Genomic DNA, 143,790 nt, shown 5'->3' on the forward strand with positions numbered 1-143,790 from the left:
AGAGTCTTTTGAGAATTTCCCAGGAAATACTGAGAGGTAGAATTACTTGCCCAGGGTCACACATCTAGCAGATGTCAGAGGAGGAACTGAACCCAGATCTCCCTGACCCAGGTCTGCCCTGGAGCTACTCTGCCAGGGTGCCTCTCACTTCTTACCAAGTAAGTCTTTGGGTAGTCAGCCAGCGTAGTGTGAAGTGCTGGAGACACAGAGCAATGCAAAAACATCTTCATATCCTAATAGGGGAGACAACAGACAAATAAGAGTTGTTTAAGAGGTCTGAAGCAATGGAAAAGAGGATCTTAGGATGATACAGAAGACCCAAAGCTGGAAGGAACCTCAGACCATCTAGCCCAACTCCTTCATTTAACACAGGAGAAAACTGAGGCCTAGGGAGGTTGTGACTTATCCAAGGTCACATAGTAAGCATAAGAGGTAGGATTTGAACTCAGGCTCTCTGACTTCAAAGCCAGTGCTTTTTCCACTGTGTTAGGATGCTCCAGGAGGAGGCCTGAAATGTGGGAAAGTCTTGGAGGGAGATGGAGAAGTCCAGGAATGTGAGAAGGCCTGGGAATTCAGGGTATATGGATAAATTTGAGGCAATGGGAAGGCTGGGGAAGTTGGAGGTGTAGAGAAGAAGGAGGGAGACTTTGAAAGGTAAAGAGGCCGAGGAGGCCTGGTGGGCCTATCAATATAGAAGAGGCCAGGGAGGGATGGTGAGGTTTAAGGAAATGGGGAGGCTGGGACATGAGAAAAGATGCAGGGTTGGGTGGGAAGGGAGGTTTGGGTCCAATTATTGAGAGACTGAGGAAGGAGGTTCAGGAGGCCTAAGTCGTGCTAAGGAGATCTGGCTTCCTGGCATCCATTCCTAGTGATGTCTGGGTGTGGGTGGTGGTGGGCAGAGCTATTATCTCCTTAGGTTCTTGAGAGACACAGAAATCTAGGTCCTGAGGAAGTGGGCAGTGGGGTGGGGAAGGCTCTGGAAGGAAGAGTGTTAGGGGTGGAGAGTAGAAGGGAGTCCAGTGAGAGTATAGTGCAGTCAGTCAACAAACATTTATTAAGCTCCTACTATGTTCCAGGCACTGTATTAAGCTCTGGGCATGCAAAGAAAGGCAAGAGATAGTCTATGCTCTCAAGGACCTCGCAGTCCAACGAGGGAGACAACATGTAACCCACCGTGTAAGTACAAACAAGCTATAGACAGGATAAATTGATGATAATGGACAGAAGGAAGGTGCTAGAATTAAGAGGGATTGGGAAAGTTTTCCTTGGGATGGTGGAACTTGAGTAGGGACTTGAAAGAAGCCAGGGCACCCAGGAGGTATAGATGAGGCAGGAAGGCATTACAGGAATGGGGAGAGCCAGAGAAGATGCCCAGAGTCCAGGGACAGAATGTTTTGTATGAGGAACAGTAAAGAGGCCAGCATCACTGGATTTTGGGGAACGTGGAGGGAACAAAGTAGACTGCAAAGGCATGGGGGCAGGTAATGCGGGACTCTGAATGCCAAGCAGCAGTTCGTATTATTAGATCCTGGAGATGACAGGGAGCTGCTGGGGTTTATTGAGTGGGAAGGTAACACAGACCTGTGTTTTAGGAGATCCCTTTGACAGCTGAGTGGAGGATGCACCGGTGGCCCAGTAGCAGGCTATTGTGACAGTCTGGGCATGAGGTGAGGAGGGACTGTACCAGGATGGCTGTAGTGCCAGGAGAGAGAAAGGGGCATGCTGGATTCAGAGTCAGAGAACAGAATCGTGGAACTAGAGTGTGGGGGGGCAGACTTTGGTGGCCATGTAGTTCAAACCAATCACAAAAGACAACCCACTGTCACATATGTGACCAACTTGGTCATCCAACATCTGCTTGAAGACCTCCAGGAGGGGGGCATCCATGATGCGTCTAAGGTGAGCCACGCCATGTCTGGACATCTCCCAGTTCTGGGAAGTTTTTTCCTGACGTGGAGCCTAAATCTGCCTCTTCGTCACTTCCGCTAATTGCTCCCCTTCTGCCAAACAGAACAAGTCTCACCTCCTTTTGCGTGACAGCCCTTCAAATACTTTGAGATGGCATCAGATCCCCCTGACTCTCCTCTGTGTTAAACATTCCCTATTTCTTCATCTCCTCCTTATATGCCACGAACCCAAAGCCCTTCGCCACCCTGATTATTCTCCTTTGGGGGATCTCCATCTAATCAATGTCCTTCCTATACCGTGTGGCCAGAAGACAACACAATACTCCATATGAGGTCTGACAAGGGTTGAGGGCAGTGAGATTATCATCTTCCCTGTACCTGGTGGTCATGCCCTAGATTCAAATCTTGGCTTTGTCAATTACTACATGTGTAACCTTGGGCAAGTCACTTAAAGTCACTCAGACTTATTTCTCAACTGTCAAATGAGGGAATTGGGCTAGAAGGCCCTTGAAGTCCCTTCTAGATCTAAATCTATTCTCCCAAACCTCTTTGAGGGGCAGCTGGGTGGCACAGTGGATAAGGCACTGGGCTTGGAAATAGGAAGATTCATCCTCATGAGTTCAAATTGAACCTCAGACACTTACCAGCTGTGTGACCCTGGGCAAGTCACTTAACCATGTTAGCCTCAGTTGCCTCATCTGTAAAATAAGCCGGAAAAGGAAACAGCAAGCCACTCCAATATCTTTGCCAAGGAGAGCCCAAATGGGGTCATGGAGAGTTGGACACGGCTAAGAATGACTGAACAACAAACCTCTTTGACGTAACTCTGGCTGGAGGCAGGGATCTAGGTGACCAGCAGGTGGTGCTCTCTTCTCTTCCAGTCCAGCTCCACAATCTGACCTCTGGACCAGCCACTGGAGTGGTGGGGTGGGGGATCGGCGTTTGACCCTCTGGATCCCAGAGGCAGAAAGCCGGATCTCAGTGCTAGAAGGGATTTGGGAGGTCATCCAGTCCAACCTCCTACCCTATGCAACTGAACTGCATTCAAATACAGGAGCCTGGACCTTCTGTCTCCTCCCTCTCCCCCACTTTTCAAGATAGGTAGCCAGTTACCCACTTTTTTTCTCTGGGGAGCTCACTACCTTCAGAAAGGACCCTTTTGATTGAAAAGAAGACTTCCTGGTAAATCTCTCTGAGGGCGGAAATCTGCCTCCCAAGGACATTGGAATGCAACCTCAGGCTAAATCCCAGAGGAAGGGAAGTGTACATGAGGCTTCAGATGACCTTCCTCCTTGGACCTCACACACTGCTTTGTTTTGCTTGGCTCGAATGTGCTTGTATCCTGTGATGTTAAATTTTAGAAATCTCTGGGTTTGTGTCTTCACTTAACTATAACCTTTATGAAGGCAGGCACCACATCACAGGTATGGTTCCCCCAGCACCTAATGCCAGAGCTTTGCATGTGGTTAATAAGTGTTCATTGGATGAGTAAATTCAGAGCTGTGAGCAAGGTCAGCCCTGCTCCCCCTTGTTATTGACATTTGTCCTTCGTTCTTGAAGAGGACCATGACACCAGGGAGGTGATGCCATGACGTGCAAGTGAATTGGATTTAAGCGAGGGAGGGCTGTGCCAAGTCACCAGCCTTACTTTCTCCTCTGGAGCCATGCGGGTCCAGTGTCCACATATGGATCAGGACAACTGGAGAGGGCCCCAGATGCAGTGGAAGGCCTTGGTCTCTTAAAGCTAAGGTCTTTAGCAGGTTTCAGTTTGAGGCAAAGACCATTCCGTGATTAAGGTTAGGTAACACCACCTTCTTTGTGGTGGTGGATAGAGAAGTGACTGCAGCTCAGGGTTCAAGTCTTGTCTCTGATGCTTATTAACCAGGGTCACTGTGCCCAGGTGGGAGATTGGAATGAATCTGGGTCCCTTCCAGCTCTAAGACTGTGAAGTCTGCCTGCTCCTGGTGCCTTGAGAGCCTTTCAGACCTAGCAAGGTGAAGATATGTGGACCCTAAGATTTCCCTTCTCCTGTTCCCTCTGGATGGAATTCTATTAGTCTTTGTGAGGTTTGGATGCCATATGCCTGTCTTTCCCTATTATTGTTGTTGGATTCTCCTCTCGGGATTCATGAGGAGACTTCCAGGCACTGAGCTGAGGTCATTTCAGGTAAGTTGCTGATTTGGTCCAGAAGCTGGTTGGTAAATCTTCTGACTACCTCTATTATACCTTTCACTTATACAAGTGGGGTGTTGTGTTGTGTGTGTGTGTGTGTGTGTGTGTGTGTGTGTGTGTGAAGCCTTTCCCTCCAAAGATATTCTAAACTCAGTGTAGGGCCAGTGAGTAGGGCCCAGAGGGATTTCTCCAAAAGGACCCCTTCTGCCAGGGATGTCAAAGCATCACCAAGTTTATTGGCGCTCTTAAGACCATGAACATAATTGAAATAATTCAATTCTATTCCATTCAATAGACATGTATTAAACCCCTACTGTGTGCCTGGCATTGTGCTAAGTGATGGGGACACAAAAAGAGGCAAAAGACAATCCTTTTGCTCAAGGAGCTTACAATCTCAGACAAGAATTTCTGGGTGGAGATACCAACTTCTATGGAGAAGGAGAAGGATTTGAGCCGATGCTGATGGAGAAGGAATTATGAAGGTGATCTGCAGAGCTTTGGAGTTGTGGAGATCAGGAGTTGAATTGAGGGGAGGGGGAAAAGTAGGAGGGCTTGGCTGAAGTTCAAAGACAATAGAAGGACTTGAACTGAAATCTTTCCAGCCTCCCCCAGGATACCACAGGTCTCCAAGTATTTGAAAGGCTATCTGTCACAGGGAAGAAGGCTAGAACCTGGAGGACTGCCTGAAAGTGGCAGAAGGAAAATTTTGGCTTGAGGATATCAGGAAAATGTCTTAACAATTAGACAAATGGAATGTCCAGCCTCAAGAGGTGGTGGGCTCTTCCTCCTTAGGGGTCTTCAACTAGAGGCGGGGATGACAGCTTGTCTAACATGAGGTAAAGGGCTACACTATGTATTAAGTACAAGGTGGGCTATAAGGCCTTTTGAGGCCCCTCCCAATTTTGCATCTATGTGATCCTTGCTCTCCTGGGCTATCAGTGCTACAATCCCCAAAGACATGGGCTTTTTAGATAATCTGGGTACCAGAATTCCCCATCCTTCCTGAGAAGTGGGCTCCAGCTTTTCTAGGGATAAGGTACCACCAATCTTGAGAGGTTTGGGCACCAGAATTCCCCAGGAAGCCAACCACAGTATTTCCAAGAATGAGATACCAGGATTTCCAGCGACTTGGGCACCAAAATTCCAGAAACAAATGGACATTTCCAGATAAGTGGACGTCTTTCACGTTCCTAGAGATAAGATACCAGTTGGTGATAGATTTGAAATCCCAGGACATGGGTTCGAATACCCTGTCCCGATCTTGGACAAATCCCCTTAACACGTCTGGGCCCCTTTCCACTTCTATAAAGTGCTCGGGCTGCGTCAGGTGAGGTCTAAGGTGACTTGCACATCCCAGCAGCATAAATGTAAGCAGGGGTCTGTGACTTGAGTCTTTGTACCCCCAGGGCCTGGCAAGGGCTGGAGCCGGTAGATTGAGTGACAGGCTCCAGCCCTAAATGTAGCGGGGCCCTCTTCCAGCATTCCCAGAGCGGGGACGTCCGCTAGCTCCGGGCTCTAGGGCGCAGGGCGTGCTACGCCGTGCGGGTCTGGGAGGGCCGCGCTGCCCGCACCTCTCGGCAGGGGGCCGCGCTCCCTCATCCATCCCCCTCCTTGGCGTTCCCGCGCTCCCCGCGCTCCCCGCGCTCCCCCCGGCTCTCCCGCCCGCCAACTCGGCTCCTCCCCGGCGGTGGGGGCGGCCCCGGGCCGGCGGCGGCGGCGGCGCACGCTTCCTGCGGGGCGGCGGCTGAGGCTGGAGCAGGGTCTGGGGCTGAGCGAGCGGCGAGGAGCCCAAGCCCGAGCCCGAGCCAGAGCGCAGCCAAGCCCGATCTGGAGACGAAGCCCGAGCGCAGCGGAGCCTGAGCCCGAGCGCGAGTCGGAACCGGAGTCCGAGCGCAGCAGAGCCCCAGCCCGAAGCCCGAGCCCCCGGAGCCAGGAGCCCGAGTTGAGCCCGCTGCGGCCCCGATCGCGGGCGCTGTAGCCCCCCGCAACCCTCGCGGGCGCCAAGCCGGCCCGCCCTTCCTGCCCGAGCTCTCCCCGCGCGCTCCGCCCCGGGCCGCCCCCGGAGGCGCCTCGGGAACAAAGGCGCCGGACCCGCCCCCGGCCCCCAGCCCCCAGCCCCCGCCCCGCCCCGCCGGGCCCCTAGTCTGCAGCCATGAAGCCGGGGCCGCCGCACCGAGCAGGGGCCGGGGCCGGGGCTGGGGCCGGGAGCGGGAGCGGGAGTGGGAGTGGGGCCGGGGCTGGGACCAGCGCGGGAGCGGGGGCTGGGGCCGGGACCCGCGGGATGCTGCTGCCGCCGCTGCTGCTGCTGCTCTTGGCGGGACGCGCCGCCGGGGTGAGTGAGAGATGGGAGACCCCTCCCCAGAGTTCCCTCTCCGCCTTCCAAGGCTCTTCCCTCCCCCCTTCCCCCAGTGTCTCCCCCCTTTTCCCTTCCTCTCGAATCCTCCTCCCCTTCCCCAAATTTCCCTCCTTTCCCCCACCGCAGGTGTCCCCTCCCCCTCTCCCTAAATATCCGTCTCCCGCCTCCCCTAGTGACCCCCCCTCCTCCTTGTGTCCACCCTTCCCCTCTCCCCAAATGACCACTACCCAAAGTGTATCCTCCTCCCCAGCCCCTTCCCCAAATGCCTCTGTCCTCCCCTCCCCTTTCTTCAAATGCCCCCTTCCTTTCCTCCTTGTCTTCTCCCTGGCCCTCTCCCGTCGACTCCAGTATCCTTCTCCCTTACTGACCCTCCCCGGCCAGCTTCCTTCTTCTCCTCCGCCTCCTTCATGCTCTCTCCCTGCTCTTGACCCTTCTTCCACCTTCCCTCCTGCTGTTCCCCAGCCCTTCTTCCTTAGGGCCTCCTCCCCTCTCCTTCCTATCTCCTGATTAGGGCCTGTCTAGCACAGTCCCTCCTTTGATGCCCCTTCTGTACTCCGCTTTAGATATCTACTCCAGGTGCATCTGCCTATGATTTGAGGGGACCACTTTGACCCCCATTTGTGCATCCTTTGTACCCCTTCCCTATACCCCTGTGCCCCCCAAATTGAGGCCCTGCTGAGAGCTGGACCTTGTCACCCTTCTCCACACAGCCCCAATCTTACAGTGGGGAGAAGGCTGGTGGGTGTGACCACTGTGTTTGGGGAGAGGGGCATCTGGGTATTTCTGCTGCTGAGTGTCTCTGAATATGGGTGTGTCCCGTATCTGTGCCTCTCTGGTCACTGTGCATTTCCAGGTGAACAGAAAACATTGGTCTCAGGGGATTCCTTTGTGTCCTCCTTTGGAGAATCAGATTTCTCACTCTTTGAGGGTCACCTGTGTGAGGGTGTTGGGGCACATAAGGTTTACTAGGGTCAGACATGAGTGTGATGGTGATGGACCATGTGTGGGAGATGTAAATAGGAGATGGGGTAGGTAGGCAGGGGTAACCCACATATGGGTGATGGTGATTAGATATATATGTGTGTGTATGTGTGTGTGTTTGTGTGTGTGAAGGTGACCTGGATGCATGATGGTAAAGGGTATATATGTGTAATTGGGTTGTATGCAAGAGAGTGATGTGGAATATAACTGGGATTTGTGTGTGGGGGCTATGGGTATGTACATATATATATATATATGAGAGAGTATGTGTGTGTGAATGAGAGAGACTGATGGGTGTGTGTGCTGGTGACTGTGTATGTGTAACCACTTGGGGTGTGTGTGTGTGTGTGTGTGTGTGTATGTGTGTGAGTGATAATGACCTGGTTGCATGTGACTGTGAGGGGTATGTATGGGTATGCGTTGGTGACCTGAATGTGTGACTGTGAGGGGTGTGTGATGGTGATCTGAGTTTATAGGACTGTTTATGTGATTGTGTCCTGTATGTGAGCATGCATGCAAGAGCACACGTGTGTGCACATGGAATGGGCCTTGTAGAGCCCAGAGATGGGAGCTGGGGAGTTCTATTTTAACTACTGGCTGGCTGAGCCTGTGTTTGGAGGCACAGGAAGAGGTTGGTGAGGAAACCACCTCTGTGGTCGTGGACCACCTCTCCACTGGGATAAAGGAGGACTTATGTAGGGGGGGTCCAAGGTCAGTACATCAGGAGGTGCTAGAGACCATAGATCTCTTTGCTGGACAGTATCCAAGTGTTAATCTGGGATGGCTTGTAGCTATGAGACCCCCTGGAGCAAGAGTTAAGATCTATTGTCCTCTCCTCCTTGAGGGCCCCCCCCCAGTTCCAAAGTTGTGAAATGATCTGGAGGTGGGGGGATAGGCCTGACAGTGGGTAGCCATGGTCACTCTTCCTTGGGGAGTAAGGAAGGAGGAGGTGAATAGAATGTGGTGCTTTAAGGCCTGGGGGATTAGGTCTTGCAGAAGGCTGGGTGGGTGGAGATATGGCCCACCCATATGTGATTTATCCAGATCCTCTCCCCTCTCTCCCCTGGGCCCCATAGGAGGTCAGAGCTGTGTATGGGTGAGGGGGCAGGCATAGGAACGGTCCTGGAGGAGTTCAGGGTGCCTGGGACTCTTAGAAGATCCAGGAGCTACCACCTTGAGCGGAGAGGGTCTCATTAATCTGATGCTTGGAAACTGCCTTCATTGTCTGTTCTCTTGTATTAGCATCGAGGGGTTCATTCTCATGTCATTTCCTATGACATAGACATGAAGTAGGTGGGACAAGCATTATTAATAATCTGTTTGGAGAACAGGCCGAGCCCAGCACCTTAACTATTGGGTAGAATACCTGAGTCGAGTCAGAAAGATCTGCCTCACACTTACTAGCTGTGTGACCCTAGGCAAGGCATTTATACCTTCCCAGCCTTAGTTTGCTCATCTGTAAAATAGGGATAATAATAGCACCTACTTCCCAGGTTGTTGTAAGGACCAAATGAGATAATATTTGGAAACCTTAAATGCTATAGAAATGTTAACTATGAGAAGGATGAAGTTCTTGGAGTCAGGAAGCCTGAATTCTAGACTGTACTCAGGCACTCTACTGCCCCAGGACAAATTATTTCACCTTCCCAATTCAATCTGATACAGTAAGTGTTATGGAGTGCCTACTGTGTGCAGGGAAGGCACTGGGTGACTTGCTGGGGCATACGATGTTTGATAATTCGAAGAAGTGTGTTACGGGGAAGTGTTGTGTTTGGAGTCATGAGATCTTGACTTCCTGTCCTAGCCCTGTCGCTTTTTAGCTGTGTGACCTTGGACAAGTTCACCAGCTCTGTGGGCCTCTTCTTCCCCTCTGCAAAATGAGGGGATTGGACAAGGTGATCCCCTAAAGTGGCTTTAAATTTGTGACCTCTGGGGGCGCATCGGGGAAGGCTTCCTGTAGGAGGGGGTATCTGAGCTACATCTTGAAAGCAGCTAGGGATTCTCAGAGGTGGGAGAGAGCCTTATTTCTTCAACCAGTAAAAGGGAGATAATACTTGCATTGGTGCAGTGGACAGAGCCCTGTCCTGGAGTCTAGACGATCTGAGTTCAAATCCAGCCTCAGACTCTTACTAGCTGTGTAACCCTGGGCAAGTTACTGTGTCCTGCTTGCCTCAGTTTCCTCATCTTTAAAATGAGCTAGAGAAGGAAATGGCAAACCTCTCTAGGATCTTTGCCAAGAAAACCCTAAACGGGGTCATGAAGAGTCAGACGTGACTGAACAACAACAAATATTTCCATTCCTGCTTTATGCGTGTGAAGGTACTTTGAGTGTGTGTTATCATTATCTGCATTTCATAGATGAAAGGGTTTCAGATGGGGCCAGCAGAGACTGGGGGGTCCTCTGGGATCCAGGGGGCCAAAGGGGTTCCCAAAGAGGGAAGCCTCGGCTGCCTAGGCAAGCCAGAAGAAGAAATAAGCCACAGGTGGGACTGATATTTGCTTGAAAGCACCCCAGCTCGAGAAAGCTGTAGTATGAGTCCTTGGGCATCACTTAAAGCCATGATATGGTTTATTTTGATCGTATTTAGGGACAGGCTTGCTGGGAAACCGAGAAACAGAGTAACCCCTCTGTGCTTCTGGAAATGGCATTAATCTGGGGAAGGAGGTCTCTGTGCTGGCTGCCCAGGTTCATTGTGGTCACCTACCTGCCTCGAAGGAAGGCTGTACCCAGTGATGAGGGGTAGGAGGTTAGAATCTCAGCATCATAGTCTTGGAGTGGGAAGGGAGGGGTCTGAGAGTCTGGGATCTCACCAATAAAAGGAACTCTTTTTATAGCATCCCAGAAAATTGGTTAGCCAGTCAACTAGCATTTATTAAATGCCTCCTGTGTGCCAGGCACTGTGCTAAGCAATAGGGTCACAAAGGCAAAAACTGAGACAGTCTCTGCTGTCAGGCTTACAGTCTAATGGTCCTTCTGCCTGTGCTCAAACACCCCAGTGACAGGGGGCTCATTACCTTACAAAGCAGACAATTCCATTGTTACATAGTTATAATTAAGAAAAGCACCAGGGTGGAGGGTAGAGGGCAGGATTGGTCAACCAGTGGATATTTATAAAGAAATATTCACAGCACCACAATATTAGGGATAGAAGGGATATTAGGGTATAGTGAGTTAGAATTATGGACCCATTGGATGATAGATTTAGAGATGGAATAGGTCAAAGGTCATCTAGTCCAATCCCTTCACTTTATAGATGAGAAAACTCAGGTGATTTTAAGCAGCAGAGCTGAGGGTTTGAACCCTAGTTCTGTGGTTCCTTTCCACCCTACCACATTGCACTGACTTCCCTAACAGAGAATATCATCTGCTCTGGAAGGGACTTCAGAGGTCATCTAACTCCACAGGCAAGTGAACTGATGAGTCAGAGGTTACCCAGGCATGAAGCTGGAGAGCTGGAATTTCTGAAGCCTACTAGTGCGGTTCCCAACTAGCTGACCAGGAAGTTAGATCAAGTCCAGTTTGGGGATAGTAGCTCTCCTAGTTGTAGACACGCTGGCCAGCAGACTAGCTCTTTACCATAGAAAGTGTGAATATAAAAGATATAAAGACATGAGAAGATACCAGGCTACATATGCTAAGTGGCAAAGGTAAGAGAGGGAGAGGAAAGAAGAGAAGGGAGAGAGGAGGAAGGGGAGGACAACATTGAGGCATGGTACAACAGAGAGAGAAGGAAAGAGGGAGAGGGAGAGAAGGAAAAAAAGAAAAGAGAAGAGAGGAGAGAAGAGGAGAGAGAGGAGAGGAGAGAAGAGGAGAGAAAAGAGATGAGGGGAGAGAGAGATAAAAGAAGAGGAAAGAAAAGAGAGAAGAGAAAAGAGGGGGAGAGAGAGGGGAGAGAGAGAAGAGAAGAAGGAGAGGAGAGGAGAAAAGATAGAGAAGAGAAAAGAGAAGAGGAGGGAGGGAGAGACAGAGATAGAGAGAGAGAGAAAAGGAAAAAAGAAAAGAGAGGAGAGGAGAGAGAGGAGAGGAGAGAAGAGGAGAGAGGAGAGGAGAGGAGAGGGGAGGAAAAGAGAGAAAAGAGAGAGAAGAGAAGAGAGAAGAGGGAGGGAGGGAGGGAGAGAGAAAGAGAGAGAGGAGAGAGAAGAGAAGAGAGGAGAGGAGAGGAGAAAAGAGAGAAAAGATAGAGAAGAGGGGAGAGAGAGAGGGAGAGAGAAGAAAAAAAAGAGGAGAGGAGAGAAAAGAGAAGAGAGGAGAGAGAGAGAGAGGAGAGAGAGAAGAGGAGGGAGGGAGAGAGAGAGGCAGAAGAGGGGAGAGGAGAACAGTAGAGAAGAGGAGGGAGAGAGAGAGAGGGAGAGAGAAGAAAAAAAGGAAAGAAAGGAGAGGAGAGGAGAGAAAAGAGAAGAGGGGAGAGAGAGAGAGAAAAAGAAAAAAGAAAAGAGAGGGGGAAGAGAGAGAGGAGAGAAGAGGAGAGAAAAGAGAGAAGAGGGGAGAGAGAGAGAGAGGGGAGAGAGAGAGAGAGAGAGAGAGAGAGAGAGAGAGAGAGAGAGAGAGAGAGAGAGAGAGAGAGAGAGAGAGAGAGAAGGCGAGTACCTCTCAAGCAGGACTTATAGCTGGAAGGGACCCTAGAAGCCATCTAATAATCCAACCTCCTACCCAAAGAGTTGGGGAAAAGACTTACCCAAGGTCACTCGGTATCAGAACCAAGACCCAGGTCCTCTGACATCCCGGCCGGTGATCTGAGGCATTGTAATAGAGAGAACAGAATGCTGGACATGGAGTCAGGAGAACCCCGGTTTAAATTCCAATTCTGATACTTAACCACATGACACTGGGAAGCTCACTGCCTCTCTGATCTTCGTACCTGTAAAAGGAAGGAGCTATGAGCAGATGACTTCTCAGGTCCTTTCTGACTCCCTGTGATCCCCCCAGGGAGCTTGCGCTTTCTATGTTAGGGCTATCTGAAAAAAGGATGGGAGCCAATGAGGTCCTGCCCCTTGGACAAGGATTTTTTGAAGAGGTTCCATGACCTCTTGGATATTTTAGAGAGAATTTGTGGTTTAGGTATGGATTAGACCTTTGATATCTTTCCACCACTAAGATTCTATGATTCTATGTTTGAACATTCTGTGTGTTCTAAGATCCCTAACAGCCCTGACATTTGATGTCCTAAAATCCATTCTAGCCTTGACGTTCTGTGTACTAAGGTCCCTCTTAGCTCTGACATTCTGTGTTCTAAGGGCCCTCCCAGCTCTGCCACTCTGTATCCTAAAGGGCCCTCCCAGCTCTGCCATTCTGTGTTCTAAGGTCCCTCTAAGCTCTAACTTCTATGTTTTATGGCCCCCTCCCAGCTCAGATAGTCTGTGTCCCCTCTAACATTCTAGATTATTCTAAGGCCTCTTCTAGAACTGACAATCTTTTAAAATCTCCTCAAGTCCTTCCCAGCTCTGATTTTTTTCTATTCCAAGAGCTCTCTCAGAGCTCTGACTTTCTATATCCTGATTCCTAAGCTTTCTGTGTCTAGACATATTCCACTGTCCTACAAAATTAAGCAGTCCATTTATTTCTCGTTTGCCTGCCCGGTCTCTCTGTCAGCCTGCTCTGGCCCAATGAGGTGAGAACTACAGGGTGTCAGGCCCCCTCTAACTCCATCTCCTCTCAGGACTCTCCCAGCACCCTCAGAGTGAGTCAGAGTGCTCTGTGGGTTGGGAAACTCTTGGCTCTTGCCATGGAAAAAATGGTAGCTGACGTGTGTATGTGTGTGAATGAATGCTGGGTTGTGGTTGGGAGCCAGCCTGTGGGAGAGAAAGGGGTCTTTGGGTTCTTTACTGAGAGGTCACTCTAGGCCTCTGAATCCCTTGGAACTATACAGTCTTCCCTCCATCCTCAAACAAGGTCTGGGGCTCCCAAGCCCTAACCCCAGTCTGGCTGCCCACCTTTCGGTGTCCGCCCAAGACTGTTCATGTTTGGGGGCTTGAACCTCACAGATTGCTGAAGACTGATTCCCAGTACCCATGAACTGGGGTGGGGGCAGTGCGGCTTCTCGGGTACTAGTTGGGGGCCTCTCTCTGGGTTCTCTTTCATGAGGGCAACTGGCTGTTAGCGGGTGTGGAATACCCCAAGAGCTTGAGTGGGAGCATCCCTAGCTGCTGTTATCCCAGATCTCCTTTTTCTTTAAAACCTTTTATAATTTTAGCCCCAACCTGTTTTTCTTTTTTAAAGATGTTTTATTGATGCTTTTAAAAAATATCACTGTCATTCCTTACTGACTCTTCACACCCTTCTTGCCTGCCTGGCAAAAAATAGAATATGTCCCTCATAATAGATGAGTGCAGTCAAATGATACAAATCAATCTGTCTGAAAATGTATGCCATATGCAGTACCTGTAGCCTACCGCCTCCTTGTTGAGAGATGGAAGCACATCACCCCTGGGCTTCTGAAGTCCTGATTGGCCGAGGAATTGATCAGAATTCTTTTCTTTCACCTTCCAGCCTCTCTTTCTTATTTGCTGTTGCTCCCCCTCATGCACTGTTGTGTTCCAGCCTAAACTGGCCTGCTTGCCTGGTATGTAAACAACATTCCTTCCCCTGCCTCCGTGCTCTGTGCCTGAAATGCTCTCCTACCTCCCCTCAGCTTCTTGGAATCCCTGGCTTCCTTCAAGGTCCCTCTCAGATGCCACCTCCTACAGGAAGCCTTTCCTGATTCCCCCCAGTGATCAGCGATTTCTACCATTCCTCCCTTCCCCCATTATTTTGTATTTGCTTTGTCTATGTCATGTATGCTTATTTCTCTGTATACATGCTGTGAAATTCCTTCACTAGTTACTCAAAGGCAGGGGTATTTTGTTTTTGCATGCTTGGCACACAGTAGGTGCTCAATATATGCTTAGTTATTTATTAAGCATTGAATAGAAGAGGAGCTAGGAGCTGTGGTTGCAGAGGGACTCCAAACAAGTTTCCATTGATCCCAAAGTCGTGCTTACTTTGGCTCTGAAAGTATTGTCCACGGCTCTCTGCCCTAGTTCCCCCCACCCCCATCCTGATTCCTGTCCCAGCATTAAATATTTATTGAGTGTCTGCTGTGTTGCCAGCCCGGGGCCAAGGAAGACTTGGACACTGTTTTTAGGGAGCTTCTGGTCTACCCAGGGAGTTAGTACACAAGACAGTGACAAAGAGTAAAGGGTTCCACATTGACGAGCAAAGGTGGGGAGGGACCAGAACCCACCTAGGCCTTCTGACTCTGCTGCTTGCACAGCATGAGGCTCAAAGGATTGGGGGTAACCAGGCCCTTTAGGGACCATTTGGCCCATCCCTCTGGATCCAGGCAAGATGGTGCCATAGTCAAGCTTCCAGACTGACTTAGATTTCCTGCTGCAGGTCAGCCCAGGGGATGCAGCTTGGAATGATGGTGGCACTGATGCAGTCTGCTCTATTAGCCCAGATTCTAGCCTAGGCTCTACTCCTAACCGTATCTGGCTGAATGCTGGGGAAGAGGGTAGGGAAAGAGAAGTGTGGGCCAAAATGGTTAAAGCAGGTGCGTGGAGGAAGGATGGGATGGGGGTGAGGTGAGGCAGAAGGTAGTTGGCAAAATAGGTTGAGCAAAGAGGTGTAGGGGTGCGTGTGTGTGTGTGTGTGTGTGTGTGTGTGTGTGTGTGTGTGTGTGTGTGTGAGAGAGAGAGAGAGAGAGAGAGAGACAGACAGACAGACAGACAGAGAGAGAGAGAGAGAGAGAGAGAGAGAGAGAGAGAGAGAGAGAGGGAGAGAGAGGGAGAGAGAGAGAGATCAGGAGGAGACTGGTTGGATTGGAGTCCCAAGTTTGAGGAGGAGAGAGAAGACTGGGACAGGAAGTTGCAGAGGTGTGACAGAGACTATTAGGGATGGAAGTGACTTTAGATCTCAGAATAGTGGAGCCGGGAGGGGCCTTAGAACTCAAACTGTCAGAGCTGAGAGAGCCCTTAGAACAGACTGTCAGAGATAGGAGGGTCCTTAGAACATAGAATGTCAGAAATCAGAGAGCCCTTAGAACCCAAAATATCAGAGCTGGGAAGGGCCTTAGAACACAGACTGTCAGAGTTTGGAGGGACCTTAGAGCAGAGAACGTCAGGGCTGGGAGGGCCCTTAGAACATAGAATGTCAGAGATAGGGAGTCCCTGAGAACATGGAATGTCAGGGCTGGGAGGGCCCTTAGAACCAAGACTGTCAGAGTTTGGTGGGGCCTTAGAATATAGAATGTTAGAACTGGAAGAGACGTTTAGTCTAACCCCCTAATTTTATAGCGCCTTAGGATCCAGAGTTGGAAGGACCTTTCAAGGCTATCTTGTCCCATCCTCCATTTTACATGTGAGGAAATCAAGGCTGAGTCTGGTGGGGTTATAAAGGGCTTCTCATGTCAGATGGAGGAGTTTGGACTCCACCCTTAAAGGTGTTTGGGGCACTCCTGGAGGTCACTGAGTGGGGGTGGGGAGGCAGTGGCTTTTATAAAGGCAGGCCTTCAGGAGGGCTTGCTAGGATTCTGAGTAGGTCTATACTTGTCCTTTCTGTATCCCCAGGGAGTTGAGAGGCAGAGGCCAGGGCCCAAGCCACATCTGAGCCCTACTCTGAGTTAGGCGCCACATGGCTGGGTGGGTGGGGGGCCTGTGGTCTGATGCTCCCCTGCCACCTGGGCTCTGGGCTTTCACCCAGCGGTTTTCTTCCCTCTAATTACATGTCTAGAAATGGCTACCCTGGCCCACCCCACATAGGGGAAGAGAATAGTGAGGGGGCAGGGCACTAGGACCCCAGACTAGACGGGCGTTTAGAGGTAGGCCGTACCTCTGGGATGGTAGGTTGCTATACAGATAGGAGGGAATCTGGGACTTGGCTGGGAATCAGGCATGAGGGCCTGATTTCTCTCTGGGCTGGTCTCTTGGGAATTTGGCATTTAATGTCCTTTTTAATCCCTTGATGTCATTCTCCAGAATCCCACCTCTCTCCCTGATAGCTCTAATATCCCCAGTACCAGCAGCTTCTCTCTGTCCCCCTCTCCACCACAACCTTGCTCTTTTAGACTGGGGAAACCTTCCCCCATCGCAGCTTCCCCCCCATAACATTCCTTCCCACATTCCTGGGCTCTACCATGTCAATAGTATTCTCTATACATTCTCCGTCTCCCTGGCAGAGATAATGCTCCTCTACCCCCCCCCCACATTCCCAGACCCTTCCACAGGGAAGGCAGTCCCCTCAAGGTTTTCAGTTTCTCTCACATGGATAGTGACCCCTCGCATAGTACCCTCCCTCACCCAGTTCCGTTTTCTTCCCCTCGTTTCCTATCATTATCCCTCCATGTTACCTAGACCCTTCCTCATTTGTAGTATCACCCACGAAGTCAGGCAGCTTGACTGAGTGAGTTGGGTGCTGGACTGGGCAGTCAGGAAGGTTTGGGTTCAAATCTTGCCTCTGATGCTGAGAGGGTTTTTGGACCTGGGCAGTGTAAAGCATGAGACCATCTCAGCTTTAGGTTAGTCACATGTACAAAGAAGGTAATAATATGCACAGCACCTACCTACCAGAGGTGTTGGGAAGAGAAAATGAGATCCTGTTGAAAACACTTGATGACCTTGGAGGTGTTCTCGAAATGTCACGGCTGCCTTTTCTAAACAAGAAGCAATGTGGCCCTAGTGGAGTGAGGAGTGCGAGGGTCACATCTTGCCTTTGACGCCAGCCAGCTGTGCGGTGAATCTTCCTCACCCCCCAGTATCCCTATCTAGAATATGGAGATGATAAGGGTGACACTTGAAGCACAGGCTTCGGATGAGGCTCGATCGACCAGGATTTATAAGGCATCTACTATGTGCCAGGCACGTAGCCTACTGTGTGCCAAGTTTGAGGAATGCATGTTAATCAGCAAGCATTTGCAAACCTTAAATAGCCTACTGTGTGCTAGGTTTGAGGGATTCATATTAATCCCCAGGCATTTATAAGGCACCTGCTGTGTGTCAGGCACTGTTCTGGGTGATGGGGATATAAAGACACAGTGAGACCGTCCCCGCCCTTTGTGGAACTTCTCTTCTAACAGACACTATTCCGTTTTTCAGTTGCGTCTGACTCTTGGTGACCCCGTTTGGTTTTTTTTTTTCTTTTGGCAGAGATACTGGAGTGGTTTGCCATTTCCTTCTCCAATGTGACATGACAATATGCACATATATAAATATGTGCAGAATATATATCACATACGTTCAAGTGAGAGAATTATGTCAAGTCCTTTGCAAAGCTTAAAGCACAAGTTAAACATCACTTCTTGTTATTTGTAAGAGTTTTAGCACCATCCTCACATTTTCAGGCCCGCTTCCTACTGATCATATTCCGTGGGCTACAGGACTAATAATAATAGTCATGGTAGTAGTAGTTAACATTTATATAGCTCCTGCTATGTACCAGGCATTGTGCTAAGCACTTTGCAAATATTATTTCACTTGATCCTGCCATCAACCTTGGGAGGTAGTACTATTATTATCCCCATTTTTAGATGAGGAAACTGAGGCAAGCAGAGTTTAAGTGACTTACCCAGGGCCACCTAGCTAGTAAGTGTCTGAACTCAGGTCTTCCTGACTCCAAAGCCCAGCAATCTATCCACTGTGTCATCTAGGTGCCAAAGCCTACTTATTTCTAAGAGTCAGGATAGGTGCGGGTTCTCCGCTGCTGGGATAGGAAGTGGTAGGGGTCAAGGAGCAGTATGGAGAGGTGAAGGTGCTTCCTGAAGGGACCCTGAAACCTTGAAAGGCTTTTAGTAATCTCCTCCCAAAGGCATGGAGATTGGCTATAACAGGCCAGACTGAGGTTATACCTAAACAAGCATATGCTGACTTCTGAGATGGATAGAACACGCTATTGAGGTTGTGGGGTGTCTTCTTCTCAAGGGCCGTTAGGTACCACACATCACAGACACAAAGATTTAGAGCCAGATCTTGGAAACCGTGGTCCAACCCCTTCATTCTTTAGAGGGGGAAACTGAGGCACAGAGAAAGTACTTGTTCAGGGTCACACAGAAGGATACTCCAGTATTTGGGGTGGGATTGGAACCTAGATCTGACTTGACTCCAAGTCCAGTGCTATCTGCTAGGCCCTGATGCTTCTCCTGTGCTGACCTTCCTCAGCAGACCTGGGCTAACCGCCTGGAGCCAGGAGGCTGGACTAGCTGACCTCTAGTAACCTTCTTAGAAACTGGAAGGGAACTTTAATGTTGTCTGGGCCATCCCTCTGTAGTCTAGAGTTGAAGCTGAGGGGTTGTTTGGCCTTCCCCCATCTCATTCCCACCTTTCCATTCCTGCCCCTGTTAACTGCACTCAGAGCCTAAAGATAGCATGTTGGGATTATTTGGGGTGTGGGGAAGCCCCTCCCTTGGCACAACTCTGCCTCACCGGAGAGCAGGCTGTGTTCCTCCTTTTTGGAGAGATAGCCCACAGGACAGGTCCCTTCCCTCAAACCTATAAATATCTCCCCATGTTCCCTACATTCCTGTTCTACCCCCAACCCCACGGGCTAAGCAGAGAGTAGCCTGAAACGTGGCCTTCTGTAGGATGGGAGGTGGGGCCTGGCCTTGACCGTAGGGACCTAATCATAGACTTTTGGAAAACCACAGGCCCAAGGGATGCTGGGGCTGGTCTGCCCGCTGAACCGCAAATGCCTAGTGAAAACAGCTACCACGTTAAGGTTTCAATGAGCACCTCCCACACAGTCACCCTGTGTTGTAGACAAAAGTATTAATTCCACAGAAGGAAACTGAGTCACAGAGTCTCAGAAAGGTGAAGTGATTTTGCCCGTGGCTCCACAGTCAGTATTTTTAGACAGAAGTTTGAACCCCGGTTTCCTGAAGCTGAGACTAAGGCTTTTTGGGGAAATCTCTGTCTCCAGAGATTGGGGGCCTATATTTTTTTCCCCTGAGGTTGCTTTGGGCTTGGCATTTTACCCAGAACAATCAGAGGGAGGAGAGGGCAGAGGGTTGGAGGCTTCCCCTCCCCTTTAGCTTCAGTCTTTTGGGCCCAGAGTGATGGTTGAGACCTTGGCCCCAAATCTCCCTCCTCTACATTTACCAGACTGGTTGGGCACCCCAAGCTCCCCTATCTCCCCTCCTGAGCTTTTGGTCCCAACTGCCAGGCTGGGCCTTAATGAGGGTAATTTAAAAGCAATCAGCTAGGGCGGGGAGGGATGTGGAAAGTCTAATTGCAAAGGTCTACATAATAGAGATTCTCAGCTTCACATGCAATCCTCTCTTTCTGTTCTACTCTACCATGTGTATGGAAATGATCATTTTATTTGGTCTTTATTAAGTCTAGAAAAAAAAATTCAAAAAAAGTCATTGCAACGAGCTGATTGCCAATTCAGTTGAGGGCACCAGGGGCCCAGTGTGTGATTTTTTTCTTCCAGTCTCCTCTCCCTTCCTCCAGTCCAGGAGCCTGGTTAACTGATCCTAGTGTAGAATTGGGCCATGTGGGGGCTGGGTGCCTTTTGTAGGGATCAGGGCTCAGGTCCTGGGGGATTCAAAGCTGCTCTGCTTCCCTTTAGGAACGTGGAGGGAGTGGAATGGGCCCAGCTCTGGAGGTCTGTCTTCTGTTCAGCTACCACAGTGGTCTGACTACATCGCCCTCCCTACTCAGTAAACTCCAGATCTCCAGGATCAAATATAAAATCCTTTGGCTTTTAAAGCCTTTCACAAGCTGGCCCCTTCCCAGTCTTCTTAGAACTTACTCCCTTCCACATGCCCTGGGATCCAGTGACGCCGACCTCCTGGCTGCTCCTCACCCAAGACTCTCCATCTGCAGGCTGCAGGCATTTTCACAGGCTGTTCCCTAGGCTTGGAATTCTCTCCCACCTTGTCTCTGCCTCCTGGCTTCTTTCATGTGCCAGCAAAAATCCTGCCCGAAGCCTTTCCTCCTGCTCTCCTACAATGCTGGTGCCTTCTCATCAGCATTACTTTCAATCTACATACACACACACACACACACACACACTCTCACTCAAAATCTCTCTCTATATAATATAATACAATATTATATATAGAATCACTACAGTGCAGTAACTGTATATATGTACATACATTTATGGTTTGTACATAATCTCTGAGATAACTTTCAATTGATCACATACATGTACATATATAATATATAATGATACAATACAATATGTACACAATAACCACGTATATACCATACATGCATGATACATGTACATATAACTATGCAATATTATACATATATAATAACTGCGCATATGATATTCAGTAATCTCAGATTATTTTCAATTTAGCATGTGTACATGTATGATATATAAAATGATATAATACAGTAGATGCATCACCATCTACATACCACATATACAGATGTACATTTATGTATGTGTGTATGTATGTATGTGTGTATATGTGTAAATATCACAGTCTCTGTGGGATTATTTTCTATCTGTTATATATACTGGAGAAGGAAATAGCAATCTACTCCAGTATATTTGCCCAAAAAAACCCCAAGTGGGATCAGAAAGAGTTGGATATGACTGAACAACAACAATATATGTGTATATAACCATGTAATACTATATATACACACACACACACACACACACACACACACACATACATATATGTACAGTAACCATTTACACATTATATATGCATATATATGCGGATATACAATAGTACATACATAGTTATTTATTTTTATATTGTCTCCTCATTCAATTGTGAGTTGCTTTACAGCAGGGACTAATTTTTTTTTTGGCCTCTCTCTGAATACCCTAGTGCTTAGCCCAATGCCTGGCACGTAGTAGGAGCTTAATAAATACTTCTTTATTGTGATTGTTCTAAATGAGCCTTGTAGCCAAATCAGGAAGCATTCTAAGCTACAGTATTACTGTATATATGCGGATATGTGTAGCTATGAATGTGAGAGTGTAGATGTGATGAGCGTATGTGCCTGCTCATTGCTCCCGTTCCCACCAAGTGGAGCTCATGGTTGAGGAATCTGCTTTTAAAGGATTCTTTGAGGGGGCAGCTAGGTGGCACAGTGGATAGAGCACCAGCCCTGGAGTCAGGAGGACCTGAGTTCAAATCCTGTCCTAGACCAGAGACTAGACACTTACTAGCTGTGTGACCCTGGGCAAGTCACTTAACCCCATTGCCTAGCCAAACATGCATGCTTGCATGCATGCATGCATCCATCCATCTATCCATCCATACATAAATAAAGGGTTCTTTGGGATCTTCTGTTGAAAGGCATTCAGAGGGGGGAGGGGAAGGGATGAGAGTGTACTTGCTTCTAGGCTCTCAAAGTTGGAAGTGACCTCAGAGGACATCTGGTCTGACCCCTGCTTGAACCTGAATCATCACTGTCCAGCTTTTAGTTGACCATTTCTAAGAAAGGGGAACCCACCACCTCTTGAAGTGGCCCACCCCACATTTGGACAGCATGAATCATTAGGAAGTCCTTCACGACCCCAAGCTGAAATCCCCCTTTCTGCTACTACAACCCATTGCTTCAAGTTTTGGCCTCAAAAGCTGGGCAGACCAGGTGGAATCCCTTCAACCATCCAGGACATGACGGCTGAGTCAGGCGCCCAGGCAGATGGAGGCCTAGATCTTGTCTCCCATCTTCTTCCGTAGGACAGCTCTTCAGGTATTTGAAGGCAGCTATCCTGGCCCTTCTGAAGCTCGCCTTTTTCGGGGTTAAACATCCCCAGTCTTTCCAAGCCAATCCTCACTGGGCCTGGTCTCCATCCTCATGGTCCTGGCCAGCTCTCTACTCCAGGTTCTGTGGCTTTCCTAAGATGCTTTGCTTAAAATGCAACATAGTATTCCAGGTGAAGTCTTCCCCTCATCCCTCATTGGGAACATTGTTTTTAATCAATGCCTCTAAGATGAAGTTAGCTTTTGGGCATCTCTGCTGTTTCTTTACTCCATGAGCTTGTGGCTCAAGGGCTTTCTTCCATATGAGCTGTTGTCTGGCCACGCCCCTCCCCTTACCTCCCCTCCCTTTTATACTTATATAGTTGATGTTTTGATTGTGTCTGACTCTTTGTGACCCCATTTGGGGTTTTCTTGGCAAAGATACTGGAGTGGTTTGCCATTTCTTTCTCCAGCTCATTTTACAGATGAGGAAACTGAGGCAAACAGAGTTAAATGACTGCCCAGGGTCATACAGGTAGTGTCTGAGTCTGCTTTTGAACTCAGGTCTTCCTGACTCCAGGCTGAGCACTGTCTGCACTATGGTGCCACCTAGCTGCCCCTTACTTACAAAGTAAGTGCTATAAGAGAGGTTAAAAGGAGATTGCTGCCTCTAGAGGCAGTTGGGGGTTCAGTGGAGGCAGTGCAGGACTGGGTGTCAGGAAGACTTGAGTTCAAATTTTGCCTTAGTCACTTAGCTGTGTGACCCTGGACAAGTTTAACTTTTTCCTCATCTATAAAATGGGGATGAGAGCAACATGCATCTTATAGGGTTGTTGTGAGATTCAAATGAGATTAAATATGCAAGATGCTTAGCAAAATAGAAGTGCTATATGAATGTTGGCTCTTATTGTTAGCCAGAGGGCAGTCCTAGAATCATAGAATGTCAGAGCTGGGAGGGCCCTCAGAACACAGGATGTCAGAGCTGTGAGGGCCCTTAGAGCACAGAACGTCAGAGCTGGGAAGGCCCTTAGAACATGGAACATCAGTGCTGGAAGGGCCCTTAGAACACAGAATATCAACTGGGAGGGTCCTTAGAACACAGAATATCAACTGGGAGGGTCCTTAGAACACAGAATGTCAGAGCTGGAAGGGCCTTTAGGACACAGGATGTCAGAACATAGAATATCATATAGAGAATCTCAGAGAGTGGATGAGGGTCTTAGGGATGTCCAAACACCTGACAGGGGCTATAGGAAGGCTCCTCTTTTTTTCTCTCTGGAGGGAGCCGAGGCTTACAAATGAGACTTCTTCGAGGAAGCCTTTGTGTGTGGGAGGGAAGGAATGTTGGCGGGGAGGCAGGGCCATCCAGGGCTTGGGATTTGTCATCCTGCTGTCTTCCCACCACTTGTTGGGCCTCCCTAGAATTCAGCCTTTATTCACTGCCTTCTCCTGGCAAGACATGGAGTCCTAGGTACTGAGAGTGGGCTGGGGAGACACAGATAAATAACTAGGCCGCGGTGTCAGTCCTTGGGGAGCTCTGGTGCAGTGCCGGGGAAGGAAGGATGAGACATCTCCCCAGACCATGGGGCCCTGCGGGCTTGAGCGCACCATGACTTCATTGCTCCTGGGACAAGGTAGGCTTGGTGACACTGGCATTACATCATGCTGTGTCTTCACGGCTTCTCCAGGACCATCGCGCCCACACTCAGAATACCCTTTGCCCTCCATGCTCCCCACATGCCTTTCTTCTAGGCCTAGCACAAATTCCCCTCCTACAGGAAGCCTTTCCTGATTGCTCCAGACCTCTCCTACCTCTCCGTCCTGGGCTATTAAAACATGCATATGTACCTATTTGGGGGCATATTGGGCATATGTTGGGCAATTATCTGGAGCCCTCTTTTTGTTCCTGTTCTCATCTCTGACAGAATGTCAACTCCTGGAGGGCAGAGACAGCCTGCTTTTGCATCCCAGGGCCTAGCCTAGGGGATGTTAGTAAATACTTGTGGGCTGATTGATTTTCCCAACCAGCTCCTTGAGGGCAGGGGATGTCTTTGGCTTCTTGAGTCATTATTGGCCAGGAATTGGGCCTTGCACAGACTAGATGCTCAATCAATATTCCTTTGTTTTCCATCATTTCCCCCTTCTCTGATTCCTTCTTTCTCTTCCTTTCCCTTCTGTTTCTCTTCCCTTTCCCTCCTGTTTCCCTCTTCCTCTCTTCTCCCTTCTTTCTTCTTCCTCTTCCTCTCTCTTCTCTCTCCTTCTTTTCCCTTTTCCTCCCTCCTCCTTTTCCTTTTCTTTTCCCTCTTCCTTTCACTTCTCTTTTCCACCTCTCCTTCTTTCCTCACTCTTCTTCTCACCTACACTTTCCCTTCTCCTTTTTTCCTCACCTCCTTCTCCCTCCCTCTTTCTCTCTTCCTCTCACTTCCCTTTTTCCCTCTCCCTCTTTCCTCCTTCTTCTTCTTCTCACTTCCCCTTTTCCTTCTCCCTCCCTTCTCCTTTTTCCCTCTCACCTCCTTCTCCCTCCCTCCCTCCTTCTTCCTCTCATCTTCCTTTTCCCTTCTCCCTACCTTCTTTTTTTCCTCTCACCTCCTTCTTTCTCCCTTCTCTCTCTTCCTCTCTTTTCCTCTTCCCCTCTCCTTTGTCCTTTCCTTCTTTCCTCCCTTCTCCTTTCACCTTTCCTTTCCCCCTCCCTAATTCCTCCTTCCTCTCACCTCCTTCTCCCTCCCTCCTTTCTTCTTCCTCTCATCTCCCTTTTCCCCTTTCCCTCCCTCCTCTCTCCTCCTCTCTCCTCCTTGCCCTCTCTCATTCCTATTTCCTCTCTTTCCCTTTCACTGTTTTTTCCTCCTTCCCTTCCCTTTTCTTGTTTTCTTTCTCCCTCTCATTCCTCTCTCTTGTCAATGTCACTTCAGCAGATTCAGTAAATCTGTATTAAGTACATTGTGTTCTGTGTTAGGTGTCCTGCTGTGCTAGGTGTGGGGAAAACAAAGATAAAAATGCCTGTCAGCATCTCCTAGTCTAATGGGAGGGCTGGAGGGGATGGAGTGTATGTGCAGATAGCTCAGAAGTTAGAAGATGATGATAGCATAGGAAAGGGCAGAGGGGCATGAGGGCTTGCTTCCGGTTGGGAGGAAGCAGCCTAGGGCCAGTGAAAGTATGGGGGATGTGGGGTCAGACCTGGGATTGGGTCCCAGATGTACTACTTGTGTGATCTTGGGCAAATCCCAGCTCCTTGAACCTCGGTTTCCTCATCTAGACAAAGCCGAGCTTAGATTGGCTGACCAGTAAGGCCCCTTCCATGATCCCTCACATCCTGTGGTCAAGGGAAGGCTTCATGGAGACGGGCCCAGAGCTGGGCCTTTGCCTAAAGTGAAGGACTCCCCCAGGTTAAGGTGTGGGGCATATGTGGGGAGGGAGCGAGGGGGAGACCATTCCAGCCAGGAGGGGTGGCTTGCACAGACGCACACAGTTGGGAGGCTCACGGAGGCCTTGGTAGTTGTGAGCAGGACAGTTTACCTGGGCTGTGGAGCATTTGAAGGGGACCAGTGGGGGGACAAGGCTAGAAAGGCAGGCTGGAGATGTATGTGGGAACCCTTGAAGAGCAAAGGAAGGCGTTTGGACTAGATCCCAGAGGCTGTGGGGAGCCACGGAAGATTTTGGAGCAGGGGACCAACTTAGATTTCAAAAAGACTTGCAAAGGAAGTGGAAACAAAGGGAACAGGATGATTACGAAAGAATGCCGCAGCCCTGCAAGAGTAGTGAGCTACAAAGCATCAAATGGACTGAGGCTGCTGTGAATTCCAAGGATGACCAAGAGAGTTAATGGGACCACAGTCATGGGTAACTGAAGGAAGACTCCAGTCTTTACTTGCTGTGCTCTCTCCCTCTCTCTCTTTAGAGAGGCAGAATGATGTAGTGGGTAGAGAGCTGGCCTCAGAGCCAGAAAGTCCTGGATTTGAGTTCTGACCTTTTTTTTTGAGGCAGTGAGGGTTAAATGACTTGCCCAGGGTCACAGAGCTAGTAAGTGTCTGAGGCCAGATTTGAACTCAGGTCCTCGACTTCAGGGATGGTGCTCAATCCACTGTGCCACCTAGCTGCCCCCAAATCCTGGCTCTTAACACACACTAGTTATGTGACACCTTTCCATGCTTGGGGCAACTTTCTAAGACTCTTACTTTGTAGAGAAGATGCCGACCTCCGATGATACAGGGATTTCCTCTCCAGGAGCTCTCTCTACATAAATGACATCACAGGTCCAGTCCCCATTGCTTTCTCTGCCAAGGAGAATAATCTTCAGACTGGGATGAGATAGAACAAATATGGTTAACAGGGAGTTGGCAACTCAGGCTAAGTGGGGATGGGCATCGGACTGTTCTCGGTGAATTTGTCACTAGCTCTGAAAGAAGTGGAGGCTGAGGGAGCTGAACCACTGTCAGGGGTCTTTGGGGGATCGTGGAGAACAGGAGGGGTATCCAAAGCAGGAGGATGCTCCAGAAAAATGGGGACAGATGGGTGCCCCGATGTGCAGAAAAAGGAAGTGAAGGAAGCCTGCAGACTTACAGAGAGCGGTGAGCTTGACTTTAATCTCGGGCAAAATCCTGGAATGTATCATGGAAAGGATGCTGTGTTTGCATTTGGAAAGTGATGTGGTGGCGTTGTCGAGTGCGGATCATGGCAGAAGAATCTCATTTCACTTTTTGACAGGCTGCCCAGACTAGCAGGATGGAGGAATTCCATAAACACAGGGCGTACTTGGAGTTTAGCAAAGTAGCAGCAAATGAAAGCGGGGCAGATGATAGCAAAATTAGGTGGTTTCAGAGAACTGGTTAAATAGGTAGACTCAAAGGAGAGCAGTCATGACTAGTTACTCAGTGTCACCTTGGAAGGAAGTCTTCGGTCAGTCTCTGGTCCTGTGTTTTCAGTGGCTTGGATGACAGCATAGATCTCTCATCCAGGAAGGAGGAACCTGTGGCCTTGTGGCCACGTTTGGCCTTTTAGACCCTTAAGTCTGGGCTTTTGACTGAATGCAAATGTTACAAAACAAATTTGTTCTGTAAAATTTGAATTCAGTCAGAAGTCTACCCTTAAGGATCTAGATTCTAGATCTGAGTTTTTCACATTTGCAAATGACCCCAGACTGGAAGATTAGCTAACATGTCGAGTAATAATAGTAGTAGTAGTAGTAGTAGTAGTAGTAGTAGTAGTAGTACTAGCTAGTATTTATATAGTACCTACTTTGTATGAGGTTGGAGGCAGCTAGGTTGCTCAGTAGAAAGAGCACTGGGTCTGGAGTCAGGAAGACCTGAGTTCAAATCTGGCCTCAGATACTTATTAGCTCTGTGTGACCTTGGGCAAGTCACTTAATCTCTTAATCCATTGGAGAAGGAAAAAGCAAACCACAGCAGTATCTTTGCTAAGAAAACCCCACGGACAGTACTGGTGTGCTATGGTCCCTGGGGCCATAAAGAGTAAGACGTAACTGACCAATAACATGTCAGTTGCTTTTCATTTAATCCTCACAACAATTCTGGGAGGTGGGTGCTGTTATGATCCCCCCCTTTTCCAGATGAGGAAACTGAGGCAGATCATGCTTAAGTGGTTTGCTTAGGGTCACCCAGCTAGTAAGTCCTGAGGCTGAATCTGAACTGAGGTCCTCCTGACTTCAGTGGGCTGAGAGTGGTTGTGAGAATCAAGTGAGATAATAACTTGATAATAGAGTTAGCCTTCCTGCCGAATTTTAACTGAGTCTCAGATGCAGATCACAGACCGTTTAGCTCTGCCCTACCCTCTACAGCAGAATCAAATGAGGATGAATATAAAGTCCTATATGTGGGTTTTAAAAAAAGCCAACTCTCCAGGTATAGAATATGGCTTCCGCCGACTCTCCCCATCTGTCTTCACTGTTCCCTCTACTGTTAAACAGCCTCCATTCCCTTATGCAGTTTGCTGCCTCTGCTGGGTCTGGAGTGCACACCCTCCTCCCGGGCCTCATACAGTCCTAATTTCCTTCACAAGGAGCAGCTTGGATGCTTCATTCCACACAAGTCCTGCATTTGCTAGATGGGTGACCCTAGGTAAGTCCCTGTACTTCTCTTGGCCTCATTTTCCTCGTCAGAATGGGGGATTGGGCTCAGTGACCACCCCAAACCTCTGCGTTTATGAGCCTTGCCTGATTCTGCCCCTCCCCCCCCTTCTTTCCCTTTCCATTGGTGTTATCTCCCTACTCATGCCTTGGTATGCTTAGAATAGTCCAGGGGATGTCTGATCTGGCATATCTTCCCTCTGGTGATGCTGCCCATTCAGGTGTGCCCGCACAGGGCAGTCTTCCCCACCCCCCATATCTTTCCATAAGTTTGCCACCAGTGTCTGACGTTGAGTGGCTATCAGGGGAGCACACTGGCTATCCATGGGCCATCCACCAAAGCAGGGGATGATTTTGTATAGACTCCAAATTTACTTCTTTGTGTACGAGTTATTTAAGCTCCTTGAGGGCAGGGCCTGTGGCATTTCTGCCCTGGGCCAGCACAGTGCCCTGGCACACAGTAGGTACTTTTGCATTTAATAGAAATGAGACAAGGGAGGAGGTGTGGCTAGATATTAGTGTGTCTGAAAAAAATAGGGGTGGGGTGCGGTATAATTGCCTCTAATCTTAGTGTATTATAGTGGGCTACTAGGTGACGCAGTGGGTAGAGTGCCCAGGCCTGGAATCAGGAGGACCTGAGTTCAAATCCAGCCTCAGACACTTACTAGCTGTATGACCCTGGGCAAGTCACTTAACTCTGCCTGCCTCGGTTTCCTCATCTGCTAAATGAACTGGAGAAGAAAACGGCAAACCCCTCCAGTATCTTTGCCATGGAAAGCCCAAATGGGGTCATGAAGAATTAGACATGACAGAACAATAACAGATAATCTCAATGTGAGTCACCAGTGTGTTTGGTCAGTTGGTTGTTATCCTTTGTGCTCAAAGAGGGCCACCTGTGGCCTCGAGACCGCAGGCTCCCTATCCCTGTATGTAGGCCCAAGGGGCAGCATTGAGAAATGGCCCCACTGTGTGCTGCCCTGGTCAGTCACATCTGGAGTCTCGGGTTCAGTTCTGGGCGGCACATTTTAGGAAGGATGCGGACAGGCCGGAGAAGAGAAGACTGGGGGGTGGGGGCCCGGATCCGTCTTGGAGGCTTTGAAGGGCTGTCACAGGGAGAAGGATTAGGCCTGTTTTCTGTTTTGCCCCAGAGGGCAGAATTAGGAGTGATGGATGGGAGTTACAGAGAGGAGGATTTAAGCTCCACGTCTGATAAATCTGCAAGAGCTGTTTCTGGTGGAAGAGGCTGCCTCCAGGGGTGGCCCATTCTCCATTGCTGGAGGTCTTTCTGCAGAGGTTAGATGTTATAAGGGGGATCCCTCCTCTGGTTATAGTGCTGGTCTCTGAGGCCCTTTCTAGCTCTGACACTGTGGTTCTGTGATCATTAGAGCAGTGCATTAGGAAGATTAATCTGTCAGTGGTGTGTAGGATGGAGCCATGGTAGGCAGAGATCTGTTATTAGCCTCTTCCCCCTCCTCCAGCTCTGTCTCTTTGCTTTTCAGCCCTGCTTCCTCTTCTCTGTTCCCTCCTCTTTCTCAGTTCCTTCCTCTGCCCTCTGTCTCTGGTTCTCTCTGCTCTCTGATTGGTCTCTCTTCTTCTCTTTTTCTGTCCCTTCTTCCCTCTCCTCTATCCCTTCCTTGTGTTCTTCCCATTCCTCTCTTTCTCTTACCTTTTCTCCTTCCTTTCTCTATCCCTTATTCCCCTCTCTCTTCATTCTTTCCTCCTCCCTATTTTTTCTTTGATTTCTTTATATTTCCTTTCTTCCTTTGTGTATTTCTATCCCTTCTCCTAGTTCTCTCTGGAAGGATGGTATGTCTCCTGGCCCGGTTCCTTGTCTGGGCAGAGGCCTTCCCAGTTTACTGGGGTTGTTGTGTCTGAACTGAGCTGAGCTATGCCCAGAGTGGCTGGGTGGGGCTATTGAGTGGGTTGGGGGGCCACGGCTGGGCTTGGGCATGGCTCCTGTCCCAAACACGTGGCCAGGCCTGGCGGAGTAGGTGGGGTGGGCCACTTTCTGGACCTGCAGAGGCCCTCAGGAAATGATTGTCCCCATCATAATATCTCAGCCCTTCAGAAGATGGGGGTGGGAATCCCCTCCTCTGAGGCAGCTCAGGCCTCTGCATTCTTTGGAGGAGAGCTCTGGACTTGAAATCAGGAAGCCTTGGCTTAGCATGCTGCCCAAATCACTTCCACTCTCTCCTTCTATTGTCTCATCTGTGAAATGGGGAGAATAATCCCTGGGCCTCTTACATCTCTTTGCTAGCCCGGAAGTGCTGGATGAATGCCAACAAACTGGGCAGAATTGCTGTGTTAGAAGGAGTCTCTGCCCCTCTGGGGATGGGCCTCTCCAGCTAGGCTGCTCCTTTGGGGAAAAAGTACATCAAAATATCCTTAAGGAAGTGGCTTACATCATCATAAAGATCTTGCTGGTGCCCTCAGGCCATCTGTGTCCTCCTGTCTCACTTTGATTTGGCCACTCTTCCTATCAGGCATTTCCTTAATTGCACCTATGTGCTGGGTTGCGTCCTCACAACCACCCTGGGAGGCAGGTACTGTTTTTATCCCCATTTTACAGGTGAGGAAACTGAGGCAAATAGAGGTGAAGTGACTTGCCCAGGGTCACATAGCTAGTAAGTGAGGCCATATTTCAGTTTAGGTCTTCTTAACTCCAGGCCCACCACTCTCATCCACTGTACCACCTAGCTGCCTCATCAGGTTGTATTAGCATTAGCATTTGAACTCAGGGCTTCTAATTCTAGAACTGGCATTCTTTCCATTTCCTTGGCCTCAGTAGTACAGCCTTGGAGAACTCCAGGATCACCCCATACTCCATGATCCTTATCTGAGGAAGACTTTTCTATGGGAATCATCATCATGCTGATACCAATGGCCAGTTCCCATTTCTACAGTGCCTTCCTTGTTCAAGGCTTACAAAGAGGTTTTCTTCCCATTAATCCTGAAGGGAGGTCGGGTATGTTCTGGACTGGCTTTCTTGTCCTAATGTCTCCCCTCAAACTCCTATCCACCATCTGTGTTGTGTATGAGGGAGAGAGAGAGAGACAGAGACAGAGAGAGACAGAGAGAGAGAGACTGGGGTCTTGGTAAGTTTGTGCATATGGGGACTGTGAGTGTGTGTCCATGGGACTGTGAGAGTGTGTTGAATGTTTGTGAGATTGGGGAAGTGTGTATACATGGAGAACTCTATAGTTATATGTGGAGATGTGGTTGTGTGTGTGTTTCTATGGGGAGTGGTGGGGATTGGGTGAATGTGTGTGATTGTGTGAACTGTGTGTAACTGTGGGGAGAGAAGACTGTGGGTCATTGTGGCTGCTGAGGCCAGGACACCAGATACCCAGGAGTGGCTCCTCCCAGTTTCCAGGCTGCCAGGGAGAGGCTTCTCCCTTCATGCCCAGGTGTGTGCCCGCCTCTGCCCCTACCTGGGCCATCCACAAAAGCTCACTGAGGGCAGTTCCGTGCTGATTGCTATATCTGAGAGGTGTTGGGTGGGTGGAGGGTGGATGGGAGAGGTATAAAAATAACCCCAGCCTTTGGTCTGGGGAGCTTGAAGGTGTGGTAAGCAAACACAGACACCACCAGACCCCGAGGCCTTTCCACAACCTTCATTTACCTCCCCCATCACAAATCCCCTAGGGGATTGAGGAGACACAAGTGTCCCAGCATCTGTGGGGTCCTCAGGGTTCTCTGTTTGGGGGATCCAGCCTCCCCCATGTTCAAAGGCTCTGGCTAGAGAGGGCTGTCTCCCAGCTCTAATCCTCTCTCTACCTTTTTCCCTCCCTCCTCTAATCCCCATGAGGCTGATTGAGCCCAGGAATAGGACCCAGACCAAGTGGGGGTAGGGCAGAGCTGCTGACCTGGCCTCCTTAGAGGTGATTATCGAGCTCACTGGTAGTAGCCATCGAGAGTGACTGAGAGTAGTGTCCGAGGGCTTTGTCTCCCTGCTTGAACCCCCCAATTCTCTCCATATCCCCGTTTGTGATTCAGCCTGATCTCAGCTTCCTCCTGGGAAGCCGGGGTGGGTCCGGGGGGAAATCAAGTAGGGTAGCAGAGAGGGCACCAGTCTAGAAATCAGGGATCCTGTCTCCAGGCCAAACTTTTGTTACTTGTTAACTGTGTGACCTTGGGCAACTCATTTCTCTTTGAACAACTGTGCTTGCATTGCTCTTGGTAAGGTATGCAATGCTCTTGGTTAGAGCTCTAAGGTAAGCTCTTGCTTTTGAAGTGGGGAGCAGGGTGAGGGAGAGACTGGTTTGTGCTGTAGGCTGAGCTGACTCCCTTGGGGCCTGGATTGCTGGGCAAAGGAAAGATAGTAGCCAGGGGGACAGTCTTACAGAAGGGGCTGTGACCTTGCAGAGGGACCTCCTCAGGCTAAGTTTTCACTCTGGTCCTCTTCCTTCATGGTGTTTTTGGAAGCTAGCCTTTTTTGGGTTGAATGCTGTGGGGAAGAGGACATGGTTCCTACCCCCAGGAGGCTCCAGTCCTGTCGAAAAGAAACAAATATAAATAATAACACAACCTCACTTCTTTCTCTCTCACAAAGATTGTGAGATCTAAGGTGAGAGGACATGAATTCAAATCCTTTCTCAGTTACTTCCTGGGTGACTTTGGGCTCTGAGGACGTTGGACTAGAATCTAAGGATTCTTAACGTGTGTGTGTGTGTGTGTGTGTGTGTGTGTGTGTGTGTGTGTGCGCGCGCGCTTCATGACCCCTTTGGCATGTGGTGGAGCCATCCTTAGAAAAATGTTGGTAGCCTCCTTTCATAATGGAAGAAAATGCTGAATTTCGGTTTAATGAGAGTGAAAATAAATTGTGCTTTTCTTTCCCATCCAAGTTCCTGGGCCTTTTGAGATCTATGCAAAGAATCGTTGGGGTCCAGGAACCCCATGTTAGTAGTCCCTGGACCAGATAATTTCTAAGGACCCTTCCACCTCTCTCTGTATTCTTAGGAGCGTGTGTGATCTCAGTCGACCCTTACTATAACACTGTAAGGGAGGCAGGAATCTCTTTTACAAGAATCCTCAGGTCTGGGAGACCTGGGCCCTCACTGACAGCCTCAGGTCTGTCTCTAATTCACAGCATAACCCTGAGTAAGTTACGTCTTCTGTTTAGCCATCAGTTTCCTGATCTGTAAAATAAAGGGCTTGGATTAGATCAGGGGTTCTTAACCTGATATTCATTGGCTCCTAGAGGCTTATGGATGGATTTTAAAGGACATGTGAACTTGGAGCTTTTAATATTGTGATACGTATATTTGACTTCCTTTGTAATCCCATGTGTTTTATATTGAGCATTTAAAAACATTGTTCTGAGAAGGGGACCATAGGCTTTACCAGACACCACCCAAGGGGGTCCCTGACACAGGAGAAGCTAAGAACAGGCACTGCCCTTGAGATCACTTGAGGCCTCCTAAGGGGCCTGCTGCCTCTACCAGGAGGGTGTATAGCTTTCTAACTGCAAAGGGGCCCGAGTTCTAGGACTGAGATGCAGGCCAGGAGGAAGCGTCAGCTCTCTGAGCTGGAAGGGATGGAGAAGCCAGCTGCTCCCACCCCCTTCCTTATTTATTTATTTATATATATTAAAATTTTTTTTTTATTAATTTGTTTTGATTCATCAACAATCACTTCCATATGCTTTTGAGTTGAAAATTTTTCTCCCCCTTCCTCCCCCCCACCCTCCCCAAGACGGCGCACAATCTGATATAGGCTTTACATTTACATACCCATTAAGCGTATTTTCACAATAGTGAAGTTGTAAGTAAAAATTAAAACCAATACGAGGAACCATCAGAAAGAGGAAACAAAACTCAACAGAAGGTAAAAGTAAGTAATAGTGATTCGACTTCCATAGTTCTTTCTTTGGATGTGGACAGCATTTTCCATCCCGAGGCCTCTGGAGATGTCTTAGATCCTCGTAATGCTGAGAAGGGTTCAGTTTAACAATCTTAGTCATTGCATAATGTCCCACCCCCTTTTTTTATGAAGGAGGAGCCGAGGCCCAGGAGGTCACACAGGCTTCGAAGTAAGATTTGAATCCAGGTACCCTGACTCCAGAGTAGAGTCAAACTACCTTGCAGTAGAGCAGCCTGGTCATGGGGATGGTTTGGCCCACCAAGAGAGGTTATGGAAGCTGCTGGCCTTGGAGAGCTTTCCAAGGAAGAGAGCAGGCCTTCCACATCACTCTCTGTTCTGATCTGAAGGCAGGAAGCGGGCCGAGGTCACCTTCGAGCGTTCAGAGGGAGCGTCCTGCATTGAGAGAATCCTGAACTGGAGGTCAGAAGACCGGGTTCTAGCCCATCTTTGGGGTACGAGCTCACTGTGTGACTTTGGCTATATCACTGCCCCCTGCATGTTCTCAGAAATGGGGGACTAGATGTCTATTTCCAAGGCCCCTCCCAGCCTTTCTGTATTCTGTGGCTAAGCCAGGAGGTTGGGGGGTGGTGTGTATGGTGTGTGTATGTGTGTATGCATAGATGTGCACATGGGGGGTGGGTGGGGGTGGGGGTGGGTTCTGGTTGCCTTCTGGGCCTTTCACGTTCGCCAGACTGACCGAGGGGACAGGAGTGACCCCATCACCTTTCCAGACGAACAAAGGCCCAGCAGCTCAATTTCCATGTGGTAGCCTCAGGGCAGATGGGTCTTTGAGCTGAGAACAGAAAGTGGAGATGGACTTTGGCAGTGGTTGCTGAGCAGGGGCCAGGCTAGAGGTCAGTGGGGGTGGGTCCTGGAACCCTCCAGAAGCGGAGGGTTGTACATTTTCCAGAAGAAATGGAGCAAGAGTTGAGTGGTTCTTTTAAGCAAAAGGCTGGGGGGCCTCCCGTGGAGGGCCACCTGCTCCCTGCCTAGCTAGGATCGCTCAGGGGATGGAGATGAGAAAAAAAATGGGCTGAAGAGGCAGCTGAACAGAATTCGGAGGCTGGAGAGGACTTCCTGTGATAATGACAACGAGTCAAGTCAAGCCAACAAGCATTTATTAGGCACCTACGGTGTGGTGTGCCAGGCACTGTGCTAAGCACCGAGGACACAAAGAAAGGGAAAGGATGGTCCCTGCCCTGGAGGAGGAGTTTGCAGTCTAACGGAGGAGACAATGTGCAAACAGCCATCACCAAACAAGACACAGGCGGAAGGAATTGGAGGTGATCTCAGAGGGAAGGCGTTGAGATTAAGGAGAACAGCTGAGTGAGGATGATGATGGTATGATGAGTGACATTTACACACTGTTTGATAGAAAAGTGCAACGAGTAGGAATAAGGGTGATAGCAACACTTCCTGGTGTGTAACGTGAGGCAGTGGAAAGTAGGCTGGATTTGGAGTCAGGGGATCTGGAATCAAATCCAACCCTTCTCACCAACTGCTTGCATGACCCTCAGCAAATCGCGGTACCTCCCTGGGTCTCAGTTTTCTCCTCCGAAAAATGAGGGGGTGCGCCTAAATGGCCCTTGAGGTGTCTTCCAGCTCTAGATTTGTGATCCTGTCCTGCACTCTGTGCCTCAGTTTCCTCCTCTGTAAAATGAGAGACCTTGGGGCAGCTAGGTGGCGCAGTGGATAGAGCACTGGCCCTGGATTCAGGAGGACCTGAGTTCAAATGTGGCCTCAGACACATAACTTACTAGCCATGTGACCCTGGGCAAGTCACTTAAACCCATTGCCTAGCCAAAAAAAAAAAAGTAAAAAAAAGTAAAAAAAATAAATAAAATGAGAGCCCTGGGCTGGATGGCCTCTGAAGTCCCCTCCCCCCTGTTGCTGGGGTTGGTGCCACCTTCGTGGCTGTTCTTTGTTTTTGTTTTTTGCTTTTTTGATGAGGCAGTTGGGGTTAAATGACTTGCTCAAGGTCACACAGCTAGTGAGTATCATGTGTCTGAGGCTGGATTTGAACTCAGGTCCTCCTGACTCCAGGGCCCATGCTCTATCCACTGCACCACCTAGCTGCCCCTCATAGTTGGTCTTTTAATAGGTCTTTGCCACAAACCGTGACAAGTGATAAGAACTGACAGATTCTGAAGCTGGTAAAAGGCTTTACAAAAATTTTCACACGTAAGCCTTACAGAAAGACCTTTGAGGCAGCGACTATGAGGATCTTTACCCCCATTTTATAGCTAGAGAAACTGAGGCTCAGAGAGGTCAGGTGATTTGCCCATAGTCACACGGCTGGTATGTGTAGGAGGTGGGATTCGAACCCAGGTCTTCTTGATTCCAAGTCTAGCTCTCTGTTCTCCTATCTGGATACTTTCTCCAGAAGCTCTTAAAAAGAGAACTGGCCTGGAGAGAGGGATGGGAGACTGGCCAAATACCTCTTGAATGCCTGAAATTCGGTTATCTCACTGGTTTGGTTCCTATGAAAGGCAGTAGTATTCTACCCATTTTATTAGGTAGATACACTGAGACCCAGAGAGGCATTAGATCTTAGGAAGCTTCTATTTCCTCCCCTGGTGCGCCCCTGCCAAGGGTGAGCCATTGACCCTGGTGGTCACAGCCCAGGCCTGACAAAGTCACGAATGATCAGGCCACAGGGAGCCAGTGGTGGGTGAAATGGCCTGGCTTCCCTGGCCTTGGGGAGGCAGTGGCGTGTCCATGTGGCCGTGGTTGGGAGAGTCTGTGTTTGGGTGGCGTTAGAAGATGGCGTGGGCTCCAGCCAGGGCACCAGCGTCAGGCCGCAGGCTCCGTAGAAGACAGAAGAGACTTTGTGGGAGCTTTGGGGGGGGTGGTGGGCGGAGGGGTGTCTAGGCATTCCTGCCTCGGGCAACAGGACCAATTTCCCAGCATCACAAAGTCTCAGAACGGGTGAGGGGGACCTCAGAGACAAGCTAGTCCACCCCCCAAGATTTTCCTGAGTCACACCCCACAATAGCCATCCAGTCTTCTCATGAAGACCTTCAGTGGGGTAGTGACTAGAGAGGCAGGCTGCGAAGAACTGGCTTCAGATCCTGCCTCAGACACTCAGGAGCTGTGTGATCCTGGGTGAGAGTCCACCCTCTGATTTTACAGCTGGAGAAACTGAGGCGTAGAGAGATTACATGACTGATTACGTGATCACACACATTCCCTTCTGCCTTCCCTTCCCTGTCCTGGCCTCTCCTCCCTCACACGTCGAAATGAAGACCCCAGCTCATTTTGCGACAAATGCCAGGCCATCATTCTTGGACCGGCCAAGGATTACCCCTAAGAGGTGGGTATCAGCTCCCAGAAGAAAGAGGTTTTAGATAAATTCTCACATGACAGGCTCTGGGCCAGCTAGTAGAGGAAACTGAGGTGTTGGAGCCGTCCATGACTATTTGAGGTTGTTTTTAGGGACGACATTCCTGCCTGGCCCTTGGCCATTGGCTGTGGGTTTGAGTAATAATTGATCTCGGGTCTAAAATCCTTTTAAAATGCATCACTTTCAGCCACCCTGCGATACAGGCAATGCCAGTGCCGTGGGGCTCCCTGGACTACTGTTTCAGGAACACTTACTCCCTGCCCCATCTTGCCATCCATGCCCTGAAGGGTTTAACCCTTCCACCTCTGGAATGTCGGCTCCCTTCCACTGGTGACTGTCTCACCTGGCCCAGGGTTTCACATTATTCCCTGCCCCTCCTCCACCTTGGCCTCTGTGTGTAGCACCTCCCCCCAGCCCCTATCTGCCTCCAGTTCTGTAATCATGATCTCAAATCAACTCAATGCTCCTTAGCACAGCACCCAGCACACAGTAGGCCCCGTATAAATGATAGCCATTATTAGCCACCACCACCACCATTGCTACTGCTGCTGTTTCACTGGCTGTGTGCCAGGTCTTTTCCTAATCTTTGGGGATATAAAGATAAGTAACAAACTTATCAAGCAAAGGTGTGGAGGTAGGAGTTGGGGTTGGGAGGACCAGCTGGAAGGCCAATTTGTTGGAATCATAGAGTTTATGAAGAGGAGTAAAATCCAGTAAGACTGAATTGGAGGCTGGAGCTGGGTTATGAAGGGCTTTCAAAATAAGACAGGGTTTATACTTGATCATAGAGGTGATAGGGAGCCATTGGGGTTTATAGAGTAAGGGAGTGACGCCGCTGGATCTGTGTTTTAAGAAACTTGCACTGGCAGCTGTCCTGAGGATGCTTTGGAGAGAGGGGAGTGATGGAAGTGTGGGAAGGAAGATTGAGGAGGGTCCTGGGGTGGGGGGAGTAGGTCAGAGGAGCAGTAGGAGAAGTGGGGATGTGGAGTCAGAAGGGGAAGGAACAGCTGGGCTCCATTCAGACTCAGCTGGGCCTCCTCTCCTGCCCATCCTCTCCTTGGGGATGTAATGTTGTTGCTTCTGTCCACTTGCTGACATGTGGTTTTTCAGCACGGCTCTGCTCAAGGGTATTGCCACCCTATGGTCTTTGTTATCCTTATGTGTGTGTGTGTGTGTGTGTGTGTATGTGTGTGTGTATGTGTGTGTGTAGCCGTGTGTAGTCCCAGGGGTCGGGCTGCATTCTCTGGGGTTTCCAAGGAGGATGACAGATTGAGCTGTGGTTTTGCAGGGGGCCCCTCCGCATGGACTGGACGAGGGCCACCGTGAAGACAGAGGAGTCTAGTAGGGAGGCCCAGAGGAGGATCCAAGGGGGCTTGGAGCAGCAGTGGGGAACCTGCAGCCTGGAGGCCATATGCGGCCTTCTAGATCCTTAAGTGCGGCCTTTAGACTGAATCCAGATTTGTACAATTTGGACTTGGTCAGTTAAGGATCTAGAAGGCCGCACGTGGCCTCAAGGTCGATGGTTTCCCACCACTGGTTGGAGGCTTGGAGTCTGTCCCTGTCCCCCTGCCCCTTCGCCCAAGACCTGAAGGATCTCTTGGGATGCCCTGTTCTTTATGGGTATGCTTGGGGAAGCACCTGGCCCTGGGTGTGTAGGTCTGCATGTGCAGCTTGGCCCTCTAGGCCTGACTGATTGAGGCCGTTCTTAGTGGCTGTAATGCGGGATCACAGATCTTCCATAGCTAGAAAGGACCTTGTAGGCTCTCAAGTCCAATCCCCTGATTTTACAGGTGGGGAAGCCAAGGTTGAGAGGAGCTACCAGCTGCTGTGAATCTGAGGCGGGCTTTGAACGTAGGTTTTCCCAACTCAAGCCTAGGATTGCCTCCATGACACCGCCAGGCTGCTCTGTGGTGGGGGGAGGGGAAGCACAGATGGGAGAGCCAGGGGAGGGGGTTTTCTTTGGTGGGTGCAGCAGGAATGGGGGATCCCACTCTTTTCCTGCCTCCCTGATCTCTGAGAATGTGGGTGGGTTCCCTTTTTCCTTGGTGGGGGGAGGGGTTGTCATCGATTGATGCTGTGGGAGCATGGTCACAGAGGCTAGGCCTCCTGAGGTTGAAGGGACAGAGAGCCTTTGTCTCCTCTGCCTTCCTTGGACATCATTTCTGTCCTGACAGCCTGTTCTCTGCTCCCTGTCAGACCCGGAGGTATGATGATTTCCCTGCCTCAAGACCAGCCAGTGTCAGAAAGGGCTGCAGGTGTTGACTCAGCAAGCTTATTTGCATCTGATTTGCATATTCAAGTATACAATTTCCCAAAGCCTCTCTACTCATTTCTCACTTCTCACCCCTAGGGCTCTCCAGCTCTCTCTTTTTCTTGCCAGTCCAGTTAATATCAAGGACTCATAGAATGTCAAGAGCCCAAAGGGTCCTGGGAACATACAGTAGGGTGTCAGACCTGGGAGGGCCCTTAGAACACAGGATGTCAGAGCTGAGAGGGCCCTTAGAACTCAGGATGTCAGAGCTGGGAGGGCCCTTAGAACGCAGAATATCAAGGCTGGGAGAGCCCTTAGAACACAGGATGTCAGAGCTGAGAGGGCCCTTAGAACTCAGGATGTCAGAGCTGGGAGGGCCCTTAGAACGCAGAATATCAAGGCTGGGAGGGCCCTTAGAACACAGGATGTCAGAGCTGAGAGGGCCCTTAGAACTCAGAATGTCAGAAGTGGGAGGGCCCTTAGAACACAGAATGTCAGAGCTGAGAGGACCCTTAAGACACAGGATGTTATAGATGGAAAAGACCTTAGGACACAGAATATCAGGAGTTCAAGGGCCCTTAGAACAGAGAACGTCAGAGGTGGGATGGACCTTAGGACAAATGAAGACAAACCTCAAGGTTGTGATCACGGGAGCCTGGATAAATGTCAGTGTCACATGTGGAACTCCTCAAGTCAAAGGGAGGGGCTGGTTTGGTGGGCTGAGAATAAACTCCATTGTGCAGGCAGGAGTTTGAATTGCTGGTGGGATGTTAAGTAGAAAATGTTTGATGAGTGGTGAGAGATGTGAGATTCTAGTTCAGCTGAAAGGTTAGGATTGGAGAGTCACCCATGTAGAGGGGAGAATTAGGGTTTTAGGAGTAAATGAGATTGCTCTTTTCTCTCTATACCCTCTCCCTTTGGCAGAAGACTAAGGACAGACCCACTGGGGAAATGCATAGTGCAGTCAAAAAAGGGCTGAATATAAAGTACTTGGGTTCAAATCCTGGCTTTTTGAATGATTGTTTGCGTGAAGTTGGGCGAGTGACTTAACCTCTCCGGGCCTCAGTTTCTTCGTCTGTAAAATGAAGGAGTCAGACAAGATGACCTTTAAGGCCTTTTTCAGCTCTAAATCTATGCTCCTATCTGTGCCCACATCAAGAGGTGTTGAATAGGGTGAGAATTGTTGATGAGGTGAGACTCTAATGAAAGAGGAGACAGAAAGGAATATATAGAGGTAGAAGGAAAATCAGCAGAGTGTGGTCTTGTTGAAGACTAACTAAATTTTTGTTTTGAGGCAGTCAGGGTTAAGTGACTTGCCCAGGGTTACGCAGCTAGTAAGTGTCTAAAGTTGGACTTGAACTGAGGTCCTCCTGACTCCAGGACCGGTGCTCTATCCATTGCACTTCCTAGCTGCCCTGAAGCTAACTAGATTGTAACCTCCTTTGAGTGAAAGATTGTTTTTTCTTTGTATCTTCAGCACAATACCTGGCACATAGCACTAGTAAATGATTTCTTGCTGATTTATTGATTGAAGGAGAGAGTATCTTCTAGGATGGGGTGGTCCCCAGTGTCAAAAGTCACAGAGGTCAGGGAGGAAGAGGACTGAAAATAAAAGCTACTGGATTTATCAATTAGGGGCTCATTGGTGACCCTAGAGAGAGCAATCGGGTGATGTAGGTAGAAGCCAGATCAAAAGGGGTTGGTGAGGAAGTGAAGGCAGATGATTTCTTCAAGTTTGACGGTGGAAGGAAGAAGAGAGATGAGGCAAGAGCTTTTTGTTATTCAGTCATTTCAAGTCATGCCTGACTCTGTGATCCATTTGGGGTTTTCTTGGCAGAGATGCTGGAGTGGTTTGCCATTTCCTTCTCCAGCTCATTTGACAGATGAGGAATCTGAGGCAAACAGGGTTAAGTGACTTGCCCAGGGTCATATAGCTAATAAGTGTCTGAGGCTGGATTTGAACTTCGAGGATGAGACAAGAGTTGGGGAGAGGAGCATGGTTCTAGGCATATGGGAAGGGCCCAGTGGTATGGGAGAGATAGAAGATGATGGAGGATGGAAGAGAAAGGGGATGCTGTTAGGTCAAATGCACATATAGAGACTTGTCTTAGTGATTAGTGGGGAGACCTCTTTATGATTCAGTCTGTGATAGCTGGGCCAGGAGGAAGATGGGGAGTCTGGGGAAGTTGGCAGACTCTGTGTTCCATCCCCTCAATGCTCCAGCCAGATGGGGAGGGATGCTTCTCTGCCCTGTCCCCCTCATTCCCCATCCCCACCTAATACCTTCTTCCATCTGGCCTGCTCATCTAGATCCTCCAATTGGCTCAAATCTCACTAGCTCCAGGAAGCCTGCCCTGATTTCTTTAATCCTTAGAGGTGGCTATTACCTGACCTTCTATAGTGCTATTTGTCTGAGCAAATCAACTTTGGACTTGATTTAATACTGTCTTAACTGATTCTCTTGTTCAGTTGAGCAGGCCTTATACAGGCTTACTCTCTTGTGTGTAAATCTTGTCTCTTCTATTACAGTGTGACAATAATAGTGATGATAGGTATGAGAATCAATAGCAATTTCGGTTTGCAAAGTCCTTCATATATATGTTATTTCATTTAACAACAACAACAATAATAGTATTTATGTAGGCCTTTAAGGTTTGCCAAAAGCACTGTACAAATATAGCTCATTTGATCTTCACAATCCTGGAAAGTATGTGCTATTATTATCCCCATTTTACAGATGAGGAAACTGAGGCAAACAGGTTAAGTGACTTGCCCAGAATCACACAGCTAGCAAGTGTCTAAGGCTGGATTTGAACTCAGGTCTTCCTTACTCTATGTCTGGCACTCTCTCCACTGTGTCACACTAGTAACATCTGAGCCTCAAAATGACCCTGTAAGATGGGTAGTGTCACCTCGATTTTACAGATGAGCAGACAGAGGCCCATAGAGGTGATGTGACTTGCCCGTGGTCCCATGACTAATGTCAGAAGCAGAATTTGATCCCGGGTCTTTCTGATTTGAAGTCTACTAAATCTTTCTGATCTCAATCCACTAAGCCACTTTGTCATCTCTGCCTGTGACCTGTAACCTTCTTAGGGGTTTTTAACCGAGTCTTAACATTCCTTATTCCATTTATTTATTCAGCAAATATTTCCTAAGCTCCTCTTTATTGTGTGCTGGAAACCATGGAGAATGAAGACCTGGTCTCTGCCTTCGAAGAGCTAATAAGCTCTAATAAGGGGGCATAAGATGTGTACAAACACACCTGCAATAGGGAGAAGAAGGTGATCCATTCTGTCATCATACAAAGGAGGAGGTACCGATGATGTCAGACACAACACAGTGGGAGTTGACAGGAAGGAGAGGGCGATGAGGGAAGCCTTCCTGGAGAAGGTGGTCTCAACTGGGCCTTGAAGGCTAGCAGGGCAGAGATGGGAGTGCAGGGATTCCCCACAGCTGTCAGATGTTCAGTATGGATTCACTGACTGATCGGATCCAGGGATTGGAGATCTTTGTAGCCACCTTTTTAGTCTTAGAGTGTCCAGACTAAAGGCCTCTTGCTTGGTTTTGAGATGGGAAGGGCTCATTCTTGGTCTCCCTCCATTCATTCCCAGGGCCCATCCCTGAGCCTAGGGCTGGGGCGAGGACTGTTTCAGAGCAGGGCTTTGAGGGGTGGGTGGGATCACATTGGCCTCTTCTCAGTGGGCTGGCATACCCTGGCTGGGCCCCAGGCCTCAGTGCAGGGGGAGGAGTCCCCGGACCCTGATTTCCTCTTGGAGGATTTGGGGAGAGGAAGCTGAGGGAGAATATGGGGCCCTGAGACCCAACAGGGGGAGACGTGTGTAGTCCTTGGCTTTCCCCTCCACACTGTGGTTAGCTGCTTCTGTGGACAGTTATGAATACTTTTGCGTGAGTGACTGCCAGCTGGGAGTGATAGTGGTGTGATTAGGGAATAGGTGGTATTAGTGGGGATACAGGTGGTAGTGATGGGGGATACATGGCGGTGGTGATGGGGGATACATGGCGGTGGTGATGGGGGATACATGGCGGTGGTGATGGGGATACAGTGCGGTGGTGATGGGGATACAGGGCGGTGATGATGGGGATACAGGGCGGTGGTGATGGGGATACAGGGCGGTGGTGATGGGGATACAGGCAGGGGTGATGGGGATACAGGGCGGTGGTGATGGGGATACAGGCAGGGGTGATGGGGGATACAGGGCAGGGGTGATGGGGATACAGGGCGGTGGTGATGGGGATACAGGGTGGTGGTGATGGGGATACAGGCAGGGGTGATGGTGGATACAGGGAGGTGGTGATGGGGATACAGGCAGGGGTGATGGGGATACAGGGTGGTGGTGATGATGGGGAGGTTTAGATGGAGTGATGATGAGGATCCGGGTGATGGTGATGAAGAGTTAGAGGGAGTGGTGATGGGGTGATCTGGATATAGGCAGTGGTGATGGCAGTTAGAAGTAATGGATATGGTGTTCTGAGGATACAGACTTTGAGCCGGTCTGGGAAATGTTCTCAGCTCTCTTTAGAGCAGCTAGGAGCATCCCAGATAAGTGTTTTCTGTTATCTGAGCCCAACGGGAAGCTGGGAAGAGGAGAAAACAATGTTTGTATCTGTATGGAAACAGTGCAGGAGAGAAAAGAGTGGTCTCTCTGGGGTCAGCCGACACTGCGGAGGTCCTTGCCAAATCCTAGCTGGGGCTGTTCCCTGAACCACTCCCCCTCCCTAAGGCCCCTGGGTGGGGACCTTTGTGACTGCTTTCCCCCATCTCCCAGGGGCCCTTCTTTTCTCAGATGTTGGGCTCGAGGGGCTGCTTGGATCAGGGAGCCTTGGAGCAGCAGCCCCTTGGGGGCCTAACTTACGCCTCCTCCCCCTCCCTTGCCTCTGCCCCTCTCCACACTCCCGCAGGGCTCGCTCACACCTTCCCAGCCCTCCTCCCATTCCCAAAGTGCTGGGCAATCAGGTTGGGGGGGGCAGCGAGAGAGTGGTAAGGAGCCTTGGAGACAGTGTCCCCTCTCCATCCCTTACTCCTCACCTCTAAGTGTCTGCAAAATGGGCACTCCCAGGGTGTCAGCCCTATTGACTTATTTCTTACTTGGCCCCCAGCTCCTACTCCAGGAGCCCAGACTGGGGCTTGCTTCCCAGGGGAGCCTGGCAGTGCGTGGGCGCATTCTTGTGGCTTCGCTTAGGGTCTCTGGGATGGAGTTGATGAGCGTGCAGGGCACTGTGTTCTCACAGGAAGGAGGAGGGGGTGGCAGTGGCAGCAGCCTCTGATGAGCAGGGTCCGGGCCCTGGAGGCTAAGCCAGGGGCTCCTAAGAAGAATGACCTCTGTTACCATCAGCACTGAGGTTTGTTAAGTGATTATAGCTTATAAAGCATGCTGACCATGTGGGAGAGCTGAGCTTTCGTCCTGGCTCTACCAGTGAAGTTGCTGTGTGACCTTGGGTGAATACCCAACTTCTCTGGGCCCCCATTAGGCTGTTGGTCATGGACAGTTCCCCTCTCTCCCTTTCTCCCTCTGGGGTCCTTTGGGTGCTAGAGAGGCAAAGCAAAGAGAGAAGAGCCTGGCTGGCATGTCAGTCAGAGGCTTTTGGGCCTGAGGATGCTGGGCCAGCTGCCAGGGTGTTCGTGGAAGGGGACGAAGGGAAAAGTGGTCATCCTCTCTGGCTTAGAAGGGCTCTAGCTCAGCTGGCAGGTGTGTTCTGTGGTGCTCACATCACCTTCTCCCCCTGTGGCCTCCTGTGCCCCCTCCACCTCACCCAAGGTGTCCTGGGGATGGGCACACTGGGCAGTGGCCCATTAACCTGCCTGTGCCGCGGGCTCAGGATAGGCTGGGCTGGCCCCTTGGAGGCCCTGGCACCAGGGGGCAGTTCCATGGTCTGGCTGATTTAGGGGAAGAAAGCTCTGCAGAATTAATTATGCTTGATTTTATTATGAATGTTTGTGGCGTGATTGCTCTGTGCAGGGGTCTGGGGCACCAAGGGGGTATGCCTGGCTCCTGGGCTTGGACCGGGTGCGGTGACGAGGCTCTGTATCTCCCTTTCTGTCATAGCTACTGTGTGCGTCTCCCCCTCCACATGTACTTTCTCATTCTCAAATATGACCTCAGACAAATCTTTTTGGCCTTGGGGCCTCAGTTTCCCAGATTAGAAAAATAATCCTTGGCTCCATGGAAAGGCAGCCTCAGTTCTGCTACTGGGACTACAGTAGAAAGAGCAGCGATCCTGAAGTCAGAGGGTCCGAGTTCAAATCCTGTTTCTGATACTTGCCGTGGGACCTTGGACAAAACCCTTCATTTCCCTAGACCTCAGGCCCTTTATCTGCAAAATGAAGTCTGACCAGAAAGGCTTTGGGGGTCCTTCCATTCCTAGTCTGACATTCCCAAGTGGGTGGTTTTACCTCTCCAGGCCTCAGCTTCCTCATCTGTAAAATAGGAATAATCACGTTTCTCTTGTAGCTGTCTTGAACCATCAAAATAGTTAAAACTTTCTGCAGGGGTGTGCTGGTAAGTGTTTAACAACCAGCTTTTTGAAAAGGTATGTCACACTTTTCAGTTTAATCTGTGTTTAATCTCCATAACTTTTTAAAGTCTAGACGATCAGCAGAACGGTAAATCAAGCCCAAATTTGTAGTGTGTATCCGTTTATAAGGTGTAAATGGTCACATGGAAAATTTAACAATTGGCTCTTAGAGCCAACTCCAGTTCACCATTGGGTTTTTGACAAGTACCCATTTCTATATGAGGTAGCCAGGCTGATAGAGCCACTGGCCCTTGGGTGAGGAAGACCTGAGTTCAAATCCAGCCTTCGACACTTAGGAGCTTTGTGACCCTGGACAAGTCATTTTGCCTCTGTCTGACTTAATTTCCTCAGCTATAAAATGGGGATAATAATAGCATTTACCTCTCAAGGTTGTTGTGAGAATCAAATGAGATAATATTTGTAAATATGCCAGTGCCTGGTGTATGGTAAGCTAAATAAATCCTTCCTCTCTTCTTTCTTTTTTCCTTTCCTCTTACCTTCCTTCCTGCAGAGTAACTGCAGACCTGTCTTCATAGTTAAGAAGACCTGGTTTCAAATCCCACTTCAGAGGCATACTAACTGTGGGCCCCTGGGCAAGTCACTTACTCATTGCCCCAGGCCACTGTCTAAGAAAATAATTGGCCGAATGGACATTGATGTGTATTGCTAGAGGGCGTTTCCTCACTGGGCCTTCTCTGTACCAATGAACCACAAGCCTGTACCAAAAAAAAAACCCCAAAACAACCAATAAATAAAAGCAACAGTTGCCATTCCTGCTGCACTTTAGGGTTGACAAAGCCTTTTGCATATGGGGACTCATTTGCTCCTCCCAGCAACCCTGTCAGGTGGGTATTATGAATGTTATTGTCCCCATTTTATAGCTGAGGAAACTGAGGCTCAGCATGGGTTTGCCCAAGGTTACCCAGCTTGGAAGGGAAGAGCGTAGGGCCCTTCTCCTTGCAGTTACAGTAGTCTTTCTATGCTTCCTATCCCGGCCAAATATTAGTACTCTTGGGACCCTCAGACCTGCTCCTTGTGCACTGTATAGGGTGTCTTGGCCGGAGCCCCTTGGTATACAAGTGAGCTGTCTGGAGTTTCTAGGAGTTATAGACTGCCGGCGTTCAGAACTGGTAGGAGATTTTTGCATCCTCCCCTCCTTCCTTCCCTCCATCTGCTCAGGATGGGCCCCAGCTCTTGCCTGCCAGCCCCTTCCTGGCTTGCCCAGGCAGTCATGGACTGGGTGGTAGGGAAGGAGGGCATTGCTTGGAGGTCCTGCTTGGTTGCCATGGGGACTTCCATACCCAGAGTCCCATGGGAACCCAGCTAGTCTCCTTGGCACTGGTGGGAGATTGTGTTTTATTGGGGCTTGGAAATGGGGAGAGAGGGATGGGGCCAGGCAGGTGGTAGGGAGATGGAAAGAGGGCCAGCGTCTAGGGAGGGAGACTGGGGAAGGAAGGAGGAGGCCTTCTGCCCCTCCCCCTCACATTGTGACCTTGGCGTTGTGGGCTGAGAGAGGGGAGGAGTAGATGGGCCTGATAGTGAGGCCAGGAAGGAAGAGGATGGAACAGGGAAGGATAGAAGGTCCTGGCCTCTGTTCTGTCCCTCTGGGGCTCACCAACACCAAGGAGCCCTAGGGGTGATGGAACCCTGCCAAGCTTGTGGGAGCTACAGGAGGGTTTTCATATTGATAACAACAGCTATCATTTATATAATACCTACTATGGGCCAGGCACTGTGCTAAGCACTCTATAATTACTATCTCATTTGATCCTCACAACTCAGATAGATGCTATTATTATCCCCATTTTACAGATGAGGAAACTGAGGCAGACAGAGGACAAGTGACTTGCCCGGGGCCACACAGCTAGTAAGTGCCTGAAGCTGGGTTTGAACCCAGCTCTTCCTGACATCAGGCTCAGCGCTCTGTCTACTAGCTGTACATTTAGACATGGAAGGGACCTTCGAGATGCTCTAATCCAGGGGTAGGGAACATGAGAGCCCTCGAGGTCTTTTGGCTGAACCCACGTTTTACAGAACAAATCCTTCTATTGAGGAGATTTATTCTGTGATGTTTGGCTTCAGTCACAGGGCTGTGCTTGAGGACCTAGAGGGTCACACGTAGCCTTGAGGCCACAGGCTCCCCACCCCTGCGAGTCTAATTTAACCATGTAAGCACCTCATTTCACAGAGAGAGGAAAGGGGGAGATCTGAATCTAGAGGGAAATGACTTCCACAGGTCATGTAACTTAGACATTTCCAGGTCAGAATGAGAAGAACTGGGTTTCTCCAAGTCCAGATGTCCTTCTAATAACCCTGGGCTGGTTCCCTGACTAAGGCTGCATTGTACATGTGTGTATTGTCATGTATGTATATGTACTGGGGTGTTTGCTCACATGGGAGTCTGTGTGCCTGCAGATATAATGTGGACGTGTGTGTGTGTGTGTGTGTGTGTGTGTGTGTGTGTGTGTGTGGCTTTGGGTGTCTGTGTATGTCGGGCCCTGCTTTCTCTCTGGGGCTCATCTCAGTTGAGTGTTAGGCGTGTAAGAGCATGGGTTTTTTTTGAGGTACGTGACTGTGGAGCTCTGTTGGTTAATGCATAATTAGGTGTCTGCTTCTGGGTATACCTCCACTGAGTATGTATGTTGGGATAAGAGTGTTGGTATATATAAAGGGCCATAGATATGGAGCTAGAAACTGACCCCTTCATTTTACAGATGGGGAAACTGAGGCCCAGAGAGGCTAAGGGGTAAGCCCCAGTGCATTTGTATGTTGAAATATTCGTGGGGGTGTTAGGGCATTTGTGTATGGTGGGGTATGTATTCAGTTTGGTTTGTTAGGAGAGGGGCACGCAAGCGTGTGTGTGTGTGTGTGTGTGCGCGTGCGCGTCTGTTTACTGCTATGCTGTCAGGGCTGAATAGGAGAAGCTATTTTATGGGTTAGGGCCTTGGCTGAGCTCAGCAAAGGAGATGGGAGTCAGGCAGAGGTCAGTGGGAATAGGAGCTGGGGCCAGCCTCCATCCTCAGGGCAGAGAGGAAAGGGGCAGGGAAGAGAGTGAGAGCACGGGGTCCTGGGCTTCCCCTTCATTTCCATTGTTGGTTCCCAACGGCTGGCCCCAGCTGGCTCCAGACTGCCTGGCCCTGTCTGTTAGAGGACTGGGAACATCTGGATTCCCAGCCTTGCAGCTGTCTGGCCTCCCTGCCCCTCCGCCACAGTGGTGTGCCACTGCCAAAATCTACCTGTACATTATGCCCGTGCTGGAGAGAGAAACCCCGGTCCAAGTAGGAAGGGGCTGCATGGGTTCTAGACTTAGGCCTTCTACTGGCTCCTCCTTTCTGTGCCTCAGTTTCTTTCTCTGTAAAATGAGAGGATTGCCCTGGATCATCTTAGCATTCCTCCTATAGGTCTGTGACTACAGATCTCTGTGTGTGTGTGTGTGTGTGTGTGTGTGTGTGCACACGTGTGCATTAGGGAGAGGTGGTGGCAAAGTAGGCTGTGGGTTGGCTCCCTGGTTAAGGAGATGGTAGAAGGGGAAACTTCCTCTCTTGTCACCCCAAGGAAAGGGCAGTGGGAGTGGGTCTCAGTTGGCCAAGAGGAAGATCCTTCTGCCCCTCAGACTCCTCCCCACAAATTTCCCCTCTTCATTGGTAAAGTAAGGGGAGTGTATTAGATGATGTTGAAGGTCCAGCCATCAATCTCTGTCCCTGTGAGCTTCCCTTCTTACCCAATTCCCCCTCCCTCCCCCCGAAATCTCTTGAGGAAGGTGGTCCAGGCTTCTGAAATGAAATAAAGAGCCAAGTTAAAATTCAGATACATTTACATCTGTGCATATAAAAAAGAATAAAAAAGAGAATAAAAAAGTTCAGCAAAAGTAATCAACATATCCAAAAGTCTAACATTATATTCAATGTTCTACACCTATGACCCCACTTCTATAAAGAGAAAAGGTTCTCTATTTATCTCATCTCTTCTTTGGGACCGAACTTGGTCGTTATCATTTCCTAGAATTTCCATTGTATTAGTATCACTCTTTCTGCTGTAGCTCTCCTTGCTTCGCTCAGCATCAGTTCATGTAGCTCTTCCCAGGCGTCTCCATTTTCATCAAATTCATTATTCCTTACCGTACAGTAATGTTCTATTGTGTTTACGTTTTACTCTTTGTTTAGCCATTCCCTAATCAATGGGCACCTGCTTTGTTTCTAGTTCCTTTCACCATAAAAAGTGCTGCTATAAATATTTTGGGGGTATGCAGGGCTTTTCTTTCTATCACGGACCTTACTTCTCTATAGACATGTTGTCTCTTAGTAGAATGTTTGCTCCTTGAGGGAGGGACTAGTTCACTTTTGTGTTTCTACCCCCCAGTGCCCACTACTCCACAGCTATTATTGTTGTTCAGTCGTATCCGACTCTTCATGACCCATGGACCATAGCATGCCAATATTGGCCATGGGATTTTCTTGGCAAACATACTGGAGTGGTTTGCCATTTCCTTCTCCAGGATTAAGACAAACAGAGCTTAAAGTGACTTGTCCAGGGTCACACAGCTAGAAGTAAGTGTCTGAGGCCAACTTTGAACTCAGGTCTTCCTGGTTCCAGGCCCAGAGCTCTATCCACTGAGCCACCTGGCTGCCTTGAGCTGTCTAGCTACCATTTTCTTCTCCAACTAATTTTACAGATGAGGAAATTGAGGCAGATGGGGTGAAGTGACTTGCCCAAGGTCACACAGCTACCAAGTGTCTGAGTCCGGATTTGAACTCGAGCCTTCCTGACTCGAGGCCCAGCTCTCTATTCGCTGTGCCACCTAATTGCCTCACGAGGACGGTACCTGCTACTTAATAAATGCTTGTTAGATTGAGTGATTGAGGCTCAGTTTCCTCATCTGTAAAATGGGGACAAATCCCACAGGGTTGTTGTGATCCTTAAATGAGATCATGTTTGTGAAGCACTTTGTAGACTTCAGAGTACTGTATAAATATCCATCATCCTCCTCTTCTGGGGTTGGGGTGAGGCCCAAATTAGAGGATGATGATAAAAGCATTTTCTCAGCTGGGAATCGCTCTGTGTAGAGGTCAGGAACTGTTATGATCGTTTCTGTTGGTGCTGCTCAGCACCTGTGTGCCCGGGTTGAGGGGTGGAGGGTGCTAGCAGAAGGGGAGCCTCAGGGTGGCCGAGCCCATTCAGGATGGGAACCGGGGTGGGGCACCAGGTACCCCCTGAGCCATGAGACACCTTGCACAGCCAGCTCCGGACAGGAAGACCTGGGAAGGGAAGTCTATTTCTGTTCTCCAGGAGCTCACACCCTGCCGGGAGATAAAAAAAACACAGTGTGCATATGAATTGGAATAATTAAGGACCAGACTGAATTGTGGGACAGAGCCAGGAGGTGCAGAGGAGTTCAGAGAAAAGCAAGATGGGGTGAGATGAGAGTGTAATCAAAGTAGGCTTCCTGGGGGAGTGAGGCTGAGTTGAGCCTCTGAAGGTAGGGTAGGGTTTTAGATACTAAACAAAGCAAGTGAGGGGGAAGATGTTCTAGGTGGTGAGCTGTGTTCGGAGGCTCTGAGGGCCAGGAATGAGAACCTTGGTGTCTGAACCCTGCACTGGCCTAGGGCTCCTGGCCTCTCCATTGCCCTAAGATGTGAGGGTGTGGAGATGTCAGGTACCCTGTGTGGGCTAGAGTGGTAGATAGGTAGATTCCTGGATTTGTATCTCCAGGAAGGAATAATTAATTTTGTGAAAGGGCAAGGCTGTGTGTATAATGTATGTAATGTGTGTCTAGTGCGTGTATATATAATGAGCGTGTGTGTGTGTGTGTGTGCGTGTGTGTGTGTGTGTGTGAGAGAGAGTTCATGTTATTTAGATGAACATTTCTTTTCCTCCGTTAGTGTTCTGAACACAAATGTTGGTTATATCTTTTACCACCACCACCCCGCCCCCCGCCCCGAGGAGATCTGAGTACCCAGCTTCACAGATCGGGATGGGGCTGTAGAGGACATTGGGATTTGTCTGTTACATATTTGCAAGGGATGTGTAAGCGTAGCCTTTTGTAGCAGTTGTGTGTGTATGTTGTAGCACAGATAAGTTTGAGTATCCATTACATTTGCATTGGGAAGGTGCCTAGGCATGCATGTATGGAAGGATGCATGTTATATGTGTATCTATACATATACATATATACATATATGTATATGTATGTAGCTATTTTTGTATTAGGGATGTGGGGTATATGTAGAGAGTATGTCTTATGGGAGACATGTATTAATCTTGTAAGGCTGTGTAGAGCTGTGTCAGGGCATATATTGGTTTGTGTATATTTCAAGATCACAGATTTGAGCCAGAAAAGAACTTAGAGGTTCAACCCCCTAGCCCAACCCTCCCATTTTATAGATGAGAAACCCAAGGCTACAGAGGACAAGTCCGAAGTCACACAGCTAGTAAGTGGTATATCTAGCAATTGGACCCAAGTCTCCAAAACCAAAGCTTTTTCTAGGCCAGCATGCTGTCTTTCATACAATGGATTGTGTGTATGTTCCATTTATTTCAATACACATTTCTTAAACATTGGCTTTGTGCAGGGTACTGTGCTGGGGCCTGGCAGTACAAATGTGAAAAATGGTGCAGCTCTTTACTGCACGGGATGCACAGGATACATCATCCATACATGTTAGTATGCAGTATTATTGGTCAGTGGAGTAATTACTAATTACAATTAGTAAATATAAAGTAATTACAATGAGTAAGTATAGTTAGTATAAATATTAGAGTTAGTAAGTATAAAATAAGTTAACATTTATTTTGTTAAATATTTCCCAATTACATGTAAAAAATTTTTAACATTCATTTTTTTAAAAATTTGAATTCCAAATTTTCTCCCTCCCTCCTTGGGCCTTCCGCCACCCCAGAGAAGGCAAGCAATAAAAAACATAAAGTTAAGTGGTGATAGAGACAAAGGAGAGATCTGTGAGAAGTGCTGTTGGGAAATCTGAAGATGGAAAGGTCACTTGTAGTTCAGAGGTGTTGGCAAGGGCTCGATGGAATGAGTGGCCCCTGAACAGAGCCTTGGAGGAAGAAAAGGATTTTAACTGATTAAAGGGATAGAGTGCATTTCAGGCACTGTGGGTCAAGATCAGGGACCATCATGTAATCCATGTAACAGAAACATGGAATATGTGAAAGGGAGTAATGTGAAGTCACATTGGAAAGGGAGGTTGGAGCCAAATTTGGAAGGAGGGAAAGGAAAGAAAGCACTTATTAATTAAGTATCTAATATGTGCCAGGCATTACGCTAAGGTAATTGTTTTACAAATATTACCCCATTTGATCCTCACAGCAACCCTGGGAGGTAAGTACAATGATTATCCTCATTTTTCAGTTTAGGAAACTGAGTCAGACAGAGATTAGGTGACTTGCCCAAGGTCACACAGCAAGTGTCAAAGGCTGGATTTGAACTCGGGTCTTTCTGATTTTAGGCCTAGCACTCTGCTGTGCCGCTTAGCTGTCTTAAGATGGGGAGCCCTTAAGTGCCAGGTTAATTTTATTTTAAGGATTTTATCCTTTATGCAGTAGGGAGCCAGTGAATATTTTTTTTTAGCAGGGGAATGGAATGGTAAGGCCTATACATTGGAAAAATTGTTTTGGCAGCTCTGTGAAGGGTAACCTGCAGAGGGGAAAGACTAAAGACAGAAAGGGCTCTGATAGTGGGTGGTCCAGATGAGAGGTGACAGGGTCCTGAATGAGGGGAGTGAGGAAAGAGGAGGATAGGGATAATTAATGTGGGAGGGGTGTGTGTGTGTGTGTGTGTGTGTGTGTGTGTGTGTGTGTGTGTGTGTGTGTAGAAACCTGGATAGCCCAGAGACTGATGGTGAACAGAACCACAGAATATCAGAAATGGGGATATTGGGAGGAAGGAGAGGCTTTTGGAGGGATTTGTGCACGTATCTTGGCAGTTCAGAGTTCAGTATGGGGCATGTTGTATTTGAGAGGCTAGCAGGACATCTCCACAGAGGTGCCCAGCAATTGGTTGGATGGGAAACTCCAGGGGAGAGATGGGGCTGTAGGACATACAAATTGAAAAGTCATGTGCAGAAAGGTGATAATTGAAGCCATGAGAGAGATGAGATCATCACAGGAGAGTGTAAAGAGAGAAGGAAAGAGGGCCAAGGACAGAACATGAGGGGCCCCTGCATGTTGATGAATGCACCAATGAAGGAGCCTCAGAAGGAATGTTCGGATGGGAAAGGGGAACCAGAGGAGAGTAATCTCACAGAAATTCAGGGAGGAAGGCGATAGTGTCCACACAGGGGGATTGGTCAATAGTGATGAATACTACAGAAAGGTCAAAGGGGATGAGGAATGAGAAAAGACCATTGCATAGAGCAATGAAGAGGTTCCATAGCAATGTCAGTAGGGTGGTGGGTTGGAAACCACTTTGCAAGGTGTTGGGGGGAGTAAGGAAGTGAGTAGAGGTGTTTGGTAGTCAAAGGTAGGAGAGACCTAGTTGGATGATGGCTTGAGAGGATGACAGGGTCAAGAGGTTTTGGTAAAGAATAGACAAGACCTAAGCATGTGTGAAGGCACTGGAAAAGGAGCCAATGATGGTGATGAGTTTGAAAATGTAAGAAGGATGGATTCAAGGCTGCACACTGAGAGGTTAGCCTGGGCAAGAACCAGGGCCACCTTTTCCTTAGAAACTGGAATGAAGGAGGAGAGAATGGGGGTGAAGGCAGGCATTTTGAGGCATGAAAACAAGGGCTCTCCTGCTGATGGCCTCAGTCTCAGTAAAATAGGTAGGGAGCTCCTCTGTAGGGGGTGGGGCTGGGGTTGGGATTGGGGCTTAAGAAGAAAGAACAGCTGTTTTCTGGGAACTGTTAGAGTGAATTAATCGGAAATGAATCAAAGGATTACGGGTTAGCCTGGAGGGCCCACTTGAAGTTAGATAACAGATCTGTAGTGGACCCCTCTCTACACGGTTTCTAGACTTCCTTTAATAGTGTTCAGTAGATGGGGTTAGGAACAGAGAAGGAAGATGGTGGGGTGGGGGAGGAGTGAGACTCAGGGTTGTATGAACATCAGAAGGGCAAGGGGTCAAGGTGGAGGACAGGACCTTATTGAACTGGGAAATTATAGTCAGGTCTGTGGAGGGAAGAAAGTGAGCTCATATATGCCAATGTGTGTATACCTATATATGATAGATATGTGGGGCATGCTGAGAACTCTGTGTGAGTGTGTGTTGAAGTCTTGAGTGGACTGGTCTTCATGGGAGGTGGGATGGGAAATGGTCTGGTTGTTATCTGGGGAAGGAGCCTAATGTTAAGTTCTAAAGAGCATAGAGGAGGAATCTGTGGGAGAGGGGCAGATATTCCTGGGGCATTTGGGGATTTATCCGTTCAATCACAAGTGCAAATTAAGTGAGAAATTGTACTATTTGGCATGGCATTTTTTGGAATCTGAGGTAGCTAGAACTTGACCTCTTAAGTTTCCAAAGTGACTTCCTATCCATTATGTCCCATCCATTATGATCTTTGCATTCTCCAGTGAGATGCAGAATATGATCATTTACAGGTGAGAAAACTGAGGTTCTGAGAGGATGAAGTAACTTGCCCAGGATTACATAGTGAGTCTCAGAGCCCAGGCTTGGACTCAGGCTGGTAGAGCACACATCTTACTCCCCAGTGCCACCCCAGCATCCCTTGGGCTTCTGCCCACCTGACTGCAGCTGGAAGCCTGAACCACGTCCTTTCTTAGTGGCCTCATATCTTTTGTCTAGAGACAGAGGATTGGACTAGATGACCTCTCAAGGACCTGGACCAACATTATCCTTTCAGAATGCTGTAGTGGAAAGGACACAGCCAACAGCCTAGGATCGAGACCCTGCACTAACATTTATTATGATTATTTCCAAGTAGAGGCTGGTTGGCCATTCACTGGAGGTGCTGTCCTGGGGTTCAGGCTGGGTTGAATACCTTTTAGCTCTCCTCCAGCTCTGAGATCCTGTCACAGGGCAAAGTCATGTAACTCCCCTGAACCTCAGTATCTTCATGGATGAAGAGGACAGTGAGGCCAGTCTTCAGGAGCTTGTTGGGGAGGCCAAATGAGAGAATGGATGAGAAGGGTTCTTGAGTGCAGCTAATGAGGAGACCGGCCTAGAGGACTGAGGTTCTCTGCAGCTCCCATGAGGACTGGGACTGTCCTTCTTTTTGCTTGATTTGTATGCCCAGTCCTTAGCACAGTGCCTGACACACATTTGGTGATTAATAAATGCTTGTTGACTTGCTCTGAAAAATGTGAGCTGTTATTTTAGGTGACAGGTGAGCCTTTGTTGGGCCTGCTGTAGGAGGGAATTCTCATTAGGTTGTAGGACTTGGCCAGGATGGGCTCTGAGCTCCCTTCCAGTGTGGACATTCTGTCATTCTTTTCTTCCCCTCTTTCCTGGCTTTTAAAGAAATTTGGCTGCTTTTGGCTCACTCTAACGGTTACTGGTGCCTGTTCCTGTCCCTGGCTTCCCACTCTCTCAGCTCTTTTCATTGCCCGCCCCCCCCAGCCCCTTCCTAAGCCCTGGCCGTGTCTCTTCCTTTCATACTTAAGGAACAGCTTGTTTGGGGAGTAACGGCCACTCGGATAGGGATTTGGAAAACCACTGGCACTTCTCCCTGCCTTATTTTATCTTTGTTTGATGGGTGTGTGGGGCTAAATTAAGATGTGTGATTGTTCTGTTTCACACATACACAAATGCATACATACACAGCTCTCCCCCTTTCCACCCCATCCGTCCCCTCCTGTCCTTTACCCTTCCCTCTGTGACCTGTCCTCTCCTTCCTCTGTTCTCTCTCTCTTCTGTTCTGGCCCCTCCTTCCCAGTTCTTCCTGATCCCCTCTCTCTTTCATTCTCCTCCATCTCTTTCCTGTTCTCCCCTCCCTCTATCCACTCCTCTTCCAGAGTATCACAGAATTCTAGATCTGGAACTAGAAGGAACCTCAGAGGGCATTTAGTCCAGGCTCATTTTTCATATGGGGAGACTGAGCCCAGAGAGGTTGACTTGGTCAAGGTCACCCATGTGGTCCTTCACGTCCCTCATTGCCCTCCTCTGTCTGTTTGTCCTTCCTGTCTCCTTATCTCTCTGCTCTCTCTCTCTCATTCCATATTCTGTCCCTTATTCTCCCCCATCTCTCAATGCTCATTTCCCCTTCCCCTCTCTCTGCAGTCCCCACCTCTGCCTTTTGTTGTCCTTTGAAACTCTCTGTTCCTCCCTCTTTCTATCCCCCTGTCCTTCTTGTCCTTCTTTGCCTTTCTGTCCCCACCCTGTTCTTCTCCAGGCCCCTTTCTACCTTTCATCTCTGCCACTTTACTTTTGTCTCTGCCATTTTCTGTCTCTCACTCTTTTCCTCCATCTCTCTTGCCCTTTGCCTTTTTCTCCCTCTGTCTCCCTCCCTTCCTCCTCCCCCATGTCTTTCCTCTTTTATGCCATTGTCCATTTCTCCTTCCCTGCCTCATTCCCCCCACCCCCGGGGTGGGCGGGGAGGAGAGCAGAGAGATGTGTGCAGCTCTTTGTGGCTCTCTCTCTATTCCTCTGACCCACTTTTACTCTCATTCCCTCTTCTTTTTTGCTGACCTTCCTTCCTGTTCCTCTGTCTCTCTCCTTTGTCCCTCATCCTCCCTTTCTGTCCCCTGGCTCTTGATCTCTCCCTTTTGCGTAGTCTCCTTCTCAGCTCTGTGGGGAGTTTCAGCTCCCAGTCATCAGGATGGAGGAGATGGTCGTCATGGCAACTGTTGTCATGTCAGGGGCTACTGGGATGGGGATTAATAGTATCTAGGTGAGAGCTACCTGAGTGGAGACTGATTGATTCATAGGAGGCTTGATGTTTTTCTCTGCTACTCATGGCTGTTAAATACCTTCTCTCTTTGCTGCCTCCCCCCTCCCCCCTCTGTCTCTCTGTCTCTCCCTCCTTTTTTCTCTCTGTTTCTCTCTCTCCCCCCCCTTCCTTCCTTCCATCCTTCCTCTTCCCCCACCTTCTCTCCCTCTGTCTCTCCCTCTCTCCTTCTCTCTCTCCCTCCATCCTTCCCCTACCTTCTCTCTCTCTCTCCCTCCATCCTTCCTTCCCTCCATCCTTCCTCTTCCCCCATCTTCTCTTTCTCTGTCTCTCCCTCCTCTTCTTTCTCTTTCTCTCCCTTTACCTGTTCCAGTTTACCTGTTTACAGGTTCACCTGTGTGTGGTATGCACCTATGGGTGTGTCTTTGCAAGCCTTTGCTCAGCATTTGTGTATGTGTGTGAATGGGCCTTTGTGAGTTTTTGAGTATCTTTGTGAGCAATATGTGCAGCATGTTGTATCTTTGTGTAAGTACATCTTTGTAAGTCTGTGTAGGATGTGCCTGTGTGTGTGTGTGTGTGTGTGTGTGTGTGAGAGAAGAGAGAGAGAGAGAGAGAGAGAGAGAGAGAGAGAGAGAGAGAGAGAGAGAGAAGAGAGAGAGAGAGAGAGGGAGAGAGAGACTGTATGTAGCATGTGCGTGTCATAGGGAATGTATCTCTTTGTCATAGAGTGTGTGTGTGTGTGTGTGTGTGTGTGTGTGTGTGTGTGTAGTATGTCTTTGTGAGTCTCTCTGTGACTGTGTGCTCTGAATGCACAAATCCCCCCAAACACGGATGAATCTGCCACCTTCCGGCTCTCCTTGCTAGCCCGTTCCTCCCTCCCTCCCTGGTAAAGGAGTGGTGAGGTAGCATAGGACATTGGACTCTGACTTGTTTAGCAGGAGAGCTGGGGCCTGCTGTTGCCACCGTGATAGCATGGGTAGGTCAGTCCCCCTTTCCAGGGCTTTCATTCCTCCTCTGTAGTGGGGGTCTTGGATGAGCTCATCTCTGAAGCCTCTTCCTGCTCCAACATTCTGCACTTTCTGACAGGAGAGACCTCAGAGTTGGGGGCAGCAGGACTGCCCCTTCCTCTCTCTTCTTCCTTAGTCTTAGAATGCCCCTCTGGACCTTGGGGCCAGGACCCCTAGTTGGCAAAGGTGTATGTGGGGAGCCCTTCAAGCTCCCAGGATGACTCAAAAGTGGGAAGTCCCAGTAATCAAAGCAATTAGTCATGGGAGCAATTATGCTAATTGTTCCACTCCATGAGTCACTTCCAGCAAGTAAATACTGATTAATTCATTACTGAGCCTGAGGGAAGGTTGCTGGACTCTTTCAGGGTTAATAACTTCCTGCCCCCTTGCCCCCATTGAGGACCCCTTTCCCCATCCTCCACTTAGAGAGAGCTAGGCTTGGTAGAGTCCTGCTGTGTCTCCCTAGCCCCTGGGCTTGGCTCAGAGAGAGCCTGGCTGGGTTGGAAACCTTTCCAAAGATCTAGTCTGGCTTTGTGAATACTCCATTCAGAGACTGAACATTTAAGAGAGATGGGAGGGCTCTCCTTCTTCAGGCAGCTTCTGGGAGAAACACCTTTCAAGAACTGGGAAAACACAGCCATTGAGGAATCTCTTAGAATTTTCCAGCAGAAGGATCCTTATTGATCACTAGGTAGGAGAGGGAGCGAACAGTGGGAACAGAAGCAGAAATGAGAATGAGGGGTGGGGGGGGTCAGCCTAGCCAAGCTCAATAGGACCCCACAGGAGAGTCTTCCGCTTCCCCCTCAGTCATCTCTCTGAATTGGACATCTCTGTGAGTGGACCACTCTTTATCCTGTGTTCTGAGCCTCGGGGGGCCCCTTCCTCCTCTGGGACCATGATCTCAGGTTCCTGAGGTGACATTTTTTCTTTCCTTCCCAACTCTCCTAGCCAATCAATGACCCGACCCTCTTGATTCTCCCTCTGCCGGATCCCTGGAAGAGGTGGCAAAGCCTGTGGGCTGGTACATTGGAAAGAGAGTCTGGTGGTAGAGTCAGAGGACCTGGGTTCAGATCTCACCCCTGACGCTTGCTTACCACATTGGGCCAATGATATCCCTTCCCTGGGTCACACTTTCCTCCTCCGTGAAGTGAGGGGGTTGAACCAGCTGCCCTCTGAGACTCCTGCCAGCTCTAGAGCGATAATGAAGTCATCGTTTGTTTCCTTCCTCCTCCTGCATCTGCCACCATCCCACTACAGGTCCTCATTGCTGAGATCATGAGAGCGTAGAGTTAGAGCGGGAAGTCACTGGGTCTACCTTCCCCCCTCCTCAGTTTTTTGGATGTGAAAACCGAGGCCCAGAATGACTTGCTTTAGGGTCACTGTAGGTACCTGAGACAGGATTTGAACTTGGGCCTTCCCGTCTCCCAAGTCCACGAGTTGCTCAGCTTGCATGTTCTCCCTATATCTTGTCATCCCTAGTTCCTTCAGTGAGTGATTATTCAGGCTGTTTGCTTCCCTTGACTACCAGCTCATCAATGTTCCTTTCAAAATGTGCCTCCCAGAACTCCCCGCCAGGCTCCAGGTGTGAGGGGGCCAACCAGAGCTCTGGCAGGGGGGCCGTCACCCACCGCATGTTTGTTCAGGAAGGCTCAGCTGGCGTTGCCGTTTGGAGCTGCCGTGGAGTGGTCCATGAAAACCACCCGGGGCTTTTTCACAGAGGCTCTCCTCTGGCCATCCACTGCTGCTGCAAGTGGTTTCTTCCTATCCAAGTGTAGGAGAATACAGTTTTTCTCTTTAAACAATTTTATTAGGGTGTTTTGTTTTTATCGTGTCTTCATTTCCAAATATATCATCTTCCCACTTAGCTAGAAACAGAGAGAGAGAGAGAGAGAGAGATAGAGAGAGAGAGAGAGAGAGAGAGAGGGGAGACAGGGATAGACAGAGAAAGAGAGAGAGGAGACAAGGAGAAACACAGAAGAAAGACACAGAGGGAGATAGAGGCAGAAAGGGGAGAGACAGAGGAGAAAGATGGGGAGAGAGGGAGGGAGGGAGAGGAAATGAAGCAACTTGACCCTCATTCACACAGTGAGGTGGTATATACAGTGTTCCATGCCCACAATTACCCCTTTCTGCAAAGGAGGGAGGGAGCTGCGCTTTTTCTTCTCTTCCTGGCGGAATTACTCAGTGCTCAGTTTCAGTTTTCCCTTCTTTTCATTCATGTGGATGGAGTCACTGTGTGTGTTGCTTTCCTGTTTCTGCTCTGTTCTGCAAATCAGTTCATAGGCCCAGGGAAGGTAAATGACCCGCCCAAAGCAGGAAGCATCCCAAGCTGTATTTGAATCCAGGCTTTCTTTTGTTTACCAATATTTCACTGGAAATAAGTTCAGAACCTAGCAGACTAAAAGGGCATCAGCCCATCATTCTAACCTAGTGAGATATTTTGGGTCCTCATTCTGTCATCTCAGTGTGTCACTCTATTCTTCCAAACTTTCTGTCTTCTACAATTTGATGAGCCATCTATACCTTCATCCAAATCACTGATGTAAGTGTTGAACAGAACACAACAAGAGTACGTCCCTCCCTCCACTGGGATCTCTCCAGTTTGACATCTATCCACCCGTCACCACTCGTTGGTTCAGTTAAGTCAGGTGGTCTGCAAACATTTTAATAAATGTGCCTACTGTGTGCCAGGCCCTGAACCAAGTACACTTAAGCATACTGTTGTCTAGTGGACACCTCTCCAAACTGTCTTTAAAGTTTGATTAATTTTGTCTCATCTAGAATAGATGCCTTCTCTAGAAAAGGTTGATTCATCTTCAAGAGTTCAAATCTGGCCTCAGACACTTCCTAGCTGTGTGACCCTGGGCAAATCATTTCACCCTGTTTGCCTTAGTTTCCTCATCTATAAAATGAGCTGGAGAAGGAAGTGGTAAACCACTCCAGTATCTTTGCCAAGAGAACCCCAAATGGGGTCGCGAAGAGTCAGATACAGCTGAGATGAATTAACAGTAACAACAGTAGCAGCAGCAGCCAGGATAATATCCTGGCACGGTCATAGTGTGCTGGAGTCAGGAAGACCTGGATTCCAGTGTCACCTCTGGTACACACTGACTGCGTGATTCTGGCCAAGCCGTTTTTCCCGTTAGTCTCCCTAGGAAACGCTCTAGCGCTGCAGGGTGCCATTTATGTGTGGATCAGGATTGGGAGAAGGGAGTCTTCACTGGGAGTCCCCAAAGCTAGTGAAATCATAGATCTGATGGGTTCAAACTCTGCAGATAAATATAAATGCATCCCAACAAGGTATGCCAGGCTACCCCCCAAAGCTTGGCAGAGTAACACAGAAAGTGGCACTTGTGCCTAATGGACTTGCTGGCCTTCACTGTTAGAATTTACCGTTCGTTAAAAGCAGGGAAGGCTGTGTGCTTTAACAAGGCAGTGCCCAAATTATGCTTAACTGGAGCCTAATGCTATTCACCATTCTCTTCATTTGTGTGGATGTTGCCAGGATGGCATCTCTCTCTTTGTCTGTCTCTGTCTGTCTGTCTTTCTCTTTCCCTCTCTTCCTGTCTGTCTCTGTATCACTGTGTCTGCCTGTCTCTGTATCTCTCTCCCTCTCCCTCTCCCTCTCCCTCTATCTTTCTGTGTCTCTGACTCTGTCTTTCCTCTCTGTCTCTCTCTCCCTCTCTTTCTGTCTCTGTCTCTGTCTCTCTTCCTCTCTCTTCCTGTCTCTGTATCACTGTGTCTGCCTGTGTTTGTATGTATGTATGTCTGTCTGTCTGTCTCTCTATCTTTGTGTCTCTAACTCTATCTTTCTTCTCTGTCTCTCTTTCTCTTTCTTCCTGTCTGTGTCTCTGTATCACTGTGTCTACCTGTCTTTGTATGTCTGTCTGTCTCTCTATCTTTGTGTCTCTAACTCTGTCTTTCTTCTCTGTCTCTCTCCGTCTTTCTCTCACTCTCTCTGTCTGTCTCTCTATCTCTGTCTCTCTTTGCCTCTCTCTCTTTCTCTCTGTCTCTCTAACTCTGCTGTCTCTCTCTGTCTCTCTGTCCCTTCTCGCTGATCCCTTCTTTGTCCCTCCTCTTTCTGTCCCCCTGTCCATCTTTCCTCTTTCCTCTCTCTTGTTCACAAGGATGTGGGCCATGGACTGTCACATGCAGTACTGACATCGAGGTGTACTGCACCTGTGCCCTTTTCCTACTCTGCCAAGTCTAGTGACTGAGTCCAAAAGGAAAGGAAATGAGGTTAGTCAGGTACGTGATCCATTCTTCATGAACCCATACTGGCTCTAAGTGCTTTCAAAAGTGTTCAGAGAGCACCCCTTTCATAACGGACTTGAGTGGGCTGCCAGGAATAGAAATCAGGCTATTAGCTCATCGTTTGAAGAACCCACCCTCTTCCTTTTCTTGAAAATCAGGCCTCCGTTTGCCTTTTGCCAGACCCACAGGGCCTTGTCTGTTCTCTCCAATTTTTCGACGATTGGCAGTGGCTCAGCACCCACATCCCTTTCTGTCAGTGCCGGGCATTGTCGCTGGTGTGGGTCCTGTGACACGAAACCTTTCAGGGCAGCCGGCTACTTCCCACCAACCCCTCACTCATCCTGGAGAGGTCACTTTCCACTTAACCATGTCAGTTTTATACTTTCCAGTCTGCAGAGAAAACAGGCAAAGTGAGAGACGAGCAGGGTTGGTCTGGTTTGGTTTTGGGCTTTCGCTGTCTTCTGCTGTCTCTGGCTGTCCTGAGGCAGTGGCTTTGTCCCTGCTTTGATCTCCCTGCTTTAGCTCCCCTGGGAGCTAAGACTGAAAAATCCCAACCCCACCTCCTTTGCTGTCCTTATGTCCCATAGGCCTTTCCTCATTCTGAGGCTGTGGCATTCCTGACACTGTTCTTACAGGTGCTGCAGCATCCTTTTGGCTTTGCACTCAGCTCCCTGCCCTAGGCCTCCATCTTTTGTATGTATGCCCAAGACGCAGAGGTGGGCTCTTGAGCGGTCTGTGTGACCGTACCAGACTTTCCCCATGCCTTCTCATCCTTCGGGCGGTCTTCTTTCCCTGAACTCAGCCATCTCTTTCCCACTTCATGCATTTACTCCTGTATGGCCTCACACTCTCCACCTGTTGAAATTCTATCCATCTTCCAAGGCCTAGTTTAAATGGTGAGGCATCTTAAACCCAAGCAGGGCTCATTATCTTTCCCCCTAAACCTCCCTCCGACTTGCAACCTCTTACCTTCCCTATTACTGCAGAGGGCAACACCATCCTTCCAATCCCTCAGGCTCACAAGTTAGGGGTCATCTTGGACTCCTCATGCTCTTTCACCGTCCCCCTCCCATATCCAATCTGTTGCCAAGGTGTGCTCTCCCCTCCTCTGACGCTGCCACCACCCTGGTGCAGGCCCTCATCCCCTTAGACCTGGACTGTTGCAATAACGTGCTGGTGGGTCAGCCTGCCTCAGGTCTCTCCCTACTCCAGTCCATCCTCCGTTCGGCCACTAAAGTGATCGTCCTAAAGCTCAGGTCTGACCGTGTCACTCCCCTACTCAATAAACTCCAGTGGCTCCCTGTTGCCTCCAAGATCACATATGAAATGCTCTGTTTGGCATTCAAAGGCCCTCATAACCTAGCTCCCTGCTACCTTTCTAGTCTTCTTACACCTTACTCCCCGACATATATTCTTCAGGCCAGTGATGCTGGCCTTCTGGCTGTTCCATGAACATCTCTTGGCATTTTTTCTGCCTGTCCCCTGGGCCTGGAATGCCCTCCCTCCTCCACTCTGGCTACTGACCTCCCTGGCTTCCTTGAAGTCCCAGCTAAAATCCCTTCTACAGGAAGCCTTCCCCAACCCCTCTTAATTCCCTGCCTTCCCTCTATTAATTATTTTCTATTTATCCAGTATTAGGGCAGCCAGTAGATAAGAGTGCCAGGCCTGGAATCAGGAAGACCCGAATTCAAATGTGGCTTCAGATACTTACTAGCTGTATGACCCTGGACAACTCACTTAACCCTGTTCACCTCAGTTTCCTCATCTATAAAATGATCTGGAGAAGGAAATGGCAAACTGCTCCGGTATGTTTGCCAAGAAAACCCCAAGTGGGGCCATGAAGAGTCGGACATGACTGAATAATAGCAACAAATTTATCCCATGTATAGTTTGCATTGTATGTGTTTATTTGCATGTTGTCATCCCCAGAGCTTAGCACGGTGCCTAGCACATAGTAGGAGCTTAAGCTTAGCAAATGTCTATTGATTGATTATCATCACCATCACCAACAAGTGTTTACTTATCTCTTACTCTGTGCCAAGCCCTAGGGATACAAAGAAACTGGGTCCCTGCCTTCAAGGAGCTCACTTTCTAATAGAGGAGTTAGTTCATTCATTTCTGACTCTCCTGGACCCCATTTGGGGCTTTCTTGGCAAAGTTACTGGAGTGATTTGCCATTTCCTTCTCCAGCTCATTTTACAGATGAGGAAACCGAGGCAGGCAGGGTTAAGTGACTTGCCTAGGGTCACACAATTAGTATCTGAGGTTGGATTTGAACTCAAGATGAGTCTTTCTGAATTCCAGGGTGGGCACTCTATCCACTCCGCCACCTAGCTGCCCCTAAAGGAGGGGCAGCATGTAAGCAACTAGATCTTTGCAAAATACATATAGGATAATGAGAAATAATCCCAGAGGGAGGACACTGGTGGGGGTGGGGGGTGGGGTAGAGAAAGGCCCATTGCAGAAAGTGGGATTTGAGCTGAGTCTTGAAAGAAACCTGGTAAACCTAGAGGGGGAGGTGAGGGGGCAAAGCAGCCCAGGCATGGGGCATGGCCAGTGAAGAGGCATATAGTTAAGAGATGGACACCTTTTCCAGGAAACTATTTGTGCTACCCCATCCAGAAGAGATTATTTCCTTATACCTTCCCTGTCCATGAATTAACACTTTCCTTCCTTCCTTCCTTCCTTCCTTCCTTCCTTCCTTCCTTCCTTCCTTCCTTCCTTCCTTCCTTCCTCAATCAGGGTCACACAGCTAGTAAGCGTGAAGTGTCTGAGTCCGGATTTGAACTTAGGTCCTCTGGACTCCAGGACTGGTGCTCTATCCACTGCACCGCTTAGCTGCCCACTTAACAAGCTTTTAAGTGACAGTTATGTGCTAGGTGCTATCCCAAGTACTAGGGCTACAAATACAGTGAAACAGGTCCTACTTGTAAAGAGCTTACATTCTAATGGGGGTGGGGGGGTGGGGGGGGGAAACGGGTGCATTGACAAAGAAGAATAAACACCGAGAATTACTGCTTAGTTAAATACAGGGTAGTTTGGGAGGGAGGGCACGAGCAGCTGGAGGCACGTGGAACAGCCAGCAATATATTTTCATTTTCTCCTCCAGACATCAAAACATTAAAGAGTTTTACAGCCTTAGCAAGCTGTCAGTAAATTACTGAATGAATGAATTCATGAAATAGTACTCTTTTCTTTAGTGGGGTAGGGAGGGGTTATGACTTAGTTCTAGCTACTAATAATTAATGCCTCCTTTCACATACGGGGAGGATGCCCCACACCTCAGCAGGTTGGTTTGTTCTCTGAGTTGTGTCCCTAGGAGGAGGGGAGGGGGAGTAAAGAGCTGGGAGTCAGAAAGACCTGGGTTCAAATCAGGGCTCAGACACTTACTAGCTGTGTGACCTGGAGCAAGTCATTTAACTGCTGTCAGCCTCAGTTTTCCTGACTATAAAATGGGGATGATAGCACCTACCTCCCAGGGTAGTATCAAGTAAAAAGTGCTCAGCAAAGTTTGTGGCACATGGGAGGCTTTATGTAAATGCTTCTTCCTTTCACTTCCCCCGGGCTGTTTCCACTGTCTCATATGGGGCCGAGCATCATGTTTACCAGATGGGTGGTGGGACTCTGGTTCTGGGCTCATTCAGTATCTGGGATACTTGCTGAGTCTGTAGCCAGTCTTGGGGCTTGTCTGCAGTGATCTGAGTGGTTGATTCTGTCCTGGGCTGAGCATCAGCTTGTGGCTGGAGCGGGGAATGATTCTGTATCCAAACCTGGCGTGTGGCAGGGTGCCATTGTATGATCAGGGTTAAGGCTCAGTCTGTGGTTGAGGGTTGGGGACTCAGTCTGTGGTTGATATGATAGGATCCTACATTCAGAAGTGACTTTTAGAGGTCATTAGGTCCAGCCCCTCACTGCACAGATCAGGCAGATGGCCTACTTGATAGAGCCTTGGACTTCGAGTTGGTAAGACTTGAGTTCAGATTCCCACCTCGGGCACTCACTAGCTTTGTGACTTTTAGCCTTTCTGTGCCTCAGTTTCCTTATCTAAAAAATGGGGATATTAATAGCATCCACCAGGAAAGGTTGTTGTGAGGCTCAAACGAGATATGTAGTGCTTTGCAAGCTTTACGTCTTTACCCCCCATTTTACAGATGAGGAAACTGAGGCCAAGAGAGGTAAATGGCTTGCCAAGGGTCACGCAGCTAGTGAGAATAGGGCTTAATCTTGTGTCTGGTGTAGGGAATCATGGGATCATAGATCAGAAGTGGGAAAGGACCTTAGAGGCCCTCTAGCTCAACCCCCTTATTTGGCAGATGAGAAGATTGAGGCCCAGAGAGACTAAACGATTTCTACAAGGTCAGAGACCAGGATGGAGCCCAGGCCCACCTGACTCCGGCTTCAGTGCCAAGGTCAGGGGATCAGTTTGTGTCTAAGGTGAGGGCTCGGTTAAGGGCTGATCTAGTGTTCGGCTCCTTTTGTTTCTGGCATGTGGGCTCTGTCTGTGACTGGGGTCAAGCCTTAGTCTGTGATCTAGGTAGGTAGGATGTCCGTCGGTTGCCTGGATAGTCTGGGGGACAGTTGGGGTCTGTGGCGAAAGTCTGTCTATCTCTAGCCTAGGGGGTGAATCTGGGTCTAGCATTAGGGCCTAACCTGCCTTTAGGGTGGGAGGGTCTTTGTCCCAATGGTTAGGGCTCTTTCTGGGACCAGGGTCCTGCTAGGTATTGACTCGACTATAGGATTTGACTTTACCCAGGATTATGGACACAGTCAGACCTGGGCAGAGCAGATTTGTTTGTATCCATGGTTAAGCTTCAGTATTGTCAGTTAATGTAGGTTAGAAGGGACCACAGAAGGATCAGATCCTTGCCCTTGACTTTTACAGCACCATGCCCAGACCACTGCCTCAGATCTCTGATTCAGGCTGGACAGGAGGACGTAGTCAGTGGAAAGATGAGAGCAGGATGTAGGAGTCTTGACTCCCAAGTTTTCCCGAACACCAGGCTCCAAGTTCTCCTTCTGAATTCCCTAGCTTTCCTCCCTCCCCTCCCCTACCCCCTTTACTTGTCTGAGATGGAGTCCATAAGCTGTGCCTTTCCCGAAAAATGGGGAGAAACCAGTCCAGATGGTGTCATCTACTGACCACCAATCCAGACACTTCTTGTCTTCTTGGGCAGACTGCCCAGGCTCTGCTCTGCTTTCTTGTAGCCACCCTCAGAGGGCGAGGGGGGCATGGGAAAGCAGCAGCTTCTCTGGAAAGTCCTGAGTCTTGGGTACAGCAAGATCCTTCTGGGAGAAGTGTGGTTTGTAGGCAGAGATCTGGGCTGTCCATCGTGTCTCCTTAGGTTCCTCGTCCTTTGTTCCTTCTTCCCTCAAAACAAGAGTTTTGGGTGCCTCCTTTTTCTCCTTCACCCAGCAATCTCTTTCCTTTCAAGGTTCTGATCCCCATCCACTTTGTTCTTCCTTTGCAGCTTCCCTCATCACCCCTTTGCTTCCTGCCTCTCGGCTTGCGCCCCCCCCCCGTCCCCTTGATACAGAGCTGCCATGTTTTCCCTACTTGGTCTACCTGCTTTTCCTCTCACACAACATGTCATCTCCCACATCGGAGGCTTTGAGTAGAATCTTCTCCAAGCCTGAGTCTCTCCTCACCTTGCTTCTAGGAATCCTACCTTGCTTTCAAAGCTCAGCTCGAAAGCTTCCTTCTCTATGGGGCCTTTCCTAATCTCCCTCCCCCCCCCAAGCCATCTCCAGTTGCTACTGCCTCCTAAAATTACATTTTTTATAGATTGCATTTTATGGATGAAGAACGTTTATATTTATTTATTTTTCCACATGCTGTTTGCCAGATTCTAAAGTGTATGCTCTTTGAGGGAAGGGACTGTTTCTATTTTTTTGGCTTTTGTATAGCATACAGATGTGGGACGTGTAGTAGGGGCTTAGTAAATCCTTTGAGCTAGTGACTTGCATTTAGGGAATTGGTCATGGAAAAACCGAGGGCCTGTGATTCTGTATAATTGGGTGAGAAGGGAGTTTGACCCAATCAGGGATGCTGAGCCATGCCTGTGGAGGCCTGGGCTCAGCAGCCTCCCCAGTATCTTCACCCTAAGTGTGTGTGTGTGTGGGGGGGGTTGGACAATGGCCCGCGGTTGTGGGCACCCTGAGATTTTCAGTGGTGCCGTGGAAGTGGCTGCAGGCCCTGGTTCTTTGCCGCAGGTATGTGGCTATGTGGCCTCTGGCCTTCTGGGTGTCTGCTGACTGCCTGGTTTGTTCCTTGGTGCTGAACTCTGTCCCTCTGCTCCTCCCTAGGCTCAGCGATGGCGCAGCGAGAACTTTGAGAGGCCGGTGGACCTGGAGGGGTCCGGGGACGACGACTCCTTCCCAGATGATGAGCTAGATGACCACTATTCTGGCTCAGGCTCTGGCTGTAAGTTCAGTCCCTCTTTCCTTCTGCCATGGCCACCTCTGGGCTGCTGGGGACCCTCAGCCTGGCCTGACTAGGAAGCTGCTGGCTCCTAGCGCTATCCCCTCAACCAGTTGGCACGTGTGTGCTGTGTGTCCTCCCGTGTGCCTAGCATTGTGCTGGGTGCGGTGAGGGATACAGAGAACACTAACCCTGTGAACTCAGATCTATCTGACCCCCAGGCCTAGCACCACCTAGCTGCCTACACTTAGAGTGTTGGTGGTTTAGCTGGAACTGGAGGCTGGGTCTCCAAGTATATAGTTGTCCCGCTCTCTAGCAGCGTAGGTTTTAGGTGCCCATGAAAGGTTAACGTACCAGGCAGTAGGTGCCTGGTGCCCACTGAGTGAGTGGGGTACACGGGAAAGTATGAAAAGGGCTCATTGGGAGTATGACCTTGGTGGGGGTAATCAGGGAACACTTTCTGGAAGAGGTGAGAGTCTGGCTTTGGGGGAGAGATGGGTTGAATTTTGATAGGCAGAGAGAAGGGAGCAGGTCCTTCCCAGGAATGCTTTATCAACTCCTTGGCCTGGTGGAGACCCTTGGGAAAAGGCCATATTCCCTTCTCTGCCATATTATCAAAAGGGAGACTAAACTGAAAAGTGGGTGAGACAATGCCAGTCCTCTCTGCAGCCCCCCACCCCAACAACACCATGGTTCCCACTAACACCACAATCCTCCCTCTTTTTCCTTCCTTTTAGACTTTGAGCAAGAGTCTGGGATTGAGAAGGCCGTGAGGATAAGTACCAATGTAGCTGTTGCCCTGTCCACCACACCAGCTGTGCTGCCCACCAGCGCCATCCAGCCCATGGGCACTCCTTTTGAGATGCAGCCATTGGAGAGCCCCACCCCCAAGCCTGCCACAACTGTTTTGGCAGTGACCAAAGTGTCAGTGGTCCCCACTGCTGCCACCACCATGGCCACAGCCACGGAGGCCGTGACTACAGCAGCCCCAGCTATGGCCACCGAGGCCCCCGCCGTGGCCACTGTAGCCCCAGCTGCGGCCACTGCTGCCGCTGCTACCACCAACATCATCCCGACTACCGCCAGCATCCCTACATACCCCCCATCCACAATCAGTGTGCTGGTTTCTCAGACCACAACCCTCCCAAAGCTCCCTCCTCCTCCTCTTCCAGCTACGGTGGCAGCCACGGTCCAGGCTACAGTTCAGGCCACAGCCCAGGCCACAGCCCCTGCCACACTCACCCTCTCTGCAGTGGCTTCTGGCCTGGACACAGAGGCATCCACCCCAAAGCTGGTGGTCACTGCCACCCCAAGCACCTTGCCGAAGCCAGAAACCTCTCAGCCTCCAGGTGTCTTCGAGAAGAGCACTGTAGCTCTGGGATCTGATGCCCTGGTGCCCACTGAGGTGCCACAGGTGTGAGAATAGGCCTGGGGATTAGAGATCAGTGGAGAAATAGGGATTTAGAAAAAGCCAAATGGAGCGAGGTTTGGAATGGAGATAAAAGAATGAGAGATGGGGGTTGGGATGGGATTAAGGATGGTAAACAGGGAGAGGGTGAGCAAGCAGATTAAGGTGAGGATGCTGTTATTTCCACAGCCTCTTTTCACGGGGGGAAGGCTCCTGCCAGTCACTGTGACGGGGCCCTAACAAATGTCTGCTGTTGTCTGCGTGGCATTCGCTGCCTGGCCATATACGCTGTCCCCATTTCCCAGATGGGCCTCCCTGATTCTTCCTTGGTCTGTTCCCTCTACCACGCTCTCTCCTCCTCTATGCCTCCTCCTCCTCCTATCCTTTTCTTCTTTCCACTGGATTTCGATCCAAGCTGGGTTCTAATCCTGGCTTTGTAAGTTACTGCTTCTGTGACTTTAGGCAAGTTACCTGGCCTCTCCAGGTTGCAGGTCCGCTGCTGGTGGGCTGGGTGACCCCCAAGGGTCTTCCTGACTCCCGGTGTGTGATCCTGCATTGCTTCCCCGTCTCTTGTCCCTCTTTCCTCCCTTTTCTCCCCACCCCTTTCTTGACTTCCTTTTTTTTTTTCTTTCAAAATGGTTCATTGTTTGCATTTTTACATCAATATCACTTTTCGGTGATCCTCCTCAAATAGAGCCTTTTCTTGCAACACATAATTAGAGTCCAACAAAACCTCATCCCATCATGTACCCCCTTTCTTTTCCTCCTTTTGTTCCCCTCTTCTTCTCTCTCTCTGGCTGTTTTCTCTCCTTTTCTCCTCCTGCCTCTCCTCCTTCCTTTCTCTTTGCTCTCTGTTCTTTCTGCTTGGCACGGGGGTGTCTGTGGGGTTGGGAGGAGAGGGAGAACTTGTCTTTCCAGGTTGGGGGTGGGGGAGTGATGGCGACGGCCCAGTGGGGGATTTCCAGGCTGGGGAAAGGACGGGAGCCTTGAGCCAACCCTGCGAGGCCCCTGCCCACTCTCCTGCCTCTCTGTTTTCCGTCCCTGCAGACCCCTACCCCAGAGGCCCCACTGGCTACAAACCAGGAAGTAGAGGCAGAGGTACCATTCCCCAGCGGGGACGCGGAGCCCCCAGAGGAGGGGATCACCCAGCCGGAGCTGGACAATGAAGTGGTGGCAGTGGGTGAAAAGACCACGACCGCCTCAGCAGGAGTAAAGCCCAAGGATGAACAGCCGGGGCCAGGCCTGTTTGATAACACCATCGACTTGGGTAACTCAGCAGCCCAGCTGCCTCAGAAGAATATCCTGGAGAGGAAGGAAGTTTTAGTAGGTGAGAGCTGGCTGAGGTTGGGGGAGGGGCAGAGGGGGGGATAGGAGATGGGAGGAAGGAGAAAGGAAGGATGGAAGGGTGGAGTTCTCGTGTCCCCAGAACTTAAAACTCTCACTGAGTGTTCCATTCATTCGTTCATTATTCATGCACTCATAGTTCCTTTTCTCCCAGGGGATCCTCACTAGCTCAGGCTTCAGGGTCCCTCTTTAAACTAGGGGGTCCCTGTTCCACTTGGGGGGATGTGGCAGCAAGAACGAGAGCCTGGAGTTGGCCCTACCCCACTTCCCAGTCCCTCAGCCCTGACCACCTGCCCTCCTTCAGTCCAGCCTCCACGGCCCCGGGCCCAAACCCTGCTTCTTCATTCTTCCCTGCAGCGGTGATTGTGGGTGGGGTGGTCGGAGCCCTCTTTGCTGCCTTTCTGGTCACGCTCCTCATCTACCGCATGAAGAAAAAGGATGAAGGAAGCTACACGTTGGAGGAGCCGAAGCAGGCCAGCGTCACGTACCAGAAGCCGGACAAACAGGAGGAGTTCTATGCCTAGAGGGACCTCGGTGCCTCTCCTCTTCCCTCCCTTCCCCCTGGCCTTCCTCTCCTCTCCTTCCCCCTTTTTGCTAACCCCTTGGACAGAACTGTGAGTCTTCTGAATCCCTCTGCTGCACTGGACCCAAGTTACTGCTGGTGCAGGGGCACATTGTCCGCAAACCTTTGTGCCCTCCCTCTGGCACGTGGGGCGGGACCTTGGAAAGGAGGCAGCCAGCCTCCCCTCTCCCATCTACAGAGCCTGGATCCCCTCTCCCCAGGCCCCACTTACTCCCAGAGGAGCTCTGATCAGCATCCAAGCTCCAGAGGAGCCAGAGGCTGGGGCTCCAGGGACTCTGGGCCAGATTCCTATCTGTGGGAGAAGTTAAGAGTCAGACAGAACTTTCTTTGGTTGACAAATGAGGGGGCGAGATGGGGAATCCCTTTCTCTGCTCCCTTGGGCTGTCAATGGCCTTCTCATTGGGACTGGGAGTTTTCTCCTGGACTGGCAGCGGGGCACCTTTTGTCATGGGGCCGTGAACCCTTAGCTTAGTGGTTTTAGGGACCCATGGCAGCCAATGCCATCTCTTAGGCAGACACGTTTTGGCCATGGCAAGTGAGCCCTGTGGACAGTGCTGGATTGAAGGTGGGGGGAGGATAGAGAGGAAGAGGGAGAGAGAGTCTGAGTGGAAGAGGGGCGATAGTGGGAGAGGGGAGTGAGTGGGGAGCCTGCAGGTTCTCCACCCTCCCTTGCCCCTTCCCCCTGCTCCTGGGGATCTCTCAGACCAAACCTTGAGTTACCTCCCAGTGCCAACCAGCGTCAGGGTTAACAAGCGTGTGGCTTTGCCAAGAGTGCCTGAGAGTGGCTGGCTCAAGCCTTCTCCAGAGGAGGGGGGACATTCCTTCTCTCCCTCCCCCATCCTCCTTGCCAGACTGGGCACAGACTGTCTCTGTGGCTCGAGCTGGCGAGGGTGGGGGGAGCGTCTGGGCAGAGATGTTCTGCTCAAGGCACAGCAGCCACCCAAGGAGGAGTGTTTGCCAGACACGACTTCGTCACAACCAGCCACGTATATCACTCACATGACCTAGCATGCAGACAGTCACAAAAAAGTCACATACACCAGGCCCATCAGCCATACCCTCATGTGTCCCAGCAGAATTCTCCCACACGCCAGTCATTGACATACCCTGAGTTGGTATCACCAGCCTCATGTTCTCACATGCTGGAGCCGGGCAGCTGGGGAATCTCTTTAAAAGAAAAGATGAGAAGGAGGGAGTGGGGAAGCTGCTTTTCCCTGAAGGTTCTGGTGCCTGTCTTCCACCTCTCCCTGTGCTGACAGATTATTTGCTCCTTTCCTGGATTCATGGAGCTAGTGGGACAAGCCAGGGTGGGTGGTGGGATGGAAGAATAGTCTGACAGGTTCAGCTTTAAGGATGATCCTGTGAATTTGGAAGGAAGGGGACACTCCTGGTGAACCCAGGAACCAGGGCCTGACTTCTGTGGTGGAGTTGTAAGGGTGCTTCCAGTCTGCCAGTTCCAGACTCCCTCCTTCACGGACTAGGCATGGAAATGGGGAAGGAAGGACTTTCACTGAAACTGACTGACTTCCTAGGAATGGCCTCAGGCCCTTGACTTCCAAGGCGAAGCTGGCACCCACCAGTTCATGGGCCTAGGTGTCTGCCACCTCTCGGAAGCCACTTAGTGCCTGCCTGGATGGAGACATGAGCAGCCCCTAGCCCTCTGCCCAGCCCTGCTGCCTCTTGACTAGTATGTGGACACTGGCCCTCCCCTTTGGGAACCCCTGTGGGGGGACTGTTGATCATCCCAAGGCCCTTTGGTGCCTTCTCCCCAGAGGGCTCCCAGGAGCCGGTTGGGAGGTCCCTGCCCCAGAACTTGTGGTTGGTGAAGATTCTGCTGGCAGGGGGCTCCCTGTCTTACGGACTCCACTCTTCCTTGTCCCTGTCCAGGCATCTCCATACTCTTAGACCTTGTCTGAGAGTGGTGCCATGTTCATAGACAAAGCCTGGCCCATACAGTTTCTATCTTCTGCCCCCTTGAGAGACCTGAGGAACCTACCATCTCTTCAGAGCATCTGCTGTTGGAGGCCTCCGCACCTGGACCCTGGGCCTCCCGGGGAGCCACCCAAAGCTGACAGTCGAGAACTGAAACAGCATGGTCACCTGTGGGCCTCGCGCTGGGGCCGGTCTGTTCTGGACAGAAACACTCTCCTTCAGAGGCATGGAGCCTGTTGCGGGCTGTCTCAAACTTGGGGGAGGTGGTTTTGTGCTGGGGGAGGAGAGGCCAAAAGGAGTTCCAGGGATAGAGTCCTGGTTTTTGGACTTCTTGCCTCCTATCCCCACCCTTAATGTCCTATTGATCTCATTCCCTGTGCTTTATCGGCTCCTCCGGCCCAAAGCCAGAAAGTCAGGCCACCCCCTTGGTGAATTCTGAAGTGGGGGGATGGGGAGAGGCTTGTAGCTTCTGGGGGAATGTGAAAGCAGGGAGAAAAGTCTGGTCTGACTCCTGGATGGCAGCTTGAGCTGATGGACCAGATCCCAGGAGGGAGGTGTGGAAGGGTCTCCAGATGCTGCTCCCTGCTGCCTCATTTCCTCCTGCAGACTCCTGTCCAGAACCTATTTTCAGTTCGATCCAGGGCCTTCTGCCCACTTGTAGCACTGGTACTTGCCTTCTCCCATCAGTCTTGTTTCTCCAACCACCCACTTGTAGGGCCATGGTGGTTGGCAGGCCTTGAGGAAGAGTCTAGTGTCATCTCCAAGATGCCTAGTGGGGCCAGTCTTCCTCAGGCTAGGAGCTCACTGGAGTGCCAGAGCACAGCTGGGGAGAAGTTGGTCCTCATGTTCAAGTGAGGAGGGGCAGGGAATAGGGTTTTCTGAATACCAGTTGCCCCTTCTGGATCCCTATACTAGTGACCTTTTCCTAGGCTTCATCTTTTGTCCCTAAAGTTGTCACGTCACCATGGGTTCCCAAGTCTGAATTGACGTATGGTCTTGTGGATAGAAATGGGAAGGGACTCTGAGAAGTAAAGATGAGGTAATACTGCTCCCAGAAAACTGGTGGGGAGAGTGTGGAGAGGGGTCAAGCTACTGTCAGTGTTCCTTTCCTGGGACCTCCCCTTCCTTTATCTGACCATGGGTATGATATGAATGTCACAGCATCTGGCGTGTTCGAATGACCCCATTTCTAGGCAAGGGCTTGGCTTGGGGAGGATCTCTTGGGGGTGGGGAGGGGGGTGAGAAGCTATAGGTAGCAGGTTGCCAGAAGTGAGTTATGTGTGTAATGAGGGCAGTCTAGCCAGAGGGGAGTTCATATAGCCTGAGAGCTTCCTCTAGGCAAGGAAAGTTGGGGGGTTAGGGGCTGGAGGAAGCCCTCAAGGAGTTGGGTCATTGTGTCTACAGCCTTGGTTCACCTCAACCCCAGGAACAACAGTCCCTGAGGAGACCGTCTTTGGTGACTCATTTCTCCCATTTCTGGGGGTCCTTGGGAACTGATGGGAATGGCCACTAGTACAGTGCCCAATGGGAAAAGGAAGGTAGAGGAGAAAGCTAACTGGGCTGAGGAGCCTTGTGGTCAGGAGCTTGGGGCCCCCTTGTGGGTCAGCTGGTGTTGGATTCAGGGCCTGAGAGATGCTGAGAGCTTGGGTTGGGAGGGCTGCCAGGAAGCAGACATTCCCATTCTCCCTAGACTCAACTATTAGCAAGGCAGCTTCGTTGTAAAAAGCTGCCTTTTGGGGTGTCCCTATGCATTTTCTAGGGCACCTTTTCTCTTTCAGGGCATCTCATCCACAATTTCAGGACAAATATTCCTCCATGTTTTATAGCCACCCCTTCCTCCTCTCCCCATTCATGGGGCAGTGACCCTAGGCTGCTCTCCTTGTAAATAGGAATTGAAGAAGCCTGTATAGATTTACAGATAGCAAGATCGGCAAAAGACCTGGGGATTGAGGATCTCAGGGTACATGGTCCAGTCTAGAGAGCTTCTGAAAGTCCCAGGCTCTGGCACTCACCCTGAAGAAGCCTCCTGGACTGCAGCTGGCACCATGGCCCTGTCCCCCAAATAGTGTGAATGCATGTAAATATTTTTAACAGGAACTGTCTCATGCAGCAGACCCCTCTTTGGGGGCTCTCCCTCTATAGAACCACCCCTGGGCCTGGGACTTGGAGGGGCAATTGTCTGTGCATCCAGGTGGAAGAATGGGGAGAGCAGAAACCCCCTACCCCCACCCTATCTATATCCCTCCCAGTCAACCTGTTTGTTAACTGTTTTTGTCCTGAGTTTATGGCCAAAACTTTTGAATAACAAGGGAGAAAGAGACCAACTGAACCCTTCCCCATCATGTCAGGGGCAGGGGAGGAACTAGTCCAAGCCCTGGGCTCTTGGCCCAATCCTGTAATGGTACCATTATTATTATTATTATTATTATTTTTTAATTCTTTCTGTGTTGTGCCCATTTATAAGAGGAAATAAAATAAGTCATTGAAAGGATGCTCCCTGGCTGGGAGTGGGGTGAGCATCAGAATCATTTCTCCAGGCCTTGACCTCACAAATCCCTGCCAGCCTAACTGGAAGCCACCCTCATGTGCCTCAACTCCTTCCTCCAAGGCAACACCCTGGGACCACCAGTGCCACTTTTGCTTTTAGAAGAGCCTAAGGGGAAAAAAGGGAACTTAATTATCTCCTGAGAACCATTAGTGTTCCACAACCATTTATTAAGCACCAGTTTATTACAGAGTACTCTTAACTGCTGGGGAAGAGAAAAGATTAGAACACTCCTTTCCATGAAGTTTAAGAGTCTTAAAGGGGGGCTTTGACACCAACGAGAAGGTAAAAATTGAAAGGTGCGACAAAGGAAAGTGAAGGAAAGCTCGTGTTCAAGGGGTGAGATCGAGGAAGGCTGTATGGAAGTGGCATTAGAACTGAGGTTTGAAGGATGGGTAGAAGAATAACGAAGCTGAGGCCCAGAGAGGTGGTGAAGGGGTCATGTGGGCACCGAATGGCAGAGCCAGGATTTTAAATCTGGTTCTTTCCACTGTGTAACATTGCTTCTGCTATGAAAGGCTCATTACTGGAAGACTGGCCATGAGACAATGATATTGTTGGCCATGGTGACACTCAAAGCAAAAATCAGAAAGGTGCTGTGTGGCCTCCATCTCCCTCAGTGATGGTGGTGGAGAAAGAGGGCAGGAGATGCTAAGTATCAGTTTTTTAGAACCAGTTTTCAAACTTTTCTATAAACTAACGCTTACGTGCAACTTGTGTTTAATGACCCAAAATTTGATATTCTATTGGAGTAATCTGTTCATTGAGATCGAGAAGCAGTGTGCTGTAAGGGAAAGGATGCTAATTTTAGACACAGGCCAGACTTGGATTCAGATCCTGGTTCTGACGCTTAGCTATGTGAGCCTGGGCAAGTCACTTAAACTCACTGAGCCTCATTCTATAGAGTGGGGATAATCGTATGTACTGAACAATGCTTTGTAAACCTAAAAGAGCTATATAAATGCAGGTTATTAAGCATACCCATATTAATCTTGCTATAAATAAAATAGAAGATATAAGATAGTTGCAGTAACTAGTAGAATGACTTGTAGGTTCTTGGAGAGCTAAATAAAGGCATTGATTTCACAGATTACTTGGTCATCTCACTTTGCAATGCTTGTGATTCGAATCGGCAAACCAACAGCCATGAAGAGAATCGCTGCTTACGGACAACCATCTGTTTCAGGGGATGAAGGAAGTTCTATGAAGAGGCTATGGAGGTCCTTCCCAGAGTTAACTTACTACTTAATGTTACTACTCAGTGACTTCAGTACAAAGATGGGCACAAGGGAGAACAACAGAAACAATGTCAAAAATGTTGGTTTAAGTTCAAAGAATGAAGGAAGGGAAAGCATTGTAGATTGCTCAGAAGCTGGACAGCCCATCATGAATATTTTCTTCAAGAAAGTTGGAGTTGAATGTGATGAGCACCAAATTTCATCACACACACACACACACACACAAATGAAAGTGACTATAACTTAGGAGACAATGTCTAGACAGGGAACTTTTGGTTACCAACAGAGAGTCATTTCAAGACCAACTGGATAGGACAAAGATCGTAATTGGTGATGAGAGAAGACTGCATGAATATATGGAAGTTTGTTCTGATCTGCTTAATCAAGTCATTGGTTCTAAAAAAGTGGGAAATGGACAAAAAGAACATGGACTCTTGACTCTCTCTGTTTCTTAGGTTTTAATTAAGGCAGAAGTCACTACAGTGCGGATGAAGGACCCAAGAAACTACCTTAGCTGGAAGACTTGTAGCCAAGGACAATCCTGACTATAGAGTACAACTTCATTTACAGAATAGTATAGAGAAAGATAATAAGAAACATCACCCCAAAATACATTTACTGAGAACTTGGTTTTAGATGTAGCTAAATTGTACATTCTGAGAGATTTCAAAAATTAAAACAGGAAGGAGACCAATAAATAGAAGTGAACAGGTATGCCTTCATTTCTGCATCTGTATCCTCATCAGTGACAATAGTGGGAACACCACTTTTGGACTTCACCATGCTTGATTGTAGTATTGAAGCAATAGCAATGCCATTTTAAAAAATTAAGTTAGTATGAATGACTGGATGTGACCAAATACAATACAGAATAAAGCTGTATTGCAGACAACACAATTTTAAAAGCGCATGGGGGCAGGGTGGGGGAAGGAGGGGAAAATTCCAAAAGTGGAAAAGCTCCTAGGCAGTCTTCTATTTCCTTTTCCTCACTCAAAACAATTAAGGAGCTGTCAGCAACTACCAACCCCATATACCTGCTTTCTCATGTATAAAATAAATTTTGACAGTGGTCTATATGTGCACTGAAAGTAGCCTTAATGAAAGTGTGAGAAGGAAATGGGCTTTTTTTTAGTTGATTTTTATCAGGCAGATCACACCTTAAAACCACCCAACTAACAAATGGGTAGAGAATGTAATGTCCTGATGTTTATTTCTTGATTTCAAGAGCATTTGACTTAGTAGAGCAAAAAAAAAAAATCTTTAAAGACTCTCATCAAGCCAGGTTTTCCCCATGTATATGTTAAAAACGTGCAAGATCCTAAACAGAAAACCTGCAGAGATAGCATTCCATGACCTCATTGGATAATACCAAGTGCCCCTAATGTGTTTGCCAAGCATAGAGGCTGCTTAGGGATTCCTTGTTCATGGTGAAGTTCTCCTAGTGTTCCTTTTTGTAGATTTTATTGTGCTAATTGCAATGAATTCTGGAATGCTAGGACATCTCAAATGAGAGCCACATGTTTTCAAAAGTTTTCAAAAGTTTCCAAAAGACTTAAAATGTAAAGAGAATGGAAAACATGTTACCCAGATTATAACATAGGTTGGCCCTTGAGTTAGTACATCGGAGTATCTTCCTCTCTCCCTTCCTTCCTCTCTCTCTCTCTTAGATATATGCTACTAATGAACAATGAGGTGGATCCATGATTATATAGAAGGAAGAAATTAGACTGGATCCCATTTGGGAACTTAAACAATGCTCATGATGACTCCGAGCTACTTGTACCCACCCCACTCCCCCAATCCATGTTTTTAACACCAAGAGTATGATTTTCAACGTGGAATCCACTATCTCAGAAGAATCCAAGTTGTAGGTAACCTGAGGTAATATGTATGGTGGATGGAAGTTAGTAGTAGCATCTTGCCAATGGTGACTTGGACATGGAAAATGGGTGATACCATCAAGGATGTAACCACCAAAGGAGGTGTGATGCTCAGGTAGAGAGACTGAGGTTTAAAACATAGACAGTCATGGTTGCCCTGGTGTCCATGATTTAGCAAAGGAAAGGATCCATCCAAAGATGGATCTACGTACAAAAGATCAACAAGGATAGCATTAGTATGAGATGTTGAAGGGTTGCAATGTGTGTCAGGGGAGGAACTACTATCCACACTGTTAAGGTCACAGACAATAAGAGTTTAGCTGGTCCTAGCATGCATTTCTCACAACAACCTTGTGAGATATGTAGTTTAAGAGTGGAGGCAATGTGACGTGTAAAGAGTAGTCAACTTGGAGTCAGATCAATTCAAATCCCTGGCTTTGTCACTAACCAGCCATGGGACTAAGTCACATAATCTAACCAAGGCTCAGTTTCTTTATCTGTAAAATGGGGATAATAATACTTCCATTATCTACCTCATGGTGTTGGTATAGGAAAACTAAAACTGAAAAGCATGATTTAAATGAGAATTTATGCAATATATTACAACAAGGTGTAACGTAATAGAAAACAAATCATTATGTCCCTATTTTTAAAATGAGGAAATGGGTAGTCAAAAAGGTGAAGTGACCTCCCTAATAAGAATCAGACACAGCTAATAAGAGTCATAACTTTGACTTGAACCCAAGAGAGGAAATGGAGGGTGTACTGGGGTGGGGTGGGGTGGCGGCAAGTAGTTCCCATTTGTGAAGGGGGATTAGTGCAAGATAGAATAGCTCCAGACTACAAGGGCCTTGGAAGCCAGGCAGAGAAGATTGATTCTGTAGGTCATAAGAAGCCAATGGAGGGTTTTGAACAGGGAAATGAACAGAGAAAACATGTCTGGAGAGACATGAGGAAGATCCATCTGGCCCTGGTGTGAGGGAAAACAGCTATGGTAGAATCAATGGTGATTAGATATGAAATGAGGATCCATGTTCAAATCTCATTTTGGTCACTACAACCATGGACAAGTCCCACCACTTCTATTACCCTCAGTTTCCTCATCTGTAAAATGAGACTAATAACACTTGCAATACCTACCTCACAATGTAATCATGAGGATCAAATGAATGTATGTAAAGTGTTTTGTAAACCTTGAAATGTTATAGGAGGAAATGTTATAGGCTCGGAAGATTTGAGGAGCCAAAAGGTACGAGGTGGGGAGACCTATTATAAGATTGTTGCTATGGTTCAGGGAAGTGGTAATGAGAGGAGCTGCTATTAAAATACTTTGAGATGCTTAGAAACACAGACTTGGTTGTGCTAGGACCTAGTCTGAGGGCTGAGTATGGGAGAAAGGAAAGATAGAATGGGGTCTTATTTAATCTCCAGATCATAGGAACTTTAAGGGAATTGAGTCATTGAGTCCCATCCTCCCACCCAGTTTAGGAATCCTCTTTATGTTGTGGCTGCATCATGGTGTAGCAGAAAGGGTATTGATCTCGGAGTTAGGAGCAACCCAGAAATAAATCCTACTGCAGATACTTCCTAGCTGTGTGACCATTGGGAAGGCATTTAACCTTGCTAAGCCTCAGTTTGCTCATCTGTAAAATGGAAAGAATGATGCCTGTGCACCTTACCTCACAGGGTTGTTGTGAAGTTCTAATGAGATCATTTCTGCAAAGCACTTTCAAGCTTTAAATGCCAGCTATCATGATTTCCCAACCTTTGCTTGGATACTCTCAGTGACTGAGAGGGATTTCATTATCTACCATTGACCTGTCTGGGTTGTTCCATTATTTCTCATTCATGGACAATGTCTAATTGGTAAGAAAGATTTTTTCTCTTCCATTGAGTTGAAATCTGCCTTCTTTTACCCTCTGCCCATTGGTTCTAATTTTTCCTTTTGGAGTCTGATTCTTCTCCCTCATGACAACTCTCCAAAATATTTGAAGACAATGATTAGGTCTCTCATAAGTCCTCCAGAGGAACACGTTCATTCCTTCAACTCATCCTCATATGGTATGGTCTCTAGTTCCATCCTACCTTCCTCTGGATTTGCTCTGCTTTGTCAAATGTCTTTACTAAAATATGGTGCCCAGAACTGAGCCCAGTTCTTCAGATGTGTTCTAACTATAATTGAATATGATGGGATCATCAGCTCTCTTGCATCATGCTTCATTGTCATGTTTGTTGGCGGCATAATGACTTGGAGTCAAGAGAGGCCAGCATTGGAATCTTGCCTACTATTATGCTTACTAGCTATATGACCGCTTATGAGTCTATTAACTTCCGAGAGCCTCTATTTACTCTTCATTTTGTCAGTCAGCTGCTATTAAGTGTCTCTATGTGTCAGGCACTGTGCTAACTGCTAGGTATACAAAAGCAAAAGGTAGTCCCTGCCTTCAAGGAGCTTACTGTCAAATGGGAGAAACAACATGCAAACAATTATGTACAAACAAGCTGTAGATGAGAGAAGTTGGGAGTAATCTCAGAGGGAAAGCACTAAGATTAAGGACTAGGAAAGGCTCCTTGCAAAAGGTGGGTTACAGATATGGGGACACCAATTACCTACTTTAATGGGCAGTTGTGAGACTTTGTGATGCAGGAGGAAGTGCTGAACTTGGGAGTCACAGGATTTTCAGTTCCAAATCTTACTCTGCCCCTTATTACCTATGTGACCTTGGGCAAGTTCTCTGACCTCTTGTGGCCTCAGTTTCCTTTTCTGTAAAGTGAGAGGGTTGGACTAGACCTTTAATGTCACTTCCAACTCTAAGTACACATTTTATAAATCTTAAAGGGTTAGAGAAAGGTTAGTTTATTATGATTATCTGAACATATGTAGTAAAAGGAACAGAAGACAGAATCAGAATACTTGGTTTCCAGTCCTGGCTCTGACCATAATTGACTATGAGGTCCTTTCCAGCTTCTATGTCCTGCTTTCCTCTGCCCCCGTTGGTCAGGGCACAAAATATTCGTGGCTTGGAGTGGTCAACGATCCCAGCTCACAGCTTGACTGATGGTGGCACTCCTTAGATCTCAGGGACAAGGGATAGAGCCCTGCCTTGGTTGATGTGCTGAGCTGGCCAGTGGGTCAGCAACTACCATTATCTTAAGAGCAGAGACTAATACTGGGGACTGGAGAGCTAGGGAAGGATTTCTATGTCCTTTGTGGCAAAGTAATATATGTTATCTCATTTGATCCTCACAGCAACCTGGGAAGTAGGTGCTATAATTATTCCCATTTTACAGATGAGGAAACTGGGACTCAGAAAAGTTAGGTGAGCACCCCATGGTGGTCACTAGGATAGGATGGTATCCTAAGCAGTCAAGATTGCATAAGATCTGTGACCACTTCTCAACAGGGTGTTGTGGGGAGCTCCTGTCCTTTGAGAAGGAGCTATTGGCTCAGTTTCCCAATTAATCTGACCTTCACTTTGTCTGTCTTCTCCCATCTGAGCAGAATCAAGCATAACAATCTTCCCCACCCCCCAACTCTTTTCCAAATGGTTAATGTTTTGCTCACTTATCTTAGCTTGAGCTCTGCCCAAGGGAAAATTATGAAGTTGGTCTTCAGACTTCCAATGGAGGGTGGTGAGCTGCCTGCTTCTCCAGACCCATTGTGTAGTTGGGGGCTCATTTGGCCTAGGTGTAAGGCTGACCTTAACTGATGCTTGACCTGGCCTAGCTTGTTCAATGAGAACCTCACTTCCTGGAGCTGGGAAAGTCAAACTGCGATCATTTAGCCTGCTCCTGGCACTTGAGAATCCCTTGAGGTCTTAGCAGTCATGCCCTGATGTGGGAATATGGGCATTTGATACATGGCTATGTGAATCCGGCAAAGACCATGCCTCACATGAAAGCATGGGGGCTGAGAAATACATTCCGGTAGAGAAAGCACAAATACCCATTGGTGGGACAGGGGAAAGAGAAACAACTGTAGGTATATAGCTGGTACAGGTTACTAGCAGCCAAGTTTTCTTTCTTTACTTTGGAGAGACAGCTTATAGGAATCAGTGGCATACTATGAATCTGGTGCTCTGGTCTGGCCACTTGTTTCTGCTTGAGCACCCAATCATTGTTGAGTAGCATGCTACTGGTACCTAAGGACCTCTGACTTCATCCTCCTATATACCAGGGATGTGTCAGTGTGCCCTGCTCAAAGCATTTGGGTTTCGTTTCCATATCTTATTTCCGTGTTCCAAGGAGAATGAGGATCCTCATGGAAAATGATCCATTGATCAATGCCTGTCTCTGAACAGCAGGAAGGAATTGGGATACTCTTGTGGGTTGGTCAGATTACTAAGTGGCTGTTGGTAAGATTTGGCTCTACGACCGACTTTGGCTCTTGTCAGAGATTAGCTCTGAGGTGCCTCCTACTCTTTAATTATGACAACTGGAGAAGATGAACCCTTACAAATGGCTTCTGTCACCAACATTAGCATTGGCCATATTTTCCATAGACCTACTATGGGTCTATCCTTGAAAACTAAGTGCAGGATATATCCACTCATATAGCTTGGGAATGGTAACCTTTTTCCATCTTTCCTCTCCTTCGTCTCTTTGTCTATCACCCTCTACTAATTTCCATTCTACCATCTACTAATCTCCTGTACCTTAATTTGGAACATTAGTGAAAGAACTGATGCTGGTGGTATTCCTATCTCTTTAGCCTCTAGCCCCAGGAGACATTTAACTCATGCCTAAGGACTGGGGAACAGAACTCCCTTAGAACAAAGTGGGACATCTATCTAGACAAGCAATTCTCATCCAAAGTAAAAGGATTTTACTTTGCATTTGTAGATTGCTATTCGTAGCAATTTGTACAATTGTAGACTGCTTTGCAATTGTCTGGCTCCTGAGCAGGACGTGGGTGCAGGGAGAGGCTCCTGGGTAGGCTTTTGCCTTCTTAGACACCCTCTTCTAATCACTTTCCTGATGAGATTCTGAACTATGCTTCTTCTCCCAAATCATAGACTTAGAGACTGTTAGAACTGGAAGGGACCTTAGATATGCTTTAATTCATCCCCTAAGTCTGCAGAGACTTAGAGAGCAAAGGTCCAGAGGCTAGTGTCTTGCCTGAGTTCACATAGCTAGTTAATGTCAAATCTAGGATAAGACTAGGTTTTCAGACTTCTAGTCTAGTCAGAGATCCTGGTCCTAAAATTCTCCATTCTTTTCTCCAAGTTTCCTTTATCTTCACACTGTTGTCCCCCCACCCTCCTGCCCCCTGACTTACACATGAACAATGCATTACCAGGTACAGTATCCTATAGCCAGCATAGGAGCCCTGGGTCTTCCCTGGACTTTTCTCTGGAAGCAGTGAGTCCCTGGAAATATATTATTCAGAGCCCTAGGAGCCAGGCCTCCAAACTATGTTCTAGTCCTGGGCCAGCCTTCAAACTAATGTTTCTCTACTTTCACTTGTTTTCCATGTTTCTATCACTCCATCTCTTATTCAACCACCTTTTGCCCTGGTTCTCAGTTGCTCTGTGTTTGTCTCTCTGTCTCATGTCCCACTCCCCCTTTGAATCATATCTTTCTGCACCTCTGCCTGTGTGCCTGTGTGCCCCTCCCCTCCCCTAACCCTCCATGCTCCTCCACCCCATCTGGAGCTCTTGACATTTTCCCAGACATTAAGCAGGCGAGATGTGGGGCTCCGGACATTCCACAATAAACCACAGCAGCCCCTGCTGGGGCCTCCAAAGGGGGTCTAGCCCTGCCGGTAAGGCGGAGCCTGGAATTGGAGACTCAGTCCCAGCCAGACCCCCAAGCTCCCTGGGCCTCAGATTTTCCATCTCATCAGCTGGTGGGCTTGGGCAGGGCCCTAGTGAAGGGAGCGCCAGGTGGGAGCTGGGCCTCTGCCCTTCCCAGCTTGCCATCTCTGGCATTTCCCCCTCTGGTGGCCCCAGTTGCGACCCCTCTGTCTGGGGACCTGGTTATGGTTAAACCAATACAAGATAGGGATTCCATCACTTCCTCTCCTTCCTCCTGGAAGCTTTGGTTAAGAAAGAAAAGGAACGAAAACACTGTACAAAAGTGGAGAAGCAGATGAGTTTATAGGGCCCAGTTTTTATGAGATGGTCCCAGCCGAAAGGCCAGGAGCGCCTCATGCCTTTTTCTGCTTCAGCCTTGTCCTGGATGCATACCAGACCCAGGACCCAGTTGAGGGAAACTGGGACTGACCCTCCTCTTGGAATTGCACTGTCACCCAGAACTGGGTAATATAGAGACAAGAGCCTTGGCTTCCAAATCCCAGCTCTGACATTCACTTTTTATCCACGTAGTTCTGGGCAAATCATTTCCCCTGAGCATCAGTTTCTTCCTATGTATGATGAAAGAACTAGGCTAGATGACCCCGAATCTCTTGTTCTGAATTTTGTGATCCTATAAACCTGTGACCTGGTCTTCTCTCTGGCTATGGCCTCCACAGGTCATTCTGGACCTTGATGCCTATACAGTTACTCAGCGGCTGCCCTGGCCCTGATTGGTCCTGGCCAGGTCACTGGCCCCTGGGAGAGGCAGGCAGTTCCACACTTGCCCCAGAGGTTCGGGCTGGTCCTGTGTTGACCTGCCAGTTGCCTGCTTCATCATTCATTCATTCATTCATTCATTCATTCATTCATTCATTCATCCAACATTAGGTACTTACTGTGCCAGGTGGTGGAGATAGGAAGATAATTCCCGTCATTAAGGAGCTTACATTCTATTGGGGGAAAACAACAGGTACACATAGAAGTAAACACAAAATAGATGCAATGTAATTTTTGGTGGAAAATGGGCTTTCTAATATGAAAGGCTGCTCATTAACAACAGACTTGGGGCTCCAGAGGGCACAATGGAAGGAGGGGGTAGAATGAGCTAGAGAGGTCTGACCGATGGATGTAGGATTAGAAGAGATTTTCGAGATCATCTGGTCTAGTCTATTTGACAGATAACCGAAACTGCTGTTTTGAAAGGATTCAGAAATGAATGCCAGAAATGAGCCATGCACTGTGTACAAGGGTTATGTTTGGCCCCATGGGGTATATATAAAGGTGAGTAAGATGCCATAACTAAAGAGACCAGGCAGGTGAACAATGGGGATAATAAGGATGTTTCTCTTCTTACCTAGTGAACCCCAAGGTCCAGTCCTCGCAGTCACTCTATGAGGCTGACAGTGTGAGGATCATTCCCATCTGGTAGGGGAGGACACTGAACTTGGACAGGTTGCGACTTACCTGTAAATCTGTGAAAGGGGTTGGAACTCTGCTTCCCAGTTCAGAGCTTTTTACACTTAACCAATGAGGATCTGTGATTTTCTTAACTTGGGAAACTCCTGGTGTGGGAACTACTTCCACCAAGGCAGATTTCCCCCCTTTGATGGCTGAGTAGGTGATAGTAACAGAGGATCATCTATCCAGAGATCACCCAGTCTAGCTCCCTCCTTTTACAGATAAGGAGGCTAATGCCCAGAGGTAAAGTGATTGCCTAACCAGTAATAAGTAACAGAGCCAGGATTTGAATCCTAGCCCTCTCTAAATCCATCATTATTTCTACTGTGACTCTCAGTGGAAATTATCTGGGTGGAGGTTAAATGACTTTTGCACAGTCACACAGCTAATCACTATCAGAGACAGGATTTGAATTCAGGTCTTTCTGACTGTGAGTCCAGTACTCTCTACCTGCTATTCCATGATGGCTTCTTTCCACCAATATGATTATAATAAGATCTGCACCACTGAAGAAGTATACAAAAGGGCAATAGATGAGGGTCAGTGTATGTGATAAAGTCACTGACCAGGGTTTGGAGGGCAGCTGCTCACCAATTATATTCTTGGACTAGATCCAACTTTTCACATGCTTTACCCTACCAGGGGATGTCCTATCAAACCTGTGACTGCCAAAGGTTCTGTGTAGCCAAAAGAGGATTTTCCAAAGTTTCTCTACATCTGTTGTGGCAAGGCTGCTGGCTTTCTATCCATCCTTTGCATGGAGCTGTATAGAACAGCCCATCTGAGATGGAGCCTCCAACCAGAATAGGGAAGGAAGACAGTGGCCTGTATTTATTATTGCTAGAAGTGAGTGACCTCTAAAAGCATGAGGCATGGCAGGGCTTCTGAAATGCCTGGGAATGGAAGGGGAGGCTCCAGAGGCCCCACATTCTGTCCTCCTCAGGAGTCTTAGTGTATCTGGAAACTGAAATGACTGAAGAAGAGGGCTCAGGGAGGCCGCTGCAGGCTCAGGCTTGAAACCATTCTTGTCCTTTTCTTCTTCTTGCCCTGATAGACATCAACAGTGGGTCACCATCACCATCTTCTTCAACCCAAGCTGCCAAGCCCTGGTGGAAGAAGTCACAATGCCATATGCCTATGATGACTATTAACTCAACTTGATCACTTAAAAGCCGTGTGACCTTGGGCAAATTGACTTCTCTGGGTCTCAGTTTTCTCATTTGTAAAATGAGGCACGTGGACTACATGGCTCTAAATCTATGATCTGATGCTGTCTAATATAATAATTATAAATACCAATTATGTAATAATTAACTGTGATTCATCATTATGTAATGATTGGTACTAATACCAATTATATAATGATTGCTATTTGTAATTATTGCATTAGATAATTATGCAATAATTAGCATTAATAATCATTAAAATGTGAATATTTATATAGCACTTTACAAATATTATCTCATTTGATCCTCCCAAGAACCCTGGGAGGTAGATGCTATTATCATCATCTCCATTTTACAAAAGAGGAAACTGAGGCAGACTGAAGGGGCTTACCCAGAGTCACACAACTGGCATGGTGGAGGAGGTGCTTGAGGTCAGATCTGAATTCAGGTCTTCCTGATTCGAGGTCTAGCTGTCTATCCACTGGGACACCTAGTTATCACTAACATCCAGTGGCCCTCAATATTGTGTGACAGCATCTGAGAGCTGGAGAATCCTCCCGTGTAACACACCCAAGTGGTCATCTAGTCTCTGCTTCAGTAACCCCCATGTTGGCAGCCCTGCTATCTCCCGAGGCCGTTCATTACACTTTTGAAAAGTGCCACTTGTTTGGAAGTCTGTATCTCTGCTATTTTCCCCCTTTCTGTTCTCTGATAGCCCTTCAGACACCTGAATCATACGTCTCCCTAAGTCTTTTTCCCCCCTGCAAGTTCGTTCAATTGCTTTTCATGCGGGATGGTCTCCAGTCCCTTCAACATCCTTATCGTCCTTCTTGGGACAAACTCTGGCTAGCTTAGCTTCTTCTCCCTTAGATAGTAGACGCTTAATAAACGTTTGTTGAATGATTGATTGATACCTTGAACTAAATACGATACTCGTGTTCAGCTTTTATTCTGCTATGATTCCCTAGACAAAAAGCTCCTCCATCGTGTATGTGCAAAATCGATTTTTTAAGCCAAGCGTGGCATATTACATTTATTCCTTTTAAATTTCATCTTATTGATTTTATTCTAGCCCATTTCAATTTTAAAAAATTTAAGCCCTGTCACCCAACATGCCAGGTAACCCTGTTGGCTTCATGTCAGTTGCGAGTTTGACAAACAAGCCCTCTATGTCTTCATCCAAATCACTGATAAAAAAGTTGAACTAGCCAGGCCAAGGACAGGTTTCTAGGTGTCTTCATTAGACACTTTCCAAGTTGACCTCAACTCATTAATCACTACTTTGTGGGTCTGATCAATCATCCAATTTTGAATTCACTCAGTTGAATGACCATCTAGTCCAGGGGTAGGTAACCTGCCTCTTTGGGGTAGGAACCCTGACACTAGTAACAGTTGGAAACTCCTTTCCCCTTTCTGAACCTCATTTTCCTCATCTTTAAGATGAAGAGGTTAGACTAGACCAAGAATGGGGAAGCTTCAGCCTCGAGGCCACATGTGGCCCTCCTGGTCCTTAAGTGTGTCCATTTGACTGAATCCAAACTTCACAGAACAAATCCCCTTAATAAAAGGATTTGTCCTATAAAACTTGGACTCAGTCAAAAGGTGGCACCCAAGGACTTAGAAGGCTACATGTGGCCTCAAGGCCCCAGGTTCCCCACCCTTGATCTAGTCTGGCTAGACCATCTTTCCATCTTGTTCACAAAGATGGAGACACCACCTGTCTTTTGTAACTCTCTTATTCATTTCATACTGATACTTTATTATCCTCTCCACAGAGGCTGTGACAACATATCTCTTTGATGCCCCAATTCCATCACTCCTCTTCCTCTCTCCTTCACCTCCTATTTTCCTGAATATATTGAAGGCCTCTGTTGTGAGCTCTCTCCTCTATGCTTTTTAACTGTGACACTGTGGGTAGATCCCTTAACCTCTATGCACCTCAAACAACTCCCTAGGATTTACCGATGAGGTCAAAAATAATTTGTGAGACATAGGTGGTGTTCCCCCACAGGAAATTCCTCTGTGTTGAGAAAGTATTAAATCTTTCCAAATATCATCTCCTTGACCTATCAATCAAGTACTCCCTCTCTCTCATCTTCAGTCTTTCCTTCTCTGTTGGCACCTTCCCCAGTCTCTGTGAATAGGTTCAACTTCCCTCTATCCTTAAAAAACAAACAACTTTTCACCCTGATACATCCATCAGGTGGTCATTCTAAATATCTCCTCCCTTTAGTTGGGAGTAGTCTCAGTTTGTTGTCTCAGTTTCCTCATTGACAATTATTCCTCAGCACCTGGCAATCTCAATTTTTACCTTACTCACTGAAAAAAAAACCTCTTTCTAAGGTCATCCCTTAATTAAATCAATTCATAAGCATTTATTAAGCACATTTATTATGTGTCAGGGACTATGCTAGCTCCTGGCAATACCAAATCAAAACTGCAACAGTCCCTGCCCTTGGCCTAGCAGTACCAGATCTCAAACTATATGACAAAGCAGTAATCATCAAAACAATCTGGTACCAGCTAAGAAACAAAGTGGTGGGTCAGTGGATTAGATACACCATACACAGTAGTAAATGACCATATTAATCTAGTGTTCATAGATGCAAAGATCAAAGTTTGGTGGACAAGAAATCACTATTGGACAAAAATTACTGGGAAAACTGGAAAGCAGTTTGGAAGAGAATAGGTATAGACCAACCCATCTCACACTGTATACCACAATAAAGTCAAAATGGATGAATGATTTAGATATAAAGTGATATCATAAATAAATTAGGGGAGCATGGAAAAAATGTATCTGTCATATTTATGGATAAGGAAAGAGTTTATGACCAAACAAGCTACGGAAAGGACCACTGGAAGAAAAATGGATCATTTTGATTATATGAAATTAAAAAATCTTTTGTGCAGACAAAATCAATGCAGCCAAAATTAGAAGGGGAGCAGGAGACTGGGAAAAATTTTTACAAGTTTCTCTAATGAGGGCCTAATTTCTCAAATATACAAGGAACTAAGCCAAATTTATAAAAATAAGAGCCATTCCCCAATTGATAAATGCTCTAGATTACTATTGACTAGAGAAATGCAAATTGGAACAACTCTAAGGTACTACGGCGCTCCTATCAGATGGGCTAACATGACTGAAAAGGAAAATGATAAATGCTAGAGGAAATGTGGAAAAATAGGTACACTAATGCATTATTGGTGGAGTTGTGAATTGGTCCGACCATTTTGGAGAATAATTTGGAACTATACTCAAAGGACAATACAATTATGCATACCCTTTGCCCAGCAATATCATTATTAGGTCTGTATCTGAAAGACATCAAAGAAAAGTGAAAAGGATCCATATGTACAAGAGTATTTGTAGCAGCTCTTTTCATGGTGGCTAAGAACTGGAAACTGAGTGGATGCACCTCAATTTGGGAATGGTTGAACAAATCGGGGTGTATGATTGTGATGAAATACTGTTGTGCTAACAGAAATGATGAGCAGGATGGTTTCAGAAAAACCTGAAAAGGCTTATACGAACTGAGGCAAAATGAAGTGAGAAGAACCTGGATAACACTATACATTGTAACAGCAATACTGTAATGATGATCGACTGTGAAAGACTTAGCTACTCTAATCAAGACAACAATCCAGGATAATTCCTAAGGACCTATGATTAAAAAATGCTCTCCACCTCCAGAGAGAGAACTGAGAAACTCTGAATGCAAATTAAAGCATAATTTTTTCACTCCCCCCCCCCAACATGACTAATATGGAACTATGTTTTGCATGACTTCAAATGTATAATACATATCATATCATTTGTCTTCTCAATGGATAGGGAAGGGGCAGGAGGGAGGGAGAGAATTTGTAACTGAAAATTTTTAAAAATGGCTGTAAAAATTTAAAAAAATTAAAGAAACAGTTCCTATACTCAAGGTGTTTACATTCATTTTGGGGAGATAAAATGTAATTTATAAGTATATGGAGAATGAATATATACAGAATAAACACAATAAATTTATATGGAACAGAAATAGCATTGTTTATATTTGTATTTATATTTACAGATAAATGTCAACTTTAAATAAATAAATAAATATTTTTGCAAAGCCCATAAACAGAATAAATACAAGGTAAATCCAAAATTACCAAATCCAAGAGACCCTTTCTCAGACCCCATCTTCACTGATGTTTCTGTAGCATTTGACATTATTGCACATGCGTCCCTCTCTCCTCCCCCATCTCCTAAAACTAAAGACAGTACCCCAAGTAGAATATAAACTTCTTCAGGACAGCAATGGTTTAATTTCTCTCTCCCCACACCTAGCCTGGGACCTGGCACACAATAGACACTTATTAGCTGTGTCACCCTGGGCAAGTCATTTAATCCTTTTGGCCTCAATTTCTTCATCTGTAAAAATGAGCTGGAGAAGGAAATGGCAAACTGTATTTCTGCCAAGGAAGCTAACAACAGGACCACAACAAAACAAAACATTGAATAGTAAGGAGCAGGGTTCTCAGTCAACTGTTCATCCCCCACCCACCAAGTGTACCACCCAATGTGAGAGGGTCCTTTGAGAGAATCACCAAGCTCTCTCTGACTTCCGTACACCCTCTTTCCCTTTAGTGCCACTCCTTTGTGAGTCTCCTTAATATAGGAGATTAATCTATGCTTATGTATAGATTTACCCAATCAAGTCTAAGTTCCAGTCTTTATTATACTAGGAAAACTGCTCCCCTCTTGTGTCTCTCCCCACTGTGCTTCCTAGTTACTCAGGCTCTCTGTGTAGTTAGAAAAATATTTAATTAAAGTAATAAAACATAATAATCAGGTTGACCAATGAGAAGTCAGCGTTAATTCTCATTTAGTCTTCCTAGCAACCATCTGCTTTGAACTCCCAATGTGAAGCCATATTGTTCCACTCCAACACCCCCAGCCCCGATCCTCCAAGCATGGGGGTGGGGTGTAGTGTGGGGCGTAGGGGAGGGGTGGTGGTTAGGAAGCAGCCAAGCCTTGGGAGACCAGTTTGCCTACCTGCTGCACTAGCTTCATCTGCCAGTCACTTCCCTTTGCTTAGAACCTCAGCTCACAGCAGTCTCCTGGTCCACTCTCTTCTTGATGGCCACTCACTTCTGCTCTGGCCGCTTGTACTTGCTTTCTTGCTGGTTGGTAGTCTTGCCTTACAATTCCCTGAGCACATGTAAAAAGGCTTCAGGTTGCGGCCCGACAGTGACAAATCTATTGTCCCCAGCAGCAGAGGCAGAGGACAGTGGTACTGGGTCATCCTCATTTCCCTTTCTCTTTTCCCTTCAAAAGTCTTCACCATCTCCTTCTATGTGAGGCCACACTTCCAAGCACAGTCCTTCCAATTCCCTGTGCCACCCTCCTCCACCTGCTAGTGAGAATCTGATGTGGAATTTGAACCCAGATCTCCAGACTCCAAATTCAGTATACTTTCCATGATGCCATGATGCATCAGACAGGAACAAAAGCATGAGAGATGTGAGGTCTGAGGAGGAAGATTGCTTCCAAACATGTGATATTACTTGACAGCCTGGGATAGAGCTGAGAGGGCAGAGACTGACCCCATAGGGGCCTTATCTGAGGCACATTATTTGGTATACCAATATTGAAATATACCATGGAGAGTTTATGGCTGTTCCAAGTTCTAGACTATACAATGGTGCAGAGAGTTAGGGTGGTCTGCTGCCAGGCTATCGAGGCAGAGATGGAATGCTGCCCAGCTATCTTGGGGCAGGGGTGGGGGGGACACGTGTACATGCAGGCACAAGTAGAGGTGTCAGAGCCCATCAGACACGGACTTGACCCTTTTCAGGTGAGGAAACCCTGCTGGTTTGGAAGGCTGAAACCTTGGCCCTGCTGACAGTGAGTAACTGCACAGTTTATGGTTTGTTGTGTAAACCGATGAAAAGAGAAGTAGAAAGAACTAAGAGATGAGCACCATGATGACTGCAGTGATGGAAAGGACACCCTTTAAGGACTTCAGAACTCTGACTATGCAGTGGCCAATCCTGACTTCAGAGGACTTGATGGTGAAGCTTGACAGAGGGGCGGTGGACTGGTGCTGTGATGGGAGACATACATTATCACTCCCAGCCCAAAATGTCGGCAGAGGGGGTTGGAAAATTTAACTGCCAGAATCAGTATTCGTAGCTAGCATTTATATGGTGCTTTAAGGTTTGCAAAACACTTTACAAATATTGCCTCATTTGATTTTCACAACCACCTTGGGAAATAGGTGCTATTATTATCCCCATTTAATAGGTGAGGAAACTGAGGCTGGCTTTAATGACTTGCCCAGGGTCACATAGCTAATAAGCATCTGAGACTAATTTGAATTCAGGTCTTCCTGATTCCAAATCCAGTGATTATATGTATACATGTTCCCCCCCCCCCAATAAAATGTAAGCTCATTGAGGGCAGGGACTGTTTTATTTCTCTCTTTGTATCCTTATTGCTTAACTAATTGTTGTTCATTCATTTCAGTTGTGTTTGACTCTTTGTGACCCCATTTAGGGTTTTCTTGGCAAAGATGCTGGAGCATTTTACCATTTCCTTCTCTAGCTCATTTTACAGATGAGGAAACTGAGGCAAACCAGGTGAAGTAACTTGTCCAGGGTCACACAGCTACTAAGTGTCTGAGGCCAGATTTGACTCAGGAAGATTAGTCTTCCTTATTCCAGGTCCAGTGCTCTATCCACTGTGCCATCCAAAGGCTACCTGACATATAGTAGGCACTTAATGACAGCTTGTTGAATGGTTGGAAGGACATGGGAATTGGTTGGTCTACACTAGGTAGGGAGAAGGTCCTCTTGGGACCTCATTCCTTGGGGAGGGTATAGCCTTGCCTTGAGGTCACAGTCAGGGAACACCTCAGATGTTATTTAATTCAACCAGTGTGGGACAGAAAGAGGCTATTATTATCCCCATTTTACAGATAAGGAAACTGAGACAGAAATTAAATGACTTGCCTAGGGTCACATGGCTAGTGGTCAGCTCAACAGGGAGAGAAGAGCTCTGGAATGGAGGGTCCTGCTGGACCCTGAGAACCCTGGGCTAGTCAGGAGTCCCCTTTGTCATTACAGCACCCTATGATCATCAGAAAGCTGCGTAGAGTCTCTGTTCCTCAGTCTTCCCATCTGTCTCTTTTCCAGAGGTACTGTGAGTCTTAAATGAGATCATGAATAGCAAAGTGCTTTCTGTATGTGTTTTGGTTTAAAGAGCACTGGACTTAGAGTCAGAGGAGATGGATTGAAATCCTGGGACTACCATTTACTACCTGTGTTGTGTGACCTTGGACAAATGACCTCTCTGGGTCTCAGTTTCCTCATTTGTAAAATGAGGAGGTTAGATTAGATGATCTCCAAGATCACTTCTAGCTCTAAATCTGTAATCCTAATGAGTCCCTGAACAGGAATATCCTTTACAATATTATGAGAGCATCTTGAGTGAATGGGAGCTCACTACCTCTGAGGCAGCCCATATTAGCTCTGATTTGCTATAGCAGGCCTTCCATATCATCATTCCTCCTCAGGTGAAACCTCTGTCCAGCAGCCTGTCCTATCAAGTGGTATCATAGGAAGGCCATGTTAGCCTGGGCTGGCTTAGGCTGGGTTTCTCTGTGTGTGTGTGTGTGTGTGTGTGTGTGTGTGTGTGTGTGTGTGTGTGTGTGTGTGTAGCTGTAACCTTCACCTTAGATCAGATGTACTGATCCAAAGCCCCTACTATCCTAGCGAAAGAGAGGCATGGGGGACTCATGTCAGAGCTGGGAGGCAGGGCCATGGGCTCCACCTGCCTGCAGAGCCAATCATTTTTCTGTGCTCCAGAGCTCTTTGGCCTGCAGCCAGCTCTAGTGGAGGTCTGGAGTGTAAGGCACCACACGCCCCAGCTGGAAGGGATGAAGGGCAGTCGGCATCTTGGCTGTGGTCTACACTGCGGGCAGGGAAGTCTTCTGCTTTGATTTCGGGTTTGAGATGAGGCGGCCCTGAAGATCTCCCTCCTGCTAGTGATTACGGCAAGGAAGGAGTGTTTAGGAAACAGTAGGAAAGACTCCTCCTGGAGCAAAAGGTCTTGGCTCAAGGGTAAAAATGATATTGTGTGAGGTGAAGCCAGGCTTTATGGGGGGCAAACAAACCCACAGGGTAAGGCAGAAGTCTCTTAAAGTTTTAGAAATCTTATGTTATTTCATTTTAAAATCACATTGCTTTCAGAACACGTCCCTTTCTCTTTTCCTTTCCAGCAAGCCATCAAGAGTAACAAACATTTTAAGTAGAAAGAAAAAAAAGCAGTTAGTTTAGCAATCTAAACCAATGCATCAAAAGTACACTCTTCCACACCCATAGTTTCCCACCTCTGCAATGAAGGCAGAGAGGCACATTTTCTCCACTCTTCTCCAGGAGGCAGGAGTCTTAAAGAATTAAAGTATAGCTAAGGTAGAGAGTAGGGATGGGAGGAAAACACAACTTTGTGTTGGCATATTAACCTTGCTCCCTCTTCAGTTTGCTGTGGGCCAGGAGAGTGACTCTGCCCCAAAGGAAATGAGATTGATTAGGCATGATTCATTCTTTGTGAATCCATGCTGGTTCCCTGTGATCACTTCTTCTCATTCAGAAGGCTGACAAACCATTCCTTTGATAATCTGTCCTAGACTTTTACCAGCACACAGGCCAAGAATTGTCAGAATCCGCCTTTCCCCTTTTAAAAATGAGATCCCCAGTCACTCAGCACCTCTCCTTTTTGTATAGCTCCTCAAATATCACTGACAGTGTTCCAGCGATTACAACAACAGCAAAGCTTGCAGTCCCCTGGGAGGTTGTTTGTCTGGGCCTGGTGACTTGAATTCATGGAGGATCACTCTCCCCAGCTCATCTGGAGATTCAATTTCCTGTTAACCATTTGTGTGCCATTCTTCTTGTCTGAACTCTTCTGGGTCAAGGAAGGAGACAAAAACAGCAGAGACTGACTTGCCTGAAGGATGGGTAGGCACAGGCAGGGGCAGGGACGTTCCAAGCAGGGGAATGGCATGAATACAGGCACAGGCAGAAGTGGGAATGAGCTTGGTGTGGGCAAAGGAGAATGAGGTGCTGCCTTTTTAAATTTTTTTGTCTCCTTCCCCTCTCTTGTCCCCTGTCTCCCTCTCCTCCCCCCTCACTGGTCTCCTTTGCACCCTCGCCTTCTCTGTGGCTTCCATGCTGGGGGGACAGGAGGAGCCTGGGCCCTGGGCCAGGCCTTCCTGGCCCTGGCTCATGGTCCCGGTGGTTTCCTTGGAAACCTCTGGCTAAGAGAGGAAGCAGGCGGGTGGGGGGCTCACAAAAGCTCCTCAGTTGTGCCTGAAGGACCGAGACGTCCAGCAGCCTCCTCCGCTGGAGCCCTGTCAGCAGAATTTCCTGCTGTCTTTGTCTTGCACCTCCCAGGAGCCCCCACGGTCTGAGTTTAGGGGTGCTTTGTTGGCCATAATGGTCCTGCTGCAGATGGCCCTGACCGAAGTCACTGTGAGTCCGGGTGGGTGATGGGGGAGGCAGCTTGGGAAACACCTGTGGCCTTCATGGAAGACAAGGGCATTTTCCCAGTCTCCCTTGGTTTTAGAAACTGGGAAAAAGCTCCAACTTTGGAGCAAATGGTTCCCCCACAGTGTAGCAAAAGCTGACTGAGAGGCAGGGCTGGCCCCGAATCAGACAATCCTGTTCAAAGATCCTCAGTTCACCCGTTGTTGAGATGCTGGTCCTTGGCCCCACATTCCCAATTTCTACCCCACCTCCCTGACTTCCTATGCTCTTGCCCTGTCCCACCCCTCAGCGAGGGCTCCTCAGTGTCATTCCTGTCCCTGAACCTGACTGTCTTCTCTGGTCAGTTCCCTGTGCTTCTCTCCCCACTCTCCTCCCCTCTCATCCATCTAAGTGAGGATCAGTAAGGTGAGGATGGCAAGTGGCCAGCTTCCCTTCTAGAACAATGGATCAATAAGTCTCATCCTGATCTTTTACTCCCCAGTCCAGCTCTTGAGCTGGTCATAATAATAACAGCTAGCATTTATATAAGGGCAACTAGGTGGCTCAATGCATAAAGCCCTAGGCTGGGAATCAAGAAGACTCATCTTCATGAGTTCAAATCCAGCCTCAGACACTTACTAGCTGTGTGACTGTGGACAAATCACTTAACCCTGTTTGCCTCAGTTTCCTCATCTGTAAAAATGAGCTGGAGAAGGAAATGGCAAACTATTCCAGTATCTGTGCCAAGAAAACCCCAAATGGCATTTATGTATGGCATTTATGTAGCACTTGAAGGTTTACAAAGTATTTGATCCTCATAAAAACCCTGGGAGGTAGGTGCTATTATCATCCCCATTTTACAGATAAGGAAATTGAGACAGAGATTAAATGACTTGCCCGGGGTCATACGGCTAGCAGTCAGCTCATCAGGGAGGGACAGAAGAGCTCTGGAGTGTAGGGTCCTGCTAGACTTCCTTTCATGTGAGAGAGAATACTGGGCTAGCATCCCCTTGGCCACTAAGATGCCCTATGCTCATTGGAAAGCCACGTGTCACCTCGGTGCCTCAGTCTTCTCATCTGTCAAACGGAAATCTCTCTCCCAGAGGTACTGTGAGGCTCAAATGGGATAATGAATAGCCAAGTGCTTTATGGATTGTACCCATGTGATGGAGAATGATTGTTATGAAGAAAAGAGAGAGCCCTGCAGGCAGCAGCTGTGGGTGGCCTCCTGGGAGGCTGAGGCAGAATGAGTGCTTATTGAGCCCCCTGCCAGGCTGGGGTAGGAGGCAAGGCTGCCCTGGGTCTGTAGGCAGGGGAATATTCATGAGAATTAGGGAGATGATTTCATCCTGATGAGAGGAGGCCAAGCGCTCACTCACTCTCCCCACTTCTGCTTGATGAAGGGCTAGGGGTAGGGGGGTCCAACACTGTCAACACTGGCAGGTTCATCTCCACGGATCCTCCTGAGCATCACCAGGAGGTCCCGGAGGGGGAGGGTGGGGAATGGTGATGCAGATCCTGTTGTTGTGGATGCTGGGTGGTTTTCCCAACTTAACTCTGCTCTGAAGCTTTCCATGGAATTCTGCTATGTTCCACTCCACTTTCCATTCAGTTAAACCTCCCTCCGTGTAGAAGATCCTCTGAATCTGATTGCTCTCTGTCTGACCCTAGGTAAATGCAGTTCAAATCCTATCTCAGACACTCACCAGCTTTGTGACACTGGGCAGGTCACTTAACCTCTGTTTGCCTCAGTTTCCTCCTCTGTAAAACGGGGACAATAATAGCCCTGACCACCTAGGGTTGTTGTTCGGATCAAATGAGATAATATTTGTAAAGTGCTTAAAAAACTGTAGAGCACTATGTAACTGCTCATATATGGGGATGATTATAGTAGAAGGGAGGAAACAAGCATTTATATAGCTCCTACTGTGTACCAAGCACAGTGTTAAGTGCTTTACAAATATTATCTCATTTGATCTTCACAACAAGGTGCTGAGTGGTCGTGGTGGAGTTAGATGATATTATTATCCCCATTTTGCAGTTGAAGAAACAGAGGCAGAGAAAAGTTAAGTGACTTGCCCAAGGCCACACAGCTAGTAAGTGTCTGAAGTTGCCTTTGAACACAGGTCTTCTTGACTCCAGTCCCGGTGCTATATCCCACTGTGTCAATTAGTGGCCTGTAATGGCATCATGGTGTCAAAGAATGTCAGAGTTAGAAGGGATCTTAGCAATAATAATAGGGAAGGCTACTGTTTTTCTAAAGTAGTAGATAGAGTGCTGGGCCTGGAGTCAGGAAGACCCTTCTTCTTGAGTTCAAATGCAGCTTCAGACACATACTAGTTGTGTGATCTTGGGCAAGTCACTTAATCCCGTTTGCCTCGGTTTCTTCACCCATAAGATGAGCTGGAAAAGGAAATGGCAAACTACTACTTTGCCAAGAAAACCTCAAATGGTGTCACAAAGAGTCCAGCACAACTGAAAAATGACTGAATAACAACTGTCTTTCTGGGGTATGGATCCAAGGTGTTAGAGCCTCCTGAGACTTGTGGCTACCACATACTTCTACAATTGACAATATTTGTTACTGCCAGAAGGAAGCTAGGAAGTGCTGCTAAAGAAGATGAAATCTTGAGCAAGAAACTGGAGGCCTAATTAGGGGCATCTGTGGTGCTTTCATCATTAGTGTTGATTAAAGGGAAGGATTTCAGAAGTGAAAAGAAGATTTAAGAAATGAACAGTTGTTGAAGAATCTGGTGTCTGAGAAGAGAAATTCTGGACCATGGCTTACAATATAGCAGTGACAGGATCCTGGCCAGGGATGGAGGGCACCTGACAAGGGCCAATAAGAATATATTGGTCTAGAGTTTAACAAATCTAATCAAAAAGACTTAAGTTGAAAATCAAGAAAGACAAAAAAAAAGTTGCTTATGTATATGCATCAGGCTAGATCCCTAGGGAATAGCCACAATGTACAGGAGCAGTAGAAACACTCAGAAGTTGGAAGGAGTGAAAGGAGATTATGGACTTAGATCTTTCTACATGAGCAAGTAAAGTATGGGTTACAAACAAAGTGAACTAGAAGCCCTAATGCTAGGGGGCAAATCTGATCACAGATAGCACTGAAACTGGTGGGGTGAATGGCCCATGCATGGTGTATGACTCCTCATTCCAAAGGAAAGGAATATATAAAAGGTGATTGGATAGCATGGGATAGTGTTGTAGATTAAGAAGATGTACTTATGAGAGGAAATCCAGGAAACAAGGAGGGGGAGGGAATATGAAGATCAATGGAATAGAAAAAGCAATATTGTCATTGGAATATTCAGACCACCAGGATAGAAAAAGGAAAAAGATGAGGAATTTGGGAAACAGATATAAACCTGGAATGGAAATGTAGTATAATAGTAATGGGCAATTTCAGTTATCCAGATAGCTACTTGTGATCTGTTTCAGCAAATCCCTCTGTTCCTGTCCTCCTTCCCATCAAATTCTTCCCAGGAGAGAAGGATGGTACTGAAAGTTTCATTAAAAAGTAACTCAGAGAGTCTACTGTACAAATGGAACCAGAGAATTGCTGTGGTAATAGAATACCAAGGAGACTCCATCCTTTCCTCACATGGGCTGGGGAGGTGGTAAAGGAAAGATGGAAGAGTAGCCAAAGAAGTATTGGAGGGATGATGGAAGGCAGACTATAGCATAAAAGTTAGGAATGGGGAACAGTTGGGCAGGACCATCCCCAGGTAAAATAAATTATGTTCAATTCAATTCAATATATGTTTACTAAATGCCTATTTCATACAATACCTTGTCCTAGGCATTAGGAATTAGGAAATTATCAGATAGCATCCCTGTCACTAGAGAACTTGCAGTGTAATAGGGAAGGGAGATAGGAATGAGTGTACAAATGTACAAGTGTACAAATATAAATGATAAAAGAGAATATATGTAAGAGAGGTTCAAAGGGTTGTGAGAAATTTCGGTAGGGAGAAATCACAATCTCCTCTTCTCCTCCCCCTTCCTCTGCCCCCAAGACCTTTTCTTCTCCAGGATAAACGTCTCTGGTTCCTTCAGGTGATCTTCCTGGTCTTCATACCCCCGCCAGCCTGGTTGCCCTCCTCTGGGCACTCTGTAGCTTGCCAATATCTTTTCTAAAATGTGGCACCCAGGAGGCAGGAGTGAACGTGGTAGTCCCAATGTGGTATAAATAAAGATATTGCATTATTACTGCCTTCATTTTAGACACATTTAGACATTTTAGACATTTAGATTCTCATTTTAAGATATAATACAACTATTTCTTTCCTCCAAACAAAAAACCCCCATATTTAACAAAAACATTCACAAGTGCTAAGTAACAAAAAACTTGAACAAGCAGCAATAGTAACATAATTCCGGTTGTTTCTTGAATCAAAATATAAAAATGTCAGCGATGTTGTGAGACTGTTGAATTGACTGGCATTCCCCCTTCACTTTGGCCCTGTGTTATCTGAATATCTGCCACAAGGATCACGTCTTCTGACAAGCTGGGCCAAGACATGTGGATCCTCCTCCTGTCCATAGTCATCTCCATCAAAGGAATGGTTGCAGACCATTCCTTCCGCTGCCAGTCAGCTCCCGAAGGAGCCAGGAATTCCTGGACTCTTATACTCACAAGGTTGCCTCCAAGGTTAGAAGCAAAGCAGGAAACCATTGGTCCAAGGTCCAGGTTCAGACTCATTTATGTAGGACATGTGCTGGCTGCCATATATGACAAATCTGAGATAGAAGCTGGAAGGGTTCTGATACAATTGACAGATTGAAAAAATAAAGTTAGCTAGAAAGAAAGTCAGGATCACTTTCTTTAAGACCTACTGAATGGGTGATTTTTCCTGGTCTAGTGAAGGCAGCTTTAATGTAACTCACCTCTTCTGTAGCTATCAGGGTGATTGTGGGACCAAGATACCACCCAGGGTTTGATACATCATTCCCAAAGTGTTGAGACTTTCAGCACTGAGACAATACATGGCCTACCAGAAAGAGGCAGGACAAATACATCACTGGAAGGAGCCAGCTCCAGGAATGCTGGATGGGGTATACTCTAGCCAGGACTGATTGAGGGAGTTCCCCTGATTATATCTATTATGCTCTCCTTCCACTCTGAACTCCTATGCACTCACAAGGCTCTCTCCAAGGCTGGAAACATCCATGTCAGGATTAATGTTTGATTACCTATGTTCAGGGTAAGAAACAAAGTAGAAGAAGCAGCCAGAGGCCCAAGGGCCAGGACCAGGGTCAGGGTCACCTACGCAGGACAAGTGCTGGTTGTCACGTCATTTCTGCTGGGGTGAGGGAGGACACTTTAAATACTAGAGCAAACCCAAAGCATAGGATCCCCCAAATTTCACCCAGCTAATAAAATCTTCCTCCTTGCCATCACTCCTTTAATTTGGAGCTATGTGTATGTATGTAGGTATGTATGTAAAAAGGTATATGTATACATGTGTGTTGAATTCATTTAACTCTACTATAATCTAGCAGATATTTCTATATCATATCATAAATCGCAAAATCACATGAAAATCTTGATTCATTTGGGCCTATCTTTTCTGCCTTTGCATTAACTGTACTGGTGTACTGAACAGAATGTTTCAAGCCTAACATTCGGGCTCCCAACTCCTTATACTTAGGCCACAGGAGGCCACATCAATAATTCAAGAATTAATCCCTTAGACCAATCAAATGTTGAGGATTTTTAATATCTCTTAAAGAAAAATTAGCCAAGCCTATGTAGGGTAAATGTTGCTCCTGTGACATACCACCCCTTGGTGTCAAGATCCTAAGAATCTTCTAATCCCAGCATGCCAGAAGCTCATTATTCATGTGGTTTCTCTCCAGCATGCCTTTCTAGTTTACCTGCCTGGGGTGTTGTCATGAAACAACACAGCTGCTCAGTTTTGCATGCCGTGCTCAGTATGATAATTCATCACCTTTCAGAAATTCCCTTTATGGTAACAGTTCTGGGGCAATTCACTCCCAGCCCCATGAATTTCCTTTCCCCATCTGTTGCTATCCAGGTAAGAATCTTAAAGAAAATCCAAAGGGAAAGACATCTGCCTAAGCATTCACATTATTGGCTCCATATCTTTGGCTTCACTCCTTCTATGGAAATCACTAGGTCACCTCCAATCCACAGATCCCCAAAGAGGTTCAGTTTTTGTTCTCAGACACAGAGATATTGGGACAGCTAGCTGGCACAGTGGATGGAGCACTGGGCTTGGAATCAGGAAGATTCATCACAGACACTAGCTGTTTGGATTCACTCCTATGGAAATCATCAGGTCACCCCCAACACACAGGCCCGCAAGAGGCTCTGCTTTTGTTCCTAGACACAGGAACATTAGTGTGCTCTCTTTCCCCTCCCAAAATACATGTATATATATGCCCTTTTGCATACATACATATGGCTCCAAATTAAAGGAATGATGACAGGAAGAAAGATCTTATTAGCTGGGTGAAGTTTGGGGAACCCATTGCTTTGGGGTTTGTTCTAGTATTTAAAGCCCAGGAAAATGAGATCCAGAGAGGTTAAGGGATTAGTCCAAAGTCACAGAGCAAGTGAATGTCATGGTCAATATTAGAAGCTGGGTATCTTGAAGCCAGCTGGGTGTTCTTTCTTCTGAACCACATCTCTTCTTCATGAAACCACTAATGGGATTTGGGAATGGGGGAGCACTAAGAGATGAGCCTCAGTCAGTGACTCACTCCTACCACAGGGCTGCAGGCCACCCTAGTTACAAAATTTATGGGCTGACTTTTTATATTTCCTAAAGTGAATATCAAATTTAAGAAAATCTTCTGATTGGGAAGGTCATGCAACATACATGCAACAGAATCTATGAACTACAGATGTAACATGTATTTTAAGCGTGAAGTGTTTCATGAGTTCCTGCTTAGGGGTGGCTCTCCTCACTGGTGGAGAAAATGATGACTTGATGCTTCGTGGAGTGTGAGGGATGGCGTTGACTCAAGGGTTTTGGAAAGGAGAAGCCAAGCAGCAAACGTTTAGAGGAACTGATGCCTCAACATTCCAATCTCTAGCTTGCCTCCTTAGAGACTTAGGGGAATTTCTCCTTGGGTGATTGATATTGGGGCCTTTCTCTTCGGTGTGCTGAGATATCTTGCTTCTATGTAGAGAGATTATTTGCTGTTCTTTTAAACTACATTTTTATTGATGTCTTCTATCTTTTTATATGATCAAAATTTCCCCCAGTATCTCTCTCACTCCCTCTCCCAGAGAGCCATTTGATATAACAAAGAATATTTTTAAAGACAAAAAAGAGAAAGAAGAAAAAAATTGGCGTATATTGATCAATACGTTGAGAAAGTATAAAAATATGTGCAATGTACAAAACTTGTAGACTTTTTACCTCTGCAAGGGGTGACATGGGGGGGTATATTTCCACTTATATCTTTCCTTTGAGATATGCTGCTTCTTTATGATTTTGCAACACTCAATTGTGATTTTTTGGTGGTTTTTCTTTGCATTTATATGGATGTAGTCATTGTATATATTGTTTTCTTGGCTCTGATTATTTCATTCTGCATCATATAGATCTTTCTATGCTTCTCTATCTTCATCACATCCATTATTTCTTACAGCATAATAATATTCTATACATTAATGTGCCACGATTTGTTTGGCCATTCCCCAATCGATGGACATCTGCTTTGTTTTTTAGCTCTTTGCTATCACAAAACGTGCTGCTATAAATATTTTGGCTTATATGGGGACTTTGTATCAATGGCCTTCTTGTGGTATAAGTCTAGTAAGGGGATCTCCGAGTCAAATGGAATTGATATTTTAGTCACTTTCTTTGGATAATTCTAAACTGTTTTCCAAAATTGTTGTACTGATTAAAGCTCCAACAACAATTCACTAGTGTGCCTATCTTCCCACAACCCTTCCAACATTGATTCTTCACATTTCTTATCTTTGCCAATTTGCAGGGTATGATGTGAAGTCTTGGGGTCATTTTGATTTTCATTTCTCTTATTATTAGTGATGTGGTATGTTTTTTCATATGGTTATTAAAAGCTTGCAATTCTTCTTTTAAGAATTGTTTGTTCAGGGGAAGCTAGGTGGTGCAGTGTATAGAGCACTAGCCCTGAAGTCAAGAGGACCTGAGTTCAAATCTGGCCTCAGACCAAACACTTGACACTTACTAGCTGTGTGACCCTGGGTAAGTCACTTAACCCCAATTGCCTAAAAAGAAAAAAAAAAGAGAATTGTTTTTCATACCCTTTGATTGCACATTCAACTCATGTATTTTCTGGGATGTTCTAACCTGTAGAAATTCTGATTTCTGTTTGCTATCTGCTTGGATGAATGGGTTTACTTTCTATTCACTATTTATCATAGTCTTTTGTGTAACTAGCATTTAGTGGGAAAGAGACAAACCCAGGGGTTTAAGCTTGGGGTTACTCCTTTCTCTACAAGGGATAGTGGCTAGGAAAGTGACTTGAAGCTTTAAAAAATCATGCCCCTAGGGCAAGAGTCCACAGACTATGGCCCATGAACAAACTCTGTCTATCATTTATTTTTCTACCACCTTAGCTTGTGGGTCATACAAAAATAGATGGCAAGCCATGGCTTGACAACTCTTCCCTAGACCGTTGATATTTAGTGGGGCCAATAGATAGAATTCTAATCAGGATCCTTTCTCAAAGAGGAAAATAAAGCACCTGTCCTCATGGCCTCTTTTGCTCCTTTAAGGCAGGAATCAAAGTTTACTTTGGAGAAGATTGCCAACATTCCAGTAATATCTATTAATGCTTCCCCAGGAGCTGCATTTAGGTGACCCATATGGACATACACATTTCACATGGGCAACACACTTCATATATAGCTATAATTACAAGGAAGAAACAGTATATAGTGTAAGGTATGCTGAAATCAGAGTCAGAGGCCCTTTAAATTTTCTGATCTCTGATCCTTACTTCCTAGATGACCTTGGGTTAAGTCACAACTTCTCTGGTCCTCCCTTTCTGTATTTGTAAAATGATGGTCTCTGATATCTCTTCCAGCTCTGGGGTGGTAGCTATGTCTGGAGCATCTGACCAGTGCTGGGTCTCAATGGATAGTCATGTTATTACGATTCCATTACTGACTAACTGGACTTCCTGACACTGGCCATGGAGCTTCATTGCAGAGGCATTAAGCTAGGGCAAATGGGCCAGTTTCTGTTTCTGGTATTAGGAGAAATATCTGAAGTACCATGTGGGGTTGGCTGCCCAAGATGAAGTCAACAGGTGAGATTCCTCCAGATGATCCCTTTTCTCCATGCAGAAGCTTATACTCATAGAATATAGAAGCACCATCTCTAGAGCTATAATCCTAATTTGGATCATAGAGACCAGGATAGGGGCTGGACCTGTGACTTTATTGGTATAGAGGGCTCCCTAGAGGGGAAACTCCCTCTGTCAATGTAGGTTGGCACCCTCTCTGAAACTTTAAGTCTTAGAGAGCTGCTGCAAGGCACAGAGGTTGAGTGACCTGTCCTGGGTCACACAACCAATAAGTGTCAAGACTTGGACCCAGATCTTCCTGGATTCAAGGTCAGTTCTGTATTCACTACTTCATGCTGCTTCTCAGCTTGGATCATAGAATCTGAGAATTGCAGGCAATTCAATTAAATAATTCAACAAGCATTTAAGCATTAATTCCACAAGCCTGCCTACAATGGGGTGGGCACTGTCCTAGGTGCTAGAGATAAACAACAGCCATTCCTTCCAGGTCACAGCCTAATCATAACACATCAGGCTATTGTGAAGAGTGCCTTGCCTCTACTGGCAGCTATAATCTCAGCTACAAGGAGGCTGAGGCTGCTGAATTGCTTATGCTCAGCAGTTCTGAGGTGCAGTAGGCTAAACCCATTGGGTGTCCACACTATTTCAGTATCAATATGGTGAATCACCAGGAGCTGAGGGGTCACCAAGTTGCCTAAGAAGGATACAAGTGGCCAGATTAGATTGGAGGAGGTCAAAGCACCTATGTAGATCAGAATGGGACTGGCCTGTGAGTAGCCTGGGCAAAACAGGGAGAACCATTCTTTTTTTTAAAATTAATTTATTTTGATTTATCAACAATCACTTCCATAAGCTTTTGAGTTTTAAAAATTTTTTCCCCCTCCCTTCCTTCCTCCCTCTTTAAGACAGCACACAATCTGATATAGGCTATACATATACATTCCTATTAAACATATTTTCGCATTAGTGATGTTGTAAGGAAGAATTAGAACCAATAGGAAGAATCACCAGAAAGAGGAAACAAAACAAAACAGAAGACAAAAAATAGCGAACAGTATACTTCAGTCTGCTTTCAAACTCCATAGTTCTTTCTTTGGATGTGGATAGCATTTTCCATCATGAGACCTTTGGAGGAGAACCATTCTTTAAAAAGAAAATAAAGGGGGGCAGCTAGGTAGTGCAGTGGATAGAGCATTGGCCCTGGAATCAGGAGGACCTGAGTTCAAATCTGCTCTCAGACACAAAGCTTACTAGCTGTGTGACTCAGGGCAAGTCACTTAACCCCAATTGCCTCACCAAAAAAAGAAAAAAGTTCCAACAACTTGTGACCCTTGACCTGTGCACAGTCAGTCAACAAATATTTATTAAGCACCTACTATGTGCCAGACACTTTGCTATGCATTGGATAGTAACTATGAAAAAGAAAGACAGTTCTTGACTTCAAGGAACTTAAAATCTAATGCGAGAAGACCACACAAAAAAACTGAAAAGTTGGGGTGAGGTGGAGAGGAAGGTCCCTGGGGAAGGGGATTGATGGAGAAATCCAAAGGAGTGCCAGTAGGTGGGAAATGAATAGAAGAGCAGGCATGATAGAGGGAAAGGAACCCTGGCCATGGAGTCACAGAGGTTTCAATTGTACCTCTGATGCTGACTACTTTGGTGATCTTGAGCCGGGCCTCAGTTTCCCCATCTCTAAAATTCAGGGATTAGGCTACATTATCTCCAAGGTCTGTTAATCTCTGAGGGCCTTTGATTCATTTGTGTCCTGGGCATAAGATTGCACAGCAGGTCCCTCCTTCCTTCCCCTTTGCCTCTGTCGTTCACATACCTGGTCCCTATTGGCAGATGATCAAAGGATATGTTTGCCCCAGTGAGTGTTTCCAGTGGTGATTGAAGAAGGGTGAAAAGGGCTGTATGACCTTGGGTAAATCATATCACTTCACTTCTCTGGGATTGTTTCCTCATCTCTAAAATAAGAAGTTGGACTAGATGGCCAGTTAAGTCCCTTCCAGCTCTAAATTCTATGATTCTGCCCAGCGATACCATTACTAGGCCTATACCCCAAGGAGACCAAGGAAAGATGAAAAGGAACCATATGCACACAAATGTTTACAGCAGCTCTTTTTGTGGTGGCAAAGAGCTGGAAAATTAAGGGAATGTCCATCAATTGGGGAATAATTGAAGAAATTAGATACAAATGTAATGGAATATTATTGTTCTGCAAGAAATGATAGAGGTGGTTTCAGAGAAATTTGGGAAGACTTGAACTGATGCAGAGCGAAGTGAACAGAACCAGAACAATTTATACAAAAGCAACGTTGTCAAGACAAACAACTGTGAAAGACATAGGAACTCACTTCAGCAACCAATCACAATTCCAGAGGACCTATCCTACGATAAACCATGCTGCTTATCCCCTGACAAAGAGGTGATGGACTCAGAGTTCCAACTGAGACATATTTTTCTGAACATGGCCAATGTGGGAATTTGCTTTGCTTCACTGTGTACATTTGTTTTTGTTTGGCTAGGCAATGGGGTTAAGTGACTTGCCCAGGGTCACACAGCTAGTAAATATTATGTGTCTGAAGCTGGATTTGAACTCAGGTCCTCCTAAATCCAGGTCCAGTACTCTATCCACTGTGCCACCTAGCTGCCCTGACTGTGTACATTTGTTACAAAGGGTTTTTTTTCTTTTTTCCAATGTAGAAGTAGGAAGGAGAAAATAGCTTTTTTGTTCATTAAAACAAATTAAAGCAAATAGAAAATCTATGATTCTATGAGGAATGGTTTATTAATTATTTTTTTCTTTGTCTTCCTGGATTTCCTCTGGGAGACATGAAGTAAAAGGGACCCAGGTCAGGACTGTGGTCTGAGACTGAGGTGGTGAGATGGAACTAATTCAGTTGTTTCTTTTCTCCCTTCCCCTGCCCAACTTAAAGGTCAGTCAGTAAGTGCTTATAATTCCTTTGCTTGCTATGGTCAAGCTAAACATTTCTCTTGGTGGGGGGAGGGAAGTTGTTGTAGTGCCAAATGCAGTTTCACTGACTGCTGAACTTGATGTCACCAGTCCAGGATTCAAATCCTCCCTCTGATATTTACTATCTGTGTGGCCTTGGATAAGTCTCTTAAATTCTCTGGGCCTCAGTTTCATACCTTGAAAGGAGGGCGCCATATCTGATGATGCCTGGGGTCTATCAGGATCACACAGACCAACCCCCCAACAGAGGCTCAGAGAGATTAAGAGATTTCTTCAAGGTTACACAATGAATAAATAGTACCATCTCTTCTAGGAATTAGATTGAGTCCTAATGGTAGATTTTCTCTTGTATATTTACTTGGTAAGGATTGGAGATTGATTATTAATTCAGAATCTATCTTTAGAGGAACTGGGATGGAAAATGCACTGGCTAGAAGTCAGGGTTCCAGGCTTGGTTCTGACACCAATAACTCATGGTGTCTTTGACTCAGTTTCCTTGTCTGTAAAGAGAGAGGCAGTGTGTCATAGAGGCTAGAAAGCTAGCCTCAGAGTCAGGAAGACCTGGGTTCAAGCCCTGCAGGCACATACTGACTTCATGGTCTTGCTCAGGTCATTTAATCTTTTGGGGCCCCCAGGTGACTCTCCATGACTGTCTATTGCAGAGCAGGTATAGAATTGCATTGGTATAGGGTGTTTCCTCACTGGGAATTCCCTATGCCAATAAAATCATGTGATACAAACAACAAAAAGCCTGCCCGATATACTACTGAGGGTCCTAATGAGGACAGAAGAAAATGATGGCTGTGAAAGTCCCTGGGGCAATTGTAAGATGCCTCTATCAATACCCCAACTGGACAGACAGCAACAGCCAGATATCTAATAGGGATTGACTGGACAGGTTGGCAATGGACATTTGATTCTTGCTAATTGGATCCACCAGACATTGACATTACCTAGACCCAGCTGCATCCTCACTGCTCCATGGTGCTTCTATGAGGGGAAAATCTCAAAGAGTATCTGAGATTCTTCCCTCTTCCTCCTTCTTCCCTCTCCCCACACCAAGCAGATGGAAGATCCTGTGGCACTTATCTTTATAATATCTTCCATCCAGCTTTCCACCTCCATTCACACTAGTACCATCCCAGCTTTTTTTTTTTATCCCTTTTTAGAAGCAGGCTTCCCCACCTTTTCCACATGGATTGGATACTGCTGGTACTCTGAGGATAGATCCCCATTGGCCAAGCCCCTGTTACACAATCAAAGCATGTTTTGAAGATGAACTGTGACCAGGGCTGTGCTGGTAAATATTTAACAACCAGTTCTCTGAAAAAAATGTATGCATAAACCACTTTTAAATTGAATCTATATTATTGGCATTTTTGTCATCACTTTGTTAGGTTTAGACAACCAACGAAGTAATAAACCAAACCCTAATTTGTCATGATTGATCATTTCTGAGGTATAAATGCTCACACTGAAAGTCACTGAAGTCACTGAAGGTGACTAGCTCTTGACAGCCTGCCTGAGCTGATTCCAGCACACCCCTGCCTGGGATCCTAGATTCCTTATTACTGGGGGAGGAGGAGGGGCTCCTAGGTTAACAACTGGGAAATGCAGGGGTAGCAATTAGGACCTGAGGAATAACCCAGGGCTCTCTGGGGCAGAAGAGGACTTTTATACACGCAAAGGAAGGCTGGATGGAAAAATACTGGCAGTATTCTCATATACAATCTCTTAAGACAGTCTGATTTGAGCAAAGCACCTCAATGGGGGCAGGTGGTGAGGAAAACCTTGTGGCAGGAGGAGTGGGACATCTTATCTATGAGAGGGGCCAAAAAGAGGCTAATACCAATAGAAACTTATGCAAAATTTAAGGCATAAATAGTGTCTCTCATACGAGTAGTTAATGGAGTCAGCCCAGCAGAGTAACTCCTTTCTTTCATGGTTTGGATTTTAAAAATTTTCATCTTTGTATCCTTAGGGACAAGCATTAAGACTTGTGCTCACAGCAGGTACTTAATTCAATTCAATTCAATTCAACAGACACTTATTAACTATGTGCCAGACACTGTGGTAGGCAGGGAGGTAAAAGGGCAAAAGTGACGAAATAATTCCGGACTTCAAGGAGCTTACATTCATTACAACATAGACAGACAGACAGACAGATAGACAAGACAGACAAAAAGACAGAAAGACGTATAGATAAACAAAAAGATGGACAGAAAGATAGACAAAAAGACAGAAAGACAGATGGACAGACATATAGATAGATAGACAGGCAGAAAAATAGAAAGAGATAGACAGAAAGACATATAGACAAAAAGACAGAGAGATAGGCAAAAAGGTAGACAGACATAGGCAGACAGACAAAAAAAAGACAGACAAATAGAAAGACAGACAGGAAGACAGACAGACATATATAGATAATCTGACAAAAAGACAGAGACAGATAGATGAAGTAGATATGAAGTAACATATAATTTTAAGAGAAAGCAAATTTAATCACTGAGGAGATAAGGAGAGACCTCATGTAGAAAGTGGCACCTAAGCAGTACTTTGCAGGAAGCTAGGGATTTAAGTACTAGAAGTTAGGAGAGAGTCAATTTCAGACATGGGAAACCTATGCCAAAGCATGAAGTCAGAAGATAAAATGCTGTTTCTTGAAGTTTATTATTTTTATTCGTTGAGTTATTATTGTTGTTTTTGTCTTTTGAATTGTTTAATAGAGATCTTGGGCTGGAATGTCAGGAAAGGCCCTGCTTTTCCTCAGACCAATATAAAAAACCCCCACATGAAACACCCACTACCCAGAAAACACAGCTATGAACTTGAGATAATCATTCATCTTCTTCCAGTTAAGACACTGGAAGAGATGGGTGTCTAATTGTTCAACAATTACTCTTGTTTATCAAACAGATAATGCCATGTGATTAGGAGAAGTCCCCCACCCACCCAGCTCTCTCCATCTTTGCCAACTTCTAACTGCCATTTAGAAGGGAACAAAAGTTGTATGTCAGTTAAAGGATCAGAGCAACAGATCTGATCTCTAGTGTTGTTGGGGTGTAGAAAGGGGGGTGATTTTGAGTAAGAGGAATTAACCTCCTGATGTCCTGCAATACAGTCATGGGCAATTCTCTGGGTCTCATTTTTCTAATCTGTAAAATGGAGATCATAAAACCTGTCCTGCTTACCTTTCAGGGGCATTTGGAGGATCCATAGGGATAAGAATGTGTGAAAGCTCTTTGAAAAGTTTAAAGCACTATCATGGGGGAGTGTTGGTAACTGTGTAATAGAAAGAACACTTGAGACAGAGGCAGGGAAGATGTGGGTTCCAGTCACAACCTATTGGAATTTTTTTTTCTTATTTTAGACCAAACTTGTGATTCCATTTATATAAGGAATGCAAAGCTTAGGAAATTCTCTCTGAACTGAGGCAGATCAGGACCCGATCTTTTAGTGTAGAGTTGCCTGAGACATAGAGTGGTTGAATGAACTTGTCCAGGGTCACATAGCCAATATGTGTCACGGGTGGAGCCCAGGTGGAATTAGAACTCAGGTCCATGCCTACTCTCCAGCCACTTTATCTGGGCCTGGTTGGAAGTCATGCCTCTGATGCTTATTCCCTATGTGATTGGTCCCCAAGACCCCTTTCAAGGAGTCCTTGAGGTTAAAACCATTTTTGTAACAATACTAAGACATTTTAATTTCTGACTTAAAAAATATTGATACACGTAACTGGAGGTTACGTGTTGGTAAATGTTTAATACTAAGGGCTTGGGGGGGGGGAGAAATGTGTCTACAACACATTTTTAATTTTAATTGGCATTATTATTAACATTTTCTCCATAACTTTCTTAAGTCCAGACAATCAACCAAAAAAAAAATAAATCAAGCCCTGATTTTTTTTTTTTGCTCTGAGAATTGAGGAAGGAGGGAATTGACAGATGACAAAGGAGAGTTATGTAATGACTCTAAGGCAGATGTCCACAGGTGAAGTAGTATTCTCAAAAACAGATCTTCAGGTTCTAGAATGAGACCCCTGGAATCCAAAATAAGAACAATAACGAGCAAAAAAGTGTTTGTGACCAAATTTGTGGTGATTGATGATGTCTGAGGTATAAATGCTCACATGGCAAGTTGAACAATTGACTCTCTGGTTAGAGCTGGTTCCAGCACAGCTCTGGATATAACTCATACAAATTAAAGTTCTTTGAGGTTTTCAGTACTTTTTAAGAGTGTAAAGGGGTCCTGAGACTGAGAAGTTTGGGGACCACTGGACTAAATGAACTCTCAGATCCCCTCCTGCTCTGTGTCTATGATCTATGTTCTAGCCTGACAGAGAAAGCCTTAGTTTTAAAATCAAGCCCGTTCCCACCTTCTACCTCCAGCTCCACTCCACCACAGAAGGCAGAAATCTGAGCTTTAGCTGTACCCTTTATGTCAGAGATCACAAGTTTCACTCCTCAGACCTGTGGCCCCTGAAGTTACAGTTTCCACCCCAATCAGGAAGCTGCTGCTCTCCTTTTTGGTCTTAGCCTCAGTCTTTTGTCTGGTCTGAAGGTGGTGGCTATCATCCATCATCTGTACCCTTAGTTCCAAGGTCCTGATAGGCACAACTCCAGTCTAAGACTTCCTCGTCAAGCTTCCCAACCCCAACCCTGACATCTGTGGTCAATTAAGTAGTAGACAGAGGCAAAATATGACAGAGGGAAGCAGAATTTACTGAAGTCCAGAGGCTGCTATACAGAGAGCATCAGCAGTCCTCAACAATCCCTTTGTCCTAAGAATGAGAAAAGAAACAAGAAGGAGGGAATGAAAAGAGATGATGAAAGAGAAAATGTAATGACTCAAGGGTATCATCAAAAACAGGTCCTCAGGGGCAGCTAGGTGGCGCAGTGGATAGAGCACTGGCCCTAGGTCAGGACAATCTGAGTTCAAATCCAGCCTCAGACACATAACACTCACTAGCTGTGTGACTCTGGGCAAGTCACTTAACCCCAATTGCCTCACCAAAAAACCAAACCCCAAACCAAAAACAGGTCCCCAGCTCCCAGGACAAGTCCTAGAACTCAAAATCAGAATGATAATGAGCAAAAATAGTCATTACCAAATTAAATAATAACTCAGACACAATTGTTAAAAAGTCATGTGACTTCCTAGATCTAAAGAATAAAACTTTTGCAGAAATATGTGCAATATCATCATGAGATGCAAAAAAGCACCAAATGGGAAAGAAATAAATTAGATAGTAAATATATTAAGGGAATTGAAAGAAAACAAATTCAGCAAAAAACAAACAATTACAAGAAGAGATAAAATAGCAATTAGCAAAAAATGCAAAGCAATCTACAAGTAAAAACATCCATGGAAGCAGTACATGGCAGAATAAATAAAAGTTGAGTAAAAATTTAGGATAATGAAAATACAATTGATGAGCAAGACTAGAATGTGAGAGATCTTACATGTATATAAAAGCAATGAATGAAAATGTAGTGAAAAGGCAGAGGCTGGGAGAATGGAGTAAAAAGAGCCAATGGTGGGTTAATTGGAATGCCAGAAGGTATCAAAAAAAAAAAAAAAAGAAATGAAAACTAGACACCCTCTTTGAAAAACCAATTAGAGAAATGTTCCCAGTGGGAGCAAGAATAGGCTATCCTATGCAAATGGAAAAAATATTCATGGAACACTGGCATGGAAAAATTCTAAATATGAATTTTCCAGACACATAATTCATATGTTCAGTGTTAGATTTATAAAGCCAAAGAATGGAAGAATGCACAGCACACAGTGTCAGTCTATCAGTACATATGTCTGGAATATACATTGCATATAGACAGTGAGATGGCCCAGAATTCAAGAGGAGGAGGAGGAGAAAGAGGAATAGGAGAACCAGGCGCAGGAGCAGGAACAGGAGGGGGAGGAAAATGAGGAGGAGAAGGAGAAGGAGGAGGAGGAGGGAACACTTCAGTTGCATTTGGGAATTTGTGTTTTTAATGACCAAAGCTTCTCCCTGAAACAAAAGCCTTTTTTTTTTTTTTGCTTTTTGGTGAGGCAATGGAGTTAAGTGACTTGCCCAGGGTCATACAGCTAGTAAGTGTTAAGTGGCTGAGGCTGGATTTGAACTCAGGTCCTTCTGACTCCAAGGTCAGAGCTCTATTCACTGCACCACCTAGCTGCCCCTGAAAGCTCATCTTTTTGAACACCAATATCATTCTGGTAATGCTGAAAAATTACAGTTATAGGTCAACCAGGAAGCAATGGGGAGATGTGCAGTGGGTGTGAGAAGGCTATAGCATATTATCAATAAAGAATTGTACAACAGGGATATACAAGGTATCATCAGAGGAATATAAGACTAATAATAATAATAATAATAGTTAGCATTTACATAAGGCACTTTTTGAGGTTTATAAAATACTTTACATTTGTAATTCGATCCTCTCACAACCCTGGAAAATTGGTGCAATTATTATCCCCATTTTTCAAATGGGGAAACTGAGGCCAAGAGAGTTTGCCTAGGGTTAGACAACTAGTAAATGTATAAGGTGGGATTTGAACTTTTAGTCTGCCTGCCTGAGTCTAGCACTCTAGTGAGCTGCTCCAGAAATGAATAACCACCAGCAAGTAGCTGGTGTGCTCCATTGACATCAGAGAGGAAAGAATGAGGGAGGAGGGAGATGGAAGGTCATGGCTGTGGGGAATGACTCCCTGGTTTCTCAGTTATGCCTACCCCCAATTATTGTGTATTTACTGTGTAAGGCAGTGTGATCAAGTCAACTAGGAACTGACTTTGGAGCCAGGAAGACCAGGGTTCAAGTCCTGTTTCTGGCTGTGTGACCCTGGGCAAGTCACTTAACTTCTCAAGTGCCCTAGGCAGCTCTCCAAGACTATGGCTGAGAAGATGTCAACCCACATTTATCAAGAGGATTTCCTCATCCAAACCAGTGATGTAACAGGTCCTATCTCCCTATTTACTTTGTATATACTTAGAGCATGTGGACACGTTTACTCCTCTGATAGACTACGAACTTGAGGGAAGGGACTGTCTTACTTTCATGTTCATATCCTCAGTGCCTAACACATAGTAGGGGCTTAGTAAATGCTTGCTGACTGATAGAGAAGGGTGAAGGCACAGCTGAAGTTTCTCATCAGGAATGATAACTGACGTTTACATAGCCATTTACATATGTCATTTCATTTGAGCCTCACAACCCTGTGAGGTAGATATGGTTGGTATTATTGGACCCATTTTACAGATGAGTTCAGAAACATTAAGTAGCTTGACCACAGTCACACAGCTAGTAAATGTCAGGCAAGAACTGAACTCAGGTTTCTCTGAGTCCAGAACTCTATCCACTCTGAGGTTACTTCTGTAATGAATAAAAGCCAGAAGTGGAAGCAATATGGATTCTGTGACTTCTTCCCATTCTGCTCCTATCACAGCACTCTCCTGAGATGTTCAGTACCTTCACACTGCCCCGATTGCCCAGAACACCCTTTCTGGTCTGTGCTATACCCCAAGATTTTTACTTTGACCCCAGACCCTACCCATTAAAACTTAGCTCATGCTCCTTCCCCTTAGGTCTTTTGTGGCAAAATACTAACAGCCGCCATTTATAAGATATATACCATTTACACCATAGTTTCCTTCAGCCAATCCTGGGAGGAAGGTACAACAAATATTGTGCTTCTTTTGTGTGTGTGGGGGTGGGTTGGTGGGGTGGCTCAAAGCCTGGGAGGCCATATGTGCGTGTGGAAGGCAGGAATTTAGAACTAGAAATGTAAATTTTTAAAAAAAAAATTATTTATCTTTAACATTCTTTAAATTTTTTTTGAGTTCCAAATTCTTTCCTTCCCTTCCACCCCTTCTCTACTCCTTGAGAAGGCAAGCAATATGATAGCAATTATACATATGAAATCATGCAAAACATATTTCCATATTAACCATATTGTTAAAAAAAGCAAGAAAAATAAAGTAAAAAATTATATTTCAATATGCACTTAGAGTTAATCAGTTCTCCTTCTGGAGGCATTTTTCATTGTGGGTCCTTTGGAATTTTCTTGCATTGCTATATTCATTGGAGTAGCTAAGTCATTCACAATTGGTCACTGTGCTAAGAATATTGCTGTTACTATGTACAATTAATTTATTTTTAATTTTCAACATTCAGTTTTATAAGATTTTGAGTTCTAAATTTTCCCTCTTCCTCCCCTCCTCCCTCCTCCCTCCCAGACAGCATGCAATCTGATATAGGCTCTACGTATACATTCATATTAAACATAATTTCACATTAGTCATGTTGTAAAGAAGAATTAGGACCAATAGGAGGAACCATGAGAAAGAAGAAACAAAACAAAATAACAAAAACAAACAAAAAAGAGAGAGCAAATAGTTTACTTCCATCTGCATTCAGACTCCATAGTCCTTTCTCTGGCTGTGGATAGCATTTTCCGTCGTGAGACTTTTGGAGATGTCTTAGATCTTTGCATTGCTGAGAAGAGCTAAGTCTATCAAAGCTAGTCATCACACAATATGGATGTTACTGCGTAACAACCTTCTCCTGGTTCTGCTCACTTCACTCAGCATCAGTTTATCTAAGTCTTTCCAGGTTTTTCTGAAGTCTGCCTGCTCATCCTTTTTTATAGCACAGTAGTGTTCCATTACACCTCATATACCACAACTTGGTTAGCCATTCTCCAATTGATGGGCATCCCCTCAATTTCCAATTCCTGACCACCACAAAAAGAGTTGCTATAAATATTTTGTACATACATATTTTTGTGGGTCCTTTTCCCATTTTTATGATCTCTTTGGGATACAGCCCTAGAAGTGCTATTGCTATGTCAAAAGGTGTGCATGGTTTTATAGCCCTTTGGGCATAGCTCCAAATTATTCTTCAGAATGGTTGGATTGGTTCACAATTCCACCAACAATGCATTAGTGTTCCAATTTTCCCACATCTTCTCCAACATTTATCCTGGGATCATTTTTTTGAGCACTCCGGGTGCTCCATACAGAGGAGGAGACTAAGTCCAATGCTTTTTTCTACTATCTAATATGGTTAGTGGGAGGTAGAATAGTGTAGAAGAGAGTGAGACAGAAGTGACCTGGGTGTTCCTAGCTGGGTGACTGGATGAGACTCAGTTTCTCTGCTCCCTAGCTTCATCTTTTGTAAAAATAATACCCATGGTACCTATCGCACAAGGTTGTTGGGATTAAATGGAAAAAATATATGCAAAGCACTGTTCAAATCTCAAAAGCACCTTGTAAATCTTAGTTATAATTATGTGTTATGTGTTATGATGAAGAAAGATACTATGGTGCCTTGGAATAATAATAGCAGTTAATATTTATGTAGCACCTACTATGTGCCAGGCACTGTGCTAAGCACTTTACAATTATTATCACATTTGATCCTCACAAGAACCCTGGGAGGTAGGGGCCATTATTATCCCCATTTTACAGATAATAACAACAGCTAATATTTATGTGGCACTCATGTGCCAGGCACTGTGCTAAGCACTTTACAATTATCACATTTGGTACTCACAACAACCCTGGGAGGTAGCTACTATTATTATCATCCCCATTTCATACATGAGGAAACTGAGGCAGAGAGCTGTTAAGTGACTTGCCCAGGGTCATACTGCTAGTTAAGTATCTAAGACCAGATATGAACTCAGGTCTTCCTGACTCTAAGCCAGGTTTTTTGTCCACTGTGCCATCTAGCTACTCCAGCTTTGAGAGTCTGAGGTTCTGGTTATTACTTTGTAACTTTGGTCAAGTCATTTGGTTTCTCTGGGCCTCAGTTTCCTCAAATGTAAAATTGCCTTCTAGGAGTTGGTCTCCTATGATTGACTAATTTGAAGAAAGTTATCGTGTCTATTGTGTTCACTCACTTGAAGGTGGGGTAGGCTAAGTTTCTGAAAAGTGAATAAAGGGGAATGTGTCCCATCTGCTAGCTGACTGACTTGTGGGAGGAGCTGGGTGGCAACTTAGATCAATGAGCCAATTGAAAGGGGTGAGGACCAGGACCTGCATAGCCAATGAGAGTGAACTCTGGGGCTCACTTTGTGCCCCTAGGAGAAGCAGATGGAACCAAGAATTCTAGAGAGACTCCTTAGGGAGCTGGGACTCGGGTGGCCAGGCAGTGGTGATGGTGGGGAAGGCAGCAGTGTCTCTGTCTCTGTCTCTCTCTCTCTGGCCCTGTCATAGACGCTGGGGGGAAAGCCTGTCCTGGAGCGAAGGCTTCATTGTGGCTCCCTAGCACTCCAAGTCTGAGCACCTGGGGGCTGGCAGAGTCCATGACTGCATAGAGATGGGACAGAAGAAGGAAGTGGCAAGAAGTGCCCATCTAGATGAGGATTGTCCTCCTAAGGCAATTCTAGGTAGGCCTAAGGTGTTGACTAACAGCATGAAGGGACAGTGACTGCTGGGGTAGGGAGGTAAGGCGGAGCTCTCCCAAGGTTCAGGAATATATGGTTGAAGAGGAGGGGGAACGGGCATGTATGTGTGCTGGGGGAAGGGGGAGATGATAGAAATAGAGGGAGAGATTATAGAAAGATGCGAATGTGTGGGGCCACAGGGGTGAGAAATGAGGGAACAGGTGAGTAGGAATGGGGAAGCACTTTGTAAGGGAAAGGGACTCTACCGTAGCAGACGGTGATCCTTAGGGTGCTAGCGTGTCCTGGCTGAATGGGAGGCTTAACGAGCCGCCGCCCTGGATCCAAGGACTGGGAGAGGCAGAGAGGTCGGGGGCAGGGAGGGAGGGACGTCCCAGGCGGATCTAGAGAAACGTTGCTTCAGGTTGTGCTCCCGGCAGGGAGATCGAGGCTAAAACCCCAAGCCGGCCTGGGCATGTTGACCAGCCAATAGAAGCGTCGTTGAGTGAGGTAATGCGGTAGCCTCGTGTCTCATTGGGCCAGCGTTTGGGGGCCTTTTGCTCGGGGACGGGGGGTGGGGGGAGGCAGGCAGGCAGGCAGTTGGGAGGGGTCCAGATGAGCTTTGGCTGCTTCTCTTTGAGGCTCTCTGGGGATTCGTTTGTTTCTGTGCTGCGTTTGCCGGGCTCGTCTCTTGTTTCTTGTCTCTCGTCTTCCTTCCCGGGGCTGTCAGTTTCCCGCACGTCTCCAGCGCCAGCTCCTTGCCCGGCTCCTCCGTCCTTTCTTTTTGCCTGTGATACGGCATCTCCCTGAATCTTTCCATATTCTTGTTACGCTCCCAGCCTCTGTTTGTCTCTGTTTTGGGTCACTGGGTATTCCTGGGTTTCATCGCCCAGGGTGAATGGAGGGGTCCTCAGTGATGGAAAAAGTCCCTCCCCAGATCCCTCACCTGCTGGGAGAGCATGTCCTTCCCCGGGCAGAATCAGCCTTCATCTCTCCTGCCTTATCTTTGGGCCAGTGAGTTCCTGCTGGTCTCACTGGCAAGCACGAAATAAAGCATTATTCCTCATGATTCTTCATCTCACCAAATCAACCTGGGAAACGCCGGCCCCCTCCTTACTCCCTTTTCACAGTCTGTGCTAGGAGGGGAAAGGTAAGTGGGGCTGGGTGTGGCAATTTGCCATCTTTCTCCCTGGAGATCTTTAGTGAAGCCAGGCTCCCAGGGCCCCCAGCCACCAAGAGCCCTTGTCTGGGAGTTTGGAGACCCGGGGCCCGGCTTTATTCTTCACCAATGGGCTTTATGACCTTGAGGAAGTCATTTCCTTTTCCTGGGCCAGTATGCTTCTGTACAAAAAATGAGGGGATTGGATAGAGGCAGTGTGGCATAATGGAGAGAGCGCTGGACGTGGTGTAAAGGAAAACAGGTTCAAATTCTGCCTCTAGACACTAGCTAGGCAACCTCTCTGGGCCTCAGCTACTTACCTGTAAAATGAGTGGATTGAACCAAGTGACCGCTAAGGTTCTTTTCATCTCTGACTTCCTTGCTCTGCCATGTTTTTGTTCTAAGGCTCTTCCTAGCTCTGACCTTCTGTGTTCTAAGGCCCTCCCAGCTCTGACATCCTGTGTTCTAAGGCCCTTCCCAGCTCCTACATTCTGAGTTCTAAGGGTCCTCCCAGCTCTGACATTCCATATTCTAAGGGCCCTCCCAGCTCTGATGGTCCTTTCCAGCTCTGACCATCTGAGTTCAAAGGCCCTTTACAGCTTTTATGCTTTGTGCTCTAAGGTTCCTCCCAGCTCTGATCTTCTGGGCTGTCATCTCAACCCGCCTCATCTATCTTTGCCTTCAGTGTCCTCTGCCCCTTGCCTTTTCTGGCCTGTCTCTTTGCTCCCACCCTTCTCTGCCTCCTCTCTCCCTGTCATTTTCACCTCCTCTCTCTTCCCCTTTCCTGCCCCAACTCTGCTGCCCAGAGCCACAGGCACATAATCACTGGGCTGGTGGCTTCCTCTGAAACCTCAAAGAGCTCCTGCTGGACCCTGCTGGGCGTCTCGGTCTCCTGGCTGGGTCCTGGCATGGAGACAACATAGGGTGAATGAAGTGAGCTGACCCAGAAGGAGAAGAAAGGCTCATGAACGACAGGCCTGGTGGAAAGCACATCCTCAGAGCTATGGTGGGGTGCCCGGAACCCTGGGCTGTGCCCCTCAGAATCAGGTGACAAGTTCTGAGCTGGCCAGTGAAAAGCTTGCCCTTCCTGGAGGTTCTGCCTATGGGCCTCCACCTTCAGCTTTCTTGCCAGAAATTCTTTGAAATTCATTTCTTTGGGGTGCAAGTAGGCATCCAGCCACTTCTATTAAACTGTAAATAGCCTCAAGAAATGCATAGAACATGGAGTCAGGAAGACCTGAGTTCAAATCTGGCCTCAGATGCTTACTAGTTGTGTGACCCTAAGCAAATCACTTCACCCTGTTTGCCTCAGTTTCCTCAATTGTAAAATGAGCTGGAGAAGGAAATGGCAAACCACTCCAGCATCTTTGCCAAGAAAACCCCAAATGGGGTCAGGAAGATCTGGGCATGACTGAAAAAGACTGAACAAGAACAAAGCCTCAAGAAGTGGAACACCTTCAGCTCTGGAGGCCATCTGGTGCCACAGAAAAGTCCCTGGCCTAGGTAGGAATTAGGAAACAGGACTGGCTCTGCTTCTAACTCACTATATGACCTTGGGCAAGTCACAACTTATTTAAACCTCAGTTTACTCATCTTGCTGACTGGGGCTAACACACTCACAGAATTGTTGTGAGGATGAAATGAAATAACATCTATAAAGTGCTTCTGGAACCAAGTGTTCCAAGCATGTGAAGGATCATTAGTATTAACACCTGTGCCCCTGGCTCTATCTTCTCTTTTCCTCTAGGGTCCTGCTCCATCAATCAGCCTGCCCTCCCTCTTTCAATTCAACTCAATCCAATCAATGAGCATGTAATAAGCACCCTTTTTGTGGAGGCAGCTTGGTTTATTGGTTAGGGCAGGGGACTCAGACAGTGTTTTTTAATGATTTCAAGTTGCTGCCTGACACGAAAGCTCATCTTTTCAGTACCAGTGGTCTCCTGGTGATGCTAGCTGCCTGTGAAGAATGGGACACCATAATGGCAGAGAGAGAGACAGAGAGATGAGGTGTAGAGGGAGCAGAAGAAAATAATGCAGACCAGGAGTGGGCAGATACAGGAAAGGGGAAAGAGAAATGCAGCCAAAAGTTGGAGACAGGTCAGATAGATGAATCAGAATAATATTGAGGAGAGAGAGACAGAGAGAGAGAGAGAGAGAGAGAGAGAGAGAGAGAGAGAGAGAGAGAGAGAGAGAGAGAGAGAGAGAGAGAGAGATGGGACAGCCCTGTATCTTCCCATTCTTCATATGAGTAGTTTCATTTTAGAATAAGGCTCCATTTTAAACAGGTAGCTGCATCCATATTTTTGCTTTGTCTTCATCCCAGATCTTGGGCAAGAGGTCCACCTGTCTCAGCCCAGAAGCCAACAATAGACCACCAGATCAAGAAGTCTCTGTCCCTTCCTCCTCTGTTTCCCCAACACAACAAAAGTCCTTCAAGGCTAATGTTAGGTTGGTTATGAACCCAGCATGACTGGTTTTTTTTTTTTTTTGCATATAAATACTGGTGGGAAAATGTCTCATATTTAGAAACCTGCTAACCCCAGAGGGACTTCTCTCTATGTGCCAAACAAAATTTCTTTCTGTGTTGGCTTATAATAATGAATGAAACAAAGGCTTTCACTGCCTCATACACTAAACTATAAACAGTGGGGTTTCTTTCTACAACCACAGAGAGTTGAAACCCAAGAGAAAATGAGTGCTAGCTGCCCTCAGTGGAACATCTAACTGCCCTGTCACATTTTTCATTATTTTCTAAAATTGTAGGGGACCCAAAAGGCAATGGAAAGATGCCTGGCAGTTGTAACAAAGCCATAACATTAAAAAAATTTAAAGAAGAATTCTGAATTTAACAAACACTAAATAAAATGGGCATTTCTATAACTAGCAAGCCCAGCCGTGTTCCATCTGTCTCTGGGGTTCTAGGATGCCCTAGAGTTTGGGGGAATCTCTTTTCTTTACTGATAACAGTTTGAGCCCCCATTAGCAGTGTTGCCCTTCTTGATACGGGCTGTAGAATGGCACCCTGGTTCCATTTTACTACTTAACATCAATCAGTTTTTTCACAAAGGGATATTTACTTTAAAGATAGAACAGAACAAACCTACAAGCATTTCCCCTTCAATACCTCTTGGGCATACTCTTATTTTATGTCATCTCATTGGGGGGGGGGTTGAGGAATACTTTCAAAATTTAGCTGCGCTTCCCTGTGGGATCAGACTCTTCTGTTGAAACATACTCAGAGTTAGCCTCCTCATCACCTCTGGGTCCAAATCCCCTTCCTCCTTCCTCTTCCTTCTCTTCTTCTTTTTCTCTTTCCCCTTCTCCAATTCCAACAAGGGGTCATTCCCTTGTGTTAAGACATCTTCCCAGTCCCCCAGCCAAAGAGGAAAGATCAGCTCTCTCTAATTCTCTTTTTTGTGTTCCCTTGGGAAGGGTAGCACATTAAGCCTTTGTGGGTCACTCACACCTCAGAGTGAATTAATATAGCTGATATTTATACAATGCTTTAAGGTTTGCAAACCATTTTTTACAAATTTTATCTCATTTGATTCTCACAATAACTCTGAGAAGTAGGTGCTGTTGTTATTCCCATTTTACAGACGAGGAATAAGAGGTTGAGAGGTTAGGTGATTTGCCCAGGGTCACATAGCTAGTAAGCTTCTGAGGCAGGATTGGAACTCAGGTGTATCCTGACTACAAGCCACTACCCTACCCAGTGCAGCTTTGTAGAGCTGACACAGAATCTAGTCCACCTTCCTAAATATTCAACAAGCAATTAAGTACCTACTATGTGCCAGGCATCAGTAGGTGATGGGAATGCAAAGACAAGAGTGAACTATTCAATTTGGGGATGTACCAGGTAAATAGATGAATGTAGTACAATGCAGGGAATGATAGGTTTGATGGAGAGATCAGACAATGGACCCCATCATCCATTGCCTCTGGACTCACTGCTGTTCCTTGCAGAAGACACTCCATCTCCTGATTCTGGGCATTTTCTTCTTTTAAAAAATAGTTTTGGCCTCATAGACTCCCCCAAAAGGGTCTTGTGAACCCTATGGACCATGCTTTCAGAACTGCTGCACTAGCTCATACTGCTTGCAGGTTCCTAGAGCAAGGCCTTTCTCTCTCTCTCTCTCTTTTTTTTTTCTTTTGGCTGGGCAATGGGGTTAAGTGACCTGCCCAGGGTCACACAATTAGTATGTGTTATGTGTCTGAGGCCGGATTTGAGCTCAGGTCCTCCTGAATCCAGGGCCGGTGCTCTATCCACTGCGCCGTCAGCTGCCCCCTTCCTCTTTCTCTTAAACTGTTGTTGTTTGACTCTTCATGATTGCATTTGGGGTTTTCTTGGCAAAGATATTGGAATGTTTTGCCATTTCTTCTCCAGCTCATTTTACAGATGAGGAGACTGAGGCAAACAGGGTTAAGTGACTTGTCCTAGGTCATACAGCTAGTAAGAATTGGAAGGGACCTTAGAAGACAAGGCCTAGCTGAAACCAACCTGTACTGGGACAGAAATCCCTTCCTCACCATCTATGACAAATGGTTGTCCAGCCTCTGCTTGAAGACTTCTGGTGATGGGAGGGAACCCACTACCTGCCTGGGCAGCCTGTACTTCATCTGTCAGTCAGGCAACAAGCATTTATTAAACACCTACTATGGACCAAGAAATCTACTAAGCACTGAGTGTATGAAGAAAGGTAAAAGACCATCCCCGTTCTCAAAGAGTCATAGTCTAGTGGAGGACATGACATACAAGCAACTATGTACAAAGAAGTTGTAAACAGGACAAATTGGAGATAATCAGTAGAGGGAAGGCACTAGCATTAAGGAAAACTGAGAAAGGCTTCTTGTACAAGGTAGGATTTTAACTGGGACTTGGAAGGGGGCCAAGGGAAGCCAGGAGGCAGAGATGAGGAAGGAGAGAATTCTAGGTATAGGGGACAGCAAGTGAAAATGCCCAGAAGAGGGAGATTTGGGGACAGCTTGAATTATTAGGAAGTTTATTTTTAGTAAAATTTAATTATTAGGAAGTTTATTTTTAGTAAAATTAAATTAATTATTAGGAAGTTTAATCATTTTTCCTTTCATTGAGCCTAAACATGCCTCTCTCGAATTTAAGATCACAGATTTAGGACTAGAAGAGAAATTGAGGCCTAGGGAAGTTAAGGAGCTTCCTCAGGTCGCAAAATAGTGATTGAAGGAGGCAGGATTTGAACCCAAGCTCTCTGACCGAAGAGACAGTATGAATGTACTTCTAGTCTTGCCCTGGGAGCCCTTCTCCACATGACTGCTCTTGAGATACTTGATGAATATTGTTATCTGTGTTAATTAATATCTGTCAAAATTAATATCCACGAATAATGTCCTCAACAGATCCACATTTTTAAGTTCCCATATTATTCTGGCTGCCCTCCTATGGACATGATCCAGTTTGACGATGTTCTTCCTAAAGCACAGTGCCCAGGAGTGAAAATAATACTCTTATAGCAACCTCTGGGGGCACCCAGCAATTCACACTTACAGACAGACTGGGCCCTTAAGGGATGAATGACTATCCCAGGTTCAGGGTCCATACTCCTAAAACTATGTCCCAAGAGCCCCTACCAGTATCAGCCTAGGTGGCCCAGTGGATAAAACACTTAGTCAATGGAGTCAGGAAGACCCAAGTTCAAATTCAGCCTCAGATACTCACTAGCCGTATGACTCTGGCCAAGTCACTTCACCTCTGCCTGCCTCAGTTTCCTTATCTGTAAAGTGGGGATACATAATAGCACCTACTTCTCTTGGTGCTCTGGAGGATCAAAGGAGATATGTGTAAAGCCCTTAATACAGTGCCTGGCACATAGTAGGTGCTTAATAAATGCATATCCCTTCTTCCACTCTTCTTTCATCCTTCTGGTTTTAAATTCTCCTCAAGGCTACAGGCCCAGGGGTAAGTTAGTCAATAGCCTGGGGGCAATCCTCAGACTTGCCTAAGGCTTTCATATGCAAATGAGCCAATCAATGTCTGAAAGGGGCTCTGTCTCTGACATCTCATTTCCTCTGTTATCTCCCATAATGACATCCTATAATTTCATAAAGTAGATGGAGAGGCTCAGTTGATTAAGTGGGTCCCCCAACTCTCCTCCACCTGTGCACATTCAACACAGTTCAACAGATAATATCACAATCACCTTCCTCCTTTTGGAGACTTTTGCAAGAATGGAGCCTAGGATCAGATGAGCTGATTTGATTTCCATCTGCCATTGTTAACTTACATGATGCTGGCAGTTCAGGAAACCTCTCCCCCCTCCCCTCCCCATCGTTTTCACATGAGCTCTTATCTGTCTGGGCCTCCAGTAGCAGAATGGGGTTGGGGATCAGTTAAACTGACTGAATCAAATTGTCATTTCTGTTGGAAGAACCATCCAGTTGCTGTTTGTGGGGACTGTAGTAGTCAGATGGGTTCGATCAGGGGAGACTATAAAGTTTCTCTTTTTTTCTTTTTAAAAATTTTACTATTTATTTTTAATGTTAAAAATGCTTTTTGAGTTCTAAATTCTCTTCCTTCCTCCTGCCCCCTTCCCACTCATTGATATCAATTATGCATTTGAAATCATGGGAAGTATATTTCCATATTAACCATGTTGCAAAAAAAAAACCAATCTCAAGAAAAATAAAGTTTAAAAATTATACTTCAGTTTGCACTTGGAGTTCATCAGTTCTCTCTCCAAAAGGAAAATAGTATTTTTCATCTTGAGTCTTTTGTAATTGTCCCGTATTGTTGTATTGATCGTAGTCTTTCACAGTTGATAATTGTTACAATATTGATGTTACTGTGTACAATGTTCTCCTGGTTCTTCTCACTTCACTTTGCATCAGTTCATATCAGTCTTCCCAGGTTTTTCTTTCTGAAACCATCCCCCTTGTTATTTCTTATAGTGCAATATTATTCCATCGTGATTATATACTACAGCTTGTTCAGTCATTCTCCAATTGATGGGTATCTGTTCAATTTCCAGTTCTTTGCTACCATAAACAGAGCTGCTAAAAATTCTTTTCTATGATCTCTTTGGAGTATAGACCTAGTAGTGGTATTGCTGGGTCAATGGGTGTGCAATTTTATAGCCCTTTGGGCATAGTTCCAAATTGTTTTTCAAGGGCCATAAAATTTCTAGTCTGGTTTTGAAAGGGGAAGGCTGGGCCAGGAATTTGATAGGGAAGAATAGGGAGAGGAGAAGGGAATAAATAACTTATTAAGCACCTACCTAGTGTCAATCACTATGCCTAGTGCTTTACAAATATTATCTCATTTAATCCTTACAACAACCCTATGAGGTTCATGCAATTTTCATCCCCATTTTTGAGATAAGGAAACTGAGGCAGGTAGAGGTTAAGGGACTTACCTAGGGTCACATAGGAAGTATTTAGGGCAAGATTTGAACTCAGATCTTCCTGACTCCAGGCCCAGAAGTCTATCTGCTTTATCACTTGGCTGCTTCTTGGGTCCAAGATAAGCCAAGAGTTGGGAGCAGCTACTTTAGGGATTCCTTTTCATGTCCTGGATCTTTTTTGGCCCTTTCTTTCTTTCTTTCTTTCTTTTTTTTTGGCTAGGCAATGGAGTTAAGTGACTTGCCCAGGGTCACACAGCTAGTAAGTGTCAAGTGTCTGAGTCTGGATTAGAACTCAGGTCCTCCTGACTGCAAGGCCAGAGCTCTATCCACTATGCCATCTAGCTGCCCCTTCTTCTTCTACTTCTTTCCTCCTCCTTCTCTTTCGTCTTGTCTTTTTTTTTTTTTTTAACTTTTAGGCAGTTGGGGTTAAGTGACTTGCCCAGGGTCACACAGCTAGTAAGTGTCAAGTGTTTGGTCTGAGGTCTGATTTGAACTCAGGTCCTCCTGACTTCAGGGCCGGTGCTCTATCCACTGCGCCACCTAGCTGCCCCTGGATCCTTTCTAAGAGTAATGTTTGTTACCTACATTCTTAACTGAAGGAAATGCTAAATTTCAGTTAAACGTTAGTGAAAATAAAGATGTAATTTTTTTTCCTCATCCAAGTTCCCAGACAACCTAATATCTATTCAAGGACCCTTTGAGGGTCTGTGGACCCTCCTTTAAGAACTTCTGGCTAGGCGGATAGTGAGTCTGAGCAGCTAGAACCATAGCTGGCTAAGCTAAGGGCTGCTGGGCTGCGGCCTTCCTGATTGATGTCTCATCATCCCCCCTGAGACTGGTGGGTCATAAGTGCTCATCAGGACCCTTAATGAGTGGCCTCTTCTGGCCACAGCCCTCAAATCAATAACCTTCTAGGCAAGGCTTGCAGCCAGCAAAATGAAGGTTTCCCTAGGAAACTCAGGGCTCCCAGGCCTCATGCACCTAATAATAACTGAGGCTGGGGCAGCCCTTTAAAAGGTGTGAAGTGCTTTAGAGACATCTCATCTGAGCCCCACCCTATGAGGTAGGTCCTGTAGATATTATTGTCACCCTTGTTTTACAGATGAGGAGTGGAGAGGCTTGAAGGGGTTAAACGTCTTGCTCTTTGAAACCACATCTCCTTGACTTCAAGTTCAGGCCTCAGTCCACTGTACTCTACTGTAATATCAAAGTCATCCTTTATCTCTCTCTCTCTCTCTCTCTCTCTCTCTCTCTCTCTCTCTCTCTCTCTCTCTCTCGGTAATATCTAGAGAAGGGAAATGTAGCCTTCTGTCTTGTTCTAGGCAGAATCCCATGCCTTAGATCAGTAAATAGCAGACTTAAGAATTCAGAGACCTAGAATCTGCCCCCAAACTTTGCCACTCACTTGTGTTACTTTTGGTAAAGTCACTTCCCCTCAGTTTCCTCACCTGTGAGACTGGACTGACAGTCATTGCCTGGCTTCTGTCATAGGGTTGTTGTGTGGGACCAAAGAGGAAGTCAAAGGGGGAAGTTTTTTTTGGTGAGGAAATCAGGGTTAAGTGACTTGCCCACTGTCACACAGCTAGTGAGTATCATGTGTCTGAGACCAGATTTGAACTCAGGTCCTCCTGACTCCAGGGCCAGTGCTGTATCCACTGTGCCTTCTAGCTGCCCCAGAAAACATTTTGAAATACAAAGTAAAGCCCTAGGCAGATGTGAAGTGTAGTTATTATCTTGGTTGTCCCCCCCACCCCACCCCTTTCATCCTTTCCTCCTGGATTCTAAAATGGTAGCATCAAAGCCATAAGCATCTATGAGCAGGCACCACCCTGTCCCTGGGGCCCTGGCTGGGTCTGAATTATTAGTATTCATGCCATTAACTGCTGTTGGGAGGAAGTGACAACCTAGTGGGGCTGACCCTCAGAGCCTGGCGGGAAGCGGGAGGAAGCTCCGGCATGGCAGCCATGGTGCCTGGGGCTGAGCTCATCTAGTCTCACTCTTGGAATCCTGGGACAATAAGTGTTAGACCTGCCAGACCAGCTACCTCATTTTACAGATGAGGAAGCTGATTCAAAAGTGGCACAGTGAGTGTCAGAGCTAGGATTTGAATGTACGTTTTCTCATTCTAAATCCAGGGTTGTTTTCCTTGAGTCAGCTAGACCAGTCTCAGACATCTACTAGCTGTGTGACCCTGAACAAACTGCTTAACCTTTCTCAAGCTTCAGTTTCCTTATCTGCAAGGTGGAGATAATAAGAACACCTACTTCCCAAGGTTGTTGTGAGAATAAAATAATATCTCCAAAGTGTTTTGCAAACCTTAAAGAATTATATAAATACTAGCTATTATTATTGTTATTATTATTCCATAGTCTTTACCTGTAAAACAGAGTAAGAAATCTCATCAATTTTCTGTATAGTTTAGAAGGAATGCTGAGCTGTTGCTTCATTGCAGCTTTTTTTGGGTGGAGATGGAGGGTTGGATTATTTAACTGTGACTGCCCTGAATATGGGGGGAAAGTCACTGGGGGCTCGGGTCAACCCTACATTGGTAGGCAGTCAGCAGCCTCTTAAGTAATGTGATGTGAAGGGCTCCAGCAATGGTACCCTCTCTCACTGGCCCCCTGGTTCCCTGGAATCTCACCATTACCCTCTTTGGGTGAAGTTACTGAAGGCCTTTGATACAATAGGAAGGTAGTGTACCAAGCTGTTATCAACCACTAGGAAGGGAGGAAACAAGCATTTATTAAGTTTCTATGTGCTAGGCACACAGTGTTTTATAAATTATCTCATTTGATTCTGACAACAATCCTGCAAAGCAGTTGCTATTATTATCCTCATTTTATAGTTGAAGAAACTGAGACAGACAAAGGTTCCATGACTTGCCCATGGTTTCTTAGCTAGTGACTGCCTGAGGCTGGATTTGTCTTAGGAGTTAGGAAGACTTATTTCAAATCTATCTGGCATTCTATCCACTGCTACTCAAATTAGATCTGAAGAAAGTAGTGAATAAGTATTTCAGATGGGGCTAGAGAAGACGGGAGTGATCTGGCCCACAGGACATCACTCTGGGAAAGTAGAATCTTTGTAAAGATGGTGAATTTTTATCTCTGTATTTCCCCATAATTGTCTCCTCCCCCATGAAGGCACATTGCCCTGAAGTTTCTTCTGTCTGAGAGGAAATGATCTGATTGGCTCAGCTCATTGTCCATCTGCTATGTCAGTCCAAGATTTGTATGCTGGTGGAAGCACTCAAAGTGCTGCTCATCCAACTACATAGTCTAGCCTGGAAAAAAAAAAATCAGCATTTATCATCCACTTCATTATTCCCATATGGATTGTTATTATGGGCTTTTTTGAGTGAATTGAATGAATTTTTTCCTTTTCTTTCTCTTTTTTTCTCTTTCTCTCTCTTCCTCCCTCCTTTCTTGCTTTCCTTATTTATTTTTTTTTTTTATCAATATAACCATTTATATATTTGTTTATTTATTAGGTAGTCAAGGGAATATATTTCTACTATGAGAATGAGAGGGGAGTTAGAATTCTTGGAAAGTCAGAGAAAAATATACTGGACCCAGAGATGACTGGATTTGGGACACAACAGATGCTGAGACTTTCATGTTAAAAATATTTTTTCTTCTTTTTCTTTTCTTTGTTTCTCTCTCTCTCTCTCTCTCTCTCTCTCTCTCTCTCTCTCTCTCCCTCTCCTTTCTCCCTCCCTTCCTTCTTTCCTTTCTTTCTTCTTCCTTCTTTTTTTTCTTCTTTCCTTCTTTTTCTTTCTTTTGTCATTTTCTCATTTTGTCAGTGTAGAGAGTGTGAAGAGTTCCTGCTGAGGGGTTTACTTAGCTAATGCAGATAGGCACCTTCTTTGCTGTTCCATGCACTAAACTGGGCTACTAGAGATTGCACTTTTAGGAGTAGCTAAGCCATTTAACCTCAAACCTTGGCTCTTATTTTCTGTTGGGTGAAATAAAGCCTGCCCTACATTAGACATTTTGTTAGCATGAATGCTTGTACAGGATTTGAAGGCCCTCTTTCTTTTTCTTGTGGAAATGTAGCCAAGAGCCAAATTCTGATGTTCCACTAGAAACCTAGGGTAAGAGCATCATCTAAAAGAGAGATATTAATGAGAACTCCCTTAGACTGAACCTCACCTGTGGAAACCCAGAAATTCAGTCCTGGACCACAGGTTATACAAAAATCCCTCATATCTCAAATGAGATCATTGTAAAGTCTATGTCTGGTACATAGTAGATGTTATGTAAATGTTATTTATTATTATTAAGCAATAAAAATATGAGCACTTGTAAAATAACATCTAATTTGTAGGGTTATTTTGAGGATCAAATGAGATCATTTGTACCAAGCATTCTGAAAGCCTTAAAGTACTATATAAATATCATCATCATCATCATCATCATCATCCTTGTCATCATCATCATCATCATCATTGTCATTATCATCTCTTTGAAGTAAGGTGAATTAGCTAATCCCTGGGTACTCTCTTTTCCCTGTTAATGGATCATTGATTGAGGTGGGGCTAGTCATCCATCTGAGCTATGCCCTTGGGCTCAGTCTTTAAAAAAAAGCTGGAGGACAGAGTTGAGACAGAAGGACCCAGAAAGTAGGAACTGGAACACTGTAAAGAAAGACAGAGTGAAGAGAGGTGCTATCCATAGGAACTTGGATTTGATTCAGTGGAGAAGAAATCCTAACATCTGTATGACTTCTACAGGCAGCTATGTGGCTCCAGAGATGACAGTGGACAGAGGCTGGTTTAAAGAAATGAGGAGTTCCTGGGCCAAGCTGGAACCTCCAGGAATGTACACTGGCAGCATTGGAGTGCCAATGGCAGAGAGACAAAAGAATCTCTGGACAAGAAGAAGCATTTCCGGACCAAGATTCCAGGATCCAGAGGAAGGATTCTTGGACTAACCAGGAGCCATGATATGGAGGAGCAATCCCAGACCTTACCTTGCACTGGTAAGGGGTAAGGGTTTGAGATACTGAGGACCGGAATATTTCCCCTTAGTGGTGGTGGTGATGATGATGGTGGTAGAATCTGGAGTCCCTGGGCTTGGCACCAATCCCATAAAAGGAAAATGCCAGAGAAAGTAGAATAGTCTTGACTGGTTGTGGGTTTGGGTTCTAGCCTTCATATTTTTTGTTGGGTCAAATAAAGCCTATCCTATATCTGATAATTTGTTAGCCTGAGTGCTTGCATGGGGACTCAGAGGCATTTACCTTTCTATGCAGGTAAAAGTCAAATCCTGATATTCCCAGGGCAAATTCTGGAAGGGGCATAAGCTAAAAGAGGAATAATTATTGAGAAATCCCAGGTAGCGAGTCCGGTTCATATAAACCCAGAACTTTTACAGGTTGTCCATGTATGAGCTTAATGTTGGTATGTTACATTTGATAGAAAGCAATGGGGTTCCTTGAAAGCAGGGGCTGTTTCATTCTTGTTTTTGTAACTCAGCGCCTATCTCTGTGTCCAGTATGACTACGGTCTGTGCTTAATACAATTTTACTGATTGATTGATTTGAGGGACTTCATTGGAAGAGAGACCTTTAAATACCGAATTTTGCTCTACTTAAACAAAAGCATTGTGGTTGTTGTTGTTGTTGAATCGTGTCTGACTCTTCATGACCCCATTTGAGGTTTTCTTGGCAGAGATACTTGAGTGGTTTGCCATTTCCTTCTCCAGCTCATTTGGCAGATGAGGAAACTGAGGCAAATAGGGTTAAGTGATTCACGAGGATCACACACCTTTTAAAGGTCAGATTTGAACTCAGGAAGATGAGTCTTCCTGACTCCAGGCCCTGCACTCTATGTGCTCCCCCACCTAGCTGGTTTCGCTGCTCTCCTGATAAGTCTACTGGAAGTGAGACAAGGTATGCCTCTTCTCTAGCTCCCTCTCTCTGCCACGCTGTCAGCTCCCCTGCAGGGATGGGTAGGCAGCCACTTCATCACCACCTGTAGCCAATGCCATTTGTCAGGCCTCCTGAATGCTGATAATTCAATACCCCAGACAGGGCCCCAGGGGCAGGGCGGGGCCTGCTCATAGGAGCTGCTGGCTTTGATGGAGTGTTTAGAATCCTAGGGGGAGGAAGGGAGGAAAAGCAGCTGGGACAATAACTCTACCTTCCACCTGTCGGGGCTGCCAGTTTGGCAAGCAACTTTCCCACTCATTTCCTCATCCCGTCCCCACAAACAGTCCTGTGATAGAAGCAGGATGAGGTTTATTAACCCCATTTTGAAGCTGAGGAAGCTGAGGGGAAGTGATTTTGACCCAGGTCACACAGAAAGTGAGTGTCATAGCCAGAATCTGGTGTTTGCTGAGCTTAGCAGAGAGATTCTAAGAATGGGGTGGAAACCTACAGCCATGACAAAGCTGGAAGAGAGGAGTTTTTCCTGATGTCCCCTGAATCCCAGTGCCTAAATCACCACGCACTCTTGCTTTCCCTACGTGGAGGTCAATTCGGGGAAAGGGGAGGACATTAAAATAGCGATTACTATATTTTGGTTTTATATCACCTTCATTTCCAAATATTTCTTTCCTCTTACCCTACCCAGCAATTAGTTCCTTAGAAAACAAAGAGGAAAATGAAAACTTTAGCAAAACTAACAGACACATCGACAGAGTCTGGCAGTGCATACAACATTCCACCTCCTATCTCTGCAAAGAAGGGAGAAACTTACATTCTTAGGCCTTTTCTTTATGGGCAAGCTTTGTCATTGTAATTACTCAACATTCAGTTTCATGTTCTATTTTGTTTACATAGTTGTAGTCAATACGTGTATTATTTTCCTGGTTCTGTTTACTTTACTTTGCATCTATTTGCACATGTCTTTCCGTGGGTCTTGGTGTTCTTCAAATTTATTGAATGAGAATCATAATTTCAGAGGTGGAAGGAATCTTAGAAGGTGTCTTTTCCAATACCCTCATTTAAGAGATGAGGAACCCTGAAGTTAAAAGACTTGCCCAAGGTCACACAGATCTTAAGTGGCAGAACGGGGATTCAAACTTAGTTCTTTTGATTCCAAATCCAGTGCTCCAGTGATTCCACATTCCACTGTACCATGCTGCCTCTCTATTAATTTTTATTTCCTCCTGATGCTTTCCTCCCTCCTCCCAGAGAGCCACCCCCTTAAACTGCAGAGTATTTTCCTCTAATACTTTTGGCTTAAGCCCTCATTTTGTTGTATTCTCTCCTCCCTCCACTGTCAGTTGCCAGTTATTAGCCGTAGTTCCATACGACCAATTAACATTGACTTACTCCTACAAAAGGATATTTACTTTGAAGATAGAAGAATAGAAATAATAACTAGATACAAAGTAGAAGAATAGAAGTCCAAACATTCCCCTCTCACATCTGGGAACACTGGAAGAGGATGGATTGGTGAAGGAAAGACTAGGAACAGGGAGATTTAGAGGCAATAGAGTCTGGGGAAGAAGTGATGAGGTCCTGACCCTGGGTAGTGGAAAGGGGAGAGGTCAGTTTTGAGAGATGTTGAGGGGAGAGAATAGATAATACTTGCCAAGTGAATGGATATGAGGGGAGGGATGAAGGAAATGGATGAATAGAGGAGGGATTTGTGACTATGAATCTGTGTGACTGGAGGGATAATGACTCCCTCGACAGAAATTGGGAAGTTTGCTGGAAGGGTGGGATTGGTTGAGCTCTCAAGAGGTCTTTTATTTTCCTCCTTCCTCCCAGAAACGTTTGAGAACATAGGATCTGACTTGGGAGAACACGGATTGTTGAATGAATGAATAAGTCTAATGGAATAGAATGGAATGATTTCTTTGTTGGTGAGCTTCTCTGGAATTGCTCAAGCAGAGGATGAGTGATCACTGCTAGAGAGAGGTTTTGTGCATCAGGTAGATAACTGGATTTGATCATCTCTAATATTTCTTTGATTTCTGAGATCCTATAATCAGACAACAGAAAACTCAAGAAATAATTACTAGAGATGGAGATTCCCATTTTGGGACTAGTGGTTATCCTCAAATTACCATCTTTCCTCTCTCTGCAAGGATACCCTTCCTCCTCCTTCCCTCCATTACTTGGTAATAGCTGAACTCCTACAGTGATTTTTCTGGAGAAGAAACTAGCTTCTAGCTGGGTCCTCTCTTGCCTTCTTCTGATCATGCAGAGCTCGCCACCTAGTGGCCAGGCCACTAAGAAACAGTGCTCCTTGCTGGGCTCCTAGGAGCTGCCCCAGCTTGGGCTCAGAAGCTTGCTTCTTACCATCTTGGTGGCCCCGTTTCTACCTGGGAGATACGTCAAAGACGTTTCTAAGGAATTGCTTGTGACTGGGCTGCCTTCAGGTTCCCCTCCTTGTTTCAAGTCCATGAAAACATCATGGTGGAAGGACCTTCAATGCCATTTCATCCAACCCATTCATTTTATAGATGGCAAGTGAGACTCAGAAAGGCTTGCCCAAGGTCACACAGCTAGAAGGTTGGAGAGCTGGGATCCAAGCCTAGATTCTCTGACTCCAAAGACACCATGTTTTCTACAGTGCGTACTTTCTAGCCTGGCAGGCAGAAGAGAAGTCCAACTCTACATTTTTCAAAATTCCATTTAAAAATTATTGATCTCTTGTTTTAAAACACATTCCTCCCCTTCCTACTCAGTGAGCCCACCTTTGTAACAACAAATAAAAAAGGAAGAAAGAAAAAAAATAAACCGATCCATAAAACCAACCTGCACATTAACTGTCTGATAGTATATGTAATATTCTGTACCTGTACCTCCCCACCCCCACCTCTCTAAAGAAGAAGAATTGCATTTTCTCAGCTACTTTCTGGGTTCTTCTTGTTGTTCTTGTTCTTCTTCTCCTTCTCCTCCTCTTCGTCCTTCATTTTTTTTCCCCACTGGTATGATTGCTTCTTTTGTTTAAAATAATATTTTGTTTTCCCCAATTACATGTAAAGACAATTTTTAACATTCATTTTAAAAAAATTTGAGTTCCAAATTTTCTCCCTCCCTCCCTCCCTCTTCTTTCCCTCCCTGAGACAGTAAGCAATTTGATATAGGTTATGCATGTTCAATCATGTAAAACATATTACCATACTAGTCATGTTGTGAAAGAAGACAGACCCAAAGGGAAAAAAAAACACAAAAAAATGCAGAGGGTGAAAAATAGTATGCTTCAATCTGCATTCAGACTCCATTAGTTTTTTTCTCTGGAGGAAGATAGCATCATGAGTCCTTTGGAATTGTCTTGGATCTTTGGATTGCTGAGAATAGCTAAGTCATTCATAGCTGATCATTGTACAATATTGCTGTCACTGCGTACAATGTTCTCCTGGTTCTGCTCACTTCATTTTGCATCAGTTCATGGAAGTCTTTTCAGGTTTTTCTGAAATTTCTTATAGCACAATAGTATTCCATTATAATCATATATCACAACTCGTTCGGCCATTCCCTAATTGATGGGCATCCCCTCAACTTTCAATTCTTTTGGGCCATGCTTCTTGCTCATCATAATTACACAGTGTTCACTTTCATTTTACATTCTCAGAGAGGCAGGATGGTATAGTGGACAAAGCAATAGACTTAAATTAGGAAGATCTGAGTTGGAAGAGGTGAGGGGTCTCTTGGAAACAAGCAGATACTCATTGTGTGGCTCCTTTCTAAGCCTCAGCTTCCTCTTCAGGAAAAATGGAGATAATACTAACAACTAACTCATAGGGTTGTTGTGAGCCTCAAATGAGATTTTGTATGTAAAGCTTTTTGAAAATCTTAAGGCATTTTATAAATGTGAGCTACTAATATTATTATATTCTCTTTTAAGTTATTCTATTTTTCATTGGGTTCTTAATCTCTTCCTCTGTCCTATCCCTCCCAGTCCTATTGGCCCAGGGTGTACTAGTAGATATTTTACAACCAGCCCTGCCTCCAAAGGTATGCAGGATAACTTAAGTGTAATCTGTGTTGTTAGCATTTTTCTCCATTACTTTCTTAAGTCTAGAAACTAACAAAACAATAAATAAAGCCCTGATCTATAGCATTTGCTCATTTCTGAGGTGTTAATGCTCACACTGAAAATTTAACAATGGCTCCCAGCTTCAGCACACTCCTGCATTGGCCCCAAAGCCAGAAATCTGTTTTTATGGTTTCCCGAGGAAAGGCCATGGCACCCTATCAGTATCTATGGACCTTTTCCCTTCTGTTTGTAACCCTTGTGTCCTTGGGTTACAAAGGACTCAGTTTACCTTTTGTAGGATATCATACTTTTTTTGGCTCAAAGGCTTCCCCAGAAACCTGGGCAATAGAGATGACTGGACTATTGGGCACATTCTCATTTTTAAGCACTCTGGAGACAAGATACAAAATAATGAAAAAACCTAAGAAACTTTTAATAATAACAGACAGCCCCATCTGATGTGTTAGGAATAGTGAGTGGAAGTACTGTTGTGGTTCAGTCGTGTATGACTCTTCAGCACCCCATCTGGGGTTTCCTTGGCAGAGTTACTGGAGTGGTTTGCCATTTTCCTTCTCCAGCTCATTTTACAGATGAGGAAACTGAAGCAAACAGGGTTAAGCAACTTGCCCAGATCACACAGTGTGATGTTTAAAAAGTGCAAGAGATGTAGTTTCTGGATAATTTAATCATTTTGGTAATAATGCCAGCATATTTATTAACAAAAAGATGGTCATTTGGCTATCTCTCTTAGCCCTCTTGGTAGTTGGCTCAGAGTTTATATGCTCTCAGAAGAGTAGTTGTTCCTGAGGATGGTAGTCATACACTGATTGGTTAACAATTAATGAGAAAATAAATATTACAATGAGAGGCAGGGCTATTACAATGAGGATCTTGGGATACTGATCACCCAAGTCTTGGTGGAAGAGACTATCAATTTCCATATCACCTGTCTGACAAAAGAGAGAATTCACATTTTCGCAGACCTATCTGAGTAAATACAATGACCAGGAATGTATCTATTCACCTAAACTTAGAATTTTTTTTACTGTCTAATTAGATCTTGGCCTGGGTAAATCTTTGACAAAGATTTCCCACACTGGTTGATTTCTGGATGAAGAAGTAGTAAAGGGGAAAAGCCTTGGCCTTAATTCAATAATTAGTTATTAATACAAGAGAGAAATTATCATTTTTCCCAACAGCTAGAAAGTGTCTCAGGAACATAAGTCTTCTTGACTCCAAGCTCAGTGCTCTATCCACTGCCCCACCTAGCTGCCCTGGTAGAAGTTGTAGGGAGGCAGAAACTTTGGCTCAAGATGAGGAAGAACTTTTAATCATTGTCATGTGTTCCAACATGGAACCTTCTGCTTTGGAAGGTAATGAGATCCCTGTCATTGGAGGTAAAAGTACATCATAGGAACAAGAGTTGGAAGAGACCTAAGAGATCATCTAGTGTGTCCTCATTTTGCAGATGAGGAAACTGAGACTCATAGAGGTTAAGTGATTTCCCTTTGTTTACATAGTTGAAAATTGAACCTCCAAATCCAGAAAAACAAAGATAGTTCCTGACCTCAAGGAGCTTACAATCTATTGGGGGAAGAAAAAATATAAAAGGAAGTAGAAAAGAGGTGGGGGAAGGAGAAAGTACTTGGAGTGGGGCCATCATGAAGAGGAGGAGAGTGTCAACATGCTCAAAAGCTACAGAAGGTTTAAGTAGAATGAGGTCTGAGAAAAGGCCCTTGAATTTTGCAGCTGAGGAGCATTGGTAACCTAGGAGATTGCAGTTTCAGTTGAGTGTTGATTCCAAGAGCTTGAGAAACGAATGAATCAAATCATACCAATATAATTAAAGTGAGATACTACCCCAATTAATTTGCAGATTTAGTGCTATGCCAATCAAATTACTGGGAAGTTGCTTTAAAGAACTAGACAAAATAATAAAATTCATTTGGAGGAACAAAATAGTTAGAATCACAAGGGAAACTGAAAAAAGGTAAAAATTAGAGGGGCCTTACAGTATCAGATCTTAAACTATTATAAACTAGTAACATGAAATGTTACATTACACAACAGTGAGAGGGTGGGAAGAAGTACCTTTCAAATCTATGGTTAAGGGGAGAAATCTTAGTAAAGCAAGGGTAGAATTGATCATAAAAGAGAAAATACACAATTGTGATTACATAAAATTAAAAAAATTTTTTGCATGGACAAAATAAATGCAGCTAAGGTAAGAAGAGAAAATTTCAATTAGGAAAAATCTGCACATCATTTAATTCTGATAAGCCTAATAAGTCTGATTAAAAGCTTAAAGAACTACAGATTAATAGCTTAAAGCTGAACTCACACTTTTGGAACACTGACAAAAAGATGCAAAACCAAGAGTGATTCCCTGAAGGATATGTGGTCAAAACATATGAACAGCTTTCAGAAGAGGAAATGCAAATGATCAACAACTTTATTTTAAAATGCTACGAATTACCAAAAATAGGAGAAATGCAAATTAAAACAACACTAAAGTTTCACTTCATACCAAGAAATTGATAAGATGATAAAAAACAGAAATACTCAATATTGGAGGAGTTGTGGGAAGAAAGACAAATTAATACTCTATTGGTAAGGCTGGGACTTGGTCCAAGTGTCCTAGAAAACAATTTACTACCATGCAAAAAAAGTCATTAATTGTCTTTGTGGATTGACTCAATGATCCCACTTCTGGGCATGTGCTCCAAGGAGGTCCATGTTAGAAAAGAAAAGTCTCATATATAATAAAATAGTCATAGCAGCAGTCTTCGTGGCAGCAGAACTGGAAATAAACTGGGGGCACAATAATTGAGGAATGAGTGAATAAATTGTGGTATACAAATATAATGAAATATTTTTGCATTATGAGAAATAATGAACGTAAAGAACTTAGAGAAAGTTGGAAAGACTTATATGAACTGATGCAGAGTTAAGTAAAAGAAGCCAAAGGAAAAATATACTTTATTGCACTAATATGGTCATAGAAAATGACACTAAAAGACACAGAAACTAAGCTCAGTCTGATGACCAGATTACTCTTAAGTAATGATGAAATAAATTGTGGATAAAGTGCTAGACTTTGAAACAACAAGACCAGGTTTCAAATCTTGTTTCAGATGATTCTAGCTGTAAGACTTAAGGCAAGTCACTTAACCTCTCTGAGCCTCAGTTTCCTCATTTGTAAAGTTGAAGAGGACTGGACTGGATGACCTCTAAGATCTCTTTGATCTCAAAATCTAAATACCAATGGGGAGAGAGAGAGAGAGAGAGAGAGAGAGAGAGAGAGAGAGAGAGTAATCTACAGGTGTGAAATTAGGAATACATTGTCAGATATCTTCAATGTATTGATTAGTTTTACTTAACTGTGTTTTTTTTCCCAATGTCTTGGGGTGCTTGACCTCCCCTGGGGTTTATTAGTCAGTGGGATGGCTACTAACCACTTACCTAGTTCCCTAATGCCAGACCAGAGGGACCCATCAGCTTCTCCAATATAGCTGCTGTCTTTTTCCAACTCTCTCAAGGCAGCCAGTTAGAACTGATTCTGGCACTCGTCTATAGTCAGCCTTCCCAAAACTTTACTTAATTAAACTGTCTCCCCCAACCCCTTTTATTTCCACTGTTCAGAGAAGACCTTCCTTTGTTTCTAACTTGCTGAATGACTTCGGGTAAATTGCTAATGCTCTCTGGGCTTCAGTTTCCTCATCTGTAAAATGAGGATCATAATGCCTCTTCAACCTTCTTTGAGGTTTGTTCTGTGAAGTCTTGTAGGGATGGGGAATGGTTGTGACATCACATCCCTTTGAAAAGCGTGGATTAAAATATAAGGCTTTGCCCAGCCTTTCCTGTAGGGGGTGCCCTAGGCTTAGGAGTCTGAGGTTCTGAGGTTTCTGTGGCTTGAGTTAGAGCCCTTAAGGGATGCTGGCAGTGAACATGATGGGATGCAAGGGGAGGAGGAAGGCAGTGAGTGTTCCCAGCCCAACTGAAGGTCTCCTTAGACAATGCTCATTCCAGGTTGGCCTGAGATAAATTTTCCCTTTTGCATTGCCAATGTTTGTGTCCCTCAGCTGTCCTGCAACACCCCCCAGGTGCCCATGCCTTCTTGATGCCATAGAACTAGGCTAGCGCACGGAATCAGGATGTCACAGCTGGAAGAGATTATAGAACACCAAATGTTAGGGCTGGAAGGAACACAGAACACAGAGTATGA

General features: G+C 46.4%; 1 protein-coding gene across 1 annotated transcript; it reads left to right on the forward strand.

Annotated features, from left to right (window-relative positions):
* The first annotated feature begins 6,216 nt into the window (after positions 1 to 6,216).
* SDC3 (syndecan 3) lies at positions 6,217 to 78,497 on the forward strand. The gene is made up of 5 exons (XM_020983358.2): positions 6,217 to 6,411; positions 69,481 to 69,598; positions 70,333 to 71,009; positions 72,051 to 72,330; positions 72,705 to 78,497. Exons 1-5 carry the CDS (start codon positions 6,232 to 6,234, stop codon positions 72,869 to 72,871), a joined length of 1,422 nt encoding a protein of 473 aa, XP_020839017.2. The 5' UTR covers positions 6,217 to 6,231; the 3' UTR covers positions 72,872 to 78,497.
* The last annotated feature ends 65,293 nt before the right edge of the window (positions 78,498 to 143,790 follow it).

The sequence above is a fragment of the Phascolarctos cinereus genome, unplaced genomic scaffold (assembly GCF_003287225.1).
Source record: "Phascolarctos cinereus isolate Bilbo 61053 unplaced genomic scaffold, phaCin_HiC Scaffold_726;HRSCAF=1367, whole genome shotgun sequence".
Lineage (NCBI taxonomy): Eukaryota > Metazoa > Chordata > Mammalia > Diprotodontia > Phascolarctidae > Phascolarctos > Phascolarctos cinereus.

Coding starts and splice junctions, on each gene's coding strand:
- SDC3 (XM_020983358.2), top strand. CDS start 6,232: ATGAAGCCGGGGCCGCCGCACCGAGCAGGGGCCGGGGCCGGGGCTGGG. Junction 6,412..69,480: donor TGGCGGGACGCGCCGCCGGG/GTGAGTGAGAGA, acceptor GCTCCTCCCTAG/GCTCAGCGATGGCGCAGCGA. Junction 71,010..72,050: donor TGCCCACTGAGGTGCCACAG/GTGTGAGAATAG, acceptor CCGTCCCTGCAG/ACCCCTACCCCAGAGGCCCC.